This window comes from Lepidochelys kempii, chromosome 13, assembly GCF_965140265.1.
Source record: "Lepidochelys kempii isolate rLepKem1 chromosome 13, rLepKem1.hap2, whole genome shotgun sequence".
Taxonomy (NCBI): Eukaryota; Metazoa; Chordata; order Testudines; family Cheloniidae; genus Lepidochelys; species Lepidochelys kempii.
Genome location: NC_133268.1, coordinates 29,541,217 through 29,663,112, shown reverse-complemented (window position 1 = coordinate 29,663,112; position 121,896 = coordinate 29,541,217). Strand labels below are relative to the sequence as shown.

General features: G+C 55.4%; 1 protein-coding gene across 5 annotated transcripts; it reads left to right on the top strand.

Moving 5' to 3' along the window:
* The first annotated feature begins 2,969 nt into the window (after positions 1–2,969).
* MTCL2 (microtubule crosslinking factor 2) lies at positions 2,970–91,118 on the top strand. 5 transcript variants are annotated; one of them, XM_073309936.1, is made up of 15 exons: positions 2,971–3,962; positions 24,350–24,574; positions 32,982–33,140; positions 44,250–44,312; positions 50,299–51,552; positions 53,014–53,169; positions 56,557–56,682; positions 57,980–58,210; positions 59,937–60,044; positions 62,469–62,636; positions 67,785–68,036; positions 68,963–69,019; positions 69,805–69,875; positions 81,439–82,879; positions 83,822–91,118. In XM_073309936.1, exons 1-15 carry the CDS (start codon positions 3,297–3,299, stop codon positions 83,969–83,971), a joined length of 5,127 nt encoding a protein of 1,708 aa, XP_073166037.1. In that variant the 5' UTR covers positions 2,971–3,296; the 3' UTR covers positions 83,972–91,118. The 5 variants fall into 5 exon arrangements, with proteins under 5 accessions (XP_073166039.1, XP_073166037.1, XP_073166036.1 ...); XM_073309935.1 differs by having other exon boundaries at positions 2,972–3,962; positions 53,011–53,169; XM_073309938.1 differs by lacking the exon at positions 32,982–33,140 and having other exon boundaries at positions 2,970–3,962; positions 53,011–53,169.
* Positions 91,119–121,896: the final 30,778 nt, after the last annotated feature.

Genomic DNA, 121,896 nt, shown 5'->3' with positions numbered 1-121,896 from the left:
AGGTTCCTTCCAGTCCTATGGTCACAGGGTTGCAAACTCAGGTTTCATTTGCTATCTGAGCCAGTAAAATGCTGGGGTGCACTGGCCCGTTTGGCCCAGAGAATCCATCCAGGCTGAAAACACCACATCCCTTGCTCTGGGGAGAGAAAAGGTCTTGGTGATAATATCAGCTTTACAAAGGGGGAAAAATGACTTCATCCTTATGTGCTTAGTGCACCTCTGTAATGGAGGGTTTGTGACTAGTAATGAGGCTTCAGGGAGGTGGCCTCAAATTATCCATTGGTGCGTTAACAGCTTTGCCATAGGCCTGCAGTGGGCTCTGTAGCTCTCTGAAGGTATTATTGAAGGCTTTGAACTCATCTTTGAACGAGGGTCTCTTGGACTTGTCATGAAATGATGGTTTTCCTTGGGCTCAGCTTGATGCAAAGCTGCTTTATGAAGACCAGGAGGCACACTCATCTTGACCTAGTCACCCATGGCAGCTTCCTAGGTGGAGTCCTATCACCTGAGGCTGCAGGGGAGGCTTTAATGGCCCTCCCTCTCATTCTGCATGTGACCAAGGATGGTCCAGAGTGATTGCTCTAGTCATGGGATTCTTAGCAGCAGCCTTTAGCACTAAAGAAAGCAGAGGAGTGTGGAGATGGCTTTTTTTTGTACTTGTAGGTGATAATAAAGTCTGGGGTACTGTAAAGTAGGGTTTCCCAAACATTGTGTCCATGAGGAGGCCACATAGGTGACTTGCCATGTATCTAGGAACCAACTCTATTGTGCATAGACTTTTATTTAAAATTAAAGATGAATGCAGCTTGCTAGAGTACTTGCCTGGATTTGTATTTTTCTCCAGAGAGGAAAAGAAATGCTGTGTTCTCTGGCATTACAAACCTGAAGCGAATCAGTGCTTAAAGGCTATGGTGCAAAGTGCTGTATAAATGACACTAGCTAGACAGCAATGCCTTCACCCTGCAGTTAGATGGGCCGCATATTGTGGCTTCCCTTGCTCCACATTGCTGAGCTCCAGCCACAGGAACCTTTGGAACAACGCATTTTCCAAAGCAGGCTCTGAGCATTTTTCTGCACGCTGAAAATGTGGATTTGTGTATGTAAAGCTGTGTCTGTCCATGCACTCTGGACACTTAGAGGCCTACTAACTGCATGCATGCAAATGTAGTTTGCATATCCAAATCTGAGTTTCTGTACACACACTGCTTTGCAAGAGCAATTTTAGAGGCTGCGTTCAAAAACATGGCTGTAAGTACAGTGCGTGTATGAACCATGTGAGACAAAGTTTATGGTCCCATAGTACGCTCCTCTTTTTAGATTAATCTGAACATTTTAAATGACAATTTGGGATTTATGATGGGGTATAAGAGCAGGGCCTGAGGCTCTGAAATCATACCACTCCCCCAGGCTTTCCCCTAGTTATCAACAAATTGCCTTTTTTCCTAAGGACAATTCTCCCACTGAGCCAAAGACCCACCAGGGCCCAGCCACCAGAGGGCTGTGTATGCATTTTGTTGGGTTCATATTAAGGTAAAGGGCTCAAAATGGATTTCCCCATCATCCCAGTGAACAGATTTCCATGATGATTAGCAGGATGGGGGGGGAGGGGGGGCTCCAGGCATGGGGAAAGGCTTAAGTGAGGGCTCAGAGAGTTGTTCATGCAAATGCTTTGGAGGCTTTATAGGAGGGGCCTTTACTTCTTTGTGTCTTCTTTGCTGTATTTCTGCAGGCCCCTGACATGCTCCGAGTCCTACCATGTTTACAACATTTTGTAAATGTTTGCGATGTGGGTATAACTTGTATAGCAGCAGCTACATCAAAGACAGTGTTTCTCTTAGAGAGACTGAAGAACAGACTTTAATGGTGATATGGTCAGTATCAAAAAAAGAATTGCACCACAGCTGACAATAAGCATTTCACAAAGCACTTTCATGGGGTGAGAGGTTAGGGCACCTACTGAAGATCTGGGGAAGGGTGAGCGCAAGCCCATCCTCCTGTAAAGGCCCCTCCCAAGCCTAAGGGGAGGAGCCACTGAACCCAGTTCTCAGCTGAAGTCAGGGGACAACTAATGACAAACAGGGGACAGGAGTGAGGGTCATAGAGGCAAAATCAGAGAGTCGGAAGGGGACACCAAGCAGAGAACCCTGGACAGCGCCCACTGCTCCTCGAAGGCTTCCAGGGACCAGTGGACCAGCCCAGGGGAACTCTGCCTGGATACGTGAGCTGAGGGAGGAGCGGAAATAGGCCCCACAGTCACAGAGCACCTTCCTCCTCTTGGTATGATGGATGGTCACATTGGCCAGCGCCAGGAGGAGGTTGATGAGGAGGTCTCGTGACATTGTGGGGCCATGGATGGGGTGAGCGTAGATCAGGAGGTGCGGGGGAAAGTGCAACCAGAACCTGAGGAGAAGGTTCTGGAGGAGCCGGAGAAGGGGCTGCAGTCTGGTAAACTCCAGGTAGATGTGCACCAGGGTCTCCCTCACACCGCAGAAGAAGCAGGTGTTAGGGAGGGGGGTGAACTGTACCAGGTACATGCCCCTGCTCTCGGCTCCATGAAGGAGCTGCCAGCTGATATCCTGGGCAGACTGTGGCACCAAGGTAGAATACAGACTGGCCCAGCCCAACGGGCGAGGTTGGGGCAGCTGAGCAAGAAGGATGGGGTGGTGGAGCCACAAGACAGATGGGGCTCGAAGATGCTTTTCCTTGGGGTGTCTGAAAGGTCCTAACCCCTATGGTACCTTGCAGGGCGCAATCATTTTCTTCCTGGCTGCTGCTGAGGCCAGTAGAGGGAGGCTGCTCCCCAGCCCCCGAGCTACCGTCCTGCCAGCCAGCGGAGTGCCCGCACAGCGCGGCGCGCGGCTCTGACTGTGCCGGGAGGAAATTCCCCCTCGCAGCCCAGCCAGAGAAGGGGTCGCTGTTGCCTTGAGGATCCCACCGCCCCTCTGGCGCCCCTCTCCGCCTTTTGTTCCCAGACCGTGCGCGTCACCGTCTCGGCGGCTGCTGGGCGGAGACACCCAGACGGAGCAGCGCTGCTGCCGGCGCAGGAGGCATCCCCGTGGCGTTGCAGAGGGACGCGCTGACGGCCACCGGGCGCTGATCAGAGCCCAGCACCCAGCCAGCTGCCGGGCGGAGCAGGGACCAGCGCGCCGATCCCGAGCTCCCGGCCAGCGGGGCGCGCCGCAGCCCTTGGGGCGAGCCGCCGAGCTCCCGGGCCGGCGCTGCGATCCCCGGCGCGCCCAGAGGGATGCGCGCCTTCGGCCCGAGCCTCTGGGGCCGGTGAGCAGCGCGCAGCCGGCATGGAAGCGGCCGAGGCGGAGCCGAGCCAGCCCCTCAGCCCGGCCCCAGCGCCGCCGCCCGAGAAGAAGAAGCTGCAGCGGGCGCCGTCCCCGGCCAGACCCAAGGATGTGCCCGGCTGGTCCCTGGCCAAGAGCCGGCGCGGCAGCCACCCCGGCTCGCCGGCCTCGCTCTGCGGGAAGCAGGGCGCTGGGCCCGGGCACTCGCGGCGGCCGGGCGGGGGCAAAGACGGGCGGCCCGAGAAGAAGGGGAAGCAGCCGCAGCCCGCTGGCGGCCGGGGCTCCGGGAAGGGGGCTCCGGGCCGGGCCGGGGCCAAGGCGAAGGGGCGGTGCCGGGGGCCAGCCGGGGAGGAGCCGCCGCCCCCCCTGAGCCTGACGGACAGCAGCTCGGAGGGCTCGGACTGCAGCGGCTCGGAGGAGGCCAAGCTGCTCTCGCTGGAGCTCAGCGGCAGCGACCCCGAGTCCCCGGGCAGCGCCCCGGCCCTGCCCGCCGGCCAGGGCATCTCGCCGCCGCCCGACGAGCCCTCCGCCGCCTCCATGGCCAGCAGCCGCCTGCAGCTCAGCACCTCGCTGGCCTTCTCCGACCTCACCGAGGAGCTGCTGGACGCGGGGCAGGAGGGCCTGGCGCGGGAGCTGGAGGAGCTGCGCTCCGAGAACGACTATCTCAAGGTGCGGGGCTGGCCGGGCGCGGGGCGTGGCAGGGCACGGAGGGGACCTGGCGCAGGGAGTTGTTGGAGCGGGAGCGGGGCCGGGCGGGGGTTGTGGGTCACGGGCCGGGGCAGACGTCGGGGTCTGTTAGGGGGCGGGGGCGTCACTCGGGTCCCAGCTGTGTTGTGCCCCGGGCTCTCGCTGCTCCCGCCCCCATAGGCCAGCTGTGTGCCGGGGCGGGGCCGGGCCCTGGGCGGGGAGCGGCGGCGGAGCCGTTAGGTTTGTGTTTGGGTGGTGTCAGGTTCATCGCTTGTCATCCGGGTTGTCAGCCGCGGCCCTGGCTCGGTGGCTGAGGAAGCCCGGCTCAGGGGCTGCCTGGAGCTCGGAGCTGTAGGAAAATCCGTAAGGAGGCTGCCGGGTGCAGCTGCCGGAGGGAGCCGCAGGGTCTGTGCAGATCGCTGTGGGGTGCGCTGCACTTGGGTGCACCTGGCCTGGGGGACAGGCTCCGGGTCTGGTTCACTAGCCCCTTACTGTCCCCCTGCCTTACTGCTCACTATAAGCATTGCCGCTGGCGTTGCCCCATTTACGGAGGTGCAGCCCCCCCACCCCCCCCGGTTTAAAAGCTGTGGATTACTGGTTTAGACTCAGTTCATGCAAAGCCAAATAAAGTAGTAGGGTGTTTTTTTTTTTTTTTTGAAAGCACATTGGCAGGAAGTCAGGGTTTCACGCAGACAGGCCCCTTTCAGTATTCTGATACAGAACTGCTGCAGATATTCAAAGTTGTCATGGCAATGTAACAACATTTCCTAGACCTTAGAAACAGATAATGACATGTTAAAAACTCTGCTCAAAGCTCATTAGACCTGTGACTTGGGAGATTTCTCAGTTCCGGAAAAGGATCACCATCCTTAAGCAGACATGGCTCTGCCCCCTTGCCTGTGTGGTGGACGTGTAACCCTTAACAACTGATGTAGAAATGGAGTTGGGGCTAGTCAGTATGGAATAAGGTCTGCCAGGTGTTGTGGCTCATACTGCCACTCTGCCATGCTTGTCTGCTTGCAAGAGCAGAGCAAAGCAAGTGTGATGCTCTTGCAGTATTTGCATGCACCTATTGCCTTTGGGAAGCACAATGACAGGTTCACCCAGCATGTGCTGACGCAGTTGGCCTCATTTTGGGGAACAGATTTTCCAAATCATTTACTTTTCCATTGGTTCTTTCTCATGTGTGCTGTCAGCATGGTGCCTGCATGTCCCTCGGGGCCATTTTCCAGTCCTGTGGCTTTGCTATCTAATTCATTAACACATGAAACAGGACGGAGGGCTGGGTGATTGGGAATGGAATAAAGGCGCTTTTACCTGTAGGGAGCTGGTCTGAATCCAGGCTGGGACAATGAGCAAAGTTCTCTGTGATGCAGAGGTTGAATATTGCTGGAGACTACAGGAAAATCTGTAGCTGTGACTGTACTTTAAAGAAAAGTACAGGAAAACGGGGCTAGGCAGGCTGCAGGCACCTTCCGCCCCCCGAATGTGCCTAAGCGATGTGATGTTGGATGAAATAAATGTAGTCACCTCTGTAATCTGAAGAGCCGTGTCACATCAGGAATGGGTTCAGAAAGGTGATTTTTATGCCTTTGCACCTGCTGTTGCTGAGGACTCAGGTTGGAAGACAGGGCAGTTTTCCGATGCGGAGGCCAGAAGATTGCAAGTGTGTGGGGATTTCAGCTCTGAGATGAGCACTGTGCAGAAGTAAAACCCTTGGGGATGCTTCCCAAGGCCTTTTGTCCGTTAGCAAAGCTCTTGTTCACAGCTGGAGTCCAAACTCCTGCCAGGATTAGTAGGAGGAGCTTTAGGGCTTTGATTTACTGTCAGTTGGAAAATACAGATGAGAATCCTCCAGTTTCCCAGGAATGTATTTGAAAACTATTCTGTCTATCCAGCTTAAATAATTACACATCCCTGTGATCCCTTTCTGGTGACAATGTGCATATGTAGCAGGGTTACACATCTTACTAGATGCGGGCAGAAGGATTCAATCCTACTGGTTATAAAATGAGAGACTGGGGTTCGACTGTGAGGCCCACGGCAATGCCAGAGTGACAGTTGCAGCACCCTATCCCCTTTGCCACCCCTGCTCCTCGGAAGGAAGAGGGATTGGGTTTCTACTGGGGTGGATTTCTCCCTGCTGGAGACTTCATTTTTCATATTCATACTCTGAGCAGCAGCATAGCTGGGCTCTATACCTTTCCAAACTGCAGTAGAGTGAGACTGATCGGGTTGTGCAGAGGCATTGCTGTCTGCAGACTCAGGAAGTCAGCACCATGTTGATTTCAGGTGGGTCACGTTTGGAAGGTTTGCTTTGCAACCATGGGGGCAAGACACATTTTTTTGTTTAAAATGGGAGAATTTTGAAGAAGTTGTTAAGTTAGGCACTCACCAAGCAGGACTTCTATGTTGGGACTGGTGGGTGGATTTTTTTCAAGCCCTCATGTATAGTACGATTCCTGCATTTCTGTAGCTGAATATATAATTGGCTGTATAATAGTACAGCAATATTTCCTGACATTAGGGAAGAGCTCCCAAATGGATGAGTGATGTGCTGCTACAGCGGTACATGTGGAGTGTGGCAGAGTGTCAGTACTTCTGATCACACCTTTCTGACTTGTGTATTCAGTATAAGCAGCTTATTTCAGGTTCCTTTCCTGAACCCTCAACCTCGGCCTGTGGAGTAATACACTGTGCTCCTGCTGGTTCGAAACCACGGACAGACATGCCCTCCTGTGCACTGCAAAAGAAAGCAAGTTGCTGCATGAATTCTGCCCATCTTTTCCCACAGGGGTATGGGAATAACAATATGGTAGAGTGTGACCTAGGGAGCCACTTGATAAAATTGGCTCCACATTGAAATAAGTGTTCATAGACAGCTAGGTTTTAAGGCCAGAAAGGATCATTATGATCATTGAGTGAGTCTGAGCTTCTGTATAAGACAGTCCAAAGAATCTCCCCCAGTGATTCTTGCAGCTAGCCTACAATGTCTGGTTGAGCTAGAGCTTAGGGTTGGAGGTTCTCCTGACTCAAGTTCATCCTTCTTGGTTATTGATAAATCACTTATTTTCTAGACCTCATGAAAATACTGACGTCCAAATGCTTTGTCTTCGTCATGGTGTGAGTTTCCACCAAAAGCAGGTATTAAAGAAAGAGATTCCTGAGGAGGAGGCCCTCCCTTGCCCCATTTCTGACTGCCCAAGTACAGCAGGACTATGCTAGCATTATGCACAGTATGTTTATGAGCATCAAAGTATAAACACTTCCAGCAAAGTGCAGCTTCATATAAGTTATCGTTGCCTCTCTCCTTGGATATGATTATAAAAAAAGTGCTTGTTAAATGGAAAACAAATAAACCAATTCCACCCCTCACTCTTTCCTTTCTGCTGCACGTGCTTCCTGGGGACACAGGGTTTTTCAAAGACTAAGAGGGCAAATTTTTGTGGGAGTCCCTTGCTAAAATATTGGCAGCACTGGAAGGGATCTCTGTGCTGCGCCAAAGCTGTAGGCTCTTGGGGTCTGGGATGTTGTCTAATCTTTAGTAAGATGAGCTAAAATCAGAATCACTTAGATTCCCAACCGCCTCCAAATGTTCAGGGTTTGTATAAAGTGAGATCAAGAAGCAAAATGCCGCTAAGGTTTGGTTTTGCACAAACACCTCAGTTCTGCTCAGCTCTGTGCTTGTGACTAGATAGATAATAATTTGTATCTTGAATGGGGGAGGAGCAGAAACATGCACAAGGTCTTTAAAATGACCCTGTTTGAAGGCGTGTGCGTCCCGGCCTGTGCTGTATTATCCCAGAAGTGTAGTGCGATTTGTACATTTGGACAGAAGCTAGTCACTGAAACCTCTAAACCCGACTGCTGATACCTCTTCCTCTCTCTGATCAGGAGTGTTGGAGGGAGAGGACTGCTCCCCTCTGGCTTCTACTGTAGATATGTGTGGGAGCTCTGTTGTGTGCACCTGCCCTGACCCTCCTCAGCCATCCGGATTCTATTGAAAGCATTTCCCCTAAGAGACAGCAGAATTCATGCTCAGATTGTGAGCTGTTCAACTGGAGGAGCTGTGCCTTTAAGAGCCTCACCAGCTGCCTTGTTGTCACCCAGCAGTGTGGTGAGCAGGACCCCCGAATCCCTGCTCAGCAAAACGGAAAATGTGAGATGTGATATGGCAGCAGCTGCGGAGAGATGTGAAGACAAAGAATGGGGACTGGAGATCTAGTTTGGAATGAGGGGAGGGCAAAGCCTTCAGACCAATCCCTGTTCAGACAGAAAAGGGTCATGCTACAAACATTAACAGATGGACTGAGACCTGCTACAGCCCAGGGCTCTAAACCTGACTCTGCTCATCCCAGAATTAGGCTTGTTAGCACCCCCTCCCCCCACCAATAACCTTCCCCAGTTGATCTGTATTGTCTTGCGACGCCCTTTTTTTGTGTGTGAACGGTTTGTGCTGGGCTCTGGTTGATGTTTTGTGTTCTCACCTAATGGAACAAGGGGGAAGCAGGAGATGCCAACAAAATGTGTTGTTGAGCTCCTGCCAATATGCCCCTCTCCTGCAGAGGTGCCCAGGCTTTGCTGGCAATATGACAAGACCCCCAAGGCTGCTGCTAGTTTTCATTAATGGGATCAGATTGCTACCGCTCCCATCTTAGAACATGGCCCTGTGGCCCCAGGAGGCTATAGGTCCCAGCATGGCTCTGCTCGCATCAAGGTGGAGGGTTGCATTCTGGGACCTGTCACCTCTGCGGGCCACTTGCTCGCCCTCCTGCAGAGGAGCATGCCTGCGGCTCTGCTGTAGAACGCTGGGTGCATGTGGCCACCCAAGTCATCAGTGCTTTGTGGAATATCCTGCTGGTTGTGTGTGATCTGAATGCAGAGTGAGAGGAAAGAGACTTTGTGGCCCCTTTTTACTTTTGAAATGTTGCATGTTTGAGTTAGCATTGATCGAAGCTCTCAGCTGTTAGTTTGGCTGTTAATTTATGGGGGCAGCATAAAGCTGTGAATTGTTTGTTTTTTTCCCTCCTTAACACATTTTAATCTCTGCTGAGCTGTGCGCTATCTGCTGGCAAGATGCAGTGGGGTGTTGCAGCACTTGAGAATCTCTTCCAGGTTGCCGTGTGCAGAAGGCACAGTCCAGCCTTTCGTTATTGCACATCAGTGTAAAACAGATGTGCTGTATCTGGTTATTTGCCTAGCACAATGGAGGAGGAGCCTGGGTTTACAGACTGTCTCTGGTTTCCAGAGCTAGATCAGAATAGCTACAGCTTTTCAAGAATACTTATTGTGTTTTCACAGCACAGGAATACATACCGCATCTGAACAACAATCCCAGCAGAGATGTGGCTAGGTTACATCATACCATTTCCCTCCTCCCCCCTTCCACCCCCCCGGCCCCAACCTGCCCCATCTTGTATTACAGGGCTGAAATAAATTATGCCAACCTGGCACCAGTCTATTGCTTTTATATTGCGAAAACCAATATGTTGCCATCGCTATTTGGGGGCAGAAAAGGGGAACACTCTGGAGGATCTGGCGAAGATTTTTGAGAGCAATTAGTGATTTTGAGGTCCCAACTTGAGCGGGTTTAAAGGGGCCTGATTTTCGGAGGTTGGGTGCTCAGCACTTTGAGACTCAGGACCCTTTGAGGCCCTTATCTCTTCTGAAAATCTTGGCCTTAGGTCCCTGGGTGAAATCCTGCCCCATTGAAGTCAAGCCTCATTGAAGTCAATGGCAAATTGTGCCTTGACTTCTCTGGAGCCAGGATTTGGCCCCAGACTTGTGAGGAGCCCAGAGCTGATCAGGGAGAGAATGAGAGCAGGGAGAGGAGAGGGCAGGGATAGGGGCTGATCTCCCTTATCGTTCTTCCAGGTATGTCTCAGAACCACCAGTATAAATAACAGCCATTCTCCTGCAGCACATTGCTGTGCCCCACCATTTGCTCTGTGGGCAGATGGCTACAGGTCCTTCCTGGAGCAATGGCAGTTGGCTAGCAGCCTGGCTTGTGTTGGCGTTGAAAGCTTGTGCTCTCTGCGGTGTGCCAGGCTTTATTCGCCCACTCTGTGCCCCAGAATCCCAGAGGCTGCCTATCTCTGGGTGGTTGCTCTTGGCTCACCTGTCTGTGCAGCCCCCAGGTGACAGACGGCTTCACTCACTGCTGCTGGTTGACCGCCACTCAGACTGACTTGTTGGAATACATCAATCGTTGGACCTGTTGGGTGGGGCTGAGGATTCTGAGTTTCGTTTGAGCCAGTACTTTGTAGCCGATCTTATCCCAGCCTCTGGCTGGGGGAGGTGACCTGCTGTCCCCTTGTGCTGTGCAGCGACCCAGAGCTCAGGCCTGTGGCAGCGGAGGCCAGCTGTGTCTTTTGGGGTCAGGGGCCCCAGGAGTTTGGGATACAGCATGGCATGGGGTCTGGAAGCCTCGGCAGCTTCCTTCTTACTAATTCCCAGTGGAAATCCCCATCTCATTTTCTCTGGTAAGTTATAGCATGATCCCCTCCTCTGGCACTAATTGAAAGCTGCTGCTTTTGTTCTTTAATCTCAGAGGAAATGTCGCCTTGTCATTCCTGGCTAGTAATCCCCATTTTACAAGGAGAGATCACAACCACACTGCACTGCCATCCTGCATCAGATCCGTGGGGTTTCTAGCCTATGACCCCGCTCTGACTGGGTCTGGTACCAGAAGCTTTGGGGGAAACTGTGAATGGACATAGTGCACACTTAGCTAAACATATGCACAAGCTTCTGTTCCTATTATTGTGGCCATCTCTTGTTTTCTCTTCCTTCTCCCCTCCCCATTGTGTATTGTCCTTATTTAGACTGCAAGCTCCTTAGTGCAAGGACTGTCTTCTATTGTATATTGTCTAGCATCCAGTGAGGCTGGGCCTCAGTCCTGACTGGAGGCTCTGCATCCTACTGTAATCATTAGTAATAAATTATATCGTAACAGGCTCATGAGAGAATTTTTTCCCTAATTCCAGGCATGTAATAGTTAGCTTGTGCCTTGAAGCAGTAGGGTTGATATCCTTTACATATTTTCATCCTAACTAACTTAACAGCCGGTGATATTCTTATTATCCATACAACTGTCTGATGTCTTTTGACTCCTACTAAGCTCTCTGTCTCAATATTTTGTGCCAGCAAGTCTCTCACATTAATTATTCATTGTATAAAAAAATTCCTTTTACCAGTTTTAAATTTTCTCCGTACTTGCAAATACCTAAGCATGTGTATCACCACTTGTGTGAGTAGTTGCATTAAATTCAATGGTTAAAATCCTGTTGACTTCCGCAGAGCCAGGATTTCATGCTGTGGGTCTACTCACAAAGGTAAAGTCATGCACACGCATAAATGTTTGCAGGGTCTCTCTGTGCCTGTCATCAGTTTTGTTGCTGTTTTCTGGACCTTTGCCACTTGTGCTCCTTCCTGAGACAGAACTGGAATGCCATAGGTACAGCAAGGCTGCTTGTATATAGGGATACAGTGTGTCCAGTAACAAGAAAAAGAGGACTTGTGGCACCTTAGAGACTAACATTTATTTGAGCATAACCTTTTGTGAAGTGAGCTGTAGCTCACGAAAGTTTATGCTCAAATAAATTTGTTAGTCTCTAAGGTGCCACAAGTCCTCCTTCTATTTTTGCGGATACAGACGAACACAGCTGCTACTCTGAAGCGTGTCCAGTGTGATTTCTAGCCCTTTCTCAGATACCTCGTTTGTTCATTGAGCTGCCCAAGGTGATGCCAAGGGACTTTTCCTGAGTGGTAACAATTAATGTGCAGCCCATCCCTGGATATGATCATGCAGCTCTCCCTGCTATCACCTTGCACCTTGAGTTTCATCTGCTGTTGTACTTTTAAGTTTTTAGGGCTTTCTGAATTTCCTCCCAATCTCTTCTCTACTCTTGACACACAGTTATTTTTGTCACCTGCAAATTTTGCCACCTCACCATTCAACTCTTTTTGCACATAATCAATACATCGATTAGAGAAAAGATTGTGGGGACCACTGTTAACCTCCTTCCAGTCTAAAAATGAACAGTTGGTTTCTGTTTTTTCTCTTAACCAATTTCTAATTCATGACCGAACTTTAGCTTCATCCCACGGCTACTCTGCGCTTGTCTACACTAGAGCAGCACAGCTGCGCCTCTGTAGTGTTTCATTGTGGCCACGGCCTGTGCTGACAGGAGAGGTTCTCCCATCGGGGTAGGTAATCCACCTCCCCAAGAGGGGGTAGCTAGGTCGACCTCGCACTTTCTGCACCTGGGGTTAGGCTGGCTTATCTACGTCGCTCAGGGGTGTGGATTTTTCACACCTCTGAACGATGTATCTGAATCGACCTAACTTTTTAGGCAAAGGTATCTGCTGGGTCAGCTGTGCTCTCTGGTAGGGTAGCCTGAATAAAAAGGGCTTGGGACTCCATGGCTGGGTCTCATCCAGGCAGCTCTTTAGAGCTCTGATGAGGAGATGGCCACGTTTTCTTGGTACAGCAGATGCCATCCTGGAGATAAACATGAGTATTTTTTAAAGCACAGAGTTTCTGCCCGTTTCTGCTGAATTAAAAAACCCACAAAGATTTGAGCCTTTGTTTGGTGTGAACCTTCCAGAGGTGAAGCCGATGCTGCCTACCTGAGTCTGCAGAAAGCCTGACATGCTAGTTCTGAGAGGTGGGAACTGTGCAGCAGTCACCTGTTCACTGGTACTGGGGCTGAGCTGGAGGGCGTGGCGGGGAGGGTGTTGAAGGGAAGTTAGGTGGAGTAAAATCAGTCCTTTTCCTAAATTTGCTGATTTTTCTGCACTTCGCCTCCAGAGGCCATTGTGTGCATGGGGAGGAGGAGCTCCCCATGTCAGCAGCTGCATGGGATGCAGACAGCCTCTCTGGCTTGTCGTAGTGAGGCATACAATGAAATCTAGCTCCTGTGATGCGATGGAAGTTGTTTTACATTGTTAACATTCAGTAAACCAGCATTACCCTGCTTCAGCCCCCGATTCACTCGCCTTCCATCTGGATTTTATATGCTCATAGTCTCAGTAGCCCCTGGAGTTACAGATCAGTGCTTACCCGTGGCTGGAAACTGGATGAGTTCATAGCGCACAGAGTGAGAGCCAACCTGATGTACTAACAGTGCTCAGTGGCCCCTAAAATCAGGTCAGAATTGAAGTAGGTGGCGCGTGGGAAAGTCAGGCTGGAGATCCGAATGATTGTGGCCGAGGCTGTAATACGCCATGACTTACTGGGCTTATAAATGAACACTAGGCACCACTGGGAATCTGAGAGCTTTCCTTTCTAGCCCTGGACTGCACAAGACTCTGGTCCTTAAATGGTCCCTCAGGCTAGCGTGGTTCTATTTTGGCACTGGTCCAGGACTTTCTCTATTAAGTCCAGGCTCTTGGATCAGTGTAATTTTCTCTCCCGGGACGCCTCTCGCGAATTCGATATATCACCCTTTGCTCGGAGTCCCTGAGCCAGTCTGCGTGGCAGAGCTCGTTCATAGCGAAATCAGTTTGAATTAATTTGGTGATAAAAGGTTCATGAGATGCTAGATTGAATGCTCCACTGAAATCCAGGTGGAATATGCCTGCTTTCCTCACGGCTCCCAAGCAGTTTGTCATTTTTATTTTTAAACCAATCAAATTTTCTGGGAAAGAGCTGTCCTTTATAAGCTTGGGGTTGGCTGCACATGGCTGTATTACGCCCTGGAGGTGAAACCTTGCCTCCATTGGGTCTGTCTTTGCTGCAATTAAAAACCCGCCTGTGCCAGCTGACTTGGACTCGTGGGGCTCTGGCTAAGGGGCTGTTTAATTGCAGAGTAGATGTTTGGGGTCAGGCTGGAGCCTGGGTTGTAGGACCCTGCAAGGTGGGAGAGTCCTAGGGCTCAGGCTCCAGCCTGAGCCTGTTCTGCTACGCTGCAGTTAAACAGCTCCTTAGTCCGAGTCAGCTGGCACGGCGTTTTAATTGCCATGTAGGCATACCCATTGAGGCCAGTGGCAAAACTCCCACTAACTTTGGTCATTCTAAAGATATTTAGGGGATATCATTAATCTAGGATTTCATTCTAGATATTTAATATTTTCTAGTATTTTGTCTTCGCATGTTTTAAAAAAAAAAAAAAAAGACAATACCAATAATTCCACCAAAACCTGGCGAGATGGTTTCCACTGGAAGGTTTTGATCACGGTAGCTCAAACAGAAGTTGTGGGCTGGATGCAGGAATTGCTGGGCGAGGTTTCCATCTCCTGTGTTATGCAGGAGGTCAATCCCAATGGTCCTTTCTGGCCTTGGAAACTCTGACTCTGTGAGCAGGGGGAGGGAGGCTGCTCTGTACAGAAGTCATTCTCCAGACCGCTGGCACTGGTGATGCAGCAGTTTGCTCAGAGGGAAGGACTCTGTTATAGTTTCAAATGTGTGTTTTGTGCCCTTCTCATGTACGTGCAAAGCTCAGCTGTGTAGTCACAAATCCCCAGCCAGCATAAGGCGTGAGCGCTGTGGGCACATGTGTCAGGTGTACACTTGTTCACTCACACTTCCAAAAGCTGGGCTTCTGAGGAAGCAGATGGCTTTATTTACCATTTTGTACCTTTTCTCATTCAAACCATTCCAGTGAGGATTTGGGGACGCTGCAAGCCAAGTTGGCCCGGAGGTGGGCCACGCAATTTCCTGCTCTGAGCTGCTGCACTCTTCCCTTCAGTCAGGGCATGGCTACACTTGCAGATATAGAGCGCTTTGAGTTAAACTAGCCTTCGGAGAGCGCAGAAGGGAAAGCGCAGCAGTCTGTCCACACTGACAGCTTCAAGCACACTGGCATGGCCACATTTGTGGCATTTGCAGCAGCATTGGGAGCGGTGCATGCTGGGATAGCTGCCCATAATGCAAGTGGCTACAACGTGCTTTTCAAATAGGGGTGGTGTGGTGTGAAGTGTGACAGGGAGTGTGTTGTGTGTATGTGGGGGGAGAAAGAGTTGGTTTTTGGGGGGCTGAGAGCATGTCAGCGTGCTGTCTTGTAAGTTCAGACAGCAGCAGACCCGCCCCCGCCTCTCTCTCTCTCACCCAGCATTCCACACTAAGGGTTGCTTTGTCTCGGAGCAGATAAGGAGCTGGCTGTCAGAAACGGAGCTTTCAACGGGCATTTCCGCATTCCTACCGCCGATTCCAAACAATGACAAGAGTGGCCGCTTGACTTAAGGGGATTATGGGACGTTTTCGGAGGCTGATCAGAGCACAGTAAAGCAACACCTCGTTCACACTGGCACCATGGTGCTCCAGCGAGGGGCGCAGCAAAAGTTATTCCACTCACCAAGGTGGATTACCAGCAGCCCTGTAGCCGCGGAGTCAGAGCGCTCCGTGCCTTGCCAGTGTGGACAGGTAGTGAGCTAGTGCGCCCGGGGCTCCTTTATTGCGCTGTAACTCGCAAGTGTAGCCAAGCCCTCAGAGAAGCAATCATGTTTGGGCGAATTTGGGGCACCTCTGTCTTAAAGGGGCAGTGCAGACTTAGGCAAGGCTCTAGCTTAGACCCGGCTGCTTCCCTGGTTGGTCTGCTGAGTTGTCCCTCCTCCAGCCCATCATGTTTGTTCTTGAGACCTGAGGACTCCCATCTCCTGCCTGCCCTCAAGAGTGGAGCAGCAGGACAGAGCGATGCCTGCACCACTCACGATGATGCAGGTGGGCGAGAAAGAGACTCTCTTGCAGTATGCATCCGATGAAGTGAGCTGTAGCTCACGAAAGCGCGTGCTCAGATAAATTGGTTAGTCTCTAAGGTGCCACAAGTCCTCCTTTTCTTTTGCATCAGGCCATCTGAAGAGCTAGTGGTTACATTTTGGGCCGGTGTTCTCTAATTTGACATGTCTGAGACTTGTTTGGTTTCTGAAGCTGATCATGTGTGTACAGGGAGTTCTTGGGAGTAACAATTGCCTTCCCTTGGTTTTATGTTGGAGGAATTTTCATAGAGAAATACTTGCGTGCTGTACTTGGGGACACTGGGAGGGGGTGGGGGTTGGACTGCTGTACTCCGTACTGCGCAGTTCCAGCCCCTGCCCTTTGTTCTACTCCTAATAAGAATAGCTATCCAGGGCTTTCCAAAGGTGGGAAAGCATCCCTGTGATACAGCCTTTCATTACGTGATTGCATACGGCTGCTCAATCTGCACCGCTCCCCAGGGCTGTTTGCTGAGTTTAATTGGATGCAATCACAGCCCCAGCGACTCTTAACAATGCAGGTCTCTTGCTAAAAGGCAGCTTCATTTCTAAGGATCCTTTCTCCAAACACATCTCCCACGAGGCCACTCTGCCCCCTGGAACTTGCTGTTCCAGAGAGCTCGCTGTGTTGTGTGTTCTTCCTTTCCAAACAGCTATGGCATATCTGCCCTGGTGCTCTGACCCAGAATAGCCCCTGGGAACAGTCAAAGCCCAGTGAGTGGGAGCCAGTCGTATGGGACGTGTTGGCACAAAGACTTTCTTTTCAGCATTTAGTGCCTGTGTGTGGTTGTAGAGGTATGTGTCCGGCCCCGATGGCCTGGCCCGGTGCTTCTTCCAATTGCTGCCTCCCACAAGCGGCAATGGGTAATTACCTGGCACGCAACGGCACCTGGAATCGTGAGCTGGGTTGGATTTCTCCCCTTTGGCATTTCAGGAGTTCACACTCATCTGGTTTTTTGTTCTCCCTGCACTCTGAGGAGCGGCTGGATTAGCCTCTCTGGAAGGTAATCCTGGATTGCCTGGCTGACGGTCTCTATTTGCCCGCAACAGTGACTGGCCCCCACAGCCGCCCAGCCTCGTGCTCTATCTGAGTCTCAGCCTTCTGGGTGTTCCTGGGCCAGGCTTGTCGATGCGGGAGGAAGATGGGTCCTGACTGAGCAGCCTCACAAAGAAGGCTCTTGGGGAGTCTTCCTGTTGGCCAGATTCATGCCATGTTTCAATGGCAATGAGCATGAAATGGAGCAAATTGTGGCTGGCCTCATTTTTAATATGCATGTTGGACACCACAAGTCTCAGGAATGCAAGTAGCCTCTGTGCAGGGAGATGGAGCATGGCATGCTAGGACCTGTAGTTTGCAGAGCACACCTGTATGATTATGTCTGTACTTAACACCAGCAATGTGCTGCCCAGCACATAGACATCCCTTGCCCCAAGGCTTTCCCCATCAGGGCAGCCATGGGATGTGGAGCAGGACTCAGTGGGCTACGTTCATTCACCCAGTGCCCTGTTCTGTTGTTACTGTGGTGAAGTTCCCTGCATGAAGGAGGTGGTGTGGCCAGGGCCCTGCGCTGGGAGGCAGGAGGTGGGCTCTGTTCCTGGCTGTGCTAGTCACCAAGGGTAAATCGTGTGCCTTGGTGACCCTGTCTTGCCCTTTGTATTGTCCTTACACCTTTGTAAAATGCCACCAGAGCAGGAGTTTCCACTTGCCCCCTTTGCCAAGGTGAAAATGGCTTCAGATGGTGGGAGGCAGGGGAGACTTGGGAAACAGAGGCCCTGGGTCCCTATCTGTGAATGGGGTTCCGAGCCCAGCTTTGGGATGCCTGGTGGAAGGGCTGTGTACATGCTATGAGCCTCTGGGGTGGCGGCTGAGGGGTTTGCATCGTGTCCCGTAGCACATTCAGCAACTGAAGTGAGGGGGAGAGTGCTGTGCGAGTGCTTCCTGACGGCAGATCGAGCTGGAGCCTTGGGTGCCCTGAGAGATGATGCCTCGTTTTGTCATCTGAGTTGACATGCTGGCTGAGACAGGCCTGCTAAGCCATTGTTCATGTCCCCTTTTCACGCTGGCTCAATCAAAAGGCTTTCTAATGGGTGCTGTCCCGTGACTGGCTTTCTGCGGCTGTTCACAGCAAGTGACTCATTGGCCTGGAATAACAAGGGAATTTATATCGCTGTTCCCACCCCCAAAATCCACTCAGTAAAAGCCCGAGGGTTTCGGGGAAGGCAGCAAAGAGTGTGACCTCCAGAGGAACTGGCAGGGACCTGCTGTTTGTGGTGGAGTCCTGCAGCTGGGGCAGCCAGGAGTGCCAGCAGGTGCGAGCGCTCTCTAGACTGGGCGATGGGTAACGACTGGAGGAAGCCCAAAGGAAGGAGTTCCCCTCTCCCCTAGGGTTGTGTGCTGCCATCTGGATGGGAACTGTGGAACCCTGGGGGGGAGGGACGCTGCATTGCCATCTCTCTGCCCTCGGACCTGTCAGTCTGGGGAGGGACTTCGCCCCTCCCAGCTGACCCAGGCTTTCCTGCCACATCCCGCACTGGAGCCCTTGCCTGCTTGGTTGTTCCCATGGCACCAGGCAGTGATGTCCCCAGTGCAGGGTTCTGAGCTTCCAGTGGGAGGAGGCAGGAGAAGCTGGGCTGGGGACCCAGGGCACTGCAGAATAGGGATGGGAAAAGCTGCTGTATTAGCCTTCTCTCTCCCTCCCTTTGCTCCCATGTGGGAATCCTGCTCGGAGCAAACCCGTGCTGGGGATGGCTGGTGTCTGTGCTCTGTGCACAATAAGGCCTTTTCTCTCACCCAGCCGCGTGGGACTCACTAGCACTGTACACGTTGAAAGCACTTCTTACACATGTGGAAGGGAGGGAGCTGACTAAGGACTAGCCCAGTCCTGGGAAGGAAGGAGCTCAGGCAGAGCAGTGGCCGGGCTTGCCCCAGGCTATGCAGCCAGCCAGGTTCCTAAGGAATCTAAGCATGTAATTGCGCACCCCTGCAGTGCCCTATGCTTGTGTCAAGTCAACCATTTGCAGATGCAGTCACTCGCCTAGTGTGCAGCCCTGGACTCTGCATGCATCAGGAGTTCCATGGATATCTGAGCCAGTGAACCAGGACCGCCTCTTGGGAGCTCCTGGCTCCCTGTCCTGAGCTCAGCCTGCTAGGTAGTACTGCCCCAGAGCTTTTCCTTAGCAAAAGAGGCCCCAGTGCTTGAGGGCTCCGAAGGAGATGCTTGGTGCTGCCTTGCCAGGGGCAGAATGGAGCTGCGGGGGCACTCCTGAGACATAGGGGAGTCAGACGCACTGTACTGGCCACTAGAGGATTAGCTGAGGTCTTTGCTTAGCAGAGATCCCTCCCTGGGACGCGCACACAATCTGCTCTTTAACTTTTCACTTTGCCGTTAATGTTACTTGATGTGTTAGCTCCTTTGCCGTAGGGCGCCAGGCCTCCTCCTGCAAAGCTAGTGCCTCCTGGAGGGCAGCAGGGCCGTGAGTTCACCTGAGATTGACTGGCTGGCCTGTCACCCCAGCAGGCCATGGCCTGATTTGTTTTCCAGCTTGGGGGAAGTGTGGGGGTTGCAGCGGGGGGAGAAGAGCTGGTAAATGTCCCGCTATCCCCCCCAAGTGCAGGTGTGCACTTCTGCATGGCAATGAAACCCCAGAAGCTGAATGGGGCTGCAGACCCAGACAGGTCCTGCTGTGCAGAGGGAAGGGAGAGCAGAGCATCCCCTTTGTGCTGGGGTGTGTCTCAAGGACACTTACAGGCAGCAGGGCTGGGATGAGAGCCCTTCGCTGGCCCGGGTCAGAGGTTGGAGTGCAGTGCAGTCTCTCTGTGAATCGCTCCAGCGCGAGTGGCCCCTAGGGCAGCCTGCTGCATTGCCGAAAGATCTTTTCCTTGCCAACCTGCATTGCTCTTGTTTTAGCTGCTGCTTCTGTCTGTGCTATGCCTGTCCACACCCCCTCCTTCCTCATTATTTCACTGTAAATGTTTTTGGCCCCTTGCTGCGCCTCCCCCACTGTCGCCCTTGCTGGAGTCTCTCAGGTTTGATTTGTTTCTGCGGGATGTCAGGGTTACTCAGCGTGCTGTCATTGCAGGGGGAGTTGGGTGTTCTGGAATTACCTCCAGCTCTCTGTCTGTGAGCAAGGGCCTGCTGTTTGTGCGGTGGCGTTGTGTGTGTGGGGAGGAGTGTCGGTACCCAGAGAGTCCGTGCCGTGTTCTTTCACAGGCTCTCTACGTGGGCAGCGGTGCACCGCTGGTACAGTGGGGTGAGTTGGGTATGCAAAAGAAAAAGCAGGAGCCCTTTATTATTCACACGTTTCTCTTGGGTAGCCTGAAGGAGACCGTGGCTAATTCAGCATGTGCCTGAGGCAGGGAAGGTTTTATTAGCTCCATTTTAAAGAAAGGGAAACTGAGGCATTTGACAGTTATGTGAATTGTCCAGGGTAACACAATGAGGCAGCGGGAGAGCCCAGAATAGAACCCAGGTATCCTGGCTCACAGCAGCTAACCGTGCCCTTTGCTAACAGCTGGCGAGGGCCTGAGCACTGAACTGAAGCCTGTGGTTAGCAGGCTGCAGGCTGCCTTAGCGAGCCCTGTGTTCTCAGTGTGTCTGTTTGGGGCAGACTCAGGGCCCAGGGACTGGGAGCACATGTACCGGGTGGATGTCTGAGATCTCCCAGGCTGATGGCACAGGGCTGTGCTGTCCTTGTCGCTAGCCCAGGCTGCCTGCCTGCCCCTTCCAGAGCCCGGGCACAGCGACACGTACGCTCCGCGCTGGAACTGGCAGGAGATGCCCCACAGCTTGCTGAACCCTAAGCAGTTCTTGCCACTGCTTTGGGGCTGACAGCCCCCTTGATAGACAGCGTGGGGACCAAGGCCCACCCCCACGTAGGAGGTGTTCTCTCCTGGGCTCTTCTCACGGCAGTGGCATGGAAGGGCTTCTGCCCTCCGTGGGAGCACAGCTGAAGGAGTGGCCCATCCAGTGCTGCTGGGGCCTACGTGGGGATGTGCTTAGGGAATGAATCCCACAGAATTAGCCTCCTGGCCCCTCAGCTTGGGCTGGGTAGGCCTGGTGCCTTCTGCACTCCTGCGCTGTGTGCAGGTCAGCCGGGGATGGTAGGGAGAGGAGCAGGAGTTTGCACATGGCCAGCCATTGTCTAGTGCATCGTGGACCGTGGCAGAGAACTGGCATTGTCCTTTCGCCCTTGGCACCTAATGAGCTGCGCAAAGCGATGATGAGATTCTGAGCCCAGGGCGTGGATCCCTGGGTGGTGGGAGCACTTCAGGGCAGGGCACCCTGGCTGAGCCCCAGAGCGGGAGGCTGGAGCTATCCCTGGGGGGTGCGCTTGCTCCCAACATGTGAGATCGTCTCTTCTACTCCCTGTGGCGACAGCAGCCTCCCGGGGGCTCGGGCTGCGATCCTCGCCTACCCCTTCGGGAAGCACATGCACCCTGACCTGCTGGCATGGGGCAGGCAGCCGCGTAGCCAGGTGGAGGGAACGGGGGGAGCGATCCAAAACAAAGGCACCAGCCGCTGCGGCGCTGTTACTCACCCGGTGGTGCCCCGGCGGCCGCCCTGACTCGCGCCGGGTGACTCCGGCGGCACTGACGGTCCCGCAGCGGGTGACGCCTTAGTTTTGGATCGCTCCCCCTGTTCCCTCCACGGGGGAAAATTTAAAAGGCGCCAAGACATTGACATGGCGCCACTTGTGCTCAGTGGGGGAGCGGCCGCTGCCCCGCTCCCCCCCAGCTACGCCACTGGGGGCAGGAGCCAGGCTGGCTCTGTTGCGGGGCTGGGCAATTTAACGTTCCTTTGGGGAGGGATCTGTGTAAATGGGACAACATTGATTTTTCCAGCAGGGGAGGCCGAGCCCAGGGCCTCTGTAATGCTCCTGTGTGGATCTTTCCCTCCTGCATAGGAACCCTTGCCCTCTTTTATCTCCGCATTGCACATGGTACGTGGGACATGGTGGGTCATAATCACCCGGGTCTAATTAGCCGTGTCAGCGCAGGGAGGCAGCTCGGTGATGGGAGTCACGGCGTGGGGTGGTCAAGCGGCTGACTGGACTCACGTAGCTGCGATTCTCTTCCATCCCTTGGCCTGTGTGGAGCTGCCCTTGCTAGGAGAGAACGGAGCCAGCGTGCTGGGGCAGGGCTGGGGCGGCGTGTTACACGAGTCCATGTGGCTGCTGCAAGGGATGAGCATGAAACGAAGCAAATGGGTCCTCATCTTTCGCGTGGATGGGCGAGTGGTAAACGCACAGCAGTAGGTGGGAGGAGACCTGGGTTTTATTCTAGCTCTGACCCTGGCCTTAGACAAGTCATGGAATGACTCCGTACCCCGGTTTCCCCATCTCTAAAATGGGATAATATTGCTCTACCTCAAAGGGGGGATCCTGAGGCTCAGTGGTGACCTGGGAGGAGGGTTTGTGTCTTCATGGGGGGGTCCAGAAGGGCTGGGAGGTTTGCTGTTTTGTTTGTTGTGGGCTTGGTTTCTTTACCTCCGAAAGCTGAGGGAAAGGGGAGCTGCGGGACTCTTTGGAGAACTCCTGTGAGTTGGGAGCTATCTCAGCCCTATTCGAAAGGGGCCACCAGGGAAATGAATCTTTAACAAGGAGAGATTCTTTGTCTCCTGTTTCCCAAGAGTTTGAGTCAAACACAAATGGAAAGAGCATTCCCAGCCGTGTGATCAAACCCACTCCCCTGTCACTGGTGGGTTGAAGGTTTCTCTTGGTATGGCCCTGCCAGTTCTCTAGGCTCTGCTGGCGCAGAGGAGATGCAGCCTGGATTTCAGATGCAAAAAACGAGCAGGAAACACAAAGCCGCCTTAAAACCTTGAATCCTGCAGCCCTGTATCCAGTCTAGGGAAAGCAAATGGGGGAGGGGCCTGCCTGCGTTCCTCACCTTTGATTGCTTGCCAAGGGGTTTGGAAGAAAGAGTGTGGGTGGGCAGAGCTAGAGAGGGCAAGTCCTATTCTCACTGGTGGTGGCCAGTGAAGACTGCGGGTGTGGCTTGCAATAGGCTCCGTGGTCTCTGCAAACCCCTCCAGGCTCCTAGGCAGCCTTGCAAAACTACCTGGGCTGCAGGTGTCACCCTTTCAGCAGCTCCCCTAACGTGTCTTTAAGCCATCCCGAGGGCCTGTACAGTTTGGCCCAAGTCCCCTGGGGGTCAGCAGCCACCACCCTAGTGGCTTAAGGGGAAGGGCTTTGCTCCCCTCCTGGATCTGGCTGGCACAGAGCTCTCTCTCTGTGGCAGTGTTATGATCCGATCCCAACAGCAAAGCCTTTGCCTCTTCCAGTGCCACACAGTTGGGTGCCCCAAGCCCATTAGCTTAGCTGGTTAAAGCCTGGTGCTGATAATAGAAAGGGTATGGGTTCGATCGCAGTATGGGGCCAAGGGGTCAAGAGGCAATGTGGGCTAGTGGGTTGCTTTTGCTGTTAGGAGCCAGGTGATCGTGAGGTCTAATCCTGGCTTTTCCTCTGCATGTGGTAAATCACATCATTATCCTGTGCACCCCAGACATTGGGGTAGGTAAGCTCTGCCCGAGGCTGCTTTGCTCATGGGGGGGCTTGCTGTCAGCAATGACTTGCTTGCTTATGAATCTGTAGCCACATTCAGACTGGGAATAGGGTATACGTTTTGAACAGTGGGGATAATTCACCATTGGAACAATTTACTGAGGGTTCTGATGGGTTCTCCATCCATGGCCATTTTGCCGTCAAGATGGGCAGTTTCTCTAACAGATCTGCCCTAGGAATGATTGTGGGGCTGGTTTCTGGCCTGTGTTGGATATCACAGTGGGCCCTTCTGGCCTGGGGAGCTGTGGATCTATGAATAAATTCATTCGTGGGCCCGAAGAGGCAGGTGGGGCCATAGCTCCTTCTTCCTGGAGTTGCAGGCTGCCCCTGGGGACTGTGAGGACACTGTACCCACCATGGGATCACAATGGCACCAGTGTTTGTGGTCTGGTGCTAGCTGGAGTTGTGGCAAACTCTGTTCCTGTTTCCAAGCTGCTCCTCACGACCATGCCGGCTAGACAGCGTTATGGCTTGGAAGGGAACACTGAGATTCAGCGACAAGGAGCAAATCCCAGAGCCTGCTCTGGAGCTCCAGAGTTGCAGAATGCACGGTCCTGCCAACAGCGGCCAAAGCACTGTCTTTGCCTCACCACGAAGTGCTCACGTGTAGTGTCTCTGGGGTGGTGACGCTCTGCGTGGGGCACCACTAGTTAATGCAGCCTGCAGGGGGAGCATAAGCACCCCCAGAACTGCTTCATCTCATTGAGGGGCCGTGGCACCCCTCAAATCCTCTGTGGGCTTGGTACAAAGGAAGCGAGAGGCTCATGGAGAGGAAAAGTCTTGGTAGTTGTGGGGTGTGTTTGCAGGTAGGGAGTGAAACAGTCATTGCTGCTCCCCAGAGACCCCCAGGGGACCCTGGGCCTGGCGATTTCTGATGGTGGCTCTGGGCACTGCCCCCCTCCTTGTGGCTGGTGAACCTGGTGCATGCCATGGACAGTCCTGGGGGGAAAGGAGCTTCTTTCTGTGGGCCGTCTGCCCTGTAGGCTGAGGCCTGGTGTTCTCGGGGGGCAGCTCAGGGCAGCAAGTGAGAAGGACTGGGTGGGTGATCTGTCGTGGGGGCTTTTCCTGTCAATAGAGGGCCCCCCTGATGCCCGTGTCCCCCTCTCTCTCAGGATGAGATTGAGGAGCTGCGTGCGGAGATGCTGGAGATGAGAGACGTCTACATGGAGGAGGATGTCTACCAGCTGCAAGAGCTCCGGCAGCAACTGGACCAGGCCAGCAAGACCTGTCGCATCCTGCAGTACCGGCTGCGCAAAGCAGAGCGCCGCAGCCTGCGCGTGGCACAGACTGGGCAGGTGGACGGCGAGCTCATCCACAGCCTGGAGCAGGATGTCAAGGTAAGACGGGCCCCAGCCACATCTGCTCTGGCTTCTGCTCTCCGGGCGCAGAAAGCTGTTAGTCGTGGGAGCTCAGATGCTGCAGGGATGGGGACCTTGCCAGAGAGATCTCGGGGGTCCCGCTGCCCAGTGGGCTGGTGGTGTGTGCAGGACCCCGGAGCTGCACAGGACTGATGTGTGGTCCTGTCTGAATGGTTATTATTTCTTATTAACCATGTTTATTGAGGCACTGCCTAAGGGCCGGCTGACGGGGGCCCCGTTGTGCCAGGGACTTTGTACTGCAGATGCACCCACGGGCTCCAGCCAGGCCCAGGCCCTGCTGCGCTAGGCGCTGCGCTAGGCACTGCCCAGACATACAGGGAGAGACAGCCCCTGCCCCAGGCATTTCCAATCCCAGTTAATAGGGGCAAGACCCGACAAGTGGGTGAGACAAACCAGTGTGGGGAGGGTGGGTGACAGTACTAGGAGCCCAGGCCAGGCATGGATGGCCCAGGGCTGGAGGAGTGGCTCAGGTGCTGTAATCTCGGCCCCCCGGTTGTCACCAGGCCCTGGGGTCAGGGCTCTGTTTCCTGCAGCCAGGAGCGGTCCCGGGAGTCTGGGAAGGGTTCTGGCTCCTCCCTGGCCCCTTTTGACTCGGCTGTGCGGGCCCTGCGCCAGGCGGTGTGATCCCAGCACACGGCGCGGTGCCCCGGCGTGCTTGGAGTGAGCTGGATCCGCGCTAGCTCCGGTGCCTGCCCGTGCTACGTCACGCCTCCTGACCGCAGCGTAGGCGTAACCATAGTGACCATAACGGAGCCATTGCAGCTGAATGCCCTGGGCTGCGTCAGCCACCAGGCACCGTAGGCCTGTGTGTGGGGTCTGGCTCTGGGGCGGGTGGTACCACGTGCCGCCAGAGGTGTACACTAGGGCAGGCTGCCCCAGGCGAGGGCCCGCTGCTGCTCTTTGGGTGGCTGGGGGAGGGGACCCTGCTGCTGTGGCTCTGAAGGCAGCTGGGTGTGGAGGTCGTCCCCCCCCCCCCCGCCCCCCACGCTGCCGGGGTGAGAGGAAGGCCCTGTGGCAGTTGCTGGTCTGTGGAAGCTGCTGTCCTGCTTTCCCTGGGGCTGTGCAGAGGAGTGGGCCCTTTGGAGCGGTGGGCTTCTCTCTGGCTCAAGCAGTGTGAGGGGAGGGGCAGTGGATGGGCGGCGGGGGGTTGGCTTTGCCCCCTCCATGCTGGCTGGCTGTGAGGGGTTGAACTGGCCAGTCCCAGGGGCCGCTGGGGTCATCTCACATTGCAGGTAGTCTGTAAGGTCCTGCTCCTCCCCCTTATCAGAAGGGGACCAATACTGTGACCCTGTAGCCCTGCGTCCCCCTTCCCTCCTCTGCACGGTGGAGCCTTGGGTTGAGATTTCTGGGCTCCCCTCTCCCTTGGCAGCCTCTTTCTCCGTGGAAAGGAGGGACACGGGAGGGCACAGCTGGAGGAGTCACGCTTCCCTCTGTTGTTCCCCTCGAATGCCCCTTTGCTTGTGCCACTCCAGCCTGATGTGTGGGTCCAGGGCTCCTGGCCTCCCGGGCAGGGATTTGCTCTCCCACCAGTGCTGCTTCGAATCCCGGAGCTGAGCAGCTGAAGGGACCTGGAAGGGCGAGCTGTACCCAGGAGCTGGCTGAGGGTCTGGGCTAGCTAATGACTGTCCCAGGCAGCTGTCTCCGCTGCTTCCTGGGGATGGTGCGGGCTCGGCACGACAGCACCCATGCTGCCGGATGGACGGCTGTGTCATCTTGTGCCCTCTGTGGCCCGGTCCCAGCCTCAGGACTTCTGCTAGAGCTTCCCTAGCTGAAGGGATAGGAGTTGGATGGGGCCATAGTGACACTGGGAATAGCACAAGCCTCAAGGGGGCAAGGGACAGAAGTGGGGAAGAGGTAAGGGAAAGGAGCTGGGGGGAGGGAGAAAGGACAACAGGATGGAGGGGGTGGAGAGAGGATGGGAGGGAGAGGGAGGAGAGAGGGCTGGCTTGGTACAGCTGGGCAAGCCATGAAGCTTCAGCTTTTCCTGACCCTTGCTGAGTGTGTGGGAATTGTTCCAGCTGCAGAGCTGTAGCCTGTAGGTCTCCCAGGGGAGTGTCACTCCGAGATGCAGCTCGCCCCATTGTGGTGGGGCTGGCTATGCTCAGTGACCTGGAGCCTGGCTAGGACAGAGGCCTCAGCCTTCCTGACAAGAGGCTCCCCCTTTTCCCCAGCCCCAGGTGAAGCCCTTGTGGAGCCAAAGCTGGGGGGTCCTGGCTCCCACCACATGTCTCAGCCACGCTGGCAGAGCTGAGCCTTTGTTGATTGCAGCTGGCGTCACTGAATACTCGTTTACAGAGCTGGGTAGAGCAGAAGTGATCTGAATTTTGTGGGGCTTTAATTCCTAGCACCCCTCAGCTGGTTGCTCTCCACTCCTCAGTAACTATCACTGCATCCAAGACCAACAGACAGGCACGTTTGCCAGGTGTTCCCGCTGAAGTGGTCAGCAGTGAAACAGAGAAGTGTTGGCTGATTGAGCTGATTCCCAGGACCACTGGGAAGGTGACCATAGATTAGCCAAACGCTGTTCGCCATTGGAAGGTGACCTTTACAACCATCACACGTAGAAACTTTTAAACCCTAAGGCTTGATCTAAAGGTAAATATTACATTGGCCTGGCTAGATCGCTCAGGGATGGGGGGAAATTCTGCACCCTGTGCTACGTAGCTAGGTCGCCCGGTGTAGATGCAGCTAGGTCAACAGATGGATTCTTGCCGACCTAGCTACCTCCTCTCAGGGGGTGGGGGTGCATTAACTACAGCGATGGAAAAAGCCCTTTGATATAGGCAACAGCAGTGCCATAGCGGTGCAGCTGGAGGCGCTGGAGTATAGCTGTACCCTTAGGCTCTACAGCAGGAGCGTGGGGGTCTCTACAGCCTCTGGATTGCAGATAACGAGGGGAGCAGGCAGCTGCTGGGGTGCAGGAAGCATCGGATTGTTAACAGTCTTTACTGACTCTCACCTGACAGTCTGCGCCCCTGTTCCCAGCTTCAGATCCCCTGCAAACCAAGTCGCCCAGAGAACCCAGGCCTCCAAATCAGCAACCCTGCGAGGAGTTGGAGCTGGAACCAGGCCCCTCCACCAAGCTTGGCCCTGAACCCTTCCTTTCTGCACCATCTGCTGATCCCCAAAGGGCTGTATCACTCCCCTCTCTGGAGTCAGAGATGCTGTGGTCCCCCTGCTGTCTTTGTGCTACTCAGTACAGCTTGGCAGGGTTAGTGGGCAAGGCCCTGGCCTGCCTTTGCCAGCGTGTGGTCTTCAGTGCTGACAGTGACAGTAGGGATCCTGCTCCTAGCAGCTTGCTGGACACCGTCGCCCCTCCCTTTCTCTTCTCTGGGCCCATTCCAATGCTGTTCGCTCCGCAGGCAGAGGGCCTGGCCTGGCCTTGCTCCCTCCCAGGGCCAATCAGTAGATGTAGGACTAAGGCAGGGGGGTCTGGGGGGAGCCAGTTGGCTCCTAGAGTTCACACTGCAGAGTCACTGAGGGGCAGAAGAGGAAGGTCGCTGCAGCAGCTGGGCAGGGCCTGGCTTCCCCTCCCTGCCCTGCTGTGCACACGGAGGAGGAAGTCTCCATGCCCTGGCTCTGTAATCTCTCTTGCACAGCCAGAGCCCAGGCGGCACCTTCCCCTCCCCCCGCTGGCTCCCGTAAAAGCAGGCATCGCAGCTGCGCGGCTTAGATTAGCACTTGGCCATCCTGTGGCATGAAGCGCTTTTCCATCCTCGCGTTAGGAAGCTGAGCAAAGTCTGAGTTTGAGCCAAACAAGGGCCCTTATACAAAGGAGGGGTTGGGTTGCCAAGTGCCCCAGGCATCAGAGAGTGGCTGATCCTGGAAAAGAAACATGCCACAAGTGACTGATGGCGGCTCCTCCCCAGCATCCGGCGCTAACTGGCCTGTAATTATGAGGAAAAGTCTGAGTGTGTATTTAAAAGCGAGTCTCTTGCTGCCCACACCTGCTGGGGACAAACCCTGCGAGAGCCTATAGAACAGAACTCTGCTCCCTGCAATCAGTGTACCCAAATGTATGGGTTTATGTTCCTGCTGCCCCCGTGCTGTTCCTCTCCTGGGTCCCCTGCACTGCTCCTCTGATGCACAGCAACCCTGGCTTCATGCTCCCAGCTCCCTTGAGCAGTGCTGCCAGACAGTGTCGCTGCAGCCAGTGGCAGTCGCCTTCCCACGTCCCCTGTGCAGTCGATTGGGTGCTGGGTTGAGTGCCCTAGAGAGCGCCTGAGCCCCTGTGGATCTGCATGACACACCCTGGCCTCTGTCTTGAGACCAGGGTTAGGAAACGTGACCAATGCCACAGGGATTAGGGGAATTTGATCTCTTGTCCCACAATTCCCTGGACTCCTGGAAGTGCTTTCAAAATCTCCCAGAAGCCATGGCTTCCGGAAGCTGCCCCAGGGGACTGGGTGGCAGGCACCCGCAGGCAGTGTGACAAGTGGTGCTGTCTAGTGTTACTGTGGGTGTTGTCAGACTGCAGCCCCCAGAGCAGCAGGGCTGAGGCCCAGTTCTGCAGCTGGCCAAGGCCTGGGTTTTCAGGCCTGTCAAATCAGCTTGCTGTATCTCAGGGCCGTGAGGGGGGGCCCTGTCTCCCCCAGGTTCTGCACACCCTAGCTGACACTGCCTACTTGCTCTGCCTTGGAGATGAGTCCGGATGCTGACACTTGTGTTCTGAGGGTGGAAGGCTTGGCTTTGCTTTGGAGGTCGGGGTCCAAGAGTGGGGATCAGTGTCTCAGGCATTGGCTGCATCCTCTTGTTCCCTTGCCATGAGTCTCGCAGCAGGGAGGTGAATGGCGAGACAGGGTGCCTGGCTTCATGGGCTGGCTCTGTCCTGGGAGCAGGAGCTGGGAGCGATTGCTCCAATGTGTGTGTCAGTCTGTATTGTCCCTACACCTCCTGCCCTCGACTCCCAGCAGCTGCCTCTTGGCCGTGTTCCCACGCACAGGAATTAAGCACTTTGCTCATCAAAGCTGCCTTCCCCATGGAGGCCCACAGCCATGCCTGCATTCCTTGGGCGCTGTCTGCCATGCAGCAGTGCCCTCACAGCTTGCTTGCCGGTTCCCAGAGACCAGTCTACGCTGGGGTGTTGCACAAATAACTGCGGAAGGTTAAACAAGGGGCATCTCCTTCTCCTGGCCCCTCAGCTGTGCACTGGGCAGTTGTGGGTCTTCACACACACACACACACTCTCCCCCGCCCCCCTCCCCTCCCCGCTGTCCAACCTGTCAGTCAGGGCTGCCTTGGGACATCCTGTACCTCCCCCAGCCTTTGCAGCTGTTGTGTTGCAGGTTCCCATGCTGGCCTGGCCTGGCCTGGAGATGCCGCCCGCCCGTTTGTTCCCTCTCTGCACTGCAGCTACCCCCATTTCTGACACAGCCACTGGCTGAGGGTGGTGCCCTGTGTGATGAAGTGGGACTGTTCTTAATGTTTCCTCTGAATACTGTAGGGATGCCTCAGTTTCCCCTATGCATTTCTTAAGTCTCTAGGTGGTGGGATAAGGGGGTGTAATTGTTGCAGAGCAAAGGGCCAGTGTACATAAATGGCTGGACACACTGTCTCCTGGCAACTGATGGCCTGGGCCCTTCCCCCCCCTGCAAGGTGATAGCTAAAGAGGTTGGAGAACAAAGGAATCAAGTGACCTCCTGTCCCGGGGAAAGGGACAAAGCCCAGAGGAGCAGGGGGGTGGAGAGTGGGCCAGTTGGGGCTGGCAGGGGATGTGGAGTGAAGTGCAGATGTGGTTTTCTGGCTCACTGCCCCCCAAAATGGACCCAGCTGAGGGGTCCTGTTCTCTGTACCTACAAGCTCTGTTTTAGACTGTGTTCCTGTCTTCTAATAAACCTTCTGTGTTCCCGGCGGGCTAAGAGTCATGTCTGACTGTGAAGTTGGGGTGCAGGACCCTCTGGCTTCTCCAGGACCCCGCCTGGGCGGACTCGCTATGGGAAGTGCACGGAGGGGCAGAGGATGCTGAATGCTCCGAGGTCAGACCCAGGAAGGTGGAATTTGTGTGAGCTTTTTGCCCTGGAGACAGTCTGCTCACAGAGAGGAGGCTCCCCCAGAGTCCTGACTGGCTTCATAGGGAGCAGTTTCAGAGCATTGCCCGGGGACTCCGTGACCCCCTGGGATCGAAGGAAAAGGCTTTACCAGCCTTTGGGGCGGTGCAGGCCTGACTCAGAGTGGAGGTGAGATGGAATCACCTGGAGGAGGGCTCCTGGCTTGGGGAGCAGCTGGCCCAAGGAAGAGCCAGAAGCAAATCGAAATGGTGGTATAGGAATGCGCAGTGGTTCTCTGACGTCCCCCACTGCCATGGGTGCCCTGGAGAAAAGGGCTTGGCTGCCCGGCACAGGAAGGACCCCCAGGTATAAATCCCCTTCTCTGGTGCTCTCAGCCACCCTACGCCCTCCAGCAGAGAGACAAGCGTGTGAAGCTCATGTGGGTTATTAGCATGTGTGTTGCCATCAGAGCCTTGTCTGTCTCTCTCTCCGATCTGCTGGAATCTGGGAGGCGCTCCCCACGTGGTGGGCATGGTTTCCCCCTCATCGGCTTAGTGCGATGGCAACGTGTGCCTGTGCCAACTGCCCCCACCCAGGATTAAATATACTGATCTCTGGCAGATTGCACAAGGACTGCGGTGTTATCCTGGCCCAGAGCTAACCTCCTCCTAACTGCTGGGGAGGGCACATCCTGGTGCTACCCGGTCGCAGTGTCCCTTCCCAGGGCCCGGGTGGTACTCCAGGAGACAAAACCCATCACCGGGATTGGCAGGCGTGGGTTTGTGAGCGGTGGGTAATTAGGCTGTGACCCCATTCGGTGCTTCGTTTATAGAAAAAAGGTCATAGATACAATAAGAAAAGGAGGACTTGTGGCACCTTAGAGATTAACCAATTTATTTGAGCATAAGCTTTCGTGAGCTACAGCTCACTTCATCGGATGCATACTGTGGAAAGTGTAGAAGATCTTTTTATACACACAAAGCATGAAAAAATACCTCCCCCCCACCCCACTCTCCTGCTGGTAATAGCTTATCTAAAGTGATCGCTCTCCTTACAATGTGTATGATAATCAAGTTGGGCCATTTCCAGCACAAATCCAGGTTTTCTCTCCTCCTCCCCCCCCTCCCCACACGGCTGTTACTCTGAAGCCTGTCATAGATACAGACATCTAGCCCTGGGGGACTAGCAGGAACCCGGCAAAGGAGACTGAGCCCATCTGGTGTGACGGATATAGTTGTGTTTAAAACCCATGATCAGTTGATTTAAATCCATTCAGCTGGCCTCGCCTGGGGCTCGGGTCTGCCTTTGCCTCGGGCCCTTCTGGCAGCCCAAGCACTCTGGCTTGGCAGACCCATTGCAGGAATGTGACCTGTTTGCAGAGATCTCCGTAGCTGTCAGTGTCTTTCTGAGTCACCCACTGACACTTTAGTGACTCTTCTTCCTCCAGGAGCTGTGGCCAGTACAGTGGAGCTGTGCCAGATGCCCCCTGCTATGTCAGCAGTTGCAGGCTCCCCCATGGCCATTTTTACTCTGGCCGTGACGCGCTCTTCCCCGTGTCTGAGCTCTCCGCTTGGTTGGACCAATGTTTCCATTGAACGATCAGTGCTGGCTCCTGCCCCATGCCACACGGGGGATCCAGCCTGGGGACTGGGGCTTCCTGCGGGCACCGGGGACGTCAGCTGCTGCACTTCGGGCCCCTGTAATTTGCACTCCCTGCTGTGCACGAGTGACAATAAATGTCTCTTGCTGGTGTCAGTTGTTCCCTCCTCCGTTCTCAGTGGAGCTGGGGTTTGAAGCGGTTCGAGTAGCAATCCCGGACTAGCTCCTGTTTCCTGGGGCTGCACCAGCACGGCCAGGCCACCAGTACAGCAGGGCGGGTAATGCACAGCTGCAAAGACGGTTTGTCCTCTCGGGAGGCTGGGTCAGAGTCTGTGTCCATGCAGGAGAGAACGAAGGGCCTCAGTGAGAGCAGCAAACCCCCTAGCTCAGAGAGGGCTCAGCGGGCAGGCTTCCCACCTGCTTAGGGGAGGGCATAGCAGCCCAGCTCTGAGAACTGCTGCTTGCTGGCTAGTTACTACTGCTCATCGCAAATTTTAGGCCCTATATAAACTGTGGCTACTGTTTGCATGTTGTTTCTAAAATCCCCAGTCTACATGGATGGAGAAGCTATTGCAAGCCACAGGGAAATATTAGCGCCCTCTAGCCTGGGCTGCCCTTTGTGGCAGTGTCTGGGTCCTTGTGTGCTTGTAGAGCACCCCGCATGATGGGCCCCGGTCCTGCCTGCCCCTCTGAGCACTGCTTTCATACGGGCGTTAGAGACGCTGCACCTGCTCTTTCTTATGAGCCTCAGCCTGAACGTGGCCCTGCCCTGTTTGCAGGTGGCCAAGGACGTCTCTGTGCGGCTCCACAACGAGCTGGAGGTGGTGGAGAAGAAGAGGATCAAGCTGGAGGAGGAGAATGAAGACCTGCGCCAGAGGCTGATCGAGACAGAGCTGGCCAAGCAGGTGCTGCAGAACGAGATGGACAAACTGCGTGAGGTGAGAGGGCTGGGGTGCATGGGGGAGGGAGCATGTATGCACCCTGCTGTGTGGGGGTGGGGGGTGTTTTATGTGTCCCTGGTGTACCAGGAAGCCAGCCCAGCTGTTAGTGGTTAGTGGCTACAGGCTCTCTGCCTGTAGAAGGCTTCCTGTCTCCTTGCACCTTGGGAATCCACTGGCCTCTCTGCTCTCCTCATTTAAATGAAAGCTGCTTTGCCATCAAAATATTTATAACCTTTCCCCCGGTTTGCAAGCTCTGGGCAGTGCCTGTCTCCTCTCTGTGAGCCTCAATGGCCTAGGGCCTCCGCCAAGTTGCTTGTGAGATCTCCGTTCCATCCCTACTAGACACTAGCCCTGCTGGGATTTACTTCGCCACGGTTCAGGGAGGCCTTAGCAGCAGGGGCTGACCCGTGTGCCTCCAGCTCTCTGATTCGACAGCAGCGGCTTTGACTGCCTATGTGGACGCTCTCCATAGACATGGACTAATAAATACTGTTCCGCCCTCCTGTGACGGTTGGTGAGTGGGGCCAGGGTGGGAGGCCCAGGAGCTGCAGAAGACGTCCCTCAGGGGGTGCGTTTGTTTGCTGGTGGAAGGGACTGTGACACTTTCCCAGCATATGAATGGGGTCCCTGAGAGGGAGGAAACCAGCCCCTCCTGAGCCTAGAAATGTCAGCCGGCTTTCCCTGGGGCACCCTTGGCTCTGGTCCAGCCTGAGGCGTGTGTGACTGAGCCGCAGAGGGAGGGTCTATGCATGCACCGGGCAACTAGTGCATGTGGGGGGTGACGGATAGCATGCATGTGCCATGGCGGGGAGCTGGCTCCTGGCAGCAGCCCGGGTCTGGGGTCACTCTGGGCATAGAGTCCCCCCTCCCTCCTCAAGTCCAGTGCTGCCCTTGCCTCTCCCCCCATGTGTCTGCCTCACAGCAGCATGCACGCCCCAGTCAGCAGCAGCGACATGCCCTGCCTCGTGGGGCTGGGAGGGCACTGCTGGTCCTGCAGCCTCCCAGAATAGCCTCTCTCCAGCATGCATCGTCTGGGTTGTATCCTGAGCCCCTGCCTTCAGCCAGGGAGCTGGGGCTGGCTGCAGGACCCCGGGGGCTGTCTAGGGGAGGCGGCTGCGGGGCAGGCCAGAGAGGAGCATTGAGAGCTGACTTGCTTCTCCCTCCTGTAGGGCCCGCTCTCCCTGCCATGCTCTGGGCTCTGACAGTAACGCCAGTAAGCATAGTTCAGGGCAGGAGCAAGGGGAGTCACTGAATATATGTGTATGTGTGGGGGGGTCCAGGTAAGCAGGATGGAATTACCCTGACTGACATTCAGCGCAGACAGCAGGATCGTCGGCCTGACTCGGCACCGGGCACCTCTGCTGACCGTGCCTCTCGCAGCACAGCACCCCAGCACCATGCTGGGGCCTTGGTTCCATGCTCACCCCAGTGCCATTCCCTGCACTGCTGGCCCAGGCCAGCCCCTCTGGGGAGCCAGCTAGCCACGCACCCTTGTGTTGTGCAGTAACCCTCCTGCCCTGCCTGGCTCCCTCCTGTGCAGATCCCTTTCCATGGCCCTTGTCCTTGCAGGCCAAGAGCGGACTTTGCTTACATGTCATGCGAGCAGCTGGGAACTAATCTCACACTTGCAAACCCTGTTAGCAAACCCTGTCCAGCTGCTCTGTGTACAGGGCTGGGGCTGATTCAGAGCAGCGGCTCTTCTTGAGCTGCCTACTGTCTGTCCTTGCTCTCCAATGCACGTTTGGCTCAGCGTTCCCTTGAGCATGGCTCCCCAGCCAGAGTGCTGCCCAACCGTGAGCAGACGGTACTAATGGGCATGAGATTAGCTTGTGTGCAGCCGGAGAGCACGAACTAGCAAAGGAAAGCGGCTGGAGCAGAACTGCAGGGGATTCTATGGCCTGATACCCAGAGGCAGAGAAAGCCGCAATGTGAGCAGACCGAGAGTTATTGATGTCTAGCTGTGGCCAGGGATTAAGGTTTGCATGTTGCCTGCACTCAGGGTCTCGCTGAGAGGTGCCAGAACATGCAGCTCCAGGGTGTCGTGTCTAGTGCTCCTCGTTCAGGGGCGAGGGTGGCCCCTGCAATCCCAGGCGGTTAGTGCCAATGCAGAATCGCCCCCACAGGAATGGCAGTGCCCTGTCCAGGCTTTCAGCGCTGCACAGAGGAGAGCTGCATCTGGAGAGTTCTCCCTCATTCGCATGGTCTCTCTCGGTTTGGTATCGCAGCTCCACGCCCTCTGTCTGGTCAGTTCCTCCTCCTCGCTGGAAACGCCTTCCTGCCTCCTCTGCTAGGCAGCTTGGCTTCGTGTCGCTGCGTCTCTTTGCCAGTCTCGATGCAGCCCAGCTGGGTTTGTCCTCCTGCCTCAGCCTTTCATTTCTTATTCTGAGCAGCTGTGCATGGATGGGGCAGGTGGGAGGAAAGGCCAGCGCCATGCACTGGTGTTTGAAGTCCCTCTTGTTAATCTCCACAGGGTTCCTGACAGGCTACAGACAGGAAGATGCAGCTCCTTAGCTTTGCTAGGGAGTTGGATCTGCCTGGATCTGGGATCCTCAGGGCTGTCTCAAGGGCAGTTGTGATCTGATGGAGTAGTGGGCTTGAAGTCAGACATGGCTTGTGCTCTCTTCTCTGTAGCTGACTTGCTTTGTGGCCTTGGGCAAGTTGCTTCCCCCTCATTATCTCAGTTTCCCATCTGTGAAATGGAGTTGCTAATGCTGACCCTCCTGGGGAAGGGGCTTGAGAGAGGAAGCAGTACATAAGCACAGAATATTGTCATCTCAGAGGCAAATGTGCAGTTTCCTGGAGGCGTCAGCATGACTAGAAACTGTTTTTATGCATCTGAAAGCTTGCAGGTGTGCCAGAGACAAATCTATAGGGAGGGTGTGAGAGAGAGAGAGAGACACCCCCACACACCCCTTGCCCACTGCAGGTATCTTAGCTAAAGCCAGACTCTCTTGCCTCCTTTACAGAGGGTTGCAAGGGTCCCCTCTGGGCTGGGGAGAACCATCCCTTGTGCCAGCTCTCAGGACTCTGCACTTCAGAGGTGTGTGATGAGCGGGGGCCGAAATCTCTTCTCAGTTGGGAGCTGTGTATTTTCAGTGGCTTAGACCTGAACTGCAGGTGGGGTCAGGTCAGGTCCTGACTCCAGCAGGCATCCTCTGGGATACTCACGCTTGGCTGCTAACTTATTTAGCCTGCTGTTCTTGGACTGTGTCCAAACCATGGTGCTTCTCTGGGCTGAGGTGCTATCTGAGGTGGCTCAGCAAAGGAGCTGGGCTGGCATGCTCATGCAGTGGATACCCCGAGGCCAGCAAGGTCCCAGCTCCTCATTAGCAGCTTCAGTGATTCATTTGGTTTTCTAATTAGGGTTTCTGAACAAGTGAGTTAACAGCCCTCAGCCGCCTCTTCCTCCTGTGCTGAGGTGCATCTTGGCAGCGCAGCAGCCAAGCTGGTTAGTAGCAATACAAACAAGCCCCTCTCCACGGCTCAGCACAGGGACAGGCTTGCCCCTAAGGGGATTAGAGGCTGATTATTTCTGCAGCCGGAAGAGGCGTCTCCCATAATTGGATAAATGCTGGGAAGGCCAATTAATCACCCAGCGCATGCAACGCGACACCTGTGGCTCCATGCATCTTCTCCCCTCCCAGGGCTGCATCTCCCAGAGCGCCTGAGTCCTTTGGTGGCAGGAGGGGGATGAGACAGGACCAGGTCCTGACGCCAGCGGAGCCACATGGCGCAGCTCGGCACAGCAGGACTGACGTGTTAATCTGAACCCAGCATTGCCCAGCAATCACAGTCCTGCTGCCAGCCCGTAGTGCTGGAGGGGTGCCCGGCGGCCTGGCCGCGCTGACACCATGACCCCAGCGCCAGAGGCTGACGGGACTGTGGTGCTGATATCGCAGGCTCAGGGACGCCCTCTCCGGCCGTTACCCAGCCACTTTTCTGGCCTCGGGGTGGGACAGCCGGGTCCAGCCCCGTTCCAGAGTCATGCTGGTGTCACAAGAGCATTTTGCTTCTGAGGGAGAGAAGGGGGAGAGATGTAAGCGTGGTGTGGCCCTGCTCCTTTGGGAGGGTTTGCTCACTGCATGGGGGATTCCCAGCAGCAGCAGCAGCCCTGACAACGGGCATGTCCTTGATAGGAGTGGCTTAGATCTCAGCACCTTGGCACAGCCAGCGGCTTGCACTGCTCAGCTGCAGTCTTCGGCTGCCGGGTCCCAGCACCAGCTTGTGAATATTTCTGGTGCAGCACGTGTTGAGGGCAGCATCCACGGGGCCCTGCTCTACTGCAGCATCCCTGCTCAGTAGTGTGGCTGGCAGGGCTGTTCACCAAACACTTGCTGGGACTGCAGGGTTGAGTAGGCAGCTGGGCTGCTCCGCCCGGGCGAGGGGAAATGCCTGCATCTCGCAGGAGCAGGAGACGTGGTGGCTCACAGTGGAGGGTTTCTCAAGACCCACTAAAGTAGCACGAAATTTGTCCCCCTCGAGTCAGTGTGGCTTCTCTTCCCCCCGGGTCTCCACATCAGGAGCAGGCGGCAGTGGCTGGAAAACAAGAATCAAATTCAGCTTTGAAAAGAGCTGTGAAAATTGGTGGGAAGGAAGGAGGTAATGTGCAGAGAATGCAGGAGCAGCCCAGGTGCACGGTGCATGCCTGGGACCTCGCTCTGCACCCTCCAAGATGGGGAACTGCTGCTGCGTGTGAGGCTCCCCGCACAATCTGCTTGGCGAAGGGCTGATGATCATGAGCCTCCAAGGCCGCTGCACGCTCTTCTCTTCACCACCACACTATGTGGGGGGGCTCGCGGGGGCAGGGTTTGCCGTGGTTCTGTATCCTGTCTGCTGCCCTGCACGTTAAACAATGGCGATGAGGGTTCTTGTCCCGCAGGCTCCCCCTGCCCACCCGGGCCCTCGCTCCTCTTCCTGCTCGTGCTTTGCCACAACACATTGAAAATCCGCCATGGTGCCCTTGGCTACGCGCCCTGCTGGTCATCACCCCCCATGGCTGCACCTTCCTCCTTTCTGGCTTGCCTCCTGCCCGGCTTGCCAAATGGCAGCTGCTAAGCTTACCTTGCTCGCCTGCCAGACCCACCCCCAGCTGGTGAGGGAAGTGGGAAGGGCATGGCCACGAGAAAGGGATATTCGCCCCACCTCCCTCACTCCCCTGCTCGGAGCTGGTGAGTCACAGGTGGGTTTTAGGCAGAGCGAAGCATTGGTGCTTCCAGGGCTAGGGTATTTTTGGAGCTGACCCTACCAGCAGCAAGCACTGGTGTGCACGGAGCCTGGGCTGGGCCAGCCCCCAAGTCTGTGGGTGCACAGATGGAGAAACTTGGGTCTCACTCAGATAAGCACATGCGTGTTTTGCCGCTTACCTGAAATGTATCCCAACCTCTGGGGGCTCTGCCATATCCCACCACTCTCTGCTCCACCCAGTTGCTCCCTTCTCCAGCAGCCCCTGCCTTGCCCATGGCACTTTCCCCAGGCGGGGCCCCAGCAGCCTTCTCACCCGTCGGGCGCAGGCCCACTCTCCCCACACGCAGTGTCTCTGGGCAGGCAGCAGGTCCTCTTTGCTCTGAGTGTGTGGGGAGCAGCCCCTTCCCCCAGGCATCCCCCACTTCCTGCCTGCTTATCTGACTCCCCCCACAGCCTCCTTCCCTAGCTGACCTTTCTCCCTTCCTCAAGCCACCCCCACCCAGGTCCCCTCTTCTCTCTCCATCCCAGCTCTGACTCCTCCAGGTCACGGCACCTGCTCCCCAGCTGACCTGCCAGGCTGTTCTTGGGTCCTGCCTAGGGAGTGAGCACTAGCCCAGCAGGCGTGTGTGTGTGTGTGTGGGGGGGTTCTTAACTCTTCTTGGGGGCAGCACGGCCCAAAGCTGCAGCCCGGGGCGGGGAGGTCAGAACCCCAGGTGCTGCGTGCTTGGAAGCTGGGTTGTCCGAGCTGCTGGGGGTAGGAGATGAGTGCGGGGCATCTCTGGGAAGATTCGTCATTGAGTGCCCCGCCTCACCCTCTGTACCTGAGGCCTCCTGGCTACTGAGTGGAGAACCGGAGCTAGCCTGCAGGTTTGCTGCCCTGCTGGATTGGCCTGACCAGCCGGCCAGGCTGCTGTGCATGTGGCCAGAACGAAACCCGCTGTACAACGCCTGCTGGTGGAACAGGTTTCAGTTCTGCTGCCCCATGTGGGGTAGCGAGGAAGAGGCCGGCCGGTGAGGAGCACTTGCTGTGGTCTTGGAGGGTCATCTGGGTCATTTGTCCCTTCCCTGAATTCACGGTCTGCTGCCCAAACACTCCCTGCTGGATGGTGCAGAAAGTCAGGTCAGGCAGCTTGGCTGGGAGGGTCCTGCCTGGAACTGGCTGCCCAGTCTGAGTCTCTCCTGTTTATCTGAGGTACTTACTGCCCCTCCCCACAGTATCTGAGCCCCTCACCATCTCCCACGCATTTATCTTCACACCTCCGGGAGGCAGGGCAGGCCTGTGATGACCCCACCCCCTGCACAGATGGGAACTGAGGCCCCAGGAGGCTAAGGGGCATGCCTAAGGGCACACAGGAAGTCGGAGGCAGAGCAGGAAATTGAGCCTGGATGGCCCCAGTCCTAGGCTCGAGCCCTGTCCTGTCTCATCTAGCAGGGGGAGTGTGATAGCTCCAGGCTCAGTGGCATCATGCTGTGGACAATGTGGTGGTGGCTGGGGCAGTTGCATTTTTAGTAGAGATATAGGAGGGACATCTGTAACAAACTCCCTACATTTTGTATCAGCAAGTGCTTGGGCCTGCCAGCTCCATGCTGCCCCGGGGAGGGAGGAGACCACGTGAGCCTGCAATCCGTTTGGTTTCCTAGGAGGCCTGCAGCTGGAGCAGGCTGTGGGACTGAAAGCGGGTGTTAAAATCTCATACAGCTCTCAATCAGCTGTTCCCCAAAGCCCATCTTCATGTCTGCAGCATTCGGCTGCTCTACGCCTCTGTCCTTTCCATGCTGTGTAAGGGACCAGAGGCAGAAGCTGGATTCCAATGAGCTGTGGGCATTGGCCTTTCCCTAGAGTCGCTCTGTCCCCAGCACTGATAAATCTAGGATTCATGGGCCAATATGTGTAGTGTAAAGGGGAGCTGACACATTGGTGTGCTGATGTGATTTGTGGGCTGCTCCCTGGCAGAGAAGCCCAAGAGCGTCTACATTCCCTCAACCTGTCACCTCCTGCAGTGGCTGGCAGTCTTACACTGGGATTTCCAGGAGGCCGAGGTGACGGCTGTGGGGACTGGATGGGCCGGAGCCAGGCAGCTGGGAGGACAGGGGTTTTAGAGGCTTCCTGGGAAACTCGACCTCTGAGCCCTGCAGGAGTGCTTCACCTTTTGCCTGGGGCAAGTAAAATAGAGCTGCAACCTTGGGGACAGAGATCTAATCTGTTTTATAGTGGCTGCAGAGCAATGAATAATGCTCTCTCCTCAAAGCCAAAACACTCCTCCTTACCTCCCACCCCCAGGAATCCTGCTGAGCCCACATGAATTAGCAGGTAAAAGAAATTCTGTTCCTGCAGCCATTGGAAAAGGATTCTAGCAGCAAAGCTGCTCCTCTCCTGGGCCAGTGGCACCACCTGGGCACCACCTGGGCACCACCTGCATCTGCCCTTTTAGATGGGGAAAGAATAAAGAACTCTAGGACCCCACCTGAGAGATGGTCCCCGACCTGGGCACCTCACCTGAGCAGAGGAATCTGCCATGCTGCCCCAGGCAGTCAGGAGTCTGCTCAGAACTAACAAAACCCTTGCTCCAGGGAATGACTGGGCAGTGCTGCCTTGTCAGGCCTCACGCTCCTGAACAAGCTGATAGAGAAGCTAATAAATGAGCAGGGTCCAGTTCCTCCTGTTGGCCAAGTAGCTGGACCCTACTGCATCAGGCTCCAGCCCAGGGAATGAGACAGAGACAGCACCTGTTAGTCTGGTGGGCAGGTACAGGTGCCTCCATCCTCGTGACATTGGGCCTCTGCTGCAGTGGATGCCTTTGATCAGTAAACAGTCCGATCCCACCTCTAAGTCCCTGCACAGATCAACAGAAACACCCTGAACTGGCTCAGGTCGTCGCTCTCGCAGCAAACCCAGAGTGGTGTTATGGGCATCTAAGCAACAGACATGAGTGCTCTGAGCCGTCCCTTCCAGCTCCATCCTCTTCCTCATGTTGCCCTAAATCTGGGGAAGGCCTGTGGTGATGCAGCCTGGATTGAAGTGCCTGCTCAGCCCCATCTCCCCGCTCACTCAGTGCCTGGCGGAGGTCAGCTAAGCTGCTGAACCCAGGGCAAGCCTGAGGGGATGCAGGTAGGAAGAGAGAAGTGCTTTGTTGAGCTTGCTTCCTCTGACATCTGCCCTCAGACTGCTGTGGGTTCCTGGACTCTGTTTAAAAAATCGCGCTCTGGTGCTGTCATGCATGCTAGCCATGGGAGCGCTGTAAGGACCTGGACAGACTCTGTCTTTGGCCGGTGATGTCAGGCTGGAGCTGGGGGAGCAGTTAAGAAATAAAGATGCTGTTTCCATGCAAATCGTGATCAAGACTAAAACTGGGCCGCCAATCCAGGAAGTCTGGCCTGGAACTGGAATGACTGAAGCCGGGAGTGTAGGTGCATGACTGGCTGGCAGGAGCTGCTGGTCTAAGGTGCAACAGAGGACTGCCACTGGTTGTGAAGCCCCAGGAAATGCCCTGGGCCAAGGTCATTATTGCTACTCTGGATGCTGATGCTGGAACCGCACGGGCAATTGCGACATTCTTGGTGGGTGGTGCAGGTCACGGCTTTGCACAGACCACCATGCAGCCCCTCCCGATGTGCTTAGTTACAGTATTGTGTCAAGTAGCCCTGCAAACCACCTCACAGGGTTTGTTCACTCTCTGGCCCCGCCCTGAAGCTGTCAGCGTCTCATTCCTTAGGGAGCCAGCCCCCTCACGGAGCAGTCTGTTGTGAGCACAGGTCCCCTTTGCGCCGATTTCTCCACCAGCTTCCAACCCACTTCCATCACCAGTACGAGGCCTCGGGCCTGATCTCCACAGTCATCAATAGGTCTGGCCCAGCTGCATCCGTCACACTGTCTGCACCCAGCATTTGTCTGGGCAGCTGTCTCTGGATCTGTGGTTTACAGAGCCCAGGGCAGCTCATGATAGAGTGACTTCCCTCCAGGGTGTTAGAACTGCAGGGAGACGGGCCGAAGCGGGTGGCTCCAGAAGGCCTGCAACAGGATTCCTGTACACGTGGAAGTTTTCCAAGTGTGATGATCAGAAGCCAGGTTTGTGCTGGTGTCCGCTTTACATACTGTGCTGCTGAGAAGTGCCAGGCCGAGCTGTCCTTTATCACCAAAAGAGGGGTAGTAGGAGCAGAAGCTTCTCTTGTGTGCTTCTGCTCCCCGTGGGGTACAGGGTGCCCCTAGAAACCCTGGGGCGGCAGCATGGCCTAGTGGGTAGAACTGGGAGCTGCGAATCAGGGCTGCTGGCCTCCAGCCCCAGCTGTGCCGCTCTAGTCCATGGCAGACCCTCACTGTGACAGCACTTCCCTGCTTCACTGGGGATTGGCTCGGTAACTTGGTGCTCTTCCATCCGCAGCCGGAGGCTGGGAATGCAAGCTATTAAACGAGCTGCCAGCAGCCCCCTTCAGGGGAATCAGATTTCAGAGTAGCAGCCATGTTACTCTGTATCCTCAAAAAGAACAGGAGGACTTGTGGCACCGTAGAGACTAACAAATTTATTAGAACATAAGCTTTCGTGGGTTACAGCCCACTTCATCGTATGCATAGAATGGAACATATAGTAAGAAGAAATATATATACATACAGATAAGTTGGAAGTTGCCATACAAACTGTCAGAGGCTAATTAGTTAAGATGAGCTATTATCAGCAGGAGAAAAAAACGTTTGTAGTGATAATCAAGATGGCCCATTTAGACAGTTGACAAGAAGGTGTGAGGATACTTAACATGGGGAAATAGATTCAATGTGTGTAATGACCCAGCCACTCCCAGTCTCTATTCAAACCCAAGTTAATGGGATCTAGTTTGCATATTAATTCAAGCTCAACAGTTTCTCCTTGGAGTCTGTTTTTTAAGCTTTTCTGCTGCAAAATTGCCACCCTTAAAATCTGTTACTGAGTGGCCAGAGAGGTTGAAGTGTTCTCCTACCGGTTTTTGAATGTTACGATTCCTGATGTCAGATTTGTGTCCATTTATTCTTGTGCGTAGAGACTGTCCGGTTTGGCCAGTGTACATGGCAGAGGGGCATTGCTGGCACATGATGGCGTATATCACATTGGTAGATGTGCTGCACCTTCCCTCCCCTTTAACTACATCCTTGGCCAAAGTCCATTCAATCAAGCTGGGGACCATGTTGTGATGGGATTTCTCCTAGGCGGCAGCAATGTGCCTCCATAATTAAGGTTAAGATTTTGTCATGGTTATTTTTAGTAAAAGTCACTGACAGGTCACGGGCAATAAACAAAATTCATGGAAGCTGTGACCTGTCCCTGACTTCTGCTGCTGCGGCTCCATGGTGTCCTCTGCCACTGCGGGGTACCCCCACTGCCCGCGGCAGCTGGAAGCTGCAGGGGAGGGGGGGTCTCCCTCCACACACGGCGGCTGGGAGCTGCAGGGTGACCGTATTTCCCAAAGAGAAAACAGGACACACCCAGCCACTCACCCAAGGAGCCGCCCTTCCCTTGCGCGAGGCTGTCGCCCATCGCTGAAACCCTGAGGAGGCTGTTGCCTATCGCTGGAACCCTCCCGGGGCCCTGCTAGCTGCCAGCTCTGATCCCTCAGCCCCTCGGGCTGAAGCAGAGAATGTCAGGATGACCTTCGTGACATAAACATAGCCTTACCCATAATGCAGTTGGCAGGCATTGGTATTGTTTTTGCAAATGGTTAGATTGACCTAGGTGGCAAAAAGGTCAAAGTTCACATTTTGGGGTTTGTTTTCTGCGTTCAGCAGCCCATAACCGAAGCTGGCAGCAAACGGCAGGGTTCTAGCTCAGGGTGGGGCCCACGGCCGATAGAGCAGTCTCTTGGTGCAAGTGGCTGCTTGATATTAAATAACCGAATTCACAAATGCATTGCAGTGTGCAAACGACTCTGCATAACCCTTCTCTCATCTCTTTCCAGAATTCGTTGAAGAAAAGGGGATCTCGTTCTGTGGGGAAGACTGAAAAGAAGCCGTCAGTCCAGGTACCCAGACCGTAGCCAGTCAGGCCCTCCTGGGGCCATGTTGACTATCCATGGCGTTGTAGAACTCAAAGAGCCATGCTCACCCTGCAGGTCGCCAGTCCTGGCATAGCAGTAAAACTGTGCACATGGAAGAGTCATGTCTTAATTTGCGTGGCCCTGATGAGTCGAGTGGCCCCTGGGGAATGGTTAGGGTGAAGGGTTTCTAATAAAGGGTTTGGAACGTAGCTCCTGAGGCCTGGAACCAGAAGTGCTAAGTGGGTTGGCCAGCCTGCTCAGCCATGGAACAATGCTGGTGCTGCAAAGAGCCACGTAGCTGACTTTCTCTGGGGGTTAGCTGGGGCTCTCCTCTGGAGAACATCCAATGGCTGAGGAGCAAATGGAGCAAATGCCCCTGCAGTGGTCCTACCTGGGATGCTAACGGTCGCTTTTCTAGGGAGTGCTACAGAGTTCATGCTCTCACCCCCACGTGGCTGGGTGGGGAGGCGGATGAGCATATGGCATACTGAGTGATGTGCTCTGTAAGGAATCTCAGCCAGGTCTCCTTGGCTGGAGGGAGGATACTTATGACACAGCTGGAGAGTCAAGCCTGAAGAAATGGGGTGGGGCTCAGAACAGTCCAGACTCCACTGGGGTAACGAGGATTCGTTAACCAGAAAACTACTCAGACCCAGTACATAGCTAAGTGCCCTTGCTTTAGACCTTGGCTCTGGGCCTAGCTGCATGGGATGGATGGGGATTGCATGACGGGGTTGCCTGCAATAGCAGGGGACTGGACCTGATGACCCATGAGGTCCCTTCCAGTTCCACGTCCTGTTCCCGTGTGCCTGGTGGAGAGAGCACCGTGCCTGGCTAGAACAGTGATCCCAGCACCACTTGGGCAGTTTTGACACTCTGAGATATTTAAAAATCCGAGCCAAAGTTCAGCCTGCAGAGAGGGTGCTGTGCCCTGGCTATTGGGTGATTGTGTGTGTCCCATTCACACCTGCCTCTGCAGCACGGGCCATTGCACACGGGCATGCTCAGGTATCCATCTTGCTCAGACGGTTTAGTGGATGCAGCTGAGGTGCCTCTGTCCAACAGTCTCGCCTTGTAAACTTCCCGAACATCATGCACTCTGTATCCCTGCCTTGTGCAGGACACTGGACACGCAGCAGATATGGGCTCTCTCCACTGGTGGAAGGATTTCGTCTCTCAGTGACTGGTGTGTTCAGTGGCTTTGACTCTCTAATAACCTGACCGCGGTGCGCAGGTTCAGAGTTGGTGTTGTCACTGCAGAAATGAAAGCAGTTTATTGTTCTTAAAAGCCTCTCTCAAAGGCTGATGTCAGCATTTTAGAGGTAGGAAAGGACTGACCGGTAGAGTCTTCATCATTCATTGCTCTGGTTTGTCTCCAGCATCCAAATGCTTGATGTTGAGTTCATGAGCTGCATTAGTTAATCCTGAATAACAGTGGAATATCTGAATTACATGTAACTCAAGACACTGGCAGCAATGCCAAGGGGGTTCATTAGAACAATACAATGATACAAAGGAAATAGAATCATAGAATATCAGAATTGGAAGGGACCTCATGTAGTCCAACCAACCCCCTGCTCAAAGTAGGACCAATCCCCAATTTCTGCCCCAGATCTCCTAAATGGCCCCCTTAAGGATTGAACTCACAACCCTGGGTTTAGCAGGCCAATGCTCAAACCACTGAGCTATCCCTCCCCCCAGATAACATGAGTCTGCTGCAGCAGAATGAGTGTTAGAGGAAATTCCAACTCATTGCATTGCAGGGTTAAATTTATGGCCCTGCTTAAATCTGCAGTGAGGATAAAATTGGTCTTCCAGGATTTGCGCACACAGATGTCCTCAGTTGGTATAAATCAGCATAGCTACACTGACATCAGTTGAGCTGATTTCCACCGGCTGAGGATCTGGCCTGCCATTGTACGTGGGGGCATACCGTGGAGGGCATGCACACAGATTCACACACACGTACAAAGTATTCACTGGAATAGCAGGTATATCTTCCCTGCAGACTTAGGGAAAGGTCCATGTCTCCTGAGAGTTTGTCTCACCCCCATACCTGCGCAGTGATGATAAATCTGATAATCCGCTACCCACCGTGACACACTTGGTGGTGGTTCTGAAATCATTGACCAGAAAGCAGTCTGTGTTTTCCCTTTGCAGGGTGTTTGTGTCTTAGCAGATCTCTTTGGTGGAGGGGACACGCTGAAGAATGGGGGTCTGTTTCTGCTGGTTTCTTTGTCCTTTCATTTGTGGCTTTTCTTCCATCCTCCCATATTTCATCAGTGGAGGAGCTTGGTCAAGACAACTGGATGTTCCCCAGAGCACACGTCTGTACATGTGTTGGGCACTGTGGTTAATGGTCAGGTGCACCAGTTTGCACGTTTGAGCTGCACTTGGAAACGCTGTCCCCTCTGCCATCTTTGTCCCTCTTAGTGGGAGATGTTCAGGCCTTTGAGAACATCAAAAACATTCTTACAAGACATTGTTGAGACTGAAATACAAAACCATCCCCACTCCCTCCTAATGAGATACCACAAGGGGCAGAGGGAACAAACACAACACAACTCCAAACCACAGGACATAAACCTCATGTTTCTCAGGCTGTCGTCTTCATGGAGCCAAGAAAGACCCCATGGCTGCTGCAAAGCTGGGTGAGCTCAGGAGATGGACCCCCAGATTCTTCAGAAATCCCTAGGGTGTGAGCAGTATGCTGGTGTGCAAGGGTGGGCAAAGGGATTAGGCTGTCCATGCTACTGCGCAAATGGGTCTGGGGGACTTGAGGCTCTGCCTCATGTGAGTTATGACTGTCCCTGTCTCAGCACTGTGGGTAAAACTGGAAAGTCCAGCAATTTCTCAGCAAGACTAGTCCCTTCCCGTGATGCGACTGATGTAGGCCGTGACGAGTGCAGCAGGAACACCTAGAGAGATGGCGTCCTTCTGCCTACCCTTAGCTGCGTTCGTTTCCTCACTTGCTTGTTTCTGCGGGAGGGAGCGCTGTTCATGGGTAACTCTCAGCACTGCTACTTGTGTGCTGTGAGCTATCGCCAGTGACGGCTTTGATTCATGATTGATCGCTGATTTAGAGAGTTCCTGGGGCCACATCCTGCTCACATCTGACTGGTGTAGTATGAAATGTGACTCTGTTCAAATTAAAAGGGTGGTAGGTGGAAATCAGACAGACTGCTATAGGTGGGCTTCCGTCTGTCATCTGAGTGTTCAGAGAGCACCATTCACCATCACTTCTAGGGGTCTGATGGTTCCAGGCCAGTGGTTTGGCAGTTTGGGTGTGTTGATCTTCAACACTAAGACTTGAATTTTCTCAAGATCTGAACTCCCATTCAGGCACCTGAGCAAGGGGCAGATTTTAAAAGGGTACCACATCTTGGGCGCTGAGATCTTTTGAAAATCTGACCGGGAGTGTCCCTATGGGAGCTGCAGGGAGGTGTGGGTTTTGAAAGTCTTGCTTTTATTTAAGTGCCCAAATGGAAACCTCTCCTGGAAATCTGCCTCCAACTGAGGGTGCTCAACACTTGAAAATTTGGCCCTCATAGGGTATAGTAAGGGCTATATCCTGTCCTTCGCAGTACACCATTTTTCCACTGATGTGAAATCGGCTGGTGAGCTCTTGCGGAATGTTCTGAGTGAGGCGGAAGGATAACATGAGGCCATCATGCCCACTGCTCTGTCAAGCAGGGGTTTGCGCCCTAGCTTGGGAGCAGGCACCCACCTTTACACTCTGAACGAGGCTGCAGTAAAAAACTCTGGGATTTCATAAAGCAGCCTGGGAAGTTTGCAGAGTTAATAGCTACTGCTCATCTGAGGGTGATGCAGGCTCAGGTGTAGCTGTTGAATTTGAATTTTCAAACTGTATTAGCCATCTGGAAAAAAGATCTTGACTGCTTCACAGGGCACTCAGTGGGAGGGATTCGTCACCAGTGTGCAGAGTTTTCCCAGGAACATGCTTTCTCCCAGCCCTGAAAACAGGAAATGAAATGCGTTCAATGAGATTTACAACCAACGGACCCTTTGCATGAGGTCATATTCGTGGAGCAGAAAATCCCTAACGCACTTGGGGAGTCCAGGAAAGAAATCTCCAAATTCCTAATGGCTTGGCTTTTGAAAGACTGATGGTAATGAACAGCAGAGCTGAGATTTTCCCCTCGGCTGTCTCTCCGGACGTGGAACAGGTCCAGCTTTCCCTGTATTCCACATGCAATGGCTTCATCCCATCTTTCTGGCTTAGTATTTACTGCTGGGTTTTGAGATGGAAGTCGCAGAGTGGAAGTCTCTCTAGCCCCTCAGGCATCTGATGTCCCCTCCCCACAAGACATGTACTTGGCATTTCGCAGGGAGCACCCTGCTCCTCTGTGTGTCTCCGTCTCTTGGCGTGAGGAGGGGAAGGGGCTCTCCCAAGCTGCTTTGGAAGGCTGACTTGACAGACACCTAGAATCTGTATCAGATCAGCGCTGGCCCTCTACGCCATTGTCAGCCATGGGGCAGCTCTCGGAGCAGTGGAGTGAATTCCTGCAAAGGGAACGACAGGAAACCTTCCTGAGGGTGGGGAATAGTCTCCCCAGGGACCTGGGGGCCTCCCCGCTGCCCCATGGACAAAGTACCAGAGAGCGGTGCTGAGAGGAGCAGCCCAGTTTTGGTCCTTGGGGGAAAGGGGGCGGATGGGACCTATCAGAGTTTCCCCATCTATGCTCATGCAACAAAGTTGTGGCATAAAGGGCCAGCTACTTCAGCCGTTGTGTCAGGATGTGGGTGGGACTGTTTCAGTGGCCGTTGGGAGCTGTACAGCAAAAGGCCCAGCTCATTTTGAAAATGTCCCTTTGACGTTTCCAGCCCTTAGACAAATGAGATCTGTGTTTGCTGCTGCTAACGTCCGCGGGGATGTGTGCAGCACTGTCCGAGAGCACACAGAGCATCTCTGTGCCCTGCGCGCTCAGTCCAAGTACAGCGAGCACACAGCAGGCTGGGTGGAGTGATGTGCCCAGGGGAGGGAGCGAATGGGAGGCTGAGCTGCTCTGTTTTGAAACAATTGACTCCTGTTGGCTGGGCAGCAGAAGGGAGCCCAGAGGGGGGATTTGTAGCAATCTGAACTAATTCAAAACACTGCTGCACTTGCACAGCAATGCCAGGCTTTCAGGAGGAAACCTGCTTGTGGTTTTTATTCTTCCACATGGAGTCTGACAGCTTGTTCCCCACGCTGCTGAAACAACATGTAGCTCTATTTTATTGGCCCGGTTAGAGTGAAGTGTGAACATCGTTTCAGTGCCATGGAGCTTCAGGGGTGTGAATTCCTCCCTGTCAGTTCAGACCAGTTGGGGCCCATCTCCTGTGTGATTAGCTGCTTTCCAGCTCCCTGGGTACCCTTTTCCTGTGTTTGCCACAATTCCATGGAGCCGTATTTCCAGGTATCTGAGGTTTGGTAGGGCCTGTAGGAACTGTCACTCTGCAGACCTGAGGGACAGTTTTTTGACAATGACAGAATGTCTGCTGTGGGCCAGTTCACTTGGTTTTTCTCCATGTCAGTGTCCCAAATTAATTCCCAACTTCAAGGGCCAAATTCTGCCCATAGGTTTGAGAGCGCAGCTCCACTTCGTGACATGAGCTCCTGGACTTCTCACGTGCCCAGTGTAACTGAGGCAATGAAACCGTTGAGGTAGGCCCATTAATTCTCAATAAACTGCAGTCCATATGAAGCCATGTCTTGTGCTCCTGGCCTCGTGCTTTGGCTCAGGTGTATGTTAATAAATTACAAATAGGCAGGTTGACTACTTGAACTTTGTAGAGCTGCAAACAATAGGTATTAAAACGCTCTGTCCTGGGAATTATTTGAGGGACATTCTCTGGCCTGTGTTGTACAGGGGTCAGACTAGATGATCACAATGGTCCTGCGTGGTCTGTGACTCTCATTTTTAACCAGAAGCAGCCTGTTTTCTAATGCCTTTGCCATTTTGGCCCCTAGGAGGACAGCGCAGACCTAAAGTGTCAACTGCATTTTGCGAAAGAAGAGTCGGCTCTGATGTGCAAGAAACTAACAAAGTTAGCCAAGGAGAACGACAGCATGAAGGAGGAGCTGGTGAAATATCACTCCTTGTACGGGGACTTGGAGAGCTCTCTGTCCATAGAGGAGCTGGCGGACTCCCCTCATTCGCGAGAAGCAGAACTGAAGGCCCATCTGAAGCTCGTTGAGGAAGAAGCCAACATCCTGAGTCGGAGGATCGTGGAGCTCGAGGTTGAAAACCGTGGGCTGAGGGCAGAGATGGATGACATGAAGGGACAAGGCGACAGAGAGCTGATGGGGCAGGATATCCGGTTTGCTTTCTCCTCCACCAGCTGTGGGGACTCTGGGGAGAGCCAGGTGGAGCTGAGGCGACACCTGCAGTTCGTGGAAGAGGAGGCAGAGCTACTGAGGAGGTCGCTGATGGAGCTGGAAGACCAAAACAAGCTCCTCATGAATGAGCTGAACAAGTACAAGTCGGACCATGACCTGGACATCACCCTGTCAGAGGACAGCTGCTCGGTGATTAGCGAGCCATCCCAAGAGGAGCTGGCCACAGCCAAGGTGCAGATCAGCGAGCTCAGCGGCAAGGTGAAGAAGCTGCAGTACGAGAACCGCGTGCTGCTCTCTAACCTGCAGCGCTGTGACCTGGCCTCCTGCCAGACCACGAGGCCGATGATGGAGACCGACGCTGAGGCTGGTGACTCTGCGGACTGCATCCCGACCCCTCTCTGGAGAGAGGTGCCCGTTGGAGGAGAGAATGATGCCAAGGACCGTCCTGAGAGAGGGCCTGGCAACGGCAATGGGAAGTCTCAGGATAACAGCCCCACCCAGCTGTTCAAATCCAAGGACTTGGAGATTCTGCTCGGCATCCGGGACCAGGCCGCACTTGTCAGCAAAGCCATCGATGTCTTGATTTCGGACTCCAATGGCTTCACCCCCAGCCTGAAGGTGTGTCTGGACAATGACTGCATGGACCTGGTGCTGAGCGAGCCGGTGGATAACAACAGTGAAAGCACCAGTGACTCCAAGCTGATCAACATGATCTTTGTGAGGCTCCGCGTCCTGCAGCAGGAGCTGAGCTCCTTCATGAGGAAGGTGGATCACATTGGGGACTGCTGGAAAGAGCAGATGGACCCTTTCGCCTTCCTGCCCAGCTGTGGCGCCCAGGACTCTCCCAAAGGAGCACTGCGCAAAGAGCACAGCTCTGACTTCCAGGTAGGGTGTTTTCCATGGCATTGCCGTTCCCGTGCAGTGGTGGTTGCTTTATTTGCCGTGCTGTTTCTCCTGCTTTAACAAAACAAACCCCACCTATAATGTAACCTCCCTTGTGCCTCTCTAGAGTGAATGACAAACTAACAACTCACTGCATGGTAATGAACCCACAGACAAGATAGGACTCTGCTCTAACAGAGTGTGCGTAGGGGGAAGGTGGAGCCCTGGAGATGGGGCAGGCAGAGGAACACTGTTTTGGGTCATCGTCACTTCAGAACTCTTGGGGCGTGGGCTGGCTGACACGGAGCCTGTCCCCAGCCACAGGTGAAGGGCTCTCAAGTACAGTCCTACCTCAGCATGCCCAGGGTCCATCCCAGGTGACTGCACTGTTCTGCAGACCCAGCAATAGCTGCCCGGTCTGATGCCAGATTCCCGTCATGGTGAAACATCCCCAAGTGAGCTCAGACCCCATCTAAGTGAGGCAGGAGGCTCATGTGAAATCGGCACAGTGCATGGGAGAGAGGGCAAGGGGTGCTGTCCTGGGTCTCCAGGATCCCGGTGACACCCCACTTAACAGCCATTCTTTGGGAGAGAACTTCCCAGCCCCTTTGCTAAGTGCTGCAGAGAGAGCCCATGAGCAAGAGACTCCAGAGTGAAGATCTGAAAGGCAAATTTCAGTAAGACTCTGAGCATGTCCTCTTGTCCCTGGGGAGCAGCCCCTCCATGCTGCTGGAGCAACAGGATGCAGCTTGTCCCAAAGCACGCAGTCCCGTCGAGATGCATGGCGGCGCTCCCCTTGAGGAGCGTCTCCAGCAGCACCATCTCCTCACGGCATAGACCCTTGGCCACCACCATCCAAAATCTGTCCTGCTGGGAATGTGCCAAAAACCCTGGGTTCACGCTGTTCCCCAAACCAGCCAGCACGCTCCCCCTCGCCTCCCTCGCCCCCACCCCGAGCTCCACATCGCCCAGCCCAGCCCACGTGCAGCAGGAGGAGGGGCACCATAGCTGAGAATTTGCAGACTGCCAGGGGAGGGTAGAGGGCTCCGGGCTCTGAAGAGGGAGCAGATTTCCAGACGTGGCCAGGTGGCAGTGCCCCTTTCCGAAGCACACTCTCATTTGTTCAGAGTTCTATTTTCCTGCATGCTGCTGGGTTTTAGTCCAACCCAGCCCGAGCCCCCACCCCACCAGTCACTGCATGGCACCATAACTGGGGTTTGCATATTTTTCCCCTCTCTCTCTCTCTCCCCCACCCCAAACAATCCAGCCCACGTGTCTCCTCATCCTGTGTTTCCTTTTGTTTTCCACATTGTCTTATGCCACTGTGCTGAAGCTCCTCTTCCTCTTCATCCTTTTCGTTGTCTTGTAGTTCTTTGCTGTTTCTGAGACCCATTGTTTTGTCTGTTTTTCTTTTCTTCCCGCCCTTTTGGTTTGTTCTCATTAACTTGCCCATGCATGCAGCAGCCAGACTTTAGGGACGGCCCAGACTGGGACGCCGCGGGGAGCCGGCCCCCTGACCTGTACCGCAGCAACAACGCCATGGACGTGGACCCCAGTGTGAAACTCCCCAGGAACTACAAGCCCTACCGACCGGACGAGAACGACTCCTATGTCACCGAGGTAGGTGAGCAGAGGGGGCGGGAGCGCCCCGCCCTGCAGGAGATGAGGCTGGCCTAGGAGATGCTGAGTCAGCGGGGGGGAGGGGGAAGGCCAGAAGATGTGAAAGGGGAGGCACTGATGTGGGGCAGGGGGTGGCTTTGCTGGGGCCCTTGGGGATCTGCCATGGGAGAGCTCTCGGCACGTGTGTTCAGCAGGCCCATGGCCCAGCTGGGTGAGAGGGAGCACGGGCCCACAGGGCTGCTGGATCACTCTGAAAGCTGCTTTCTGGAGCTTGCCAGATGTGGGTGGGGAGAGCTCCCCTCTCTCTGTGGTAAATGGGGTGATGGGGGAGAGCACTGCTGAGCTAGTGGGGCAATGGGGCAGACTCCTTCCAGAGAGCAAAGACTCCAGCTAGCAGGCTGTGTCCTTCCCCATGTGCCAGCACCACCTGGAGGGGAGCCGGTTGTCCTGGGAGGAGAGGAGGCTGTGGGTTCCCGGGCTGCCATAAAGCCCTGCAGCCCCTCCGTGTCTTGGAGCTCAGCCAGCTGGTGATATGGGCACTGCAGGCATGCTGCTCCCAGCAGGACCACTTCCCTAAGCAGACAGGCACAGTGCAGTCAGAGCCCAGTGCTCAAGAGAGGGACAAGCAGCATCAACCTGAGTGTCCCTAAAATGCACCTGACTCATGCATGATGGGTCTGTGTCTGTTAGCTGCTGTGGAGGATGGGGCTTCCCCCTCTCGCTATCTCCCACCTCTCTTCCCAGATTGCCCTGGGTCTGTCTGACGCGGGGAGGGGTTCTGATTGCTTCTCCACAGGCAGGAAAGTGCTGCCGGCCCCAAACGAGGAGTGCCTTGCCAAGAGAGCTCCCCGTGCTTTCTGCAAGCTGCCCACCCAGTGCTCCGTCTTCCTGACATGAAGCCTGGGGTAAATGGCTTTCCACAAGCTCTGGGAAACGTTGTCACATCCTGTCTCTGAGCCGCCTCCTCTGTGCCACGGGCTTTGTGCTCCTCTGGCGCAGCAGCTTCGGTGTTACCCTCTGCTGAGCCAGGCTGCGGGTTTGTTGCCAGGTTTAGCCCCCGACCCAGGGTGGTTTCATGCTTTTGTTTCCAACTCCCGAAGTATCCATGGACCTAGCTCTTCTGCAGAGCGTGTGGAATAGTCTGTGCGTGTCTCAAGAGCAGCCTTGTAGAGCACGTGGTACACTTCCGCAGCAGCTGCTCAGGTTGCAAGGCAGAGCTGTAATAAATTTGAAAGACCAGTTCCCTCCTCGTTTCAGCTGCATGTGTGGTTCACAGCAGGGACATGTAACTAGATGGAGGTTTAATTTGCCCCGAAGCTAACTCTGGGTTGGCTGGAAAGCCAGACAGTTTGGCCTTTGTGGCAGAAGATGGAGCCATGACTGACTGAGAAGCTCTGCCTCTCCCCTCCCCAGTCACTGCCCCAGAGCTCGGGTCAGGGCACTCACAGCATGACCCTGCTCCCTGGTCCTACCTCCTCTGCCCAAGGCGTCGCTGGCGTGATTGGCAGCTTGGTCCATCCCCGTCCCCTCGGACTGGCATTTCTGTGCTGCTGGGCCCAGTGCCCTCAGCTGCCCCATTGTCCCTGTGCAGCAGGCATGAGCCCTGACACTTGCCTTGGGCTACTGGGTAGTAGGGTTTTCCCCAGCCTGGCCTAAGAGGGTTTCCCCACCCTCTTAGCACTCTTCCCCCCGCCCCCACACACACCCCTGCCGAGGCTGGGAGCTGCTGCCCTGCTGAACCCACCTGCTCTTCATTTCCTGCTCGGCCTGACTGTTCAGGAGGGACTGCTGTTCACAGCACCCTGCCTGCTGCTGCCTCAGCTCCCCTGCAGCCCCAGTGGTGGGCACCCTAGAGCAGGCATGGATCTGGCTCTGTGTGATGTTTCCGCCAGCTTAGTACTAGCTCTGTGGCCGTGCCCCTCCCCTGGTCGGGGGCGTGCTGGAGCGGGAGGGGAATGGCTCCAGGTATTCTGTACCACTGCAGCAGTGGAGGCCTCCCCAGCTCCTGGCTGCCCCTCAACAGGGGGGGAGAGAAACTGCCCCCCTGGGCCTGCACTGGCCAGTTTCTCCAGAGCAGGATCTGGGTTCTGAGCTGCCTTGGCATGAGTCTCATTGCTGTCTTTCCACGAAGCGGCGCGTTCCTGGCAGGCTGGCTCTGCTGATGGGAATCTCTGTACAAACTGGTGCCGTGTGTCTGTGCCCTGGCCTCCGGGTGCACGGTCCTGCTCCGCACCCGGCTGCTGTCTGGAAACCTTGAGCTGTGCCACCTGGCACGCTGCTCCCCGCACAGTCCCACAAGCAGCTGCAGTTCCTGTGTAGGGCTGAGCTCCGTGAGCTGGAGGGTCCGTCAGACCCGGGGAGGGCAGAGCCTCGGGAAAGGTTGGAGCGGTTGGCCTGGGGCTGCGGATCCCGGGGGGCCCCAGCTCCCAGACGAGTGGGTGTGGGACACCCAGCCAGCAGTGGGGCTGTTGGCTCCGTTGCTCTGAACTAATCAAGGTCCAAACATGGGAAAAGGGTCTTTAAAATGTGGGGCTGGGACCCCAATGGCAGGGGATGGACCCAATGGCTCACTAGATGTCCTGTCCCTCCCTAGGGATCTTGTGAGCAGCCACCTACTGCCAGGCATGTCCAGTGATCCTTGGAGGGACGGGTGCCCTGGGAGAGCAGAGCTGCTGGAAGGGGAACTTTCCAAGAGACCAGTTCACACCCCAGCCTCCAGCATGTCTCCTCCAAGCACTGCTTACGGGGGCGCTGTCCTTACACCACCCCTCAGCTCCTGTGCCAGGCCCGGTGTCTCCGAGCTGCTCCCTTAGTGCGGTGTGGCTCTGGCTAAACTGAGAGGGCTTTGGTTAGGGGCCCTGGCCTTTCCAAACCACTGCTTGGCAGCAATGGCGTGAGCTCACCCCATCCCAGCAGCAGCATGATCAGGGTTGGGGCCTTTCTGCTCTCGTATGCCCAGGAGCAGTGGCTGCTGTGAGGCCCCAGTACAGCAAACAGCCACCTGCCCCAGGCTCCAAGTCCCTGTGTGACTGTCTGCAGCTCCTCCCAGCTGCACGCCGCAGGGTCTACGAGCCTACGGGCCTTGGCTGGCTAGTGAACCTGGCGGGGAAGGATGTGGCTTCCCCATTTTAAAGCTGGCTCGGCTGCGGTGTAGAGAGGGGAGGTGATGAGCTCAAGGTCATGGCATGTGTCAGGATCAGAGTCCAATAGTGCAGCCTCTGAGCCCCCTCCTCTGTCCCTTGGCCGGGGTGGAGCCCAGGAGAACTGTATCCACCGTCCCCTCCAATGCACTCGCACCTGCTCCTGGGCCTTGTTCTCCAGGGGAGAGGAACGAGGCCTGGGCATGGCAGAGTGCCAGGGGACTGACTCTGTCCCCTGCCCATGCAGATCAAGGAGCTGCAGCTGGTGCTGGCTGAAGCCAACGAGAGCCTGCGGGGCCTTCAGGAGCAGCTCACCCAAGAGAGGCAGCTGAGGAAGGAGGAGCTGGAGGACTTCTCCCAGAAGATCTGCCAGGTCAGTGAGAGGCGCCGCAGGGAGCTGCTGCAGCGGCCAGGTGGGGTCTATGCCATGACTGCCTGCCCCTGCCTGCGGTGGGGGTAACTGGAGGCAGCCAAGAGCCAGCTGGGCCTTGGGGATAGTCACAGACCTTGGAGGAGACAAGCCCAGAACCCCACCACCTCCTGGGCAGGCACGAGGCAGCCACTGCCTGCCCCATCTGCTGGGGGAGAAGGGGAGTCTCCATGAGAGCTTGGGCTGTCAGCTCCTTCAGAGGAGTGTGCAGCACCCAGGGCCCCCCGCGGCTCGAACCCGTCTCCCCCCAGTGCTGGCGGAGCTGTGCCAGAGCCTCACCTTGAGACTTTCAGCGTGCCTGGGGCCCGCGGGATCGCCCCTTCCCCCAGCCCACCAGCGTGCCTGGGGCCCGCGGGATCGCCCCTTCCCCCAGCCCACCAGCGTGCCTGGGGCCCGCGGGATCGCCCCTTCCCCCAGCCCACCAGCGTGCCTGGGGCCCACGGGATCGCCCCTTCCCCCAGCCCACCAGCGTGCCTGGGGCCCGCGGGATCGCCCCTTCCCCCAGCCCACCAGCGTGCCTGGGGCCCGTGAAATGACTCCCTCCGCCCCCCCCACCAGCGCACCCGGGGATGGCTCGCAGGATTGCCCTCTTCCCCCGCCCACAAGCATGCCCGTGGGATCAGCCCCCACCCCTGCAGCATGCCCAGGGCCTGCGGGATTGCCCTCTCCCAGTGTCCACCAGTGCACCTGGGGCCCTTGGGATCCCCACAGCGTGCCCAGGGCCAGCGGGATCACTCCCTCCCCCAGCACACTTGCGGGACCATCCCCTCCCTCCCCTGCCCACTAGCGTTCCTGGGGCCTGCGTGATCCTCTCCCCCCCCCATCCACCAGCGTTCCTGGGACCCCCTGGCCCACTAGCGTGCCCGGGGCTCGTGAGGGGCGCACACACGCCCCATAGCCTCTCATCAGGGCAATCATCCAACATGTCTGTATTTCTCCCCCCTCCCCGCTGTTGCTCCCCACAGCTCCCCGGCACAGCACCACTATCTCCAGAGCCAGGTGACCCTGCTCTGAGCGCCCCTGGGACAGGACTGGGCCCTCCCTCTTCCACCGCTGCTCTCCTGGTGCCTATGAGGCCAGGAATGAGTGACAGCCCTAGGAGCTCTGCTCCAGTCTCAGCCCCTCCCCACCAGGGGCCTAATCCCCCAGTCCCGCCACCTGCGCAGATCCTGCAGCAGCGCCCACTGGGGATCCTCGCGCGGCCCAGGGGAGGGTCCTTCTCACAGTGGCTCTCCCCCAGCTGCGGGAAGATCAGCAGAAGGCTCTCCTGAGGCGGGAGTTCGAGCTGCAGAGCCTGAGCCTCCAGAGGCGGCTGGAGCAGAAGTTCTGGAGCCAGGAGAAGAACCTCCTGGTGCAGGAATCCCAGCAATTCAAGCAGAATTTCCTGCTTCTCTTCATGAAGCTCAAGTGGTTCCTCAAACGCTGGAGGCAGGGGAAGATCCTCCACAGTGAGGGCGATGGCTTCTTGGAGGTAGGGCGTGCTGCCTGGCCTGCGTGCCATGGGGGTCCCTGCTGCAGCCAGGAGCTCCCATCCCATAGTCTGCTGGGTACTAGGCTGCACTGTCCCAACTGGAGTGGAGACCTGCAGCAGAGTCTGGGCAGGCAGGTGGCATGGAGTGGAGCCTATTCCAGCCTTTGTGACCCTACACATAGATATGCAGCCTGCAGAGCCTGTGGGTCGCAGCCCGGGAGGGAGCTCGGCATGCTGGGACCTGCAGTCTCTGGGCTATCAGCTGGGTAGAGTCAGCGTTGCCAACCCCCATCACTTCCAGCTTGGGGAGGGTCCCTGTAGGGACAGTGGGGGTCAGTCTGGCTTAGCCGTTCCTTCCTCTCTCACACTGGACTGTGGATAAGGTGCCACCTGGTGCCACCCGCACGCTCTGCAGCCCCCTAAGAGTCCTGCTCATTTAACCCAGGTCACTGCAGGGACCAGCTGCTGGGCAGTAAAGTCCTGCAGTGTCCTGAGGTGAAGGGCCCCGTGGCCCATTGCTGAGCCAGCTACTCCCCGCCCTGTGCTCTGTCCTGGGTGGTTTCCTGCGTCTGGGCTCACATCTCACCCCAGACTCAGCGGGTTCCGAAAGGCCCCAGGCTTAGGCTGTGCATGGGGACACCTGGGCAGTGCCGGCCAGGGTTGGCCTGCGCTGGATCCTGCCCCCTTTTCTTCAGCAGAAGGGAGGCTGGGCAGCTCGGCGCAGGGGGAGGCGTGGGAGCAGCATGGAGACATGGGAGCCACAGCAGGGCTAATGGCCCATCGCCTTGTGTGTCCATTGTTCTGTGGGCAGAGGTGGTGCCTGGCACAGGGTTTTTCTGGTGGGGGCATGCTGCTGCCCGGGGCCACCTCTCAATGGTGCTGGCTGCTGGAAACCTGCTGGCTGTTACACAATGTCAGCTTGCACTCAGCTCCCCAGCAATGGTCACATGCTAGGGAGGAGGTCACAGGGCAGGAAGCAGGAGAGTCCGGAGTCAGCACAGGTCAGCCCTCAGACTCCAGCCCTGCATCCAAGCAGACAGGCCAGGGCCTGTTAGTCTGCGGGCTGCACCTCTGCATCATTACTGTTCCTGCGCACGTCCATGAGACGCCCATCTACATGCCAAGCCAGGGCAGCTGCTCCCTGCTCTAATGCCAGTTAAGTGCATAGCTGCCCCTCGGGGAAGCTTGCCCAACACCTGTCTGTGCCGAGCCCGAGTCCCTCGCTTCTCTGAGCACTAAACGTCTTCACAAACGAGAACAAATGACGTGCACAGAGTGTGCTGCCTCTGGCCGGCAGCAACTGTGTCTGAGGCTTGGTAACAACAGCCTCATTATGGCCCGGCCTTGTGCTGAGGCCAGAAGATGACTCTGTGCCCTGGCACGAGGCTGCAGTTTCTGGTGCCTGGTACGGAAGAGCCAGAAACACGAGCTGGGGAGGTGCTGAGACCAGATCACCCCCACCCCACAGCTCTGCTGAAGGCCCTCAGTCCACGCATGCAGCTCCTCCGTTATTCCAGTCCTGGGCCCCACACACCGCTCTCCTGGTGGCCCCCCATCCCAGCTCGCAGTCACCCCCTATCCCTGGGCTCTGTTGGGTACAGGCAGCCATGGGTGCCAGCTTCTCTCTGCCCCAGGGCCCCTTCCCCCCACTCCCCTGGGCCAGGAGCCCCTCGTCTGCCCGTGGCTGGAGGCTGAGGGGGACCATTGTATCTTGTTGTGCTTCCAGGTGAACAGCATGAAAGAGCTGTGCCTGCTGATCGAGGAGGAGGAGCTCACCCCACAGCAGCAGGCCGATAACAAGATGTGTGCCGGAGACACCTGGACCCAGAACACGGTGAGCTGGGACCCTGGCACGCCTGCTGCGGTGGGCGCCCAAGCGCTGAGCTGGGGGGGGGGGGGGGGAGAGCAAGTGCTCTGTAGTCTCTGGGCTCAGCCCGGCTCCCCGGGCACAGGCTGGTGCCTGGCTCTGGCAAAGAGCGAGCGTAGAGACTGGGCATGTTTGTGGGCAGGGTGCCTCACATCCCCCCTTCCTTTCCCACTCCGTTCTCGTTTCCCAGGAGCCAAGCACACCCAGGACCAGGAGGCTGTGCAGGGCCAGGCTGAGGCGGGAGGGTGCTGTTTCCCTGGGAGCTCAGGCAGCCCGGGGCCCTGTGCGTGTCTGCTGCAGCAGCCCCTCAGTCCTTCCATCCCGGCCCCTCTCCTGGGCTGGCAGAAGGGACTGCGGGTCGGTGTGCTGCACCCCAAGCCCAGCACCAATGGCCTGGTCACAGTCAGACCCTGCTGCCCAGGCAATGAGGCCAGAAGCCCTGATGTGTGCTGGGGGCTGGGGCAGTGCAGGCTGCTCCTGCTATTTGTAAGCATTGGGGATTGATCGGAAAGTGTTAATGCCGCGCAGACGAGCCGAGGGAGCCTCTGAACCCGGTGCCGTGGCTCCCGGTGCCGGCAGGAATGTGGGTGTTCCTCAGAGAGCAGGGGCGGCAGATCCTGTGCAGGGGTGGGCAGGTCTGTACTGGAAACATCACCCGCTGCTGGGGGCTGTGGGGAGGCGTTCATAGGGGTGGAAGTGAGGCTGAGTGGGGGATGTCTCTGAGCCTGCCCCAGCTGAGGCCCATGGGCTCGGGTCCATGTTTACATCGGAGAGCAGCAGCCATCCAGATGTCTGTGTTTAGCCCTTGTAAGGCAGAAGCTGGATGGGGAGGGAGCCTGCATGCAGCTTCTAGGCTGGGCTCTGAGGGACACCACAGTGCGGGGCACCTGTCGCCAGCTCCCCGCACCACCAGGACGTCCCATAGCGGGGCAAACAGGGCAGCTGGCTGTGGGGTAAGCTCTGGCTGGCCGGAGTCTCTGCGCTGGGCCCCGGGGCTGGCCGGAGTCTCTACACTGGGGCATTACGCTTTCTGTGTCATGTAGAGCAAGGGGCTGGGCCTAACCAGCAAACTGCAGGCCTAGCTTGCGGCAGAGCCGCTGTGTCCTGTGGGCTCCAGCTTCCTGCTGCTTTATCTGCTGAGAACAAGGTGCGCTTGAAACCTGGCTCCTTACTATGAAAGACACAGCGTCTGGGTGTAGCCGGCAGTACAAAAGGAGCCTGAACTTCCCATCCCTGGGGCTGCACACCTGGCTGCCCCGGATCTCACAGCGGAAGTGCCAATGAAGAGACACCCTCCTCCCCGCCTTCAGCCTGTGTGAGGCTCTGCTGGGGGCCTCCGTGGAGCGTGCCAGCCTGCATGCCCCTTTGCCCCTGTTCTGCAGACATTCCTCCTCTTCTCTGATCCTCCAGGGACGAACAGGGGTGTTGGGAGAGGCCCTGAGGCTGGCCTCCCAGCCACCCGGCAGGCCTGGCCTTCCTGAGACGGCGGCTGGGTGAGCTCAGTGGGCAGGGCCAAGTTCTGCAGGAACAGGCCCCTGCTGCAGCTTCCTCGGGCCCTTCCGCTTGTGGGGTTGGGGGAATGGCCTCTCACCTTCCTCACGGGCCAGGGAGGGGGTAGCCTCTACATGCTGACCCTAGGGTGGCTAGCAGGGGTCCCTGCACTGTTTCCCAGCCTTCTGCCCCGGAACTGCTCCAGCAGGGGTGGGGCGGCAGGCGGAAGCCAATGGGCACTGAGAGCGGGTGGCGGTGGGATGCTGAGCTGCTCCGGCAGGAGCGGGGAGCTGGGCGGTGGGCAAGGACTCTCCCAGCCCTCCAGCAGCTGGCCAAAGTCCTTCTCCCGTTTGTGTGAGGGGCACTGGGGTGGGGGGGATTTGTGCAGCTCTGTCTCCCAGTCCTGTGCTCTGCCCTCCCAACTCTGCAGCCTACTGGCCTGAAGGGGCTAGGGGTTACTTCTGTGTCCCCTCTCCCATGGGGTCGTCATCCTCAGCAGGGGGTTTCTACGACAGGTTTGAGGACCATGAAATGAATCCAGTGTGTATTGCAGGGTGCAGCTGGAGTGCTGGCCTGGAGTGAGCCTTCTTCCCCCAGGTCCCAAGGCTGGCGGGGTGGGGGCTGGACAGCCCAGCTGGCCCCATTGCTGCTGAACTGGCTGTAGGGCAAGGCACATTCTTGAAACAAAATCCACGGGAGGAGGAAGCCCAGCCTAGACCAGACCCCTGGGGCCGGCAGAGCTGCCTCTCCCTGTCCTCACTGCCTGGCATAGACAGACACTGGGCCCGTGGAGCCCTGCGCCCGCGGCTCCGGGAGAGCGGACGGCAGCGCCTCCCCCCGGGCAGATGTCTGTGAACAGCTGCCCGCGCTCACACCCTTCTCCCTTCCCCTGCCCGGCAGCCCAATGAGTACGTCAAGACCCTGGCAGACATGAAGGTGATCCTGAAGGAGCTGTGCACGGAGCTGCGCGAGGAGAGGCAGGGCATGAATGAGCTGCAGCAGCAATTTGCCAAGGCCAAGGCTGCCTGGGAGGTCGAGCGGACTGAGCTCAAGTGCCACATCGCCCAGGTAAGAGCTGCAGACGCGCACTGGAGTCTTGGGGGGGCGCATTTTCCTCCTTTGGCTGCCCTTCCCCCGTCACCCCAAAATCCCTGCTTCAGGATGACCCTCCTTCCAGGCCAGCAGGATGGCCCCAGCAGATCCCCTTGGCAGGGCTTTGAATGCAACGGCAGCGTGTGCTCAGAGCCCAGCAGGGCAGAGCGCGCTTCCCAGTGTTTGTCTAATATTAGAGGGGCTGAGAGCGGCAGGAGATGTCTGCAGCCTGATAAGCTGGGCTGGGGCAGAGGATGAAAGCAGAGCATTGTGGGAATCTTAATTAGTAATCTCTGCTCCTGCTGAGGGAGTTTCTATAGCAACAGGGCTGACACTGAGAATGCAATTGTTGGAGTAAATGATGCCCCTTATTTCCCTTGCAGGGATTGCTGGGCTGGGGACCCAGAGCAGGTGGGAGGAGTATCCTGGCTGGAGAGATCCCAAACAGAAGCAGTGGAGAGGCTGGCTGTGCATGCAGTGAGCCCTGAGGATGCTCAGCAGGGACCCTGGTTGAACAGGATAGCTGTCCAGCACCACTGTCATGAACTGGGATGTGGGCAGCCAAGCCTAGTGGTTGGAGCAGGACTCAGGCACCAGAGTCAGGAAGCCAGTAGGCAAGTAGGAAACGGACTGGGCAAGCCAAGAGCAATGCTGGGAACAAGCCAGGCTCAGGGCTGGAGCAAGGCTAGGAGCAGGGCAGGCACCAGAGAGAGCACAGCTGCAGGCGTGTGTGATGAGCAGCCAGAGATCACTCAGTCGTTGCTGATGGTCATAGGAGCAGGCCTGGTGACCTCCTCAGCCGGTCAGGTGGAATGGTCCGTCAGGTGGCCTTGCTGTGCTAATAGGCTGCCGTGACACTGAGCAGGTGCAGCTATAAGTCCTCACTTCTGACAGCTCCTCATTTTAGGAGACAGTAAGAGGTGGTACCCTCCAAACTCCGCCCATAATCTATGCTCCACCCACATCATAGAATCCTAGAATATCAGGGTTGGAAGGGACCTCAGGAGGTCATCTAGTCCAACCCCCTGCTCAGAGCAGGACCAATCCCCAATTAAATCATGTGATGCCAAAATGAGATGCCGCTTGCAGCGGATTGGTCGGCAGTTTTCAGATATTCCTTGGGTGCTGATTGGCAGTGAAAAAGTTAACAGCATTGCCATCTTTAGGCTGTAGGGTAACACACATGGAGCTGCATGGACCAACTCCCACCTCTCTGAGCTCTTTTGTCAGGCTCTCTTCAGACTCAGGCAGACACCACCACATCTGTGACACTAGGGTCACCTTTTCAACCAGGAGGCTCTGTATTTATCTCAGTGACTCCATCTCACGTATGTCAGTTCACAAGTAGAAGGAAACGGCCTGACCTGGAGAATCAGTCTGGGATCAGAGAGTCAAGCTGGGCTTTTCCCTATGCCTAGGAAACCACTAATAAAGGCTCTGTAGCAGGCATTAGCACAGGTGTCGCTGAGTGGGAGCAAGTGAGCAGACTCCAGCCCCTTCTCTGTCAGCTGTGCTGGCTGGACAGGGCTGCCAGGAGCACAGAGTGATTTTAGTGCTTAAGGACAATGGCTCGGATTCTGATCCACACGCTGCAGCATGAAGGGCTGTTGCTGGGCAGATCTGCACTTTAAGGCAAGCAGATTCCAGTGACATTCCTGGCCCATCTGACAGTGAGGGTCCATTCTGCTAGCCTTGCAAAGCCAATTCATCTGGCAATCAGCATGTTTTCCTGACACCTGGAAATACTTGCCCAGTACATGTCTACTCTGTGGGCTTTCCCAGGATCAGGGCACGTGCAGTCCCTTGGCCGTGCAGTGTTGATGTCTCTGGCCTACAAATAGTCATCTCCAAGCTGTCGCATGCTCAGAGTCATGCCAGGCTTGCGTGCAGCTCAAAGCAGGCAGTGTTGAGATCAGCAGAACCCAAACTAGTGGAAATGAAGCCTGGATTTATGGCCTTACTGGCTCCGATGACCGGAGGCAATAAATGCTGGGTGACCACAATGCCCAGGCTTCAGGGGAACGTGTTACTTGACAGATTAATTTGGAGAACTTTTTCGTGGCCAGGATCTGCAGGAGGAGCGCAGTGCTGCAACTGCACCTGAGCTTGGGAGCTGGAGCCAGGGTGTTGACAAGACCTTCTGTTGGGGGTGCTGTGTGAGTCCCATGGGCCACATAGGGCTGCCAGGTGTCTGGTTCTCGACCGGAACGCCTGGTTGAAAAGGGACCCTGGGGGTGGCACTGCAGACCGGGCCGTTAAAAGTCCAGTCAGTGGCGCAGAAGGGCTAAGGCAGGCTCCCTGCCTGCCGTGGCTCCATGCAGCTCCCGAAAGCAGCGGCATGTGCCCTCTCTGACTCCTATGCATTGGGCAGCCAGGGGGCTCTGCACGCTGCCCCCGCCCCAAGTGACCACTCTGCAGCTCCCATTGGCCAGGAATCGCGGCCAATGGGAGCTGCGGGGGCGGCGCTTGCTGATGGAGTAGTGTGCAGAGTCGCCTGGCCGCATTGCTGCATAGGAGCCAGAGGGGGGACATGCTGCTGCTTCTGGGAGCTGCTTGTGGTAAGCGCTGCCCGGAGCCTGCACCCCTGACCCCCTCCCATGCCCAAACCCCCTGCCCCAACCCATATCTCCCTCCTGCCCTCCAAACCCCTTGGTCCCAGCCTGGACCACCTTCTTGCACCCCAAATCCCTCATCCCTGGGCCCCCTCCCACACTCTGGACCCCCCAGCTTGGAGCCCCCTTCTGCACCCCAAATCCCTCATCTCCGGTTCCCCACCAGCCTGGTGAAAATGAGCGAGTGAGTGAGGGTGGGGAGAGTGAGTGACAGAGGGAGGGGGGATGGAGTGAGCGGGGGCGGGGCCTTGGAGGAGGGGCAGTGCAAGGGTGTTTGGTTTTGTGCGAGCAGAAAGTTGGCAACTCTAGGGTCAAACCAGGCATCCTTGGGGATGTCAGTAGTCAGGGAGCAAAGCTTGTTTCTAATGGTGGTTAACCCTGTTGGGAAAGGGGCGCTCTCTGTTTGGGGGGCAGGGGTGAGGGGGGGGTCATAGGAGCAGTCAGTGGAATTGTCAGGGACCCTCTCCAGCTGAGCAGGCTGTGTGTGCAGGCCATTTGCAGGCAGTAAATCATGGGCCGGGGGCAGGAGAACAGTTAGGCCATTAGGCAAACAAGCTGGTGTCTTTGGCCACTCTCTGACACCAGGGCACCTTTTCTGTCCCATCGTCTAACTCTTACTGCTTTGGAAATGTACTGAGGCTTCCTGTTGGTTTCATCCCCATCGCGCTGAGCTGTCTGGGGCTGGGGGCCGTGTCAGTGTGATGCTAGCTTAATGTGATTGTAAGGGCCTGCTCAGAGATGCACTGGGCCCTCATGAAGTCATGAATAATAAACAATTTGCCAGCCCCGTGCTCCAGAGGTGTCATTCTTAGGCTTTCCTCCAGACTCCAGTATCCCCTAGTGTCATTAGACTGGCCTGGCTTTAAGCATCCGTGCAGCATCCAGACCCATTTATCACCAAGCTCAGAATAATCCTTTCCCACTCTGCTGTCTGAGCCGTTGTGTGCCAGAGGACTTGAGCCGTGCCCTGGCTCCCTGCTAGCTGGACCCTGCCGTGTGGTGTAGTGGTATGGCCTCGTCCGTCTCACGGGGGTCTGTGTCTAACCTGCCCTTGGACGCCCTGAGCTCTGTTCTCTTCTCTGATTGCTTTCCCTGGATCTTCATCTCCCTTTTTGCAAGGCAGATCCATGAGAAACTAACTGAGAACCCAGTTTGGTTTACACCCCAAAATGGCCAGCTGTTGTTCGGTGCTACCTCCCAAGGCACTGGACACGGCTCGAGGGGTTAGTCCCCACGCGGTACCCCTGCCCCTACTGCTGATCCGATGTTTCTGGCAGCGGCAGCATCTTTTGCTGATGCTCTCTCTGAGCAGCTGTCAGTGGCTTCAACCTGCCTCTCAAGCTATCACACGCTTAAGCCCCTTGTGAGCTGTCTGAGCTGCTGAGCCCAGGATGAGACACACACAGATTCACCCCTGCTCCCGAGCTGGTCTCAGGGCTTGGGAGATCCTGGGTATCGTATCCCATGCCTCTTGCCTCCAGGGCACAGGCATGGGCTGGCTTGGGGCTCTAGGATTTCCCATAGCCCGCCCTAGCCCTGCCTCCTCCCAGCGTGGCCCCTTGCCTTCAGAGTGCGGCTCATCTGTGTCCAGGCTCCGGCCAGCCAGGAGTCTCCCTGGTGCGTGGGAAGGGGGCAGCCACCTGCTCTCCGCCTGAGTGCTCCTTGCTGCTGTCCCTCTCCCAGGTGTGGGGTGTTAGCCTGTCTACTGAGCGCTGTTCTCACTGCCTGGCCTCAGTACTGTATTGTGCAGGCACCCCGTGATCCCAGTCCCACTCAGGTTGTGCCCCAAAACCTCTGTGCTGGCTTCTGGGCCCATTCCTCATGCAGCACTGGCAGGGGCTAAACCCGGGTTTCTTCTGCCCGTTCCTGGTGTGTGCCCAGAGAGGGGCTCAGACGCTGCCACAGGGAGTGTGGTATGACTAGATAATGGGCCAGAGGCAAGCTGAAGATCTCCTGGCACTTTTCCCGAAGAACTGGGGCTAACTAACCCGGGGACGGAGTCCCCCAGCCTGGGACGCTGAGGGTCCTACCCGGGGAGTGTTTGTCCCTGTGCAGTCGGTGCCCAGCTGGAATCTGGCTCATTGCTTTGAGTACAAGAGGCGCCATCTCCCAGGATCCTCCATGGGGTCCCAGCCAGCGATCGGCTGTAAAGATCTGTAATGCCCCCTGCTCGCGCCCGCGCCTCTGAGCTGGGTTCTCCCTCCCAGCCAGCCCTCCAAGAGCCACCAGGCCACAGGCTGCTAGCACCTGAGCTTGCATGTTCAGCTTTGTGCTTCCCTTCTGCATGACCATGGCTGCAGCTGCCCTGCTGGTCCTTTAAGAAAGAGACTGTCCCCTTGTGGGCACAGCAGCTGCAGGAGGACATGCCGGGTGAGGCTCTGGGAAGCTGACTCAGCAATAGCCCCCTAGCCCAGCCCAGTGTTAGCAAGGGCTGGTGGTTGGCAGGCTGTAATACTCCCCTGGAGGTGGGTGTGCCTGCGGTCTGATCTCCTCTCCCCTGGATTCCCCGCAGCTGGAGTCGAAGGTTGGGAAAGGGGTCCCGGAGCGAGCCCCGTCGGACTGGAAAGTGGCTGTGAAGAGGGAGCGAGAGGAACACCAGCACCTCCTGGCCGAGTCCTACAGCGCAGTCATGGACCTCACCAAGCAGCTCCAGATCAGTGAGAAGAACTGGAACCAGGAGAAGGTGGAGCTGCTGGGCAGGTTCAAGGATGAGCAGCAGCAGGCAGAGCAGCAAGTGAAAGAGCTGCAGAACAAAATCAACCAGGTAGGGGCGTACGCATGCACGTGCCGCTCACTGGAGTGTGCCCGCCCACGCTCCTGAGCTCACACTCACAGAGACGCTCATGGGAGCATTGTTCCTGCATGTGCACATGCACACGCATGTGAGCTGGTGCTTAGAGATGCTCCTGGGAGCATACCCTCGTGTGTACATGTACGTGTCGCTCGGCTCACACTCACAAAAGTGCTTGCTGCTCATGGGGCTTTGTGCGACCGTGCGACTGCATGGAGGCACCCAAGCTCTCACGCCAGTGCTCTCTGCTCCCATGAACACACACGCTCACATGAGCGTACGTGTGTACAGCCACTGCCAGGCACGCTCCCACGCAAGTGATCCCAGCCTGCTTTTGCACGTGCTCACATGACGCTTGCGTAGTGCACACTCTTGGGAACACGCTAACAGGAATACACGTTCGCACATCCCCCAAACTGCTCTCAGAAGCCCCCTCCCCTGCAGGCAGCGGCTCACGCTTTGTGGTGACTGGGTGAACGCAGGCCTTGCTAGCTGGTTTGTCTGATCCCCAGGGTGGAACTCATCCCCTCTGCCTTTGGCTCGCTGTCCCCCCTTGTGGGTCTGCCCCAGTCCTTAGGTCTCCCACTCCCCATGCAGCAGTCCTGTAAGCTCCCCAGCCCAGCTGTGTTCCAGCAGCTCCAGCCAGGCTCCTGCAGCGCCCCCCCGAGTCGAGTGCGGCTCTGGGCCTGCCCTGAGCCTGAGGAGTCCAGTATGTCCACTGGCCGAGAGCGCTCTGGGCCATGGGAAAGCCAGCGCGCTGCTGAGCCCCAGTTCAGCCGTCGCTGCCTGCAGGAATGGCCCTTGGGGCAGCTCCTGCCTTCAGGCCAGCAGCTGCTCTTACAAGGCCTCTCCCCCACTCCCATGTCAAGTGACTGGCTCCTTTTCTGTGCGATTCCCAGCTGCAGAAGGGAGCCGACCGGTGGGCTGTGGAGAAGCAGGGTAGCAACTGGAAAGAGGTGAGCAGGAGAGCAGCTGTGCCTGCCTGTTGGGGGGAGGGGGCATTGCCAGCAGCTTCCCAGGGAATGAGCTGGGCATGAGACCAGATCCGTGGGAAGGCGGAGCAGCTGCTTCTGAGAGCAGAAGCCCAGCCCCCTTCCCTTGGATTGGGGTGGAGCACTGCATGCTGGGACTCATCACCTGTGTTAGTCATGCCCAGCACACTGCCATGGCGGGGCCCCTCTGTGCCAGACACCAACACACCAGTCCCTGCCCCAGAGCACTCAGTCTGACCAGTCTGCTCCCTTGGATCATGAATGGGACCGCACTGGGCGTGGCATTTATGTAACCCTTGGCGCCCTGAGATCTCAGAGGGGGGGTCATTGTTACCAGGCGGGTTAATGTGGCACCAAGATTACGGGCAGGTTCAAACATAGGGCCCTACAGTTAGACCCCTGAATACATGGCTTTTGATCCAGGCTTGGTGAGCCCTGGCAGCTCTGCCTGGCGCCATGGGGGCTGTAGGTCTCTGTCCTGGGGGCCTAAAGACAGATTTAGGTTCCTAACTTTAGGCACTGAAAAGTTCTGACTTAATGAGGCTGTTGTAGAGCTGGGAATGGAACCCAGGAGTCCTGGCTGCCCGATGAGCTGCACTGTCACTGGGATACAGATTAGGAGTAGCTCCTGCACTCCTGGGAAGTTGCCAGTGCAGCTCCTTGGTCTGGAGTCCCCTGGCCTGACGTACCGTTCCCAAGCCCAGGTCGCGTGCCAGCTAACGCCAGCGCTTCCCCCTGTGTCATTCTAGACGCGCAGCGAAAAGATCACCGACAAAGAGACCGTTTCTGAAACAGACCCCAAGGGAGCCAGTTTAAAAAGGTGAGACACATACACCCACTTGGTACAGGGCAGCCTGGCACTGCTCGCTCCTCCTGGGGCTTGGGGGGTGAGTGCAGGAGCCTCAGCCTAGGGCTGTGACTGGTTGGTGAATGTGGGCTGATGGGCTCACAGCCCTCCTTACAGGTGTCACGCTGCCGGGACCCCCCCCAGCTCATCTCCTCAGTATCTGATGGCCTTCACATCTAGCTCAAAAAGAAAAGGAGTACTTGTGGCACCTTAGAGACTAACCCCTTTTCTTTTTGAGGATACAGACTAACACAGCTGCTACTCTGACATCTATCTCAGTGGGCTAGTGCTGGGGACCTGCTTCCCCCAACAGACTCTTTGGTGGGAGGCTGCTGCTCCAACCCCTAGAATGGTGCCCTGCAATGTTCCCTCCAATTTTTTCCATCCATGTGCGGAATAAATTTTGTTATGTGCACCAATATTGAGGTAATGTGTGGATGTGCGCCACCAGGAGAAACAAAAAACCTAGATTTTTTTTTTTTTAAAGTTACCATAGGGATAATTACTCCAGCCAGGACAGGTTAGAACTCAGTACTCAAAGAATTAAATTTAAGCATAAGAGAGAAATAAAATTATGAAATGCACACACCAGTCAAAAAACTAAAACAACAGCACTTTGAAAGAATAAAATGACAGAGAATATATGTGTATTGCAGGAAGTACCGAGAAGTAACAACAATAGCAACACAAGTCTGTGTTGGGAGGCGAGTGTGTGTGAGAGAGAGAGAGAGAGAGAGACGCTGCATGTGAAAGATCGGTCCCTACCAAATTCACGGCTATGAAAAATGCATCACGGACCGTGAAATTTGGTCTCCCACCACGAAATCTAGTCTTTTATGTGCTTTTACCCTATACTGAACAGATTTCATGGGGGAGACCAGTGTTTCTTAAATTGGGGGTCCTGACCCAAAAGGGAGTTGCAAGGGGGTCACAAGGTTATTATAGGGGGGTCGTGCTATTGCCACCCTTACTTCTGTGCTGACTTGGGAACTGGGTGGCCTGAGAGCGGCAGCTGGTGGCTCAGTTCTGAAGGCAGCGCCCCGGCCATCCGCAGCAGTGCAGAAGTAAGGGTAGCAGTTCCACAATCCCCCCTACAATAACCTTGCAAAAAAAACCCCTCCCTCCCCCCCACGCACAAACACACACACACACACACACACACACACAACTCCTCTTTGGGTCAGGACCCCTACCATTACAACATCATGACATTTCAGATTTAAATAGCTGAAATAATGAAAGTTACGATTTTTAAAATCCTATGGCCGTGAAATTGACCAGAAGGGACTGTGAATTTGGTAGGGCCCTAGTCAGAGACAGAGAGTGAGTGTGAGAGTGAGTGTGTAAGAGAGAGAGTGTGCGCCAGCAGCTGGGGAAGCGTATGAGCGACCATGCGTTGTCTTGTTAAACAGAGAGGCACTCACCAGAGCTCAGACCACAGCAGCTCTGTTCTGCTCCTGAGCCCTGTCTCCCTACCCCCGCTCTGCGGAGATGGGGTACTTGGGCAGGGGGGAGGGGGACACCCTGAAATCAGCACACACCCCCCTCTACCACAGCAAGCAGGAGGGTCCCGGGAGCAGCTGGCCAGGGGCTCCAAGGCAGAGGGCAGGAGCAAGGCGGCCGCAGAGCAGCGGGGGGAGGGGCACCTGCACACACGTCGCCAGATGTGTGCGGCACTTGATTGACTCTTGGGCAGCAGCGCAGCTTAGGGGGAACGTTGGTGCCCCGGGGTAGAGAGGTAAACTTGGCTTCTCCTCCATAAGGAACATGAGCATAAAGCACCCGTTATTGAGCAGGGTCTGGAAGATGCCCCAGAATCCTTTGCTGCTAGGGAACTCCAGGGTGGTACCTAGTTACTGGGCGAGGGATTTGGGTGGGGGAGGCGCCCTGTTTACACAGGGACCTGGCTGCAGGGTGGGAGGAATCATTGCTGTTTTTGCTGTGCAGGGGAGAGGTGCACGTTCTGTTCCCTGGGCGTTTCCAGAGCCTGCGGAGGTGTGTGAGTGGGGCAGGACTGCCAGGGGAGGCGGGGGCTGGGGGGGGGTTCGAGTGCATCTGGGACAGATGCTTGGGTTTGAACCCAAAGGTGAATGCATAGGGTGGGTTTGCGGCCAGCCCTTGCAAACAGACTTGTAAGGTTTGGCTTATGACCCCCTGAACCCTGCTCTGCCCTGTTTCCAGCCTGCGTTCAGCCAGCACTTCCCTAAACATGCCATTGCTCCATGCTCCCAGCCCGGAGCATATTCTCCCAGGGACCTGCCTGTGGCAGGTTCACCTGAACCAGGGGAACCTCTCCCAAAGCAAGCTCCTGAAATCTGTACAACCAAACGATACTCAAGGCAGGATGGCCAGGCAGGCTGTGCCTGGCGTAACCTGACCCAGAACAGTCTTTTCGCTGACTGAGGCTGAACAGTGCTGGGAGTGAGGGGCCAGGCCAGGCTTTCAGGTTAAGACCAATCCCAACTTCACCCAGAACTGCACGCTTGGAGGAGGCAGACAGCCCTTTGCATCTTGACTGTTGAGCCCTGATTGGCTTCTGCCTACTCCTGGCTCTTCTAGCCACCGGAGGACCAAATCTTTTTGATCCCATTAGCAGCTGATCCTGGGTGGCCTCTCTGGGCAGCTCCTGAAGGTCTAAACTTGATGCTCATTTTCCCCCCAAAAGACACCTGCTTTGGGTGGGGTGTGCCAAGGTGGTGGGGCCTGCAGCAAGGGGCACCCAACACCTGGTAGTACCCCCCTCCCCCCACTGCATGCACTGCTGTGCTGGCTTGTAGCCATAAATCCTGCCTGGGGACAGGAAGCTTGGGTTGGCGTATAACCCTTCCTTGCAGCTTGTTAGCCCACCCAGCATTTCACCACACTGTGCAAAGGCCCAGCAGAGTGAGCAGCAATAAATACCGGGTGTGCTCCTCGAGATCACAGCTGTGTAATCCAGCCCACCTAGATAGAGCCTGTTAGCCATGCAGGAAACATGCCCAGAGCAGCCGCATTCAGAGGGGACTCACTGGAATGATTCCTTGGCATGACCCCAGCTGCAGGTCATTTGCGTTCTCATCTTCCTCGGCTCGTCCAGGCTGTAGGCTCCTTACAGCATTTGTAATTCCTGGCACCTCTTCAGCTCTCATCTGTCAAGCTCTCTCTGCTGCCTCTGGGTTTTCCCCACTCTCCAGCGTCTTCGCTGTTGGGGCTGTGCCAGCCTTAGACGCACCTCTGGGTTTGCTCTCTCATTTGGTGAGTTACAAAGCCTTGGCTGGCAGAGCCAGGTGAGTAGCCCTGAGAGCAACCACCTCCCATCTAGCTTGCTGAAGATGGTTGTGTCCCACAACTCAGGGCAACTGCACCTGGATCCTCCTTCACGGTCCAGCAAGGCCACCCCCTCTAGGCTCCCTGCTCCCTAGCCGGGGCTTCTCTTGACTGGAGACCCACACGTTTCTCTCCCTTCTGAGCAGGGTATTTCAGGCTGAATGGCCCTCTGCCTGTGTGGTGTTATCCCCTAAGCAGGCCTGTGTATGGTGACCAGACAGCAAGTGTGAAAAATCGGGACAGGGGTTGGGGGGTAATAGGAGCCTATATAAGAAAAAGACCTAAAAATCGGGACTGTCCCTATAAAACTGGGACATCTGGTCACCCTAGGCCTGCGGCACTTCTCTCCTCTGAGCCAGTGCAGTGTGTGATTGCCCCTGGTATTTGTTACCACCCTGCCCTTTGTAAACCAGCACATTTCATTCGTAGGGTAGAAGCATTACAGAGAAAACAGCTTACCAACAATGAAAGAACCTACATGCAGACAGGCCTACCAGAGGTCAGCCAGCTGCCAAATGGCTCTGTCAGGAGCATTTCCGCCGTCCCAGATATTTTCTTGTGGGTTCAAGGTCCTCACCCCCTTTGCTCGAACCTGAGCCTGGTGAGACCCAGAGCACATCAGCAGCCAGGCAGTGGGGCTCTGCTCAACGTGCAGCTTCAGAAGCCTGGATTGAGGTGAGGCCTTTGCCTTCCCCTTGCCTCCAAGTGTTTCCTGCGAAATCCACTTCACATGTATTGTCCCCAAAAGGCCTTTGAAGTTCCTGGTATCTCCCTGAGATTGCATTAATCCTTCCTGCCTCGCCTATACAGACCTTGGATGGAACACAAACATTTGCATTTTCAGTACAACGGGGAGGTACTAAACTTGATTCAGTAAGGTGGTTCTTCGAGTAGATGCAGCCGTCTCTTGCAGCTAGGTGTGTACGTGCCCAGCCCACTGGAGCCAGAGATTTTGCCTAGCAGCATCCATAAAGGGACGGTGTCGCGCCTTGTGGCTGTGGCCCCTCCCCTGGCTATATGAGGCAGCACCACCCCAACCCCCCCTCTCAGTTCCTTCTCCCCGCCCGTGGCTGGAGTCAGAGCTCTGTGTGGGTGTAGCCTCACAACCTCACAAATAGTCTGTCTAGTTTCTTGTTGTGTATGGTTAGTGTTCGTTAGTAGTCTGTTTCCCTGGTGATGCCCTTCATTCAGCAAGGTTTATCTTAATTCCATAAAGTTTGTCAAGGAAATTGCAGGATGTTGTATGCAGTGTAGTTGTAGCTATATTGGTCTCAAGGTATTGGAGAGACAAGATGGGTGTAAAACGATAAAAGACAGAACCACTCTGTCACCTGTGGGTGAACACTTCTCCCAAATATCAGAGGGGTTAGTCTGTATCCACAAAAACAACGAGGAGTCCGGTGGCACCTTAAAGACTAAGAGATTTATTTGGGCATAAACTTTTGTGGGTAAAAAAACCCACTTCTCTTCATGTGCCAATATATACTTATGCCTGCATCTGTAATTTTCACTCCATGCATCTGAAGAAGTGGGTTTTTCACCCACGAAAGCTTATGCCCAAATAAATCTCTTAGTCTTTAAGGTGCCACTGGACTTCTTCCAAAGCGATCATTGGGTCTGACCTCTCGGTCCTCATCCTCAAAGGAAACCTGCACAGCACCTTCAGAAGATAAGCCTGGGAGCTTAAATGCATAACTCTGCTAGCCACCAAAAATCATGGTCTGAACCAGCAGTTCTCAAACTTTTTTTGTTGGTGACTCCTTTCGAACATGAAGCCTCTGAGTGCAACCCCCCTTAGAAATTAAAAACACATTTTTAATATTTAACACCATGTTAAATACTAAATTTAAACCCTATTGCTTAAAATGAATTTACCTTTTCTGACTGCTTTTAAATTAAGACTAAAACACATTTTTATCGAATTAAATATAAGTGGAAAAGTTATTTTTAAGTAGAATTTTATTTTAATACTTGACAGCAATTAATGACCTGAAGCAACATGGCCGGGCTCCGCCTGGCAACCCCAGTACAGGGGTCGAGGCTCACAGCATCCTGGATGCCCCAGCTCACAGCGCTCAGCCCCTTTTCTGGTTGGGGTCAGGACTCGCAACCCCACGTGGCTGTCGGACTTGGGGATCGCAGCCCCGCACCTGCCCGGAGCTCACAGCTCTGCTCCTGGCCAGGGTTGGGGTCTGGGTTCGCAGCCCCATGGGGGGTCAGAGTCAGGGCTCGCCGCCCCATGCCTAGCCGGAGCTCACAGCCCTGCGCCTGGCCAGGGTTGGGGTAGGGGCTTGGGGCTCACAGCCCGGCACTAGAGTTGGGGCTCGCTGCTTACAAACCTGTTGGGGTCGGGGCTCACAGCCCGGCGCAGGTGTTGGGGTCAGGTCTTACAGCCGCGCACTCAGGTCAGGGCTCATAGCGTTTCTCTGCAGGGTCATCAGGGCCCCTGGGCTTTCTATAGCACCCCAAATGAACTGTCCCACCCACGCTTGCCTGTCCAAGTTGGGGAGACCCAAACAGTGATAGGCACTTCCAGCATTCTTCCTGGCCCTCCCACTCCAACCCCTCTCACTCCTTCTAGGAAGTGACCCTGCTGAGCAGCCCCTCTGCCATGTACATTGGTCAAACTGGACAGTCTCTACGTAAAAGAATAAATGGACACAAATCAGATGTCAAGAATTATAACATTCATAAACCAGTCGGAGAACACTTCAATCTCTCTGGTCACGCAATCACAGACATGAAGGTCGCTATCTTAAAACAAAAAAACTTCAAATCCAGACTCCAGCGAGAAACTGCTGAATTGGAATTCATTTGCAAATTGGATACTATTAATTTAGGCTTAAATAGAGACTGGGAGTGGCTAAGTCATTATGCAAGGTAGCCTATTTCCTCTTGTTTTTTCCTACCCCCCCCCTCCCAGATGTTCTGGTTTAACTTGGATTTAAACTTGGAGAGTGGTCAGTTTGGATGAGCTATTACCAGCAGGAGAGTGAGTTTGTGTGTGTATGGGGGTGGGGGGGATATGAGAAAACCTGGATTTGTGCTGGAAATGGCCCACCTTAATTATCATGCACATTGTAGGGAGAATGGTCACTTTGGATGAGCTATTACCAGCAGGATAGTGAGTTTGTGTGTGTGGTTTCTGGGAGGGGGGTGAGGGGGTAAGAGAACCTGGATTTGTGCAGGAAATGGCCCAACTTGACCCACCCCAACTCCGCTCCCTCCCTGCCCCTATTCTGACTCCTCCAAATCCCTGCCCCGACTCCACCTCTTCCCTGCCTCCTCCTCTGAGTGTGCCACGTTCCCACTTCTCCCCCTTTCCTCCCACAGCTTGTTACGCCGCCAAACAGCTGTTTGGAGGCAGCAAGCGCTGGAAGGTAGACGGAGGAGCGGGGATGAGGCATGCTCAGGGGAGGAGGCGGAGGAGGAGGTGAGGAGGGCGGGGAGGGGAGCTTGGCTGCTGGTGGGTGCTGAGCACCCACTAATTTTTCCCCGTGGGTGCTCCAGCCCTGGAGCACCCACGGAGTCGTCGCCTATGCGTGCACCTCATGCACGAGGCCAGAGTTTGCTTGATGAGCAGAGTCTCTCAGGACTGCCCTCGTGCCTACACATGCTCCCATAAAGGGTAGGGCAGCCATGACCCTCCCTCAGGTCCCTCTCACCACCTGCAGCACAAAGATGGAACCTGGCAGGTGTCAGACCTGCTAGTTCTTAGCGTTGGCTGAACCATCTCAAAAATCTTCTACAACTGCGAGAGCTCTTCCGATTCTTCCACGTATGACTGCCATAATCTACATCGACACGTCTGGACTGAGTATTGGCTGCCAGACTCCACAGAACATCCCCGGACGCAGCTACTTAACGTGCTGTCAGACCTTGCTGGACATCCCCCCCTGGACACGCTACATAATGTAGTGTCAGACCTGCTGGACATCCCTCCGGGACGCAGCTACCTAACATGGTGGACTTGAAACCTCAAAGTGTCAAGCCCTGGCCAGCCTGTGAAGGACTCCCCACTGAAAGCTGGGCACAGCAGGTATCTAGGAGAGTCACACATACCGAGCCAGGGTTTGGAGTACCTGTTGTTCTGGGCTAGGACTCCCAAGTTGTGAGACGTGGCTGAAGGCCCATCTTCTGGAGCAATCTGTGGAGTCTCATCAAAGCCTGAGGATCGTGCCCAGAGCCCTGCTAGTAGACAGTGTTATCCAGTGCCCTGTCTAGCAGACTCACAGTGCCAAATGCCAGCATGGAGAAGATAATGCTGAGAAGGGACGCTGCTCTGGCGCCCCCACTGAAACTCCCCGCAGCGCCAAATCAGGCACCATTTCCTGTTCTCAAGCCACACCAAGAGGAAGCTCCAGGCACAGAGGCAGACTCCAGGTGGAGCTCAGTGTCCTCCCATAAGGACAGACCATGTAGAGCCCCTGGGGATAAAACAACCACGCCCCATACAGCCCGAGGGTTGCTGATAACGAGCAGCCTGTGTCAGAGGCAGGCTCTGGTGGTGCCTCAGCGTCAATGCCTATCATGAAGGATGCATCCCAGGGAGAACCGGGACCTTCATCAGTGCCGAAGAACCTGCCTGCACCCGTTCAGTCCCCGGTAGCAAAAGTGCCATAAACACCAGTGCCGCCTCCAGTGGGGATCGGCTGATCCTCACCATCATCAGAGCATTGTCACCCCATCTTCCAGCCGAGGGCCCTCTCTTCTGCCATCTGTGTCAACCTCTGGTCCAGCCCGGGTTGTCTTCTCTGTGAATGAGAGACTTGTCAGCCTGGCCAGGGCCTTGTGGCAGATGCCTGCTGCAGTAACACTCTGTGTGAAGTCTCTGACAGGGTTCAAGTGTGTCTCTGCTCACCCCTGCCCAGGCTTCCCCAGTCATGTCAGTGGTACACGAACAGTCTCAGTTGAGTAAGAGTATCCCTAAGGACAAGGACCCCAAAGGCTCAACCTCTTTGGGAGCACATCGTACTCTGCCTCAGCTGAATGTAGCTAATTGCCGGGCTGTACTGGGTCACCCCCTTCCTCTCAAAGGTCCTGCCTAGCAACAGGGAGCAGCTCAGGGAGGTCATTAAGAACAGCCAGTTGGTGGCCAAGATGGCCTTACATCGGTGATGGACACCTCTCACACAGCAGCTCGGTCTATGGCCACTGCTGTGACAGCGCACTGAGTGTTGTGGCCCCAGGCATTGATACCCTGAGAGAGGAACACGCCATGACTGAGCCTTGTCCCTCGATGGCAAGGAGCGGACAGATGGCGCTTTACACCCATTAAGACTCCAAGGCCGTCTTGTGCTCCCCAACCCCATACTATCCTCAGCCTCCGTCAAGACAGTGGAGCCATCCTGCCATCCAAGGCAACCCAAGTACCATGCCAGTACATCAGGGGGCACCAGCCTTCCTCCTCAGCAATGCACCCCTCGCCTCCAACAGGCATCTGGATGTCTGTCTCACACCTAACCCCAGCGCAATCCTCAGGCCGGGGAAGATGGGCAGGGTCACGCCTGCCTCATCAGCAGGGCCCGATCCTGGCTGGGATGATTTAACTGGGAATTGGTCCTACTTCGAGCAGGGGGTTGGACTAGATGACCTTCTGGGGTCCCTTCCAACCCTGATATTCTATGATCCAGTCAGTGCACCCGGAGCACGCCTAACTCCACGCCCAATGGCCAGAGGACAAGGATCTCTTTATAATGTTTAGCCAGTGGTTAGGGCACTCAGTCAAGAGATGGGAAACACCATCCCAATCCCTTCCCCCCCGATCAGGCAGAGGGAGGAATTGAACCGGGGTCTCCCACATGCCAGGTGAATGCCGCAACCGCCGGGCTAAGGTTGTGAGGGAAGAGCCCTTTCACTTGCGTGGAGTTAGGTGCGAATGGCGCCTGGCTCCAGGATCACAAGCAGCCATAGGTGCCAAATTCTGTGAGGGGGGCGGGCTTAGGACACACCCTCTCATCATCAGCATCTCCCATGGGTTAGCTTAGGCGGGTCGCTGCTCAGTGTGCTGGCTTCTGTGGTGCCTGGCTCCCCCGTGCCTTGCGTAGGGAGTCTGGGCCCCTAGCTCAGGCTCTGTGGATTGATTGCAGTGATTTTCTGGGTGCCGAAAAGTGAGGCGTTGCAATGCTCAAGTCCCTTTGCGGATCCTTGTGCAAGCCCTCATGGCCAGACTGCCTTATGCATTTTTCCATATGGACCTGATGGTGCTCAGCCCGCATCATCCCCAAGGCAGCCTTGGAATTCCACTACCCGTCAATTGCCTTGTCAGTGTCCTTCCCAAATCCCACTCGACCCTGAAGAAGAGAAGCCATATTCCTTGGCCCTGTCCAGAGCTTTTCTCTGCTATCTTAACAGGACCACACCCATCAAGCACCAGGCCCTTCTGGACTCATCCCCAGCCTATCAAAAGGCCATGCCATCTTGCCACAGAGAATCTCTAAGTAGATCCCACTGTGTATTTCCATCTACTGGCGGATGGCTGGTGAGCCTCCCCCTCCATACGTCACCACACACTCCACCAAGGCACAGGCTCTGTCTTCCACCTGCTCCAGGAATGTGTCTTCTCTGACATCGGCAAGGCTGGAACATGGAGCAACCCACTGACTTTTGAGAAACATTACATCCTTGACATGGCAGCCAGGGCAGATCACGAGTTGGGAAGAGCCATTCTTTGACAGGGTCATTGGCCTAGTGGATGGGATGAGGGAGGGGGAAAGCAGTAGATCTGATGTATCTTGACCTTAGTGAGACTTCTGACACAATCCCACGTGATGTTCTCATAAGCAAACTAGGAAAGTGTGGTCTAAAGGAAATTACTGTAAGGTGGTTGAAAAGCAGTACTCAGAGTCGTTTTCCAGGGTTCGCTGTCCAACTAGGAGAGCTTACCTAGCGGGGATCCGACGGTGTTTGTCCTGTTCTGGTACTGGTCAAATTTTTCATTAATGAGTTGGCTAATGGAGTGAAAGCATGCTTATAAAATTTGCAGATGACACCAGGCTGGGAGGGGTTGCAAAGACTTTGAAGTACAGGATTAGACTTCACAATGACCATGATAAATTGGACAATTGGTCTGAAATCAAAAAGATGAAATTCAGTAAAGACAAGCGCAAAATACTTCACATAGGAAGGAAAAATCAGATGTACAAATACAAAATGAGGAATGACTGGCTCAGCAGTAATACTTCAGAAACAGATGTGGGGTTATACTGGATCATAAATTGAATATTGGACAACATGATGCAATTGTGAAAAAGGCTAATATAATTCTGAGGTGTATTAACAGGAGGTGTAAGACATCGGAGGTGTCTGCTCAGCACTGGTGAGGCCTCAGCTGCAGTACTGTGTCCAGTTTTGGGAAACACACTTTAAGAATGATGTGGGCGAATTGGAGAGAGTCTAGAGGAGAGCAAAAAAACAAACAAACAAAAGGTTTAGAAAAACCTGCCCTATGTGGAAGGGTTAAAAGAACTGGCCATATTTAGTCTTGAGAAACGAGTAAGACAGTCTTCAGATATGTTCAGGGCTGTTATAGAGAGGTCTGATCAATTGTTCTCCAAGTCCACAGGAAGTAGGACAAAAGTAATCAGCACTGTAAGGGTAGTTAAGCACCGGAACAGGCTTCCAAGGGAGGCTGCAGAATATCCACTCTGAGGGTCTGTAAGAACAGGTTGGACAAACATCTGCCTGGGACGGTCTGGGTTTTACTTGGTCCTGCCTCAGTGCGGGGGGTTGGATTAGATGACCCCCTCGAGGTCCCTGCCAGCCCTACCTTGCTGTGAGTCTCTGATTCAGTCCCTGTTTGAGTGATACAGCTGAAACTCCTCACACCCACGATCCAGTCATCTACCGCAGGATCCACTGACGCGCACTTGAAGAAGGAAGACCAGTTACTTACCCTGCAGTAACTGTGGTTCTTGGAGATGTCGTTGTCAGCATGGATCCCTGATCCACCTCGCTTTTCAGAGCCCTCAGGAACATGGGCTTTGAATTGCGAGGGTACTGCGGGAGGCTCTCAGCGGTGTGTGCTTTGGGCCCTTGTATTGGAGCATGAGCAGGAGGGGGGAACAAGCGCAGGCCCAACAGACACTGCTATTCCAAACTTTTTGGTCTCGTGGATGGGGCGCGTGTGTACATACAGTGGTATCCACAGCTCTGAAAGAGCCGCCATTACACGAGTTCTTTACCTGCGTTTCCCACGCGTTTTGACCACTCCCCTCTTCTCTCCACTTAGGACAAAGTCCATTTCCTCGATGTCCGAGTTCGAAAGCTTGCTCGACTGTTCTCCCTACCTTCCAGGCAAGACCAGCCCTGTGATCCCTGACCACACACGAGGCAAGGGGTCCCCAGCCACACAGCTGCTGCCTAATGGCATAACAGACCCTGCCGGAGTCCACCCCAAAAACTGTACATATGTGACTACAGAGCAACCTGCCCCTGAGAGCCTGGCAAAAGACAAACTGGGCATTTCCTCATGGGACTATTCCCGGGCAAACAACCTCTCTGGGCAGGATCCGGCCCAGAAGCAAATGCAGAGGAGCTACACGGCACCAGACAAGACCGGGATCCGCATCTATTACAGCCCTCCGGTAGTGCGAAGACTGGAGGCACCGCTAATCCACAACAAGGAGGGGAAGATCATGACTGAGCCGGGCTTCCTGTTCACAATGGCCAAGCCGACAGAGCTGGAGGAATCCGACAGCTCAGAGAACACGTACAGCCGGTGGCTGTGCAACTTCTCGAAGCAGCACCGCGAGCTGCTGGACAGCCACAGTGCCGACAAGGCTGGGCCCTCCGGCCCCCGGTTCCCATCCTCCCTGCACGATTTTGAGATTTCCGGCAACATGAGCGACGACATGAAAGAGATCACCAACTGCGTGCGGCAGGCCATCCGCTCCAGCTCGCTGGAGAGGAAGGTGAAGAGCGCCTCCAGTCAGACCACGGGGCTGACGAGCGTCGGGACCCAGACCATTCAGATGGTGAGCGTCGGTCTGCAGACAGACATGCCCCGGGGAAACCTCCACAGCAAGAGCTGGTCCCCACGCAGCTCCTCCCTGATGTCTGTGCGTAGCAAACAGATTTCTTCGTCTCTGGACAAAGTCCACTCCAGAATCGAACGGCCTTGTTGTTCTCCCAAGTGTGGCTCCCCAAAGCTCCAGAGACGGTCTTCCTCCAAGCTCGACAATTCGAAGGACAGAAGCTTCTGGAACCTTCATCAGAGTAAGCAAAATGGGTCGGCCTGGGCTAGGTCAACCACAACCAGAGACAGCCCGGTCCTCAGTAACATCAATGACGGCCTGTCCAGCTTGTTCAGTGTTGTGGAGCATTCCGGGAGTACAGAGTCCATCTGGAAACCAGGCTGTCCAGAGAGCAAAGCTAAGCCAGAAGCCCCGAAATACGGCATCGTGCAAGAGTTCTTCAGGAACGTGTGCGGGAGGGCCCAGAGCCCCACTTCTGCCCCAGAGAAGAAAGAATCACCGGGAGATGATGGCACCAAAAAGCAGGATCACTCCCAGCCGGTCACCTGCCATCCATCTGAAAACGTCTCCCGGAGCTTAAACAAGAAACTCCTGAAGCAAAGCAGCAGCGAGGAGCCCAAGGCATCTTCCCCAAGCCAGGGGAGCAAAGACGGGGCCCCAAGGGACCTGGACATCACATCTATGATAGCCAATGAGGTAAGAACATAAGAACGGCCAGACTGGGTCAGACCAATGGTCTGTCTAGCCCAGTATCCTATCTCTGCCAGTTGGCCAGTGCCAGATGCTTCCGAGGGAATGAACAGAACAGGGCAGTTTATTAAGTGATCCATCCCCTGTCATTCAGGCCCAGCTTCTGGCAGTCAGAGGTTTAGGGACATCTAGAGCATGGAGTTGCATTCTTGCCCATCCTGGCTAATAGCCATTGGTGGATGTAGCTTCCATGAACTTGTTTCATTCTTTTTTGAGACCAGTTACACTTTTGGCCTTCCCAACATCCCCTGGCAGCTTTGTTCTTACCCTAGCGAATAAGACCGACTTCAGGGCAGAGCTGGCTGACAAAGCAAACGTCTGTTTAGCTTCTGCGCCCACCAGAGGAGGTAGCTTCCTCCCCAGCCTGAAGTGTAGTGCAGCCCCTCTCCACCCCAGGGGCCGGAGGGGTGAGAGGAGAAGACCTGTTCCTGCAGCAGTTGGTGGGTTGGCTGTAGCACTGTCTGCATCTGACAGCCAGACACACTCAGGCAGTAGCAGCCCAGGCTTGTGCTGCAGCCTGGAGGGGCCACGCTGGCTCAGCCCTTGGCTTCTCCCGTGCGGAGACTGCTCCCCACAGGGGGGCTGGGTACACGCTCTCACCCATGGGGCTGGGTCAAGACACTCACGGCCCAGGGGACCTCAGCCTGCACTCGCGTCAGGGCTTCACGCACTAAAGAGCTGGCTCTTGGGGCAGGTGCTCTGCCTCTGGGCTCACCCAGTGCTAGCCCTAGGGGGCTCTGGTCCCAGCTGGGTGTTGCTGCAGTCCCCTCTGCCAGCACTGCACCTAGCCCGATGAGATCTGCCCTTGAGTGGGTACCAGGCTAGTCCCAGCTGCAGCTCCCCTGCGCCCTCCACACCTCTAATCTCCCCTCCCCTTTCTCTTTGCAGGACACAGCATGCGACTGCAGCTCCCAGTCCCTCACCTCCTGCTTCGCCCGGCCTTCCCGCTCAGCTGTCCGGCACTCCCCTTCCAAGTGCAAGCTGCATCCCTCTGACCCCAGCCGGGCGGAGGAGAAGGCAGGGCCTCTGAGTGAGTGAGTGAGGGCAGCGGGGACTGGGCTAAGCCGTGTCTGCTTTCTGCGGCCCTGACGAAAGAGCACGCTTCCCGTCTGCGCCAGCTGTGCCGCAGCCTGCGGGACCCGCCAGCCCCGGAGAGCTGTGCTGGGGTCCCAGCGGGCCCCTCGCTCTCGCAGAGACACAGATGCTTGCACATCTGTCTCCTAACCGTTCCCCAGCTGCTGGGGGCGCTTAAGAAGCAGATGCTGCAGGATAGTCGGGAACGGAGGCTTCCCGCGTTATGCCTGGATCCGGTTCCAGGGGTGGAGGGGAAGTTACTCTGGGCGGGTGTCTCCTAACCCCCAGGAAGTAGTCTGCCAGCCTCACCGCTCCTGCAAGGGAAGGATGATTCCAGGAGAGAGGAGGGCGTCCCCAGAGCCTGGGGTGGGGAGCTCTGGGCCATTTCCATAGCCCTTCAGGCTCCTCAGAGACCTGCACTTCAGGGAGACGGACAGCCAGCGGGGGGTGGGGGGGGAATGAAGAGATGGGCCCTGCCTGCCCTGGGATGTGGGAACTGGAAACCACAACCCTGCAGCAGCCTCTGGAGAGCTGGCAAAGCCAAGGCCCTGAGCCTGGGACTCCCTCGGGCCATGCTGCTGACAAGCGCCCTGGAGAGGATCGGCAGCAGGAGCGCGCAGAGCAGCTGGGTCAGCTCTGGGAGGAAATGCCCCGGGCATGCTGTCACTGCACTTCGCAGACAGGGCTGTGGGCCGGGGGTGAGCCCTGGGGGGGGCATGCGCCCTGGGGGGGTGGGGGCGTGTTGTATAAAGCTGATTATTGTGTGTGAGGCTCTTCACTATGTTGTCTCCCTTGCCATGTTGTCTTCGAGTGGCACTGGTACGCCCCTTCGCTGACACGGCCGTCCCTCCCCCGCGCCCTGGGGCTTTGTGCAAACCCAGCTCAGAGTGGATTGCCCTGCTGTTGCATCAGCCACTGCAGTGCCTGCCTCCTGTGCTGGAAGGATGCCGAGGGGAGGGTCACGGGGGCAGGCACGGGGCTCGTTCAGGCCCTTCTCCTCACCCAAACAATGTTTAATTCCCCACCCCAACCCCAGCCTGGCCAGCGCCGGAGGCTGCAGCAAGCTGCCCTCTCTGGAGTGCTCCCCGAGCTAGAGCGCTGGCCGAGTGGCTGCAGCAGCTCCCTTTGTCTCTGGCTCGCCTAGCGGGATCCTGGAGGCAGAAGCTGTACAGCCGCCTGGCCTCAGGAAGCACAGCCCAAGGCAGATGGGAACAGGAGCAGACGCAATGCGGTGGGACTATAGGCTGCAGTAGAAAGGGGACCTAGCAGCCTCACAGAGCATAGGGCAGGGGGAAGTACAGCGGTGTTCTCCCTTTTCCAGAGGGCTGTGCCGGAGGAGTGTGTGTGTGTGAGAGAGAGAGAGAGTGTTTGTGTGTTCTCCCTTCCCCTCCCCTCTGGAGCAATGGGCCGAGAGCACTGAAACCCTGGGGACAAGATAAGCCAGGCACACCTTGGGGGCCCTTCCCCTGCCCCTCGCAGCTGGGTCTGAGCGAGGTTCTAGTTACAGTGAGTCTGACAGTGGCTCAAGCCAAGGTGGCAGCATTTCCCTAGGTTGTGTCCCACCCAGCGTCTGGCAGGTGTGGTTGGACGCTGAGGGTCGTCTGGATCTCCTGGGTCTCACTATTTAAGGTATTTGTGCATGGTTTATGATGCAATTCGCAGAGGTCTCCGCAGGGTCATTTGTTTGTGTGTTTGGCCTGGTAGCCTGGAGCTTGCTGTGGTTGTGTCTGAGTGTGGCAGGTGTGGGAGATCCAGTGGGGCAGCGTCGGTTGGAGGGGGGTGTGTGTGTGTGTCTGTCCCGGAGGAGGCAGAGGGCAGCGGGGCCACGGCTGGAATTCAGTCTGATGTTCCCCGACCATTACTGGGAGCTTGGCTCTGACTCAGTGGCCAAACATCTCTAGGACCCCTGCTTCTGCCCCGCAACTCACGCTGGCCCCTCAAGGATCCCTGCGCTCACTTCTTCCTGGCCCTTTCTGCTCCCTTCCTCTGTGAAGGTGCTGCGTTCCGGTTCGTGTCCTCTGTAGGGATGGGGTTTTCTCTGCACACGCACTGCTGCCTCCAAGCCCAAGCATTTGTGCCTTAGCACTGGTTAGACACCACAGTAACAAGAGTGGTACGAGTACATGGGCCAGGTTCATCCCTGGTGTAGAGAATCAGGGCTGCCTTTGTCCCAGTAAAAAGAAAAGGAGTACTTGTGGCACCTTAGAGACTAACACATTTATTTGAGCATGAGCTTTCGTGAGCTACAGCTCACTTCATCGGATGCATTCTGTGGAAAATACAGTGGGGAGATTTATATACATAGAGAACATGAAACAATGGGTGTTACCATACACACTGTAAGGAGAGTGATCACTTAAGGTGAGCTATTACCAGCAGGAAGGGGGGGAACCTTTTGTAGTGATAATCAAGGTGGGCCATTTCCAGCAGTTGACAAGAACGTCTGAGGAACAGTGGGGAGTGGAGGGGGGAAATAAACATGGGGAAATAGTTTTACTTTGTGTAATGACCCATCCACTCCCAGTCTCTGTTCAAGCCTAAGTTAATTGTATCCAGTTTGCAAATTAATTCCAATTCTGCAGTCTCTCGTTGGAGTCTGTTTTTGAAGTTTTTTGTTGTCTATGACGTCAAGAATTATAACATTCGAAAACCAGTTGGAGTACGCTTCAATCTCTTTGGTCACTCGATTACAGACCTGAAAGTTGCAATTCTTCAACAAAAAAACTTTAAAAACAGACTCCTTCAGACGCAGTGTTTGTTGTACCCTTCTGTGTCTTCTTGCAGCCGTCCCCCTGCGCTCTGCTGCCAGGCACCTGTCAGGGGTGAGGGTGATTAACTGCTGGAGCAGTCACCAGGGCTGGGGGGCGGATTAGCCATCTCTGGCCGTTTGTAAACCAAGGGGATTTTTTTTTCAAGATCTCTAGTTCTAACAGGAATGAATGCAGGGAAGAGCTCTGGCCTGTGGTAGGCAGGAGGCCAGACTAGATGGTCACAACAGTCCCCTCAGGCCTTAGAATCAATTAAACATCCCCGCACCTCTGGAGAAACGCTTCAAGCCGTTTGCTCTGTCTGTGCAGGAGGCTGCAGCACTGCCATTGAGTGAGCGAGGCAAAGCGATTGAAGGTCTGTAACCCACCTTCTCATGCTGCATTTAATACTGCAATTAAATCCATTTCCAGGCCTCTAAGCCCTGGTCTACACGACAGTCAGCTTACAGCGACCTAACTCTGTAAGCAGCTACCCTAGAATGTAGCTGCCACCAGTGTAACGCGCCCACTCTGCTGACTATGACTCCGTCTCCGTGAGAGGGAGAGCACTTAGGTCGATGTAGTTAGGCCAGCGTAGACCCTTTTGCTGCCTTTCAGAAGCCTTCCCACAATGCCCTACGCTGACAGTTAAATGGGTGCAAGCACTGCTGGTGAGGACCCGCACTGGCGACACAAGGAGCGCAGTGTGGACATGCAAAGGCAGTTTAATTACTGCAGTGGCTGTACGTCGCCGCAGCTTCGACTGTCCGCGCTGCACTGATGGAGCTGTGCCGCTGTAGCACTTCTGGTGAAGACGCTCTGAGCTGACAGGAGCGAGCTCTCCCGTTGGCTTAATAACGCCTGCCTCCGTGAGCCGCGGTAGCTGTGTCGGCGGGAGTAGCTCTCCTGCCAGCACAGCGCTGTCCACACCAGCGCCTAGGTCAGTGTAACTTACATCACTCGGGTGTGGATTATTCACACTGCCGAGCGACATTTATACCAAAGTAATCTGTAGTGTAGACAGCCTACAGTCAACTTAATTTTGTAGTGTAGCCTTGCCCTATCTCGTGTCTCTTTTGTTGCTGCAGAGTGTCCAGGGTGCATTCGGGCAGGGAATGCTCAATGAGCCAGGGAGGGCTGTCCCTCGGGGGCTCTGGGACAGGTGACCTGCCACAGCAACGCTCCGGGTCAGCTTGATCCAGGTGCTTGGAAACCACGTCCCAAATTCAGGGGGTGGGTGAGGGTGTTTACAGCCGGCATAAACTGCCTGGCCCCTTCTTCCCAGGGCTGTTAATTATGCTCCAGCAAGCCCCACGCTATGCTCCGCTCAGCTCTCCTAGCAGTTAGGCTGAGTTTGAATCCCCCCCGGGGGCTCCTCTGATATTCGGACTGGGCTGTACAGCCCACCTCAGAGCAAGCCAGCAGCGTGGAGCGGGCTGGCCCTGACCCCCAACGCAGCCCTGGCACGGTGGGGGGAGGGAGTTTAGTTAATGGCTGAGAGAGCATGCCCTTCTCCTGCCTTTCAGCACTTGCTGGTTGTGACTGGCAATGGCAACCTCTGCGGGAGAGGGGAACCCTTTTCCTGGCTGCATTTCCAGCCCTCCCCAAGCCCAGCTGTGCTGGAAGTGGTGTGAGAAAAGCTGACCTCATCAGACATGGAGACCAGCTGCTCCTCTCTGTGCTGGTCCCCGGGCCTTGGCAGGGTCCCCCCCACCCCTCGCTGTCCTTCAGCATCAGCCTCCACTGCAGCCCTGTGCTCACTGTAAACTCCCTTTTTGGCCCATTTTATCATCCCAGCTCCTGGTACATTTTGATTGACTTCCCTCCCCAGGGTCTCTGAGAATATTGCAAAGGGAGAGAGAGCGTGCGTGTGTGTGTGCGCAGAGTTGTAATTCAGCCTGCAACTGGGAAATCATTTCTTCAACCCACCGCCCTGCCCACTACTTGTACCAGGGAGCCGTGTGTGACCGCATTTTGCTTCAATGTTTAAAAACACAACACAGGCCCCAGAGATACCCCTAGCCCCGTTGTATCCCTGAGCAGATGTGTGGTGTCCGGGGAGCCCTGGCCCTGTCGCTAACAGCACCTGCTGAATCCATTACTCCATTTCACAGTCTCAGCTGGGACACCCCCAGCTCCTGGGGGGGCTGTTTTAGTTAATTGCTCATTACAAATGTCTTGCAAACGTCCCTTCCTTTTGGTTTGACCTGATCTGATGGGCTGCAGGCCCAGGCGGAGCACAAGGCAGGGTCAGTTTAAATCAGCATGAACTTTTGAGCTGAAGGAATTTTTAAAAATAATGAAATTAGCTAAATTGGGAGGGTAGTAGATGAGTTAAAAGTACCAATTGGACTATAGGCTTGCCCTGCCCAGGACCAGAACTGCTGTTTGGCTGGGAATGGAGTCTCATTTGGGGGAGGGGAGGAAGTGCAAACAAGCCACTGGTTAATAAAGAGCCAGTGTTTATCAGCTTGGAGCCCTGGAAGGCATCAGCACTTTATTGTGAAGCCCTGACGCTCAATGCCAGCAGATTTCTGCAGTTAAAAATAAATGCTCATTGCATTAGGTGCTAATGAAGTCCTATTACCAGCCTGCTGCTCTTTGCACTGCTCTGGGAGAGAGTATAGACATCTGCCCCCGTAGAGGATTAGGAGAGTTAGTGTGGAGAACGCCCGGGCTTGCAGAAGAACAGTGGGTAGGTGTGTGAGATGCCAGCCAAACCCATGGGGAGGGTTCCAGCCAGACAACACACCCACTCAAATGTGTAACAGCCATGCAGCCAGGGATGAATCCACCCGAGGGATGAGGAGAAACTCGTGTATTTATCCCGTGAATAGAGGGGACTTGCAAACGAAGCGGTGAGGCTGTGCTCTGCGCTCAGGCAGGGTATATGCTAGGACCACAGCCAAGTCTTGTTCTCTGTCAGCAGCTGAGGGCTATGCTCTGTGCACCTCTGTTACGTGAGGGGAGGGCAGTGGCCCAGCTGGTTCTGCACAAGTCGCCTTACTCTGCCTGATGACTATGGGTGGGTCTTAGGTTGTGTCCTTCCACTGGCAGAGCCAGAGAAGGTCTGGGCATGTTCTCACCTGAGAGGAGCAGACAGCTTATTGTCCAACCTACCAGCAGACAAGGAGCTGTGGGAGCCTGGGGGTTAGTGCAGCTCTTGTTAGTTTTTGCATGCGTTTGGCAGGCGTGGGGGTCTGTCCCGGGCGGGGGCTGGGGGAGTGTTGTTAATGTGGTCGTTAACACCCACTGTAAATACTTTGGGGTGGGTTTCGCATTTTCATTGGTAACTAGGGTTTTTTTTAAAGAATCTAGTTTTTGGAATGTGGTTTCTCATTTTTACAAATGCCTTTTTAATTATTTGTGATACTCGTCATGTCTGTCCTGTCCTGTAAATAGCAGCGCTGGGCATTTCTGCCATGAGTGGAGGTGATAAGCCATGTGTGGCCCTGTGGCTGGGAGGGACTGCACTGGGCATGTGCCCGGGGCCTTGTCTTGGCCACCTGATGGCCCACCCCAACACGTGTGCAAAGAAGCCGGGCTTTGCTTCCGCAAAGTCAGTTGAAGGACGCGGGGAGGTAGCAGAGAGAGCAACCCTGAGCCATGGTGTGTGTAATACGCAGCCTTTTAACTTGACACTGTCATCTCCCTGCTTGGAATCTGAAAGAGCAGAATCTCCGCATGATCTGAGCCTCGATTGGCTGCAGCCCGGGGTGCCGGCCATTCTGAAAATAGCATACTTGAAATTAAAGATGAGCCAGTTTGGCTGCTTAAACTCCCACCCGCTCCTATGGTGCAGTCAGCCATGTCCTGTTTCCCAGCATGTCCTGTGGGGAAGGGTGTGTGTACAGGGAAGCGCTGATTTCATGTCATTTCCATGCATCTCACTGGGTTAGGGTTTCTCCCTGCAGGGGGTGGGAGAGAAGAGCTGCCCTTTGGGGGACTGTTCCCCCTGCAGCCCTGCCACACGCTGGGTAAGCTATTCCTGAGCAGAGCTCTCTGTCCATGTCACCTGCACCATCACAGCCTTTCCCTGCTCTTCCTTGCTGCAGCGTTGGGCTTTGAAAAGCCTGCTGAGCTCTTCCCAAAGGCCCTGTCCTGCTGCAAAGCTCACAGATAGGGCAGGGCGGGAGGCTGTTACTGACTGTTTTCTCAGCCCCTGTTGCTGTTTCCCTAGCAGCCTCAGGTGTCCGGGGCTGGGTTCCATGTGCTCGCCCCTTCCTTTTGCATGGCCCCACACTCACATGAAGGGCAGTTTCACTGCCACTGATGACGGGGCTTCCCCACTCACTCTGTCCTCTGTCTGTACAATTGTGTGTTGTGAGGTAGAAAATAAAGGGCCTGCGAGCTCTGAAATGAAACCCCCAGAGCTACCTTCTGTGTGCAGGGTGCCTGGCTGACCCCTGGGTTGGGGGCACAGCCCCCAGAGTAGCTCCCTGACACCCTCTCGATCCAAGGGAAAGGCAGAATCCTGCTCTTGGCTCCATCCTGCCCTGAGCAGCTGCTGGGGGCTAGGTCAGGGGGGCTTCCGTTACTGAGCTGACAGACTCTTCCCAGGAGACCGAGAGAGGAGCTGGGGGAGGGTCTTTGGCCTCCAGCTGGTGCACTCCGCCTTCAGGAACCTCTCGTGCCCTTTATGTCAGTGCTACTCAAAGTGGTGGTCCGCAGACCGGTGCCGGTCTGCGCGCACATTGGGGTGCCCCACAGCGGATCGCTTGAGAAGCACTGCTCTGGGTGACCTTGAAGCCCTGCTTCAGCTGTTGGAAGTGGGGCGTCACCGGCCAGCAGAAGAGAGCGGGCTGGGGTACAGCCCCCTGCTGGTTGTTTTGGGAGCAGCAACAGCTGCCTGGCCAGGCCTCGGGAGGAGCGCGCCTTCTCCCCAGGACCAGGCTCCAGGGGTGGAGCAGGAGGCCCCGCTTCACGCTGGGCGGGGGAGCTGAGGGGCACCTGGGCTCCCATTCCTCCACAGCTGATCCCAGAAAGAACTGGACCAAGGGAGCCAGGCCCGGTGCTAAAATCTATTCAGCCTTTTCCTTCTGTGCGAGCACCAGGCTGGCCTCTGCTGCTGCGTGGCCCCACAGCGGGGCTGGACTCGGTGCAGCCCCTCCGCTGTGCATGGCACCTGCGCCAAGCTGCCCTGCTGGTCCTGAGGCAGGAGCAGACGGCCTGCCCAGGGTCCTGCAGGGGCTGGCACAGCAGGTGCTGACTTATGGGGCACAAGGATAAAGCCTCAGCTCCCCTTGTCCCTGAACTGGAGCAGCCATAGGGTGGCCAGTTTGGGGACGTATTCCTGGAGGTTTCATCACATGCCACAGTTTTAAAAGATTAATCTTTGATTCCGCAAGACTCTGGGACAATCCTGGAGGGTTGGAAACCTTCAGCAGCCATGACTGCAAATCCCCAGGGCTGTGGGCTGCAAACTGCCACTGGCCACAGGAGCAGCTGCTCATGCCGCTCTGTGCCGTGGGGCAAGGCCTCCCTCTGCTAGGGAAGCCACGCTGATCCTCCACTCCTGTTAGTCTCCCCTGCTGCGGGGCTGCCCAGCTGCTGCCCTGGAAATCGAGCTGCTTGCAACTGAGATCACGGAGCCAGCCCCTCACCAGCATGGCTGCCGCATGGATTGCTGAACAGCCAGAAGCTGCACACCATCGCTGGGCGGCGTGCAGGGCTCTCTGACAGCTCTGCGTCCAACACCTGCCCTAACAGCCTCCACAGCTCTGGCTCTCACTACCCCTGCCCCTCCATCTGCCCCCAGTAACCCTGCCCAGCTGGGGCGGTCGGCCTCAGGCCTGCAGCGCTCCTGGCCTGGCCGCACCCCACACAAGAGCTAGGTGTGAGAGGCTCGGGAAGGCCCTGGTGCCCAGCTGTCCCCTCCCATCTGCTTCCAGCAGCCGCTTCCCGCAACGTGTGCCTGAGCCAGCCTCAGCCTGGGTTACAGATGCTGAGCCAGCCCCAGTCCAGGGATTCGCCCGGCTACACACACGGCGTCAAACAGGCACACAATTACACTCGCACGGTTGCTGAGTGCTCCTGGCTGGAGCAGCCCTTCAGCCCTGGCCTGCATCCTCCCCAGCTGCTGCTCCTTGGCCAGTCCCACGTCATGGAGCATCCCTACATCTAGGGGAGGAGTGAGCAAACATGGGCCGCCTAGCCAACGTTTTAATACAGCCCTCGAGATTCCGTGCGGTCAGGGGCTTGCCCCGCTCCACACATGCTGTGGCTTCCTGCAGCTCCCGGAAGCAGCGGCACGTCCCCTCTCCAGCTCCTATGTGTAGGGGCAGCCCCTGTACACAACGCTGCCCCTGTCGGCAGGCACTGCCCCCACAGTTCCCATTGGCTGGGAACCACGGCCAGTGGGAGCTGCAGGGGTGGCATCTGCAGACGGGGCAGCATGCAGAGTCGCCTGGCCACGCCACCGCATAGGAGCTGGAAGGGGGACATGCTGCTACTCCTGGGAGCCACTTGAGGTAAGCGCTGCCCAGAGCCTGCACCCCTGATCTCCTCCCACGCCCCAACCCCCTCCTCAGCCCTGATCCCCCTCCTGCCCTCTGAACCCCTCAGCCCCAGCCCTGATCCCCCTCCTGCACCCTGCTGGAGTCCTCACACAGACATACACATCCCTGCCCCAGCCCGGAGCCCCCTACCACAGCCTGAACTCATTTCTGGCCCCACTCCAGAGCCTGTACCCCCAGCCAGAGCCCTCACCCTGTCCTGCACTCCATCCCCTATTTTGTGAGCATTCATGGCCCGCCATACAATTTCCATACCCAGATGTGGCCCTCAGGCCAAAAAGTTTGCCAGCCCCTGATCTAGGGTCTGGGCTGCAGGGACCACTTCCCCCAAGCAAAGTCTCAGGTAGAGTGTTCCCATGGCCACAGGGTGGGGGGCAGGCAGTATGCACCCACCAGGGCTACTGTTGTAGCAAGGCAGGTGTTTGTGCTTGGCACCCTTCCCACCCCCCACCCCCAGAACAGCTCACCCCCGGGGGTGGGAGGGATGTTACAGGGGTGACACAGAGGGGCCTAGCCCTGAGGGCACAACAGCAACTGATGTACATACAGGTACCCCCATCACAGAGCCCAGTGCAAATGTGGGCCCCGCCCAACCTGCACACTCCCCACATGTGCATACTGCCCCACACACTCGCCAGAGACCCCACAGCACCTGGGCCTCAATTGGGTTTTGTTACTGGCTAGCTCCCACTGAACTCTATTGAAATCCACAAATGCTGGGAGCCTAAATACCTGCCAGGGTTTGGCCCAGTGCTACCAGAATGCACCTGAACCTGCCAAGTGCCGGGAAGGCACCACACACCCAGCCCTGCACAGCCAGTGGGCTCTGTGCCTACTGGACCACTCAGCTCAGCCTCGTCCAGGGTCCACGGGGAAACCAGACCTGGCAGTGCGGAGATTTACCACCATGCCCGCTGTGAGCCTGGGACACAGCCCACCACGCTGCTTCCTCAGCCCTTCCTCTGGTCCCCCAGTGACTTCCCCACCTCCCCCATTGCTCCCCAGACCCCACCCTCAGCCTTCCAAGCTCCCCCATTGCTTCCTGGCCTTCCCCTCGGGCTTCCCCCACCCTTCAATTCACCCTCCACCCCTCATATACCTTCTTCTTCCCAGTGCTCCCACTCCAGCTCAGCCATGTGCCTCTTTCTATGGGACTCCCCCAGGCCACCATGTGCTCCCCAATGCTTCCTCAGACCACTCATTCCTTTCCATTGCCCCCAGCTTCCTCCACTGGGCCCCCGTCTTTCCCCATCTACCTCCATTCCTGCCCCAGCCCGTCCCAAGACCTTCTGATGCCCCTGCTGATCCCCGTCATATGTGTTCACCTCTGTCCACCTGACTGCAGCCTCCATCACTCCCCTGGGTGCCCCCTGATGATTCCCTCTTCTTCCATTACCCCCGCTTGTTCTTCCCCATCTCTCACCATCTCACTGTACGGCCCGCTCTTGCTACCCCACTTCCCACCATCACTCCCTGCAGCCCCCTCCTGCTACCTCATCTCCCACCATCGCTCCCTACAGCCCCCTCCTGCTACCCCATCTCCCACCATCGCTCCCTACAGCCCCCTCCTGCTACCCCATCTCCCACTATCGCTCCCTACAGCCCCCTCCTGCTACCCCATCTCCCACTATCGCTCCCTACAGCCCCCTCCTGCTACCCCATCTCCTATCATCGCTCCCTACAGCCCCCTCCTGTTACCCCATCTCCCACCATCGCTCCCTACAGCCCCTGCCTGCAACCCCATCTCCCACCATCGCTCCCTACAGCCACCTCCTGCTACCCCATCACCCATCATACCCACAGCCCCTGCCTGCTACCTCATCTCCCACCATCACTCTCTGCACCCCCTCCTGCTACTCCACCTCCCACCATCACACCCACAGCCCCCTCCTGCTACCCCATCTCCCACCGTCTCACCCTATTGCCCCCTCCTGCTACCCCACTTCACACCATCACTCCCTACAGCCCCCTTCTGCTACCCCATCTCCCACCATCTCACCCTACAGCCCCCTCCTGCTACCTCATATCCCACCATGGCTCCCTACAGCCCCCTCCTGCTACCCCATCTCCCACCATTATAACCTACAATCCCCTCCTGCTATCCCATTTCCCACCATCACTCCCTATAGCCCCACTCCTGCTACCCATTCCCACCATCACACCCTACGGCCCCCCTCCTGCTACCCCATCTCCTACCATCACTCCCTACAGCCCCCTCCTGCTACTCCACCTCCCACCATCACACCCACAGCCCCCTCCTGCTACCCCATCTCCCACTGTCTCACCCTACTGCCCCCTCCTGCTACCCCACTTCACACCATCACTCGCTACAGCCCCCACCTGCTACCTCATCTCCCACCATCACTCTCTGCACCCCCTCCTGCTACCCCATCTCCCACCACCGCTCCCTATAGCCCCCTCCTGCTACCCCATCTCCCACCATCGCTCCCTACAGCCCCCTCCTGCTACCCCATCTCCCACCATCACTCCATACAGCCCCCGCCTGCTACCCCATCTCTCACCATCTCACCGTACAGCCCCCTCCTGCTACCCCATCTCCCACCATCACTCTCTACAGCCCCCTCCTGCTACCCCATCTCCCACCATCTCACCCTACAGCCCCCTCCTGCTACCCCATCTCCCACCATCGCTTTCTACTGCCCCCTCCTGCTACCCCATCTCTCACCATCACACCCTACAGCCCCCTCCTGCTACCCCATCTCTCACCATCACACCCTACAGCCCCTTCCTGCTACCCCATCTCCCACCATCACACCCTACAGCCCCCACCTGCTACCCCATCTCCCACCATCACTCGCTACTGCCCCCTCCTGCTACCCCATCTCCCACCATCGCTTTCTACTGCCCCCTCCTGCTACCCCATCTCTCACCATCACTCTCTACAGCCCCCTCCTGCTACCCCATCTCTCACCATCACACCCTACAGCCCCTTCCTGCTACCCCATCTCCCACCATCACACCCTACAGCCCCCACCTGCTACCCCATCTCCCACCATCACTCGCTACTGCCCCCTCCTGCTACCCCATCTCCCACCATCACTCGCTACTGCCCCCTCCTGCTACCCCATCTCCCACCATCGCTCCCTACAGCCCCCTCCTGCTACCCCATCTCCCACCATCGCTCCCTACAGTCCCCTCCTGCTACCCCATCTCCCACCATCGCTCCCTACAGCCCCCTCCTGCTACCCCATCTCCCACCATCACTCTCTACTGCCCCCTCCTGCTACCCCATCTCCCACCATCGCTCCCTACAGCCCCCTCCTGCTACCTCATCTCCCACCATCACTCTCTGCACCCCCTCCTGCTACTCCACCTCCCACCATCACACCCACAGCCCCCTCCTGCTACCCCATCTCCCACTGTCTCACCCTACTGCCCCCTCCTGCTACCCCACTTCACACCATCACTCGCTACAGCCCCCACCTGCTACCTCATCTCCCACCATCACTCTCTGCACCCCCTCCTGCTACCCCATCTCCCACCATCACTCGCTACTGCCCCCTCCTGCTACCCCATCTCCCACCACCGCTCCCTATAGCCCCCTCCTGCTACCCCATCTCCCACCATCGCTCCCTACAGCCCCCTCCTGCTACCCCATCTCCCACCATCACTCGCTACTGCCCCCTCCTGCTACCCCATCTCCCACCATCGCTCCCTACAGCCCCCTCCTGCTACCCCATCTCCCACCATCGCTCCCTACAGCCCCCACCTGCTACCCCATCTCCCACCATCTCACCGTACAGCCCCCTCCTGCTACCCCATCTCCCACCATCGCTCCCTACAGCCCCCTCCTGCTACCCCATCTCCCACCATCACTCTCTACAGCCCCCTCCTGCTATCTCATCTCCCACCATCACACCCAACAGCCCCCTTCTGCTACCCCACTTCACACCATCACTCCTTACAGCCCCCTCCTGCTACCCCATCTCCCATGACTCCCTACGGCCCCCTCCTGCTACTCCACCTCCTACCATCAGTCCCTACTTCCTCCCTCCTGCTACCCCATCTCCCACCATTATAACCTACAATCCCCTCCTGCTATCCCATTTCCCACCATCACTCCCTATAGCCCCACTCCTGCTACCCATTCCCACCATCACACCCTACGGCCCCCCTCCTGCTACCCCATCTCCTACCATCACTCCCTACAGCCCCCTCCTGCTACCCCATCTCCCACCATCGCTCCCTACAGCCCCCTCCTGCTACCCCATCTCCCACCATCTCACCCTACAGCCCCCGCTTGCTACCCCATCTCCCACTATCTCTCCCTACAGCCCCTTCCTGCTACCCCATCTCCCACCATCACACCCTACAGCCCCCTCCTGCTACCTCATCTCCCACCATGTCACTCTACAGCCCCCTCCTGCTACCCCATCTCCCACTATCTCACCCTTCAGCCCCTTCCTGCTACCCCATCTCCCACCATCACTCCCTACAGCCCCTTCCTGCTACCCCATCTCCCACCATCACTCCCTACAGCCCCCTCCTGCTACCCCCTCTCCCACCATCACTCCCTACAGCCCCCTCCTGCTACCCCATCTTCCACCATCGCTCCCTACAGCCCCCTCCTGCTACCCCATCTCCTACCATCAGTCCCTACTTCCTCCCTCCTGCTACCCCATCTCCCACCATTATAACCTACAATCCCCTCCTGCTATCCCATTTCCCACCATCACTCCCTATAGCCCCACTCCTGCTACCCATTCCCACCATCACACCCTACGGCCCCCCTCCTGCTACCCCATCTCCTACCATCACTCCCTACAGCCCCCTCCTGCTACCCCATCTCCCACCATCGCTCCCTACAGCCCCCTCCTGCTACCCCATCTCCCACCATCTCACCCTACAGCCCCCGCTTGCTACCCCATCTCCCACTATCTCACCCTACAGCCCCTTCCTGCTACCCCATCTCCCACCATCACACCCTACAGCCCCCTCCTGCTACCTCATCTCCCACCATGTCACTCTACAGCCCCCTCCTGCTACCCCATCTCCCACTATCTCACCCTTCAGCCCCTTCCTGCTACCCCATCTCCCACCATCACTCCCTACAGCCCCCTCCTGCTACCCCATCTCCCACCATCACACCCTACAGCCCCCTCCTGCTACCTCATCTCCCACCATCTCACTCTACAGCCCCCTCCTGCTACCCCATCTCCCACTATCTCACCCTTCAGCCCCTTCCTGCTACCCCATCTCCCACCATCACTCCCTACAGCCCCCTCCTGCTACCCCATCTCCCACCATCACTCCCTACAGCCCCCTCCTGCTACCCCATCTCCCACCATCACTCCCTACAGCCCCCTCCTGCTACCCCATCTTCCACCATCTCACCGTACAGCCGCCTCCTGCTACCTCATCTCCCACCGTCGCTCCCTACAGCCCCCTCCTGCTACCCCATCTCCTACCATCACTCCCTACTGTCCCCTCCTGCTACCCCATCTCTCACCATCACTCCATACAGCCACCTCCTGCTACCCCATCTCCCACCATCTCACCGTACAGCCCCCTCCTGCTACCTCATCTCCCACCTCTGGTTCCCCTGTCTCACACCAGTTCACCCTCGATCCCCATTCATGTTTCATCTTCCAAAGTCTCCCACTGAACTTCTTTGTGCTTCCCCATCTCCCACCATCACCCCCAGTTCCTCCCCAGGCTTCCCCATCTTTAATGGCTCCCCCCTCAATTGCCCTGTGCCTCCCCACCTGCTCACATGGCATTACCTTGACCCTTCACCTTTTGCTACCCTGTCTTACTCCATCACACACTCTCAAGACCTCAGTTTTCTAATTTACCATCATCTCTCTCTGACTCCCCTTCATGTGTCCTCATTTGCAGCCAACTCTTCCTCTCACTTCCTCACTGTGCTTAGTCATCCTCTCTCAATAGTTCTGAAATGATCACCCCCATGTTCCCTCATCTCCCACCATGCTCCCCTTACATTCCTCCCGTGTTCTCTCATCTCCCACCATCACTCTCCTTACACTCCTCTCATGTTCCCTCATCTCCCTCCATCGCTCCCCTTTCACTCCCCCTGTTCCCTCATCTCCTATCATCGCTTCCCTTTCACTCCCCCGTTCCCTAATCTCCCACCATCGCTCCCCTTTCACTCCTCCCATGTTCCCTCATTTCCCACTGTCGCTCCCCTTTCATGCCTCCTTGTGTTCCTCATTTCCCTCCATCGCTCCCCTTTCACTCCCCCTCATGTTCCCTTATTTGCCAGTATCTGTCCCCCAAACTGTCCCTTGTGCTTCCTCATTTTCTGCCACCTCTCCCACTTGACTGTGTCTCATGCTGCTTCATCTCCCTCTATCACTACCTGAGTCCCCACCTTCATGCCTGTCATCTCCCTCTGTAACTCTCCCCTGCCAACCCCCTGTATTTCTGTTTCCCTCTATTGCTCCCCACAGCCTCCCTTCCTGTGTTCCCCATCTCTCTCCAAATCATGTCTCAACCCACCCCTGCCACCCGGTCTCTCTGCATTGCTCCTCTAAGTCCCCTTTGTATTTCCTCTGCTCCCTTAGGCCATATCCTGAACCCATTTTCCTGCATCACTCCCCCAAACACTCAGGCTTCCCCATTTCCCTGCAATATTCCCATGGAAGCCCTCGAGCTTCCCCTTCCCCCTACAAGTCACCTACTAAATCCTCCATCATGTTTCCCCATCTCCAGTCTTTGCTCCTCTAACCCCCACCTCTCACATTTTCCCCTCTCTAACTAACTGTCAATCCCCACTCATGCTTCATCTTCCACCATACCCCTAATTCCTGCTTCATGCTTCCCCGTCTCCCACCCTCCCTTGGCCCTGACTCTCTCCTCCTGCTTCTCCATCTCCCACCTTCGCCCCCATTCCCTCCTCGTGCTTCCCCATCTCCCACCATTGCTCCCATTCCCTCCTTCTGCTTCCCTATCTACCACCCCCACCCCCATTCCCTCCTCTTGCTTCCCCATCTCCCACCATTGCCTCCAGTTCCTCCTCAGGCTTCCCCATCTTTCTCCATTGCTCCTCCTCAAGTCCCATTGGCATTCTCCATGTCCCCATATGACCTCACCTTGACCCCCTACCTCCTGCTTCCCCATCTCACTCCATCACTCACACTCAACCACCCCATGTTTCCTCATCTCCTACCGTCTCTCCCACTGACTTGCCCCCGTGCTTCTCATGCAGTGCCATCTCTCTTGCGTGATTCCCACCATCACTCCCCCTTGATTCCCCTTCATATATCATCATCTACAATCATTACGCTCCACTGACCCCCTCATGCTTCCTCACCTCCCAACCCCGTGTTTCCTCATTTCCTGCTTTCTTTCCATTCTGACCTCCCCATGCTTCCTTATTTCACACCCTCTCCTCTCCCTATCTACCACCCCCATGCATCCCCCTTTCATGGCATCATTCCCACTTGACTTCCCCTCATGCTTCCTCATGACCCCATCTCTCCATCCTGCCCTCTCCGTGTTTCCTCATGTCCTGCTATCACTCCCGCTTGATTCTACTTCATGCTTCTTCACCCCTCCAATCATTCTGCTTTTACTCACACCCCTGTGCCTCCTCAGATATGGTCATTGCTGTCCACTGACAATCCCCAGTGTGCCTGCACTTCCCATCTTCCCTCTCCACTAAGCCCCTCCCCATGTTTCATTATCTTCTATCATCTTTGGCACCCCCTCATGCTTCCTTATCTGCCACCAGCTCTGCCCACACTGTCCTTTTCCCCTCTTTCCCTGCCATCTCTCCCTCATGGTGTCTCTCATGCTTCATTTCCTGCCAACTCTTCCACCTGACCCAGCTGGCTTCCTCATTTCGCACTGTCTCTCCACTCCGACTGCCCCATGTTTATCATCTCCTGCCATCTTTCCCGTGATACCCCCACATGCTGCTTCATCCATCACCATCTCTCCCCTTTATTCATTCCCCTGTGCGTCTTCATTTCCCACCTCTCCCCAGGCTGCCACCTCTCCCCCAGCATCCCCCCCATGCTTCTTCAGCTGCCCCAACTCTCCCCTTTATTCATTCCCCTGTGCTTCCTTGCCTCCCAGCTGTCTCCATGCTTCCTCATCTGCTGCCCTCTCTCCTGTCTTACTCCCCCTCATGCTTCCTCATCTCCCAACCTCACTCTCCACTGACCACCCCAGTGCTTCCTCATCTCCCAAATTGCTCCTCACAAGACAACACCTCCATGCTTCCTCAGGTCCCCCACCATTGCTAGCCCTGGGCTTGTCCACCAGGTTTCCTTATAACCCGCTGTCATTCCCCACTGAGTTCCCCACTTCAGGTGTCTCTGACTCCCTCCATCATTGTCCCCTCAACCTTCCTCATCTCCCACCTACCCCCATGTTTCCCCTTGGCCATCTGTCCGCCTGATTCTCCCCTTGTGCTTTCTCTTCTTCCACCACCACCACTTCCCAACAGCATCCCTCATGGTTCCACCATCACTCCCTCATGCTTACCCAGCTCACTCAATCACCTTTGTACTTCCCCATTTCTCTCCATCACACCTTCTCATGCCACCTCCATATTTCCTTGTCTCACTCCTCCAGGACCCCCACCCCACTCCTGCATCTGTCTCACTTCATGACCCTCCTCCTCACCCACCACTTGGTGCTTCCCCAACTAACTCCATCAGTCTTGTGACCTGCTCTTGTGCATCCTCCTCTCTCCACCTGATCCCCTTGTTTCCTCCTCTCCAACCATCTCTCTACTTGCCTCTGCCCTTCTGTTAACTCTTCTTCCATTTCCCCTCAGAGGTCAGAGCCCAAGTTCTAGGCCAGAGCTTGCATCCAGTGCAGGCTGAATAACCCCTGAGGTGCTGCAGTAGTGAGAGGAAGGGCTCTGTAGTGCGTGCTGGAAGCCCTTTGCTCCTGCCTGGGGAGTGAGCATGCTGTCTCTCCCTGCGGCAGTCTCAGCAGCATCTCCCTGTAATCTCCCCCTCAGCCTCTTCTTCCCACTCTGGCCTTGGCTATTCCATTATAAATTACCCTTCCAGCACAGTAATTGTCAGGATCTCTCTCCTTCCCCTTGCTTGAAGACTGGTACCACATTCCTTTTCCTCCAAGCTTCCCAAACATCCCTTTTCTCCATGATGCTCCAGATTGGGCTGGGTAAATTCTCTGACCTCCCCATAGGGCTTCCCACTCTGGTGCTCCCCTGATGCCTTAGTGTTTCTCCTAGGCCTCTGAGCCCGCCATGCCTCCCCATGCTCTGACACCCAAAAGCACAAGCCCCAGCCCCTTCCACAGTTCCTGGAGCTCAGACTGAGAGATGGATGTGAGCTGCACCCCTCACAGGGAGCAGTCTTGGGGGCAGGGGTTTCTCACTCTCATTTAGCCTCAGGTACATGTTGCATTTCCAGTGTCCCTCCGGGCCAGTGAGAAATTTTGTCCATGAAAACAACCCTCAGCCAAAGCAACACAGCACAGCAAGCAAGACACATCCTGCCAAGGGGACATGACTTTAAATGCGGCAGGGGACTCTTCCAAAGCAGTACGCGAGCTCAGCATCCGCCCCCTCCAACCTTGCTTGTTGGGGCCCCCTCGGCCTTCTGCTCACGGCAATTTGTCTGCATGAAAATCTCACCTGGAGAAATATCTCCAACTGGGGGGACACTTCTTGCTGGTAAACAAAATGAGGGCAGTCTCTAGCAGGTAGCAGCTCCTACCTGGGTACAGGGAGGGATAAAGGGCAGGCGGGTGGGATCTCTTGCACTCCAGTTGTGCTCAGCTTCTTAGGGACAACTGCCAGCTGGCACACATTGGAGCAGCTCCCAGGGTGCTCTAACCTGCAGCCAGAGCCAGGAGAGGGTCAGAAAGCTGTAACCAGCTTCCTGGCAGCTGCCCTGCTCTGCTGCACTCAGCCGAGAAACTGCCCCAAACTATGTAGCTTCTACTAAGAACTTCATTTTCATTCAGATCGAGCCCCTGGAACATGGGTGTTCACACCAGTTTCAGTATTCTTTGTGAGCTGCATCATAGTCAGAACTGGGAACACAATGGGGACGAGACATTCCCTACCCATCGCATTACAGTGGGCTTTGCCATGCCTCATACTAGGCCATAGGCCACATGCCTGCTGCTCCTTATTGTAGGGGAAGGATATGCTTCCTTTTCTTCCTAGGAAACCCACACTGAGCAAATGCCGCCTGAGGCCATCCCAGGAAGCCAGGCCTGTGCCAAGCACATCTTTGTGCACACAGAGCCTGGCTCATCACCTGCAGGCAGGCACACCTGGAGGGAGGCAAAACCCCTTTCCTAGGGGAAACTGCCTCTTGCCCTGGGGCTGTTTCATCCCTCATACCCGGGGGCTGCTAAATGTTTCCTATGTGGGGACAGAAGGGTTGTTTGACAGCAAATTTATGAGGACAGCTCCAGCGCTGGATCCACTGAGGAGAAGAGAAACCCCATTTGTAACCATTACGAGATTCCTAGGGAGCTGCCCCTTCTCCCTTCTCAGCGAGCCTGTGGCAGCCACAGCTGTCTGGTCCCTTTTCCTGCCATGGGGATGTGTCCAAAGAGATGATCCCTCTGTAAATATTTACTTGGGGGCTGCGGGGCTGTGGCCAGGGGCTTTCTTTGCCATTTGTAAAGCATTCCAGTTGAAATGTTCTCCTTCTGGTTAGTTTCTATGGGGGTTTCTCTGCCTGTGTTGTTAGAAAATGAGCTGATTCTACGCGTCACACAGTCTCCCTGAGCTGGATTTCTTATTTCAAATGTTCAAACTGTTGTATATGGAACTGGGACTTTTTACACTGAATTATTGTAGAAAAGAAAAATCTAAAATAAATCTGTTAAAAGAACCATTAAAAATCTCTTTAAAATCTCTGTCTTCTCATCGTCTTCTTAACGTTGTGTCAGAGCAAAGCAGCACCTCTAACAAATGCGCTGTTCCCGAGAGTGATGCTGCCTGGCCTGCAGCCTGCTGGCTGCCATAAAAGCCCCTTGGGGCACCGTGGTATCTGCAGGGTTTAATTTTTCATTTTTTCCAACACCCCCTGGGTGTGAAATAAAATTTTCAAATACGATCTGTCTGCCTGAGTCTGCTGAGAGCCTGAAAAAATACCTTTGTGAGGTGTGAACAACCCCATTCATCTCACTGGTGTCTTCATTAGGATGTCTAACGATGACCCATAAATGTCAGTATTGTTAGCTATTTCACTACGGATCAGTTCAGCAGAAATATCCAGCAAATGTGGTGGATTGCAAAGAAGGCAGAGCTGAAATTGATCCTCTTGATTTTTAAATCAGTCTCATGATGTTGGCGGGCCTGCCTCAGGCTACCTGACTGTCTGGGGACAGCAATGCTGCAGAACGCTGGGAGGCAGTGGGCGGGGAAGCTTGCCCTGGTGCTGTCCTTGCCAGGCCTGTCCTGGGGATGGAGAGAGGCCTTCAAGCTCCAGGGCTCCCAGTCTAGCACTAACTTTCACTCCAAGATCCTGGCCAAAGAGCTAGGGTCCAGTGGGAAGGGAGTGCCTGGCCTGGTGCTAGGCAGGATCTGTGGGCTGGGGCAAAGGACACTCAGTGTCCCCCCAGCAGCTGTCTGGGCAGCAGAATAGCCGGGGGGCGGGTTAAATGGGGGACAGCCAGCTGCAACATGGGTAGCCAATCCTTTGGTTGGGGCAGCCAAAGGCAGGCGGATGTGATGCTGGCCACATTGCTCCCTTGTGTACCACTGGCTGTGAAACTGACCTGCCGTAACCAGCTCAGTCCAATGCGTCATTGGCTGGGGAGAACTTTGCAGCTCAGATGAGCAGGTGGGTGGAGATTCTCCACCAGGGCTGGCTGGGACAAGACGCAGTGCTGCTCTGAGCACAGGTAACACATGCCCTGCTAGGGCCATCCCAGCCACAGCCTGGCGGCTCTGCCAAGCACTGTCCCATATTAGTTTGTCCCCAGGTCTTTGCTGATGAAACTCAAATCAGCATTTGTGCCCACACATTCTCCCCTGAGGCCTTTCATCTTCCTGGCACCGTCTCTGTGGAATCATCAAACAGCTATTGGCTTTGTCCCCTAACACTGCAAGGTCAAATGAGCTGATTAATAAATCACCACAGAGGGTTTGACGCGTGCAGGTTCACAGAGCCCCGGATCTCTGCTATTAGCATCTTTGATCTAAATGGCTCAGGATGGCAGCTGTCACCTCTTCCAGCCACCAGGAGCCCAATATATCTCCCGTGGCTAGTCTGGAGGGAAGGAAGTGGCCGGAGGCAAGTAGGTCGCTGGAATGTGTTTGCCTGAGTTGGAGACAAGCTAGGACCCCCTGGCTCTGCCCTCCTGCTTGATGGAGCTTTGGGAGCATTGATGCACCCATAGGGGAAGAACGAGAACTGTGTGATGCTTGGCAGCCAGTCCTGCCCTCAGCCCCTTGTGGACACACTGGGGCATCCCCTGAACCTTTCTCAGATCTGTTTGCTCTACCCCAGTATGTCAGCGTCCGTACTCGATGGAGACTCAGCCCCAGGGTCTGCCAGACCCACGAGTGATGACATTGCCCCATAGTGAAACGCAATCTCTTAGTCTGTGGTCAGAACTCAAATACAACCTGGGCCATAGGCCCCACCCAGTCCCCAAATCCCGAGCTGTGGGCCCCAATCCCACTGGGACGGGGTGCACCAGATACTTTGTGACCCTGATCTGAAGACCCTTCAGCCCTACTACACCCCGCAGCAGGAAGGAGCAGTGGAGGTGGGTCCTCCAGGCCTTCCTTGAGAGGCTTCTTGGAAGCAACCAATTGGAGCCCAGCAGGCTCAGATAAAAGGAGCTGCAGGGGCTGAGAGGCTTAGTCCCTGGCTGGGAGTGGAGTGGTGAAGAAGGGGCTTGGTTCTGGCCGCAGGCTGTGTTTACTGGCCCTGGGAGTGAGAGGGCCTGAGATTGTAACCGGAAGAAGAAGAAGAAGCAGCAGCAGAGGATTGCAGGGAGCAGCACGTAGCTGCTGTTCATAGGGTCCCTGGGCTGCAGCCCGGAGTAGTGGCAGGCTGGGCTCCCCCACCGTCAAAGCGGCCTAACCCTGAGAAGGGGACCCAGCATGTTCAGAAGCCCAAGCAAATGGTGGGATTTAAAGGGCCCAGAGACAGGGCTGAGGACCCTGTGAGGTCAGGCAGTTGGTTGAACCCTTTGCTACCTGGAAGGGGTTCATCCATTTTTGACTGTGTGACTTGGCCAGAGAGTTGAGTCGCTGGAGGCTTGCCTAGTGAGGTCAGCAACCTACTGGGTCACCAGGAGTGGGGGGAGAAGATCACAGCACTGCACCCAGCCAATTGGAGGCACTCACGACAGGTGAGTGTCCCCCTCACGCCCTGGGATGGCAAATCCTGTGCCATCTCCAAAACAGGGGCTCTAACCACAGTCCCATCCCAAAATGTGAGATCTAAGCACAGCCCAGAACAGGAACCCTAATGCTGTCCAACCCCAAATGAGGGCACTAACCAATCTCTTCTTTAAACCATTGTTTGTAAGTCCATACCAGACCAAAATACGGCCTCTGATCCCAGCCCAGTCCATTAGCATATTGTAGGCTCTTACCCCGTTCCATCCCAAACGTGGGCTATCCTACCTTCCCACCCACATGTGTGCTTGGGTTGTGTCCCATCTCAATGCAACAGGTCTAATGCCTGTCCCATTGCAGAGCATGGGCTGTAGTCCCAGCCCATCCCAAACTGGGGACACTCGCCCTATCCTGTCTTAAAATAAGGCTCTAACTTCATTCCATTCCAAAACCTGGGTTGTAAGTCCGTCTGTCCCATCCCAAACCGTGGCCTCTGCCTCATCCCATCCCAGAATGCCAGCTCTAATGCCGTCCCATCCCAAACTGGGGGCTCTAACCCAGTCCAGTCCCGAACAATGGGCTCTTACCCCATCACATCTCAAAAAGTGGCCTGTAAACCACTCCTGATCCCCAACCCTAGATTCTCATCCTGTCCAGTCAGAAAATGTGGGCTCTAACCATAGACAACTTGTGCTTCCCCATGCTGGGAGGGGCGGAAGGACATGTGACCGCCGGATGTCTCCCCTGTCCAGTGACCCCCCGCCCCGCCCTGTGCCCCGCCCAGGGTCACTGCGCTCTCCCCATCCCATGTTACCCATGGGGGCTGAGGGGAAGCTCTGTCCTTCTCTCCCTGTGCCTCCCCCCAGCACCTTCAGCCACTCTCCCTGGCAGCTCCATGGGGGGCAGGATGGAGCCGCTTCTGCCTGAGAGAGCCTGGCTGGGAGGCAGCGGTGGCCTGTGCCCTGCCTGGGCTCAGCTGCTGGGGACAGGGGCCGAGTGAGCCGGAGCCCACCCCTCACCTCTACCGGCAGGCTGCCTCCCAGCCAGGCTCTTTCAGGCAGAAGCGGGTCCCACTCCCCATGCAGCTGCCAGGGAGAGCGGCGAATGTGCTGGGGGCGGGAGCGGGGAGAGGCACAGCGAGAGAAGGACAGAGCCCCTCTCCCTCCTTGCCCCCGGGCAAGCCAATCTGGGGGGCACTTGACCCTCCATCCCCTCCCTCATCCCCCAAAAGCTGGCCCAAACCATGGGCTCTAATCCTATCCCATAACTAAAATCTGCCCCTGCCCTCTGGGTGGCTGTGGTACAAAAAACCTGGCATTGGGATACACGTGGCAGGATGCAAAGGCATCCCTGTCTGCATCGTGTCTTCGTTATGAAATTCTGGCTAACGTGAGTCTAAAAGCAACCAATCTTGAGCATCACCAGGAATCCTGAAGGCCTAAACCACTGGCTAGTTTCAAGCATAAATTAACTGAATTTTCGTCCAGCTTTTCCAGTTGTCCATGGAGTTGAACAGGCTGCGGAAGACCTGACTTCCTTACGTAAAACCAAACAGAGAGCGCTTCCCTAAACAGCAACCGGTCAAAAGGGGCAGAGGGCACAAAGCCTCTTCGTGCCGCTGCAGCCTGAAGCCAGGGAATAAAGCTTGTTCTCCGGCACCGTCATGCGCCCTGCTCACCAGCAATACCACTGGGACTCCAGGCGTCCCCGCCCTGAGCAGCTGTGCAGAACCACACCCACCTCATCCGCTGGGCCTAAACAAACCCTGCCTCTTGCCCTGTTTGGTGCGCTCGCACGTTCCCTGGGCATGCCAAAGCTAATGCCCGCTGTCCCCTCACCGCCGGCGCCACCCCCCTCCCCCGGGGCCCCTGGACCTCCGTCCCCTCACACACTAGACGTCCTCTGCAATTCTTCTCTCTCCCCTATGCTGGAAGCGACTAGCTAACCTGTCCTGAGCCGGTAAGCATCAATTGGTGCCAGATTGCCGCTGACCGGGTGAGCCCTATGGGGGTTAAATGACGGATATTGTGCAGAACCCTGGAGTCCCACCCCTCACCCCAAGGAAGCGCATCTCATGGGAGTGAGGAGGAAGAGCCCAGGGATTTCCCCACACTGCAGGCCTCTCTGAGGCCTCAACTCCACAGGGCCTTTGGGCTGAGCATGACTGGTCAGAGCCACATGGTCACCCCTGGCGCTGCCTGTGAGACACCGGCTTGTCTTCAGGCTCCCGGACATCCTCCCTACTTAACTGCCATCGCTGAAGGGGGAACAGCTGCCTGGCAGCCCCCATTCGGCCCTGCTGCTGCAGGGAAGGCACAGCACATGGGAGCAATTCACTGCCCGGTACTGAACATCATAGCGGGTTTGGTTCCCGTCTCGGGGAAGGGCTTGGTCTGGCCCGTTTCCCCTGCACAGGTCACCCAGCCCTGCCTGGAAGAAGACAGACACCCGTCCCCAGCGTGCCCCTGAGTCAGACCCCAGCCAGGCGCCGCCAGGCGGGCGGTGTCAGGAAGAGGTGGCCACCGCCTGGCGACTGCAGGAATGGCCGAGCCTGGGCCGCGCCCTGTGGGGGGTAGGAGTGGGCAGCTCCCCACATTAACGGGCTTGTTCAGGCAGCTGAGCGACCGGCTTGCGGCAGCCTTTCCAGAGCCCTAACTCCACAGGGCCCAGCCAGTCTCTCTTAGCCGCTCCCGTTTCCATAGGAGCCACAGGCTCTGTTTCCATGGCGATGGCAGAGAGCCTTGGCCTTCAGAGCAGTGTGGACCTGCCACAGGTAAAGGGACCAGGGCAGTAAACAAGCAACAGGAGGAAAATGAAATCAGGGCAGAGATGAGCAGAGACGCGTATCTGCAGCTTAAGCCGAGAGAGAGACTGAGAGGAAATGTCAGCTCAAACTAAAGTGCTAGAAATCTGGGCTGGGTTACAGCCCTTCCATGCTCTGCCCAAAGCCACACCCTTCCTCTGGCTGGCACGTGTGTCCATGGGTCAGTACTGGCTACATCACTGCCAGTCACAGGGGCCAGGGGCCTGCAGGGATAGCATGCCCTTTAACAGGGATTTCTGAAATCCCAGGTGCAGAGTCCTCTGTGGGAAACCAGCGTGTTGCCGCGAAATTCCCAAGGAGACTGCTTCACATGTGCCCCCTCTGGAACAGCAGAAATCAGATGTAAGCAGAGCCAGGATGAACTCTACCCTGACATCTGGTGGTAAGTTGTGGCGGGTTGTAGACAAGAACTTCAGGGGCTGATCTGAAGGAACTGGTGGCTGCAGAGCCATTGGCCATTATCTTTGAAAACTCCTGGCAAACGGGGGAAGTCCCGGATGACTGGAAAAAGGCTAATGTAGTGCCAATCTTTAAAAAAGGGAAGAAGGAGGATCCTGGGAACTACAGGCCAGTCAGCCTCACTTCAGTCCCCAGAAAAATCATGGAGCAGGTCCTCAAAGAATCAATCCTGAAGCACTTACATGAGAGGAAAGTGATCAGGAACAGTCAGCATGGATTCACCAAGGGAAGGTCATGCCTGACTAATCTAATCGCCTTCTATGATGAGATTACTGGTTCTGTGGATGAAGGGAAAGCAGTGGATGTATTGTATCTTGACTTTAGCAAAGCTTTTGACACGGTCTCCCACAGTATTCTTGTCAGCAAGTTAAGGAAGTATGGGCTGGATGAATGCACCATAAGGTGGGTAGAAAGTTGGCTAGATTGTCGGGCTCATCGGGTAGTGATCAATGGCTCCATGTCTAGTTGGTAGCTGGTGTCAAGTGGAGTGACCCAGGGGTCGGTCCTGGGGCCGGTTTTGTTCAATATCTTCATAAATGATCTGGAGGATGGTGTGGATTGCACTCTCAGCAAATTTGCGGATGATACTAAACTGGGAGGAGTGGTAGATACGCTGGAGGGCAGGGATAGGATACAGAGGGACCTAGACAAATTAGAGGATTGGGCCAAAAGAAATCTGATGAGGTTCAATAAGGATAAGTGCAGGGTCCTGCACTTAGGACGGAAGAACCCAATGCACAGCTGCAGACTAGGGACCGAATGGCTAGGCAGCAGTTCTGCGGAAAAGGACCTAGGGGTGACAGTGGACGAGAAGCTGGATATGAGCCAGCAGTGTGCCCTTGTTGCCAAGAAGGCCAATGGCATTTTGGGATGTATAAGTAGGGGCATAGCGAGCAGATCGAGGGATGTGATCGTCCCCCTCTATTCGACATTGGTGAGGCCTCATCTGGAGTACTGTGTCCAGTTTTGGGCCCCACACTACAAGAAGGATGTGGATAAATTGGAGAGAGTCCAGCGAAGGGCAACAAAAATGATTAGGGGTCTGGAACACATGAGTTATGAGGAGAGGCTGAGGGAACTGGGATTGTTTAGTCTGCAGAAGAGAAGAATGAGGGGGGATTTGATAGCTGCTTTCAACTACCTGAGAGGTAGTTCCAGAGAGGATGGTTCTAGACTATTCTCAGTGGTGGAAGAGGACAGGACAAGGAGTAATGGTCTCAAGTTGCAGTGGGGGAGGTTCAGGTTGGATATTAGGAAAAACTTTTTCACTAGGAGGGTGGTGAAACACTGGAATGCGTTGCCTAGGGAGGTGGTGGAATCTCCTTCCTTAGAAGTTTTTAAGGTCAGGCTTGACAAAGCCCTGGCTGGGATGATTTAATTGGGTATGGGTCCTGCTTTTGAGCAGGGGGTTGGACTAGATGACCTCCTGAGGTCCCTTCCAACCCTGATATTCTATGATTCTATGATCTCATTTGCATAGGCACAGCCACCCCGCCTAGATGGTCACTTTGGCTGCTGTGGGATCCCCAGTTTCTCTGTTATTGGGGCAGGAAGAATAAAGTGTTATTATCCTGATTATGTGAATCAATGACGGTGGAACTGCACTTGGCTTCTTGTGATGATGGAGGGACTCGCCATCAACTTAGTAGCACTCGTTAGGCAAGGGAGATGGGTTCCAAAACTCCATGAATGGAGAGAGGCTGGGGACAGGTATGTGTACTTTGTGGTATGGGCCCTAAATGCTAACTGCACTGTCTCCTCTCTCCCTCCCTCCCTGTGTAATAGTAGAGCTAATTTTGATTTGATTAAGAATCTGGTTGCAGATTGCAGAGCTGAATTCACTTTGGGCCAATGGTGCACCAGCACTGGGGTTCCTCTTCTATGAGCTGAAATTACTGAGTATTGTGTTAAGTAGTAGGGAGCCTGAAGATATATTGGTGAGCGGCTAGCAGGACAGCTACTGGGGAGGAGCAGTTGCTGGAGAGGAGTGGCTGGTGGTGAAGGCTGCAGCAGAAACCCACGGAGAGGTGGGGCAGTTGGCTGCAGAGCACATAAGGTGTCCCTTTACTCCCCCCCCTCCTATTTCCACACAGGTGGGGGGGGGTTTAAAACTCTGCTGATGAACTTTTGAACTCTGGACTCACCAAGGACAGAGACACAGACTTTTGGGTTGCTGGACTTTGGGGTTGCTGGACTTTTGGGACTTTCGGTGACTTTTGGGTTGCTGGACTCAAGAACGAAAGGGAAAGGACACGGCCCAATTTGCTTGGCGTGGGTTTTTGCTCATGGTTTGTGTTATGAAGCCTGTTGGTGGTGTTTCCCCAACTAATGCCACATTGTTTTTTTTTGTTATTAGGCGGCTTTTGCTACACTCAGACTCAGTGCTTGCGAGAGGGGAAGTATTGCCTCTTAGAGGTGCCCGGGGGGTGGGTGGGCATGGTATATATTTGTGCCAGGTCACTGGGTAGGGGCTCGAGCCAGTTTTGCATTGTGTTATTAGATCAGAACCCCTAGATACTGAACCCAGCCCTTGTTGAGGCCAACTCTGACGGGCAGAAGGGTTACAATTAATCCCCCTCCCAATAGCTGCTTCCCTCTGGAGATCTTACAGTGATGGACGGACAGACATGAGCCCCACAGCCCACATGGCAGGTGGGCAGGAAGCCTCCTCATCTCAGTGTTATTGGTGGAGAAAACTGAGGCGCAAAGAAGTTAAGGTTTACAGTTTCAGCAGTACTCGGGCAAGTCTGCAGGTGCCTGGCTTGCACACAGGCTACACCTGAGCCTCACGTGCAGGTCAGGGGTTTGCACACCTACACGCTTGACTTGCACACCCACAGGCAATGCTCTATGTGCAGCAGCCAAGCCTGTGCAAAGGCTGGTGTGTGTTTTGAAGATTTGGACCTTGCCTAAGCTCACAAAGTGAGTTAGCGTGAGAGTCGAGAAGAGAACCAAGAAGTCTTGACTACCAGTCTGCTGCTCTAACTATTGACCACACCTCTGAGGCACCAATCTGCCTATGGTAAGCTGATCAGTAATAACACACTGCCTCCCAGTGTCCAGTTGTATGTAATCAACCTTCAAAGTGAGATGGGTCTGTTGATCAGGCAGCAATTAGATGAGGGACTTGGATTTGGTTGATAAGCTGATAAATATGCCATTTATACCATCAGCTCTCTGTCACCCAGGGATGATTTAACATATTTGGAAGAGTACAGCAGCTGCTGCTTCATTCAGTAGCTGAACTCCGGAATCTCCTCACAGAAGGAACCAGACTGCAGTGAAACGCAGGCCTTGAGCTGGGCCAGTGGCCCGTCTCTGATTGCACACAGCTGCAATAGGGCCTAGCCCTTCCATTCATCCATTTAGCTAAGCCATCCTCTTAGCTGTGGCTCAGCAAAGCCAATCCTGTTTGGTACAAGTTTCCACACGCCCCTGTCTGTAGTGCTACGGTCCATATCGCTGGGGTCTAGCACTCCTGACAACGCCCTTCTCTGCAACATGTCCAGCTTTCTCTGATTGAGCCGCCTGCCCAACCCACTCCATCAAAGGAACGCAGGAGAAATGCCACCTTCCAACCAGCCAGTCACAGCCCAGCTTGCAGCCCTGTAGGGCCTGAGCAAGCCAGGAAAAGACAAACCAAGAACCCCACTTGGCTAGTTGGGTGCCGTTGGCAACTCTTGCTAGTTTATTGTGAAACTCATGGTGTTTCTCTTAAAGCCCCGGCTCCTTGTCAGGTGATCGCATGCTACTCGCAGCATTCAGTGTAAAAAAGAGGAAGTTTCTAGCCCTCATGAAAATGTGACCTCTAAAAGGCTCAGAATCCAGCAGGCAAATAAAAAGACCTCAAATGTATTCTCTTTAAGCCAGTCTCATGACTTTTGAATGCTTGGGTTAGCAACACTATGGGGCTGTTCCGTATGGAAGTTTAGGGGAGTGAGAACTCCTGGCTCTTAGGGGATGTCTCCACTGCTGTTAACTCAGGCTCATTCTCAGCTGTTGCCCCTCGCCTGCTTCCTGGCCACACACAAAGCCCATGTACAGTGTTTGGTGGTGTGTTACACCTCAGCTAGCTGGCCTGGCTGGGGATACAGGCTAGACCATGGGTGCTGCTTTTACTCGGGCGGGAAACCAATCCACTGTGCCATGAGGACACAGGCTAAATCACTCAAGTGCTGGTAGTGTTCCAACGCCTTCCCACGAGTCTCCCCAGGTGCCGAGGAGTTCTCCCACAATTCACTGGGAAATACTCCCAGAGCGGCTCAGCTTTCAGCAATGCAAAGAACCATGGGAGCTGCTGCCCCCAGAAGTCCTAGTGAGAGAGACAGGTGAGTGCAGCACCAGTGAGGACATGGTAATTTGGGTAGGGCAAGCTCAGTGTTGCAGCTCTGACCTGGTCTGCACTACCTGGGCTACCTGTGCAGGGAAGTCACAGCCTCAGCGGCAGTGAGCACCCCAGTGCTCCCCTGCTATTGCAGGGCTCTGGAACTGAAAGTGCTGCTGAGCAGGACACAGAGCAACCTGCTGCTTTGTTTCAGACACAACCACCTTCACTGACCCTCTGTCTGTCTAGGTCCATCCATGGCCTGTGTGACACAAGCACCTGAGACCCATTCAGGGATTTGTCCCTCACAGCACCCTGGGAAGTATCGTCACCACTTTACAGACTGCTAACCCAGGTGCAGGGTGGACAATGACTTGCCCACCCTACAAAGGAAGTCTGCAGTCGAGTCAGTTGAATGTGGGTCTCCAGAGTCCAGTGCAGTGTCCTAACCACCAGAGCACCTTGTCCCCTTCACCTTCAGCCTGTCTGGCTCTCCCTCCCTACACACGTCTCATCTCCACACCAAGCCTGCTCAGGAACTGTACTGCCATAGCTGAGATACTGTTGCTTCTAACGGTAAATAGTCAGTCGCGTCGCTGTCTAGGCGGGTGCTTCACATGGGGTAGAAGCTGAGTTTTACTGTGACCATTTATCATCAGGGATTATCTGGCAGGTTGCTTCCCCTGTCTCTTTAGTTTCTTTCTGACTCATTTTTCCCAGGCTGCTTAATGGGAGATTTCTTGTCATTTCTGATATTTGGAGAAGTGTCTTTCCTGTGGTTTGAACAATGGAGCTGAAAATGCCTTACAGTGCAGGATCTCCTCTGACACATGGTTTGCACAGTGGTTCTTGCTCTCGGTCTAGCTTGTGCTCACTGACTGTGTAGTTGGGAGGGTTTGCCTGGGTTTTGAATCGATCACTACAGTGAGGGTTCTACTGGGGAACATTTCTGCTCAGGGCTATTTAGCAAACCAGCTTGGGTTGGGGGGTGACGTTCCCCTGGTGTTATCTGGACCGGTGATCTGCTAGGTCACTCAAATCCTCAACTCTGGGAGCCAGCCTTACCCTGCTCCACTGTAAGAGCCCCCACACCCGGGCTGTTCATGCACAGCCTCTAGCATGTAAGCTGCTCCCAGCTACGTGAGGGAGCACTTTTGGACAGCTGCTGCTTGGATTGTGCAACAGAATGACACTAGCCAATATCTCCGGTCCCAGACACAACCCTAGGAACCTCCATCTTGCAGCATCCAGTTATGCCCGCTGGACGCTGCAAGCTTATATGAGTTTGTCAATTTAACAAAGAAATGGATATGTACCAGGCTTGTTATCCCAAGGGGAGTCTCTGACATACTTCAAACCAAATGCACTGCTTCAGGTAGAATAAACAAACAAATTTATTAACTACAAAGATAGATTTTAAGTGATTATAAGTCAAAGCACAACAAGTCGGATTTGGTCAAATGCAATAAAAGCAAAATGTATTGTAAGCTCATCTTAACACTTTCAGTGCCCTTACAAACTTAGATGCTTCTCACCACAGGCTGGCTGGTTGCTCTTCAGCCAGGCTCTCTCCTTCAGTTGCTTGGTGGAGGTGTCTGTAGATAGAGGTGGAATAGAGAGGAAGAGCATGGCAAACATCTCTCCCTTTTATCATGTTCTGTCTTCCCTCTTAGCTTTGCTTCCCCCCCTTCAGGGTCAGGTGAGCATTACCTCATCATAGTCCCAAACTGACCAAGGGAAGTGGGGTGACTCACTGGAGAGTCCAACAGATCCTTTGTTGCTGCCTAGGCCAGCGTCCTTTGTTCCGGTGAGGCTGGGCTGGGTTTGTCCCATACATGCCCTGATAAGGTGTGAACTGCCCTTTTGTTCCTGGAGAGTTTTACCTGGGCTTGTTTTAAGCCACAAGGATACATTTTCAGCCTCATAACTATATACATGAAATTACAACCTATAACATTACTATAACAACAATGCTCAGTGCATCATGAGCCTTCCAAAGACACCCGGCATGACAAACTTTGCATTGGACACCACACAATCATATTATAAGGATGAACATGGGGGTGCAGGGTATTCTCCCGAGGTACAGAGCATCACAGGTGGGCGGGGGGTGCTCTGTTTTTCCCAATGTGCTGGCAGCTGACTTCCCATGGTTTGGTCTAGTGCCTTGAATAGAGCTCGGTGACCCCTTCGTACTGAAGATTATATGCAACACATTTGCCCCTTTCTCATTTGGGAACTGTCCCTGAACAGACCGGGAACTCCTCCAATGGGTGGATTAGCCTCTGGAAGGGGACACTGCCGGTGCTGGTTCATTTCTCAGGGAGGGATCTTTTGATTTGGGTTTCATGAGCTGAGCAGTTACCAGTCAGGGTTTGTGCTTCTTTTGTGGGGACAGATCCTGCCCCCCAGTGCACAACCTGTGTCAGTGAAATGTACAAACGCTGCAGGAGCGGATCAGCAAGGCCCAGGGAGCATGAAGAACTTATGAACTCACTATGCTGTATTAAAAGATAGCTGTTCCTCTTCCCCTGCCTGGGGAATGGGTTTCTCAGGTGGGACTTGCTCCTACAGCTCCCCTTCCACTGTAGTGATGATCCAGTGCTCCCAGAAATACCTGAATACACTCTGCTGAGATGACAATTAATTTAGTGTAAGAATTTGCAGCTATAAGTTAGGGGGCAGCTTGTCAACTTACCCCTGAATATATATGGTATTTACGGTTTCTCCCCCCCGTCTAAGTGTGGGTGAGGAAAATCCCCCCCAAAATGGGGAGGAGGGGGCAGCAAGGAGCTGTGAGGGTTGGCTAGGTGGTTGGAGTCTCTGAGTAGTCCCTGAAGGATTTTTCAGACTGCACCTTTCCAGAGTAAGTATACATATGGGTGTGGAAACATCCAGCTAGCTGGCAGTACTCCCAGGCAGTGCTCACCCTTCAGCATGGGCAGGCACCATATACCCAGCTTACCCCTGCACCTGGGCTTTGCCTGCTAGAGAAATAGACTTTGCTTTTTTTACCCCTTTAGGACAGTTAAATAAAGGAACTCTCTGGGAATGCAACATTAAGGCTGCTCAGTTAAACACGCCTCAGTCAGGAAAGGTGTGGGTAAGGCTGATTCCACACAGCATGGCCAAGCCCAAGGGCTTAAACATTAAGTGTCAGGCCCCCCAAAACCATGAAATTGGATAAAAAAAAAATCACAAGATCTTAAAAAATAATAAAGTTTGAGTCTTTGGCGCCTGGTTTTTGAGCCATATGGGGTGTCATTTTCTCCACAACCACAAAGGTAGAAACATACTTTATTTTTAATGAATGCCAAAAGTTTTATGTAACCACCTGACTCCAGGAGCTGTAAAGAAAAATACTAAATATTGTGAACCTCATCATAAGCCAGCAAGAGTTGGCAGTACTGTCCGGTTGTGTACAAGGGGGCAGAGTTAAGGTTTCACAGTCACACTTTGTTTTCCCTCTTTCAAGTGTGCATCCTTAATGCTGCATTCACAGCAGGTTTTACATTTATATATTGCATACGGGGGGGCTGGAACAATTTGTATAGTGGGGGTGCTGAGAGCCATTGAACCAAACTAAACCCTGGATATGATGGAAACCACTGCAAGCCTGGGGGTGCAGCAGCACCCCCCACACCCCAAGTTCCAGCCCCTGTGATTGTGGATATAAAATGGGGCCAGATTTCAAAGACTCAGCACCCACAAGCATGGCCAGATTTTCAGATGAGCTCAGCTCCCACCTCGCCCTTCGATGTGCTGAGCTCTCCACACGTGGGTGCGGTGCTCTTTTGAAAATTCTGGCTTAGGGGCAGAAGGCCCAGGCCATCGGTCTGTCCGTTCTGGAGAGCACCACACAAGCTGGGCCATCTGTAAAAATAAATCACTATGACTATAATTTAGGGAAAGACAAATGGGAAGCAGCCCTGGGTGAGCTCCTGAGCAGGGTGCCCTGGAGCTTGCTGTGCTGAGTGCCTGCACGTGTGGCAGGGCACAGATCCTGGCAATAGAGCTGGCTGTGATGGGGGCTGGCTAAAGCCTTGGGGACGGTGATGGAAGGGTCTGCACAGCACATGCAATCAGTGTGAGGGGTGGGTATGTTCCTGCAATGTCAGAAGTTCACCAGCAGAGGGCAGGAGACTCCAATTTTTCTGCTAAAGTGCAGCGGCAGCTGCCCATCCAGGGTCCATGGCACTGAATGCTCCAGGTGTGCACAGGGGATCTTACTTGGAGATTGCCTACACCGAATGCTTGCGAAAGCTACTGGGACAGACTGGGGTGCTTCTCAGTCCTCAGAGTCCAAGGCTGCAACATGATAGTTTATACCAGGTTCAGTCTGATCCACGCTGCAAGGCTGAAACATCCTTTACTTTCTGTGCTGCCACGTTATTCCCCATCCCGATACCCTTACCTAGTGTAGAAGGGATCTAATGTTGCTCACTCTCTTACCTTCCTGCTCCCTTTGTAATCCATGTAATTCTCCGGCCAGGTCGATGTGCTCTGCCCTCTTTGGGTAGCCAAGGCCCACTGGCCAAATGATCTATCTGCAGTCTCAGTCTTCCAATCCACTGCCCAGTCTGTGCCACTTTCCCAGTGACTGGCAGGGGAATCTAGGCCCGCCCACTACTCCACGTTCCTGCCCAGGGGACCCTATGCCCAGCAACCACAGTCTGCTCAAGCTCAGACCCTGTCGGTGTTTCCCTGGACTCTTTCCTACCTCTTTCCTATCTTCTGGGTTTACTATGGGAGCTTCCTCTGGGCCTCAGGACTACTACCCACGTTCGTGTACTTGCCAGTCTGTAGTCCAAGACAGGACCCCGGGGCTTACTGTCCCCGTATAACTCCTCTGTATACCTAGTCAATTCCCCTCCTTATTCTAGGGAGTAACTGCAGCCCCCCACCTGCTCACGTCCTGGTTTTATAAGCCTTGCTTGGGTTCTCCCCCAGCTGGGCATCATCATCCATTGGGCTTACCAGCCCTTGGCTCCCCTCCAGGTGCAGCCTAAAGGTTAATTGGCCTATTTTACCTGTTCAGGTCTTGGCTGGGGTGGGCACCCCTTCACACCCCCAGACACCCAAGTCATGCTCCAGTCACGCAGCGCAGGCTGGCAGATAATGTGTGTGTACAGATACTTGCACAATGCTCTCCACAAGAATAACTTGTTTTCTGTTACCACTCCCTGTTAATTAACCCAATCCCACGGGAACTGTATTGACCCTGCCTCACTGGAGAGGAAAATCTATTGTTTGAATAACAAGACCCTGCAGAAGGTGAAATCGAATCCTTTCCACAGAGAGGTTATTGGTTTAGGCCCAGACATGGGTAGCCCCTCACTGAAAGCCTGTTGGTTTTTCTATTTTATGTATTTGGTTTGATCAGTTTTGCTTTCAGACGGGAGACCCCATGCCAGCGCTTCACTTTTCACCCAGCTCTTCCTACGCTGTGTAAGCTTTCACTTTTAAAAAACGGAGCTTCTAGACCATACATTTGTGAAGGAAAGTTTCCAAACAAACCTGAACTGAGGTGCTGCTTTCGTCCTGCATCTGCAGACAGACACGCTAGAGCTGAGGGGAGTGATCAGCCCCCATTCAGCTCAGTGGCGGGTTGACTCCAGGTGCTCATGATTAAGGCTACGAGTATGTCCCGGAGGTCATGGAAGTCACGGATTCCATAACTTTCCACGACCTCAGTGATCTTGGGGCCCTGCAGCAGCCCAGCCACTGCTGGCAGCAGGGAGGTCCTCCCACAGCAGCCCAGCCACTGCTGGCAGCAGGGGGGTCCTCCCACAGCAGCCCAGCCACTTGAGCAGTGGGGGGCACCCAGCAGCCACAGGCAATGGCACCCGCACCCCAGCTCCCAGCCCTTCAGAGCAAGGGGGATTCCCCCCCTCCCCCAGTTCTGCAGGGAAGCAGGGGATCCCCCCCCAGTTCCTAGCCCCTCAGTCAGGGGTCCCTTCCAGCTCCCAGCCACTGGGCAGGGGGCCACATGTAGTGGGGCACGGTGCTGGACCCTCCTCCCTCCCCATTTTGTCAGCTATGTTTTTAGTAAAAGTCAGGGACAGGTCATGGCTTCGGTGAATTTTTGTTCATTGCCAGTGACCTGTCCACGACTTTTACTAAAAATCTCCATTTGAATAGGAACAGCTATCGGAACAGCTAGTGACAAACAGTCAGTTCTGGGAAGCGAGTGTATTTTTATAAGGTTAATTGTCCCAATCCAGGGAAAAGATTGTTCTTTGTCTGGCTCATGTTTAATATGTTCTATCAAACTGGTAATTTGCCTCCCAGATTATAGGTATATCTGTGACTCCTTTACTAGTGCATCTGGATGTTAAATAATTATGAACATATTGTTTTTCCTGTGCAGAGGGATAAATTGCCAGTCCCTGATATTTATTACCATTTTTGTTGACTCATGAACCAGAGCCAAGTTCATTGGTCTTCCTACTGACAGTGGCAAAGCCCAGGATGGGACAATGTGGCTGTAAGGTCACCCCCAAGTTCTGAAGTGTCTGAGTTCCTTTATCATACTTCTGCTGTTAGCTCTCTCACTTTTGTATATTTTATTATTTCTTATGAGTCTGGAAACTCTGTGTGAAATTAGGCTAGCAAAGGTGAAACATGGCTGGGTTGGGTAAAAGGCCTTTAATCCTGTGAGGTGCTAACATTTCCTCTGAAGCTTCCAGGGTTGGCCCCTGGCTGGACCCAGGACTCCCTGGCTGGCTGAAGCAGTGCACTGAGGTGGTGAGGAGAATTCTCTTTCTAGATGGCTGGCTGGTGTGTCTTGAATGGTATTGAGCCACACATTTGGGACAAGAAGTTGTCAGCAGACAATTGCTGGGATCATCTGGGTATATCCTACCTAATCAGTGCCCTGCAATTGCAGGGGCCTCAGGCATTGGCAGCCGTCAGTCTCTCTTGTTCTCTGCCTGTGGTACAGAGTCTCCTGAGGACTTACCTGCTTTAGTGCAACTAAAGTCTTTGGGCTCTATGTGGGGTAACTGGGTGAAGATTAATGGCCTTAAAATTAACCGCTCCAAAAGGAAATGTATGTGGTCTGATACCTTGCCAAAAGCCCAAATAACAATCAAGGGAGAACAAACAGAAGAAGTTGAGCAAAATGTCTATTTGGGCCAAGAAATCAACATGCGCCAGTATCAGTAAGGTGAACTCTCACGAAGAAAGCAAGCAGGTTGGTGCGCATTCAGTTCTATCAAGGATGTCCTCCAAGGAAAAATCAACAAGGCAACATGCGGCAGCCTCTGCAACTCAGCAGTACTGCCAGCAATGTTGTATGGCAGTGAAACACGGGCGCTGATGAAGACAGAGGAGCAGCAACTGTCTGTCACGGAGAGGGCGATGGAAAGAAGAATTCTGGGAATTTCAATCTGCCATCGAGTCCCCAATGAAGTGATCAGACAGCAGAGTGGAGTGTAGGATGTCATTGTTGAAAGCAGTAGAGTAAAATGCGATGGGCCAGGCACATAGCAAGGCTCACTGACAATTGATGGACAGCAGCTGTCACTGAGTGGTACCCACGGGAACTGAAACAACCATTCGTCCAAGTTCCAAAGAGATGGGAAGATTTTATCATGAAAAGACATGGCCGCACATGGAGAAGGAAAGCCAGGATATGAGAAGAATGGAAGACATGTGATTGGCGCAATTTATATGAGGGCTAAAGGACCGATCCATCAAGGTGATATATAGGAAGTCAGGATACATGAATTAATGGTCC

Bases quoted from the DNA above. Each gene is read 5' to 3' on its own strand.
- MTCL2 (XM_073309935.1), top strand. From the start codon at position 3,297: ATGGAAGCGGCCGAGGCGGAGCCGAGCCAGCCCCTCAGCCCGGCCCCA. The intron at 24,575-32,981 runs GTAAGACGGGCC...CCCTGTTTGCAG, and splicing joins GCCTGGAGCAGGATGTCAAG to GTGGCCAAGGACGTCTCTGT. The intron at 53,170-56,556 runs GTAGGTGAGCAG...CTGCCCATGCAG, and splicing joins ACGACTCCTATGTCACCGAG to ATCAAGGAGCTGCAGCTGGT.